Source organism: Schistosoma haematobium, chromosome 1 (genome assembly GCF_000699445.3).
Source record: "Schistosoma haematobium chromosome 1, whole genome shotgun sequence".
Lineage (NCBI taxonomy): Eukaryota > Metazoa > Platyhelminthes > Trematoda > Strigeidida > Schistosomatidae > Schistosoma > Schistosoma haematobium.
Genome location: NC_067196.1, coordinates 64,730,021 through 64,867,372, shown reverse-complemented (window position 1 = coordinate 64,867,372; position 137,352 = coordinate 64,730,021). Strand labels below are relative to the sequence as shown.

Here is a 137,352-nt window from a genome sequence, read left to right as displayed (position 1 = left end):
AGCCAATTCGGTGAGTCTATGATTTATCTATCCACGTCTGTCGTATATTTTCATATTTTTTAATATGTAATATACTCGACATGACGGATAACGATAAGAATAGTATTAATATAATAGACTCACATGTATGTGTACCGAATCCTTGTCACTTTTATTCGCGTGATGATGAATTCCACGCTTTATTCGAAAAATTTTCCCCTGTTAACTATTCTCCTCGCTGACCCGGCTGTTTGGTACGGAATGCATTCGCATACTCATTAACGTCTACCTCCCAGCATCAAATGGTTAAGTTGAACGGTTTCATTGCCAACTTAAAAGTGCTCTACGAGCACACGAGAACGACAACTGGTACGAAACCTTATCGCTCGTCCCCTTAGGTATTCGAACGAGCTTGAAGGCAGATATACAATGTTCCGCCGCTGAACTGGTATACGGCACGACATTGCGTCTGCCCGGAGAATTCACACCACGGAGCAGACCTAATTTCGGTAAATCAGACTACGTCCATCGACTGTCTGCATTTATGCGAACGCTGTCTCCGGTGTCAACTCGAATACAACATCGACAGGTCGCTCTCTCTCGAGAGTTATCTACCTGTTCACATGTTTTCATACGAGTAGATTCGGTACGCAAACCTTGGCAACAACCTTACGAAGGCCCTTTTCACGTGATCGCTCGTCACGGAAAGACCTTCAAGGTTGATCGATATGGACGCGTCGAGATCGTCAGCGTTGATCGTCTCAAATCAGCACACGTCGATGACAGTGCCCTATCTGGTAACCTGAGATTCAATGCTAGACCTATTAAACCTAGCGGGATCCTCAAATCTTCTTCAGGTCCCACGCTAGATACACCTGAGACCTCATTCTCACGTCCCAGTCAACAGCACGCGTCATCTGCACCGTCTACGGACGAGACGACAGTCTCACGTCCAGATCAGCAGACCACGCCGCCTCTGACCTCGGATGAGATTGCAGGCTCACGCGATACGAACGAGACTTCTGTCTCACGTTCCGGTCGCCGAGTACGGTTGCCCGTACGCTTCCGCGAATAGTCGCACAGTTAACAGCCGATACGGTGTAGTGTTATTCCTATACTACACGCACGCTACACTCTTCTCTTTTTGATTTTCTTTTTGTTTCCTGAGCCCACGCCTTCGACCACCTCTGTTTGGTTCCGTCGACTTCAGTCAACTTTGGCGAAAGCTGGACTGGCCACCCATGCTCTTGTCAACTCACTCAGTCGATATTTTGGTTTCGAATGCTTGGCATACGATTGGTCTCGAACATGGTCGTTACGGTCGCTTCTGGTCTTTTGGCTCAACGTGGTTTCGTCCTACGTCTGCAGCGTTTCTGGTCCGGACCCCTACGAACGCCCTCTTCAGATTCTGGATACAAACCACTCTGGTGTAGCATGCCAACTCAAGCAACAAATACAGCACATCGCTCCTGGTACCGTTCTCCGAAAACGACCTTCGTTGGCAACTCGACGATCAACGATCGCTTTCCTGTTCGCCAATTCTTCCGTCCTACAATCGCTCGTCAGCCGATCAGTCCCACGATTTAAACCGCTATTTATCGAAAGTGTAAACCCTTTCTAGCGGGGGCTCCTGTAGTGACTCACATTTATCACGAGAACACGACTGGTTTAATAAAAACAATTATTATTATAACCAACTGTACCAGTGCTTGTTTTAATGTGCTTTTGTTTGACTGTGCTAATGACAGCTATTTTGTGCTTCCATTCTTATACTTACACTTTGATTGTAACTTCGCGCGAATTCGGTTACGTTCTGTAACCAAGCTTGTATCCTGGCACGATCTCGGTATCCTTTCGATGCCACGAGATCGCCAGCAAATATAACTCGACTTGGTCCATTAATTGCCTTCTGATATTTGGCTTCTCGGGGATTTTATGGAGTCATTTGGAACGAGCTTCTTACGCCTTCTGATCTATTTGGCACGTGTTTCTTGGTAGCGGTGTTCATAGTTAATCTCAACTCGACGCCACGCTACAATTGGTGACCCGTATTTTGGAACACGCCTCAACTTCTGGTAAAATCTTCCAAAGAAGCCAATTCGGTGAGTCTATGATTTATCTATCCACGTCTGTCGTATATTTTCATATTTTTTAATATGTAATATACTCGACATGACGGATAACGATAAGAATAGTATTAATATAATAGACTCACATGTATGTGTACCGAATCCTTGTCACTTTTATTCGCGTGATGATGAATTCCACGCTTTATTCGAAAAATTTTCCCCTGTTAACTATTCTCCTCGCTGACCCGGCTGTTTGGTACGGAATGCATTCGCATACTCATTAACGTCTACCTCCCAGCATCAAATGGTTAAGTTGAACGGTTTCATTGCCAACTTAAAAGTGCTCTACGAGCACACGAGAACGACAACTGGTACGAAACCTTATCGCTCGTCCCCTTAGGTATTCGAACGAGCTTGAAGGCAGATATACAATGTTCCGCCGCTGAACTGGTATACGGCACGACATTGCGTCTGCCCGGAGAATTCACACCACGGAGCAGACCTAATTTCGGTAAATCAGACTACGTCCATCGACTGTCTGCATTTATGCGAACGCTGTCTCCGGTGTCAACTCGAATACAACATCGACAGGTCGCTCTCTCTCGAGAGTTATCTACCTGTTCACATGTTTTCATACGAGTAGATTCGGTACGCAAACCTTGGCAACAACCTTACGAAGGCCCTTTTCACGTGATCGCTCGTCACGGAAAGACCTTCAAGGTTGATCGATATGGACGCGTCGAGATCGTCAGCGTTGATCGTCTCAAATCAGCACACGTTGATGACAGTGCCCTATCTGGTAACCTGAGATTCAATGCTAGACCTATTAAACCTAGCGGGATCCTCAAATCTTCTTCAGGTCCCACGCTAGATACACCTGAGACCTCATTCTCACGTCCCAGTCAACAGCACGCGTCATCTGCACCGTCTACGGACGAGACGACAGTCTCACGTCCAGATCAGCAGACCACGCCGCCTCTGACCTCGGATGAGATTGCAGGCTCACGCGATACGAACGAGACTTCTGTCTCACGTTCCGGTCGCCGAGTACGGTTGCCCGTACGCTTCCGCGAATAGTCGCACAGTTAACAGCCGATACGGTGTAGTGTTATTCCTATACTACACGCACGCTACACTCTTCTCTTTTTTGATTTTCTTTTTGTTTCCTGAGCCCACGCCTTCGACCACCTCTGTTTGGTTCCGTCGACTTCAGTCAACTTTGGCGAAAGCTGGACTGGCCACCCATGCTCTTGTCAACTCACTCAGTCGATATTTTGGTTTCGAATGCTTGGCATACGATTGGTCTCGAACATGGTCGTTACGGTCGCTTCTGGTCTTTTGGCTCAACGTGGTTTCGTCCTACGTCTGCAGCGTTTCTGGTCCGGACCCCTACGAACGCCCTCTTCAGATTCTGGATACAAACCACTCTGGTGTAGCATGCCAACTCAAGCAACAAATACAGCACATCGCTCCTGGTACCGTTCTCCGAAAACGACCTTCGTTGGCAACTCGACGATCAACGATCGCTTTCCTGTTCGCCAATTCTTCCGTCCTACAATCGCTCGTCAGCCGATCAGTCCCACGATTTAAACCGCTATTTATCGAAAGTGTAAACCCTTTCTAGCGGGGGCTCCTGTAGTGACTCACATTTATCACGAGAACACGACTGGTTTAATAAAAACAATTATTATTATAACCAACTGTACCAGTGCTTGTTTTAATGTGCTTTTGTTTGACTGTGCTAATGACAGCTATTTTGTGCTTCCATTCTTATACTTACACTTTGATTGTAACTTCGCGCGAATTCGGTTACGTTCTGTAACCAAGCTTGTATCCTGGCACGATCTCGGTATCCTTTCGATGCCACGAGATCGCCAGCAAATATAACTCGACTTGGTCCATTAATTGCCTTCTGATATTTGGCTTCTCGGGGATTTTATGGAGTCATTTGGAACGAGCTTCTTACGCCTTCTGATCTATTTGGCACGTGTTTCTTGGTAGCGGTGTTCATAGTTAATCTCAACTCGACGCCACGCTACAATTGGTGACCCGTATTTTGGAACACGCCTCAACTTCTGGTAAAATCTTCCAAAGAAGCCAATTCGGTGAGTCTATGATTTATCTATCCACGTCTGTCGTATATTTTCATATTTTTTAATATGTAATATACTCGACATGACGGATAACGATAAGAATAGTATTAATATAATAGACTCACATGTATGTGTACCGAATCCTTGTCACTTTTATTCGCGTGATGATGAATTCCACGCTTTATTCGAAAAATTTTCCCCTGTTAACTATTCTCCTCGCTGACCCGGCTGTTTGGTACGGAATGCATTCGCATACTCATTAACGTCTACCTCCCAGCATCAAATGGTTAAGTTGAACGGTTTCATTGCCAACTTAAAAGTGCTCTACGAGCACACGAGAACGACAACTGGTACGAAACCTTATCGCTCGTCCCCTTAGGTATTCGAACGAGCTTGAAGGCAGATATACAATGTTCCGCCGCTGAACTGGTATACGGCACGACATTGCGTCTGCCCGGAGAATTCACACCACGGAGCAGACCTAATTTCGGTAAATCAGACTACGTCCATCGACTGTCTGCATTTATGCGAACGCTGTCTCCGGTGTCAACTCGAATACAACATCGACAGGTCGCTCTCTCTCGAGAGTTATCTACCTGTTCACATGTTTTCATACGAGTAGATTCGGTACGCAAACCTTGGCAACAACCTTACGAAGGCCCTTTTCACGTGATCGCTCGTCACGGAAAGACCTTCAAGGTTGATCGATATGGACGCGTCGAGATCGTCAGCGTTGATCGTCTCAAATCAGCACACGTCGATGACAGTGCCCTATCTGGTAACCTGAGATTCAATGCTAGACCTATTAAACCTAGCGGGATCCTCAAATCTTCTTCAGGTCCCACGCTAGATACACCTGAGACCTCATTCTCACGTCCCAGTCAACAGCACGCGTCATCTGCACCGTCTACGGACGAGACGACAGTCTCACGTCCAGATCAGCAGACCACGCCGCCTCTGACCTCGGATGAGATTGCAGGCTCACGCGATACGAACGAGACTTCTGTCTCACGTTCCGGTCGCCGAGTACGGTTGCCCGTACGCTTCCGCGAATAGTCGCACAGTTAACAGCCGATACGGTGTAGTGTTATTCCTATACTACACGCACGCTACACTCTTCTCTTTTTTGATTTTCTTTTTGTTTCCTGAGCCCACGCCTTCGACCACCTCTGTTTGGTTCCGTCGACTTCAGTCAACTTTGGCGAAAGCTGGACTGGCCACCCATGCTCTTGTCAACTCACTCAGTCGATATTTTGGTTTCGAATGCTTGGCATACGATTGGTCTCGAACATGGTCGTTACGGTCGCTTCTGGTCTTTTGGCTCAACGTGGTTTCGTCCTACGTCTGCAGCGTTTCTGGTCCGGACCCCTACGAACGCCCTCTTCAGATTCTGGATACAAACCACTCTGGTGTAGCATGCCAACTCAAGCAACAAATACAGCACATCGCTCCTGGTACCGTTCTCCGAAAACGACCTTCGTTGGCAACTCGACGATCAACGATCGCTTTCCTGTTCGCCAATTCTTCCGTCCTACAATCGCTCGTCAGCCGATCAGTCCCACGATTTAAACCGCTATTTATCGAAAGTGTAAACCCTTTCTAGCGGGGGCTCCTGTAGTGACTCACATTTATCACGAGAACACGACTGGTTTAATAAAAACAATTATTATTATAACCAACTGTACCAGTGCTTGTTTTAATGTGCTTTTGTTTGACTGTGCTAATGACAGCTATTTTGTGCTTCCATTCTTATACTTACACTTTGATTGTAACTTCGCGCGAATTCGGTTACGTTCTGTAACCAAGCTTGTATCCTGGCACGATCTCGGTATCCTTTCGATGCCACGAGATCGCCAGCAAATATAACTCGACTTGGTCCATTAATTGCCTTCTGATATTTGGCTTCTCGGGGATTTTATGGAGTCATTTGGGACGAGCTTCTTACGCCTTCTGATCTATTTGGCACGTGTTTCTTGGTAGCGGTGTTCATAGTTAACCTCAACTCGACACAACGCTACAAACGCTAATGTTAATTTCCAGGACTTTGTATTGGCCACTAATAATAATTGGTTTAACTTTAGGATAGTCGTGATATTTCTATTGTCAGTTCAATGTTATGATTACTAAACAGTTCCTATATAAGTTGTTTAAATTTAAGTATGTGGAATCAATGCGGCTGACATAGTAACCTTACAGTAACGCACTGTACTATATCTTCACGGTTATTGATTCTTAAATGTCAGAAATTAAAAAAAATCTGAATATTGCCAATAAAGATGGGTTATATGATCACACTAAAAAGCATGCTGCAGGGAAACTGGTTAAGTCATTACGTAAGTTTCCTAAACATGAAAAAAAATGATGAGAATTTTAATAAGCACTTGACCATGGTTTAATCCAAAATGTTGTCTAGAAAACTACTTATTAATAGTAGTATTAATCGTATCAAGCTACTAAACATATCCTCAACCGAAAACTTTTAGAAGTAGTTCATATGGTATATATTGTATAGCCAGTCTACGTGAAAAATGTATATAAATATATAAGAAGTACAGCCAACATAGTTAATTAACCAGAAAAAGAAATTATAAAACTCGCCTGGGTTGCTTTTAGAATTCGTTGTATTTGCTAGTGTTAGTTGTATGAGTTTGATTAAAATCCTCAGCCATCGTTTCGGAATACCTAGCTTATGTGTCCAGTATTTTAAAAAAAATATTTAACATAACACGTATATATCAAAGGTAAAAGGTCTGGGGAGTTGTCGGTGAGGCGGAATGAGGAAAAAAAAATATTTTTAAGTAGATGCAGGGTGTGATTAGCTGCGTGGTTAGATTTTATCCTGCAGCCGAAACTGTCAACATCCTTGACTGACTAATTGGATGTGCCCAGCGGACCGTTTTAGCCATTTGCAAAGATTTATTATCTTTACATTTCGATTCCGTAATGGATTTGTCAGTTAAACGATCTAACAACACGTATGGTGGTTCATGATCTAGATAAGCCGGCTTTAGCCTATCAATACTTACTGTGTCGATGTTTCCATGTTTTTCTATCACGAAATATTTAGATTTTCTTGAGATGACTTTGAAAGGACCTTCAAATGGAGGACTGAGTGGTGCTTTTATTTTGTCACATCTTATCCAGACGTGCGTACAATTGCTTAGGTCTTTAGGTATATATACGGCGCGCGATTGTTCACGAGTATTAATCGGCTTAATTTTAGACATGTGGTCCCGTAGTTGATCTACATAATTTTCTAAATTAAGTTTTTGACTGTTAGTATTAGGGTTAATAAATTCACCTGGTAGTCTCAGAATTGTTCCGAAAACCAGTTCCGCAGCTGAACACTGTGCGTCAGTTTTGACAGATGTTCGTATTCCCAACATAACTAACGGTAGGAATTCTGTCCACTGATTGGGGTTTGAGTGAGATATAAGGGCGGTTTTTAGCTGACGGTGAAAACGTTCTACCATCCCATTAGCCTGAGGATGATATGCAGTGCAGCGTATCCTATTGTAGCCTAGAAGTTTAGCCAAGTTATTAAATAGTTCAGATTCGAATTGCGCTCCTCTATCCGTCGTTATTGTTATGGGTGTACCAAAAATGGTTACCCAGTTCTGCATGAAAACCTTGGCTACTGTTTCCGCTGTGATGTCCGCTATCGGGATGGCTATAGGGAATCTGGTAAATCGATCTATGCATGTAAAAAGATAATTAAAACCGTTTGAACGTGGTAAAGGACCTACCAATTCGATATGCACATGGGCAAAACGTGCATCTGGTTGCGAGAAAACACCTATGGGTGAATTTGTGTGACGATTAATCTTTGATTGTTGACATGCTGAACACTCTCTAACCCATTTGTGTACATCCTTCTGTAAATTCGGCCATATATATCTGGCATTGATTAGTTTTGTTGAAGCTTTTGCGCCAGGATGAGACAAAGAATGAAAGTTATTATATATCAGCTTTCGCATATTTTTGGGAACGAAAGGTCGCGGCATTGCCTTGGTCGTGTCACAATAAATTAGAATACCATCGATAGGTGATGGGAATTGTTTTAAATTAAGACTTGAATTGTTTGTTTTAAGTAGGTTTTGTAATTCTAGGTCCTGCTCTTGTTCGTGTCTCAACGTTTCGAAGTTTACTGTAGACTGCTGTAGCACGTTCATTTCTAGTCTGGGTAAAGCATCTGCCGCCTGATTGTCCTGACCTTTGACATGTCGGATATCGCTTGTGAACTGTAATATATAGTCAAGGTGTCGGACTTCTCGAGGTGAGTATTTATCGGCTCTCGCTTTTAATGCATTCGTCAGTGGTTTGTGATCCGTAAAGACTATAAATTCCCTACCTTCTAACATGTGTCGGAAGTGTTTAATGGTCAGGTAGATTGCAAGAAGTTCTCGCCCGAAGGTAGAATACCTTGTTTCGGCTGGAGCGAGTCTTTTCGAGAAGAAAGCAATTGGTTTCCAGGCGTTTTTAACCGGTTGGTTAAGGGTACCGCCTACTGCTTTATCTGAAGCATCCACCATCAAAGCAAGTGGGGAAAGAGAATTCGGATATATCAACGTAGTTGCTTGAGCCAGTTTATCTTTAAGCTGTTTAATAGCTTCGATGGCGTCAGAAGACAGTTTGAATTCTTTTGGTTTTCCTTTAAGTGAATCTGTCAAAGGTTGCATTAATTGTGCACAACCTGGTATGAATCTGCGATAAAAGTTAATTAGACCTAGAAAACTTCTCAGTTGTGTTAGATAACTAGGTATGGGGTATTGTTTGATGGTATCCACTTCTTTTTTGACAGGTTTAATCCCTTCTGGGCTTATTGTGTGACCGAGAAATTCTAAAGTTTGAACACCGAAAACACACTTACTTTGATGTATGTTTATTCGATGTTCATCCAGTCTTTTCAACACTGCTTGTACATGCTGTTCGTGTGATTGCAAATCGGGGCTGGCAATTAACAAGTCGTCTATATACCCCTGCGCAAATGGCATATCTCGAAGTAGGTTATCTATGAATCTTTGAAATGTCTGTGCCGCATTTCTCAGGCCGAATGGCATGCGTACAAACTCGAATAAGCCAAAGGGTGTAGTAATAGCTGTCTTGGGAATATCTTCATCAGCCACCGGGATATTGTGATATGCCCTGACTAAATCAATTTTAGTGAATATGTTCATACCCTGTAAACCGTTTGTGAAATCTTGGATATGAGGTATTGGGTACCTATCTGGTACGGTTTGACGGTTTAGGGCTCTGTAATCCCCGCACGGTCGCCAGTCACCTTCATTCTTCTTTGGGACCATATGCAAAGGGGATGCCCATTGACTATCAGAGGGACGGATAATACCCAATTGTAGCATATAATCAAACTTGGCCCTAGCGATTTTGAACTTATCTGGTGCTAGTCTCCTGGGTTTTGCAAAAACCGGTGCACCTTCGGTTTTGATAGTGTGACTTACTTTTAGTTTGTCTTTAGAAGGCTGTGGGTTTGGTTTAGTTAAGTTTGGAAATTCCGCGAGTATATCTTGGAATTTCGCTGTTGTTACTGGGGGAGTTTGAATCAAGTTAAGAGAGCTGATGTGACTTTCTTTGCCTTTTGTGTAATACGAAGTTTCTTTTAGTGTTAATCGCCGTTTCTTGGTGTCAACTAGAAATTCGTATCTCTCTAGAAAGTCCATCCCCAGTATTGCCAGATCTAAGTCGGCTACCGTGAAAACCCAAGGGAATTGCCTCCTGAACCTTAAATCTAGGGTTAAAGTTTTCTGCCCAAATGTCGCGATTTTAGTTTTATTTGCAGCTTGAAGTGTAATTGATGATGTTTCTCGACTAATCTCAGTTTTATTTTGAGGGATGATGCTAAGAGCAGCGCCAGTATCTACCAAGAAATTGAAGACAGGGTTTCTGTCTCTAACATAAAACAAGCGACTGTTTAGGCGCCCCTCCTCAGTCGTCGCGACCTGGGGAGGGGTTACTCGTTTCCCGCTGCCTTAGGATTATGCTTAGGCCAGGCGCATGGTTGCATGCACTTGGTTGAGTTGACACCAAACTTCCAGTGGTACCAACAAAACTGCCCAGATTGTCTGGACATTTGTGACCTGCTTTGTGACTTGGATCGTGGTCGTTGTGGTGACCTGCTCCTGTTTCTACGACCCATTTGCATTCTGGTGACAGCCTCAGTGAGACTCTTAACACTCGCAATGAGTCCTTCTATGACGGGGTCGTCTGCTGATTCTACCTTTTGTGTGTGATTTATTGTGCCTGATCCAGTTGGAGGACCTCTTTCCATTATTCTGTCGGCTATACGCGCTAAATGAGATAATGAGGTTTCAGGATCTTGTGCATCCAAACAGTGTTGGACGTAGCATGGGAGAGCTTGTATCCATCCTTGTTTTAGGACTGCTTCACCCACTGTGTTATCACCCACTAAGACTTGGAGGTGACGTAAAAACTGTGACGGCGACCGATCACCTAGTGTTTCACCTTGAAAAAGTCTTTGAATTCTTTGACTATCTGATAATGATAAACGGTTCATTATCTCTCGTCTTAAGATGGTGTATGGTTGTGGTGATGGTGGATCTAAAATCAAGTCACGGACTTCTTTGGCGACTGAAGGAGGAAGGATAGAACACAAATCTCTATAGCGAATCCCTTCAGATTTGATATTGTGTCTCGTGAAATAATGCTCTAGTTGAGCAAACCACGACTCAGGATCACTACGATCAAATTCTGGAAGTCGGGATTTCGTAGTCATAACAGTGTCTATCTCCACTGGTGACAAATCATCCAGATTATGGGTTTCTATTGAGTCTGACATGAGGTATGTGACAAATATAGCAATAAAGTTAGCACGAAAAAATGGTTTCTATAACACGAATAACTTAAGGTAATTAAAAAAAAGAAAAAAAACTATTTATATATCCAACTTAGTTTACGGATAATCAGGTCTACTTCTACGATTGAGTACAAAAAATATAATATTAATAACAAAAATGAGGTTAAATTTGTGTTCAAAAGGGCTCACCAATTTCGTGTCTATAGGTAACCCTCGTGCTATTGATAGAAGAAACCAGACAAGTAGTGAATAGGTCTTTATTTCGATCTTAGCGCAGTCACAGTGGGGCGTGGGATCATCTGTTCAGACAAACAAAGGCTCTCAACATTCAATATAAGATAATAGGGAATATAACGCTTATACAAAACAAGGAAGTGAATGAATACTTGAACAATACTGTTTTGGCATATGCTTGGTTGTTTGAGGTCAACTCTTAACCAACCAACCTAAGCTGTTACAGTTTAATGTTCACAGTGTCCACTGTGTGTGGGTTTATATGAACTGACGGGAAAGACATATTTACGGTAAGTACATTGAGAATGCCTGAGCTTTACCATAACTGTCCTCAATTAATGATTCAGTACTACTGTCTCCGGATAATACTGGGATGTCGCCTATTCCTGCGTATGAGTTGGGGATATTAATAGACTTCTGGCCAGCTTTGTTTCATCCAGTCTTATAGACTTGTGGAGGGTTGAGGTACAAATATTTCGATTTTCACGGTATTGGGATTTTGTCTCATCAGTATCAAGTAACCTAAATCTCTCCCATATTCTCCTTCTCTTACGAAGATTGGTGCGAACCTCTTGACAGAACCACGGGGGTTAAGTTTTTCGGACAGGGTCATGAACAAGATCAACGCTTACGAAGTCTACTAAAGTTTCTTCGGAGTGATTCCGCTCCTAGAATTTTCTCCCCTAGTGTACATTCTGCACCTACTACTGATGCATCGCCTGTGGATATGGGTTCAGTTTTAGAGCAGGAAGGTAGACCAGCTACCTATGTTTCACACAAACTTACTGTTACTGAGCAAGGCTATTTACAAAATCAGCGAGAAGCATCAGCTGTCTTGATAAATATTTATTTTGAAACAAATTCGCTATTTTTACATATCGTGGAGCTTTAAGGTTCAGTTATCATCCTGACAAATCCTTAGCACGTTCTTTAGTTGCTATGGTTCAAAAACGGAGTCTTGTTTTATGTGCATATGACTATACGATTCATCACAGAGGTGCCAAACAAATTCAACACGCTGACTACATTTCTCGACAATCATCACAAGATAGATCTGTTAATACTTCAGACTGTTTGTTAGTGCAATCTTTACAGGTGAGACATCAAGATCTCATTATAGAAATTCGTCAATATTTTGGATGTATAATCAGTGCGATTAAATTTTCTAGGTGTTTCCTGTTTGTGGCCATTTGGAGGACGAGATACTTCCTTTTTTGAGCTTTTATTTTTAACAAACCTTTTTTAATGTGGTCCTCCCTCCTTTGGCCCGTGTAATCCAATCGACTCTGAGCTTGATTTATGTAAATTCACATCGATTAGTGCATTGACCGAGTGAGTACCATTCGATGTCTCGATCGCGTTTGCTAACACTCCATTTAGCAGCGTTCATCACTACAATGACCCCCGAAAGCGTCCGAGCCGCGCTGCTGTAACAACCACATACAACTAAATCGTTTGAAAGTTGAGGGCATCGGACTCGTGCAAACGTCGTGATACCATCCTTCGAACTCATAGCTTTGTATGCCACTTTTCACAAGGTACCGACAGCCTGGGTGTAAGCGATTTCATTTTTAACACTGTGCAGTTACCAATCAGAAGTTTTCAGAAAGAAACTAGACACAAACAGTACCATAGACAAAAGGAACTGATGACCAGAAAACAGTGAAGAACTGTGAATTGTTGGAACCACAAGTGTAAACAAACACAGAGAGAACCATTGTGCTAAGAAAGTACACATGATGAATTACCTTCGAAAAAACGATGATCTTGGCGATCACTTTAACTGAAAAAGATTTAACTGAGGCGAAAACAGTAGTCTTGATGCGTGATAAACAATAAAAAAATAAAACTGACTCAGCAAGAAAAAATATCACTATTCTTTTTGAGTGTGTTAATGAAAAAGCAATGAGGTATGTAGGTAAACATTAACCATTGCTAAAAGGTATTGGTTAATAATCTTTCAGTGTTTTAGGTCGTGCTGATGTCACATGTTTGTTATCAGTTGTTAATTTTTTGTTCATAAGGCACCCCGTTTAAAACCTCTATGAGTCTGATAATATAAGGTAATGGTTGATTGGATAGTTCTTCCGCTACTGGAAGCGAACTATCATAGGATATAATTGTGAATAAATGGCTTCCTTCCTTACAGGAATTACTTTCTTACTGACCTATATCCACTCAATCATTGTTCTAGACTTGACGAAAAGAATAAAACAAGTTTGTAAAATACTTATTACTAGTATCGAGGATCCCATGAACTTTTCTTTTCACACAAAGTATTTCTTACTCTGAGATTAAGCGATTTCTTTATAGAAACTCTTAAAACTTGACATCTCAAGGAATAAGGATAGTATCTTACTATGATTTACTAATTTCTTTTTCCTTTTTTATCGATAATATATATATACTCCTGCCTGGAGTTATTAGTGATCCACTGCCATTAGGTACGGAAGCCCGTTAAGCGAAAGCTCCCTCCAAAATCAAAGTCGGAGTTGACCATTCCACTTGTTGACTGTCTTGATCATAAAAAACGTGGGAAGGACAGGGGCAACCAACTCGGAAAACCTTGTATAGGTTAGCTAACTGTCCATCCACATATGACTCACAAAGACACAGGACAGGAAAGCTCACGCGTTCCAAATGAAAGCATAAACTGCTTCTACATGAGCGCTGCGAGTTTACAGGATAAAATGAATGAGCTACGTGAACTCAGTAATGCTAACGATGCTCATCTTATAGGATATCTTCTCAATTTACGGACTAGGAGCTAGCAACACCAGGAATTTTTTTATTTTTCAATGACAGAAAAACAGGAATTGGAGGTGGAGTAGCCTTATACATACGATCCTGCCTGGAGGAGCATCAAGTGCACACCCAACAGTTTATCAATCTTAATGAATTCGTATTGTGCTCAGTAAGACTATCTATTACCTCGAAGTGTCTATTTGGAGTCCTCTACAGGAAGCCCACTGCTGATATATAGTGCAGAAATCATATACTGAAAGGATTATCCCACTCTACTTGTGGCTGATTCACTCATATCCCAATTCGGAGGGACTTCAATCTTCTTAAAGTCAATTTCGCGGAACATATGTGTATTGGAGATGACAACTCTAGTGAAGTTCGGTTCTTCAACCGCATTGAGGATCTGGGATAATTCGAAGATGTGAAGTCGGCAACTTGTTGGAGAAACAGTCAGACGCCATCGCGCTTAGATTGCGTATTTACAAACAAAGAATTCCTTGTCAACAGCCTCTCAGTCTTGGCTCCTATGGGTAAAAGTGACCATGCCATCCTATCCTTGAATCTTATTGGCGAAACTTAGCTCAGACATCTTACCAACAATAGTCACTGGATTCTGGACGGCTTGATGTGTCGGCTTTACTGGACAATCTACGGCAGACGGACTGAGAAGTTCACTCACAACTTGATGTGGATGCTGATTGGGATTTCTAACTGCAATAGCACGGTTTCAGAAAAGGTCACTCTCGTATAACCAAACTGGTGGACAGACTAACAAATATCCTTGATCGCAAGGGGAAGGTTAACGTCATCTACCTTGACATCTCTAAATCTTCTGACAGGGTCAACCAATAAGCTCAAACTATTAAGTGTCAGATCACATTTAATTGATTGGCTCAGTTCATGTCTAAAAAATGGACTTCAAAATTGGGCAGACGATAACGGACATAACTTTAACAAGTCAAGATGTAAAGTGGTCCATCTGAGGCATGTTACAGACTACAGTTACAACTCAGGAATCTCCTCTCTAGAAGTATCCCAGGTTGAAAAAGATTTAGGAATGCTGGTACCCTATGTTTGAAATCTTACTCTGTGACAAAAATGCCTTTCGAGCAAACCTTGCACTCGTAACATTGAAGCGTATTTTTGACCAGTTTGACGGAAGATCTTTCCATATAATCTTCAACAGTTTTATCCGTCCACATTTAGAGTACGGAAACATAGTATTTCCTCCCTCACTCCAAAACGATAAGGACACCGTGGAGCGTATCCAACGGCGAGCCACGAAATCAGTTCGAGTACTCAAATTTAAACCTTACGAAGAGCGCCTCCATTCACTAAACCTTCACCCACTATAGTATAATGGCTTACAGTATCTTTAACGCCTCTGAACATCACCTTAAACAATTAAGTTTAGCTTTAACGCAAACCTAAGGGGTAACATACAGAAACCAGAGATACATCACAGCAGAACGGACTGTCGACACAACTTCTATTCCTTAAGAGTTATCGAATGCTGGAATTCACTGCCGGTTGAGATGGTCCAATAAACTTTCGAGGAGTCCTTCAAGAGGCAACTTGACCTACTCTTAAGGACTAAGGATAGTATTATAGTGTGGCCTCGAGTCGCGGTTGATTATGATCACCACTACAGGAAGACTACGTGCCAGTTAAACAACAGGATCTACCGTAGCTAAAATATCAGAAGGCAGTTGATGGCTGTAGTCGAGATGTACTTTTTGGCGATCTCGTGGTATCGAAAAAATACCGAGATCGTGTCAGGTTACAAGTGTGGTTACTGAGCGTAACCGAATTTGTGCAAGGTCACAATCAACAGAAGAATATATGTTCAAATGGTTCAAATGGTTGTGGACGGAATAGAAGAAGCTTTCGCTTAACAGGCTTTCGTGTCTAGTAGCAGGGGATCACCAAATCCTCCAGGCAGGAACCTAGGTATGTTAAAAATAAAAGAGGAAAAGAAGTTAGTAACTCATAGTGTGATACTATCCTTAGTCCTTAAGAATAGATCAAGTTGCCTCTTAAAGGACTCCTGGGAAGTTGCTTGGACTAGCTCGCTCGGCAGCGAGTTCCAGCATTTGACAACTCTTAAGGAGTAGAAGTTGTGTCTACAGTCCGTTCTGCTATGTTGTGTCTCCAGGTTTTGGGTGTTACCCCTTAGGTTAGTGTTGGAACTAAGCTTAAGCAGGTGTTTAAGAGGATGTCCAGAAGTGTTAAGGATAATGTAAGCCATCAGAAGGTCACCTCTAAGACGTCTGTACTCTAATGGGTAAAGGTTAAGTGAATGGAGGCGCTCTTCGTAAGGTTTAAATTTGAGTACTCGAACTGATTTCGTGGCTCGCCGTTGGATACGCTCCACGGTGTCCTTATCGTTTTGGAGTGAGGGAGGAAATACTATGTTTCCGTACTCTAAATGTGGACGGATAAAACTGTTGAAGATTATATGGAAAGATCTTCCGTCAAACTGGTCAAAAATACGCTTCAATGTTACGAGTGCAAGGTTTGCTCGAAAGGCATTTTTGTCACGGTTAGAGTAAGACTTTAAATCATAGGGCACCAAAACTCCTAAATCTTTTTCGACTTCGGATACTACTAGAGAGGAGTTACCTAAGTTATAACTGTAGTCTGCGACATGTCGCAGATGGACTACTTTACACTTTGAAGTTTTAAAGTTATGTCCGTTATCGTCTGCCCAACTTTGAAGTCGAGTCAGATCGTCCTGAAGTGCCTGTATATCGTCTTGGTTGCGTATCTCTCTCCAAAGTTTCACGTCGTCGGCAAAAAGTAATAAGTTTGACGTTACCTGTTGAGGAGGATCATTTATGTAGATCAAGAAGAGAAGACGCCCTAGTACTGAGCCCTGGGGGACCCCTCTAGGACATTCCATAGCCTGAGATAATGTGAAATTAACCCTGACCTTAAAATGTCGATTTTTCAGGTATGAAGTGAGCCAATCGATTAGAGGTGGTCTGATACCTAATCGTTTGAGCTTATTGATAAGACATGTATGGTTCACCTTATCAAAAGCTTTTGAGAAATCTAGGTAGATGATATCAACCTTCCCCTTGCGATCAAGGATGCTTGTCCATCTGTACACCGCAGTGTTTTTGTACAGTTAAACAAACAAGTACGGTAGAACAATCCTTGGTACAGATGGTTATATTACTAATTGTTTCCATCACGCCAATCGAGTTCTCTTGATTAAAGTAGGTCACAACAGTACCTTACTATGATTTACCAATTTCTCTTTCTTCTTTTATCGTTTATATATTAATGTTCCTGTCTGAAGGTACTGGTGACCCATTACTACTAGATACGGAAGCCTGTTAAGCGAAAGCTTCTATTCCGTACACAGCCATTTGAACCATTTGTGCCGTATCACGACGCGCGCTGACTAACACTTGCGCTACCTTCGTGATGAATATCTCTCACTGTGTGTTCTGGGTAGTTGTACTTCTGTGTGGACCTCTTGCTGGTCGAAAACACATCCTTAATCTAAAGGTTTCAAATATTTAATGCTTTACACGAATTTTAGAACGATGGTCGTAAGTCAGTCTTATGCAGTCATTTCGGGTTTGCAAAGGATTCATTTCTCTCCGTTTTTATCCAGAAACTGCAAGGTGACTTACAATATGTAAGTTTAGTTACCTCATGTGGTTTCCCACCTACGATGACACCGAATTTTCGTGGTTTCATTCTAGATGTAAATAAACTTTTGCAGTCGTCGTCAAAGCAAACTTGGCATATTTATATGTTGAAATTTCACATTCAGTGTGAATTTAGACATAATACTTGTATGATCTTGGAGTATACTCTTAACTCTGCCACAAACCTGAGATACCCCATCTTAAGTTTGATCAGTATAGTTTACTGTCATACCTTTTGTTCTTCATCACTTCCCACTTTCGTGACCCAACACATGATAAGTTTGGCCATTTCATCACTTTTTCTAGGTTTTTGTTGACAGTCAACCAAATTTTACTGACTATCAGCGTTCGTTTAAAACGTCGTTTTCGTGCATTGCTTTCAAAAGCTTTTGTTCATGTCGCGAATTTCAATTGTTTAAGTGCAAAATCTTAAAGTAAATTCACTCACAGTGATGTGAAGCGGAATAAGTACACATAGTTCTATGTTTTTATGAGAAACCAGGTAATCGTAGTGTCTGGCTACACCCTCTGCCCCGACCGTAGCTGCTATCTTGACGCGGTGGTCGGGCTTGCCTATCGTGATGACCCAACCGAGCTATATTGGCTAGAACATACGTTTCTTTAGGTTCTACCATGCCAGGCAGGTCGATTGGAGAACGATAAGACTAAAAGCGCCAACCCAAGGTCTGAGGGCGAAGTCGTACTGCTGACTGTAGAGGGGTGTGACAGCAGTAAGGTGTTTCCCTCGGACGAACAGTATCTGCAGGAAGGGGTTAGAAAATTTTGACCCTTAAGATGTCACACTTCATCTCACCTCACGGATTTGTCTCCGGCGGTAAGGCCCTTTGAAGAACGGAGCTAAAACATTAAAAACCTCCAACGAAAAGGCCATGCACCACCGGCCTCGAACAGTTGTCCCTTGGGTTCTGCGGTCACGCTCCCAGGTCGTTAAGACCGACATTAATCCAACTTCTTTTTCAGGTTCATCAAGCAATACCCTTCCATGGTATTAGCAGTGAGATTATCTGAGGTTTTAGATAGAATCTGGGAACTGGACGTAATCCCATCTGACTGGTCTCAATCACTGATTGTGCCAGTCTATAAGAAAGGAAAAAAGTCCTCTCCTGACAATCACAGAAGAATCAGTTTGACTAATATAGTGTCTAAAATATTAGCTTCAATAATACTTCGACGCCTAACCAAAGCTCGTGAAGAGCAGACTAGAGAAAACCAGGCTGGCTTTCGACCTCAATGTGGTTGTATAGACCAGATATTCACACTACGTCAGGTCCCAGAACATACACACAAATTCAGACGCCCCACAATCGTAGTATTTCTCGACCTTAAGGTGGCATTTGACTCTGTTGATCGTGAGGTTCTATGGCATTGCTTGTCATTGGCAGGAGTACCGAAGAACTACATTAACCTTGTAAAGGCTGTCTACTCAAACTCAACTGGTCGAGTGAGAGTTGATTACCTCAAGTGGTGTTCGTCAGGGCTGTTCACTCTCTTCATTCTTGTTTAACTTTGTCGTTGACGTGCTTTTAGAGGTAACACTTCCCTCATCCAAATTTCCAGGGGTTGAACTTCTACCAGGAGATTCACTTGTTGACTTGGAATATGCCGATGACATAGTTCTATTTGGTGAAGACGCTGACAAAATTCAGAGTCTTCTGACCACTCCAAGCAACAATGCAAGCATGTTCGGGATGCGATTCTCCCCCTCAAAATGCAAAATGTTGCTTCAGGATTGGGTTGCATCGACACCCGATCTAATGATAGGGAGTGAAGTAGTTGAGCGTGTCGACCGATTCACTTATCTTGGAAGTCTCATCAGCCCTCGTGGTCTGGTGTTTGACGAAATCTCAGCACGGATACAGAAGGCTCGACTAGCTTTTGCCAACTTGCGTCATTTATGGCGTAGGCAAGATATCCGTCTATCAACCAAAGGACGGTTTGCTGCACAGCAGTTCGTTTCGTCCTATTTTATGGCAGTGAACCATGGCCGGTAAGAGTAGAGGATATTCGTAGGCTACTAGTATTTGATCATAGGTGTCTTCGAAACATTGCTCGTATATCCTGGGACTACCGAGTAAGTAATGTAGTTGTTAGGAAACGGGTACTAGGTAAGGATGGCAAACCAATTGATGAAGTAGTGAGACTTCATCAGTTGAGATGGCTGGGACACGTGTTACGTATGCCCAACCACCGACTGCCACGACATGCGATGTTTCATGATATAGGTGTAGGATGGAAGAAAGCTAGGGGCGGCCAGACAAAAACATGGCACAAATCCATGAAGTCACTGACAAGTGAACTGAGTCATGTTGGTAAGTGTGGACTAGCTAGTTGGGATCCGCGAGATGATAACAACCGATGGTTGGAGACCTGAATGACATGGCTCAAAACCGTTTGCGATGATTCAGGTGCATCCACTATTTGTGTTCTCCCAAACTGTAATCTCCTTGTCTCTTTCCAAATTGATTACACTGGATTATACTCTTTAAATAACATCTTCAAACCTTGGTCTTTTCGATTACTGCTTACACTCTTACCGCCTCTACCACTACGGGATTTGAATCGACAACTGCATCTCTGTGTTAATGTGGTGTAGCAACTCGAACTGGTGTAAGCACGTACGAAGTTCTATGTTGTTGATGACTGACTTTTATGAACAGATTCTGTTTTGTCGAGTCTCACAAACCCATCGCATGAATGTGATTTAATGGGGACTGCGGTTACACGGCTCTTTGAATGAGTAGTGATATCGCACCGAAAGAAGTAAAGAAATTTGCGGATTTACTGTATATGTTAGCCTACTTGCATACTTGTTAACACACTTGGTATGCAGGTTTACATAAACTATGAGCAAATATACATTACATGCACACGAGTTTTCCCCCCATGCGTCCTATAGCATACACATAGGCAAATTTACCCACTTGTGAGGGTAGACGTTCACCATTCACGAAGAAAACGTATTCGGCACACCAGACTGTCTCTTACACATATGCATTCCATTTACACCATGGCTATCACTCCAGCATTTCCTTACACACATAAGCACAAGCACTCTATCATGGGAGATTGTTGGTCGCCCCATTGCAGCATTTGGATCTCAGCAGCATCAACTGCACTCATAGATGCTCGACAACTCATTCCGAAGAAGTACATTAACCTTGTAAAGGCTCTCTACTCGAACACAACTGGTCGAGTGAGAGCTTATGGCGAACTGTCATCAGAATTGATTACCACAAGTGGTGTTCGTCGGGGCTGTTCACTCTCTTCATTCTTGTTTAACTTTGTCGTTGACGTGCTTTTAGAGGTAACACTTCCCTCATCCAAATTTCCAGGGGTTGAACTTCTACCAGGAGATTCACTTGTTGACTTGGAATATGCCGATGACATAGTTCTATTTGGTGAAGACGCTGACAAAATTCAGAGTCTTCTGACCACTCCAAGCAACAATGCAAGCATGTTCGGGATGCGATTCTCCCCCTCAAAATGCAAAATGTTGCTTCAGGATTGGGTTGCATCGACACCCGATCTAATGATAGGGAGTGAAGTAGTTGAGCGTGTCGACCGATTCACTTATCTTGGAAGTCTCATCAGCCCTCGTGGTCTGGTGTTTGACGAAATCTCAGCACGGATACAGAAGGCTCGACTAGCTTTTGCCAACTTGCGTCATTTATGGCGTAGGCAAGATATCCGTCTATCAACCAAAGGACGGTTTGCTGCACAGCAGTTCGTTTCGTCCTATTTTATGGCAGTGAACCATGGCCGGTAAGAGTAGAGGATATTCGTAGGCTACTAGTATTTGATCATAGGTGTCTTCGAAACATTGCTCGTATATCCTGGGACTACCGAGTAAGTAATGTAGTTGTTAGGAAACGGGTACTAGGTAAGGATGGGAAACCAATTGATACGGCCGAGAGTGGGGAGAGTCCGCTCTCCCTCTCGAAATACTCTCACACGACCACGCGTATACAGCCTCTGCCAGGGAAGTCCTACTCATTGCCTTCTCGTGGCAGGGATGTTGTTTACGAAAATGAGAGGACGAAAAGCGAATGTCCGGCGCTTTAACCGGATTCCAAACCAATGGTGCACATGGGCTCCAGTATCCTGCGGGAACAAATGGCGTATGAACCAATTGTTGGTCACCGGCTCCCGTGGGACTGCATCTCCTTACGATGCTCCACTGCCTAGTGGGTTAGACCTTTAGGTCAAAGGCTCGGGGAGTGGCCCCCTAAGATAACCACCTGCTTCGGTTTGGGCACCCGGGCAGTATCACAGCCCACACACAAATGATGAACTCTCTTTGTCTATGGAAATTACTTTTCTCGCTTTGAAAAACAAACAATTGATTCAGATTATTATCATTACAATTATTGTCATTATTAATACTATTATTATTACTACTACTATTATTGTCATTATTCACCCTCTTTTATATTTATACAGCGGCTCGTCTTTGGTGGAAATTCGACTGTATCTAAACGTTCTCGAGTCACTGTCCGGTTGAAAATTGTATGTTACCACTGAATATGAGTACTGAAGCAGTTTTTCTGAAACCACGTGCACCATTCAAACTGGCTGCCTTCAACGTTCGCACACTTATGCAGGTTGGACAACAGATAGGGCTGGCTATGTCTTTGGAAAGTCTTCATATCGTTGTCTGCTGTCTATCCGAGACCCGTATTCAAGACTCTGGTGAAGTACTACAAATTCGATCTCCATCTGTCACTTCAAAAAGCTTGTTTTACATGCGCTTATCCGGGGACCCTGTGGCATCTTCGTCTGGTCTTTCTGGCGTTGGTGTCGCACTAAGCGCTAGAGCTGAGGCAGCACTAGTCGATTGGATCCCCATTAACAGTCGGTTATGTGCTGTTAGATTAGAAAGTTCCATAAAAGTGAGAAGAAATCGGCGTGAGAAACGATGTCTTTTCGTCATCTCCGTCTATGCCCCGACAGATTGCAGCCCGGATGCAATCAAGGATGAGTTTTACCACCAGTTATCTGTTCTTCTCCAGAAAGTGCGTTCGACAGATATTGTAGTACTAGCCGGAGACTTGAATGCCCAGGTCGGGCGTCTAGGCACAGAAGAGAGTCGTTTAGGTGGCCGATGGGGACTCGTTGGTCGCAGGACAGATAACGGGGACCGTCTACTGCAACTGTGCACAGACCGCAACCTGTTTCTGGCTAGCACTAACTTTCGGCGCAGTCATCGCCGATGTGCCACCTGGCGTCCTCCCTCTGCATCTCAAGCCTGGACTCAGATTGGTCACATTGCGATCAGCTACCGCTGGCGTGGTTGTGTACAAGACTGCCGCTCCTTTTGGAGTACCTATCTGGACTCTGACCATGCCTTGGTCTGCCCCAATCTTGCCTTACGTTTCAGTGGCCAACGAAATGACCGCCATCAACGGATTGATATTAGCAAGCTGGTTGCAACTTCTGTTGCAAGTAAGTATCGAACCGAGCTAGCCTCTAGGCTAGCTACCACTCCACTGAAAAGTATAGATGAGCATTGGTTGCAATTGCATGACGCCATGAAAATGGCGGGAACAGTCAGTTGTGGGTTTGCGAAACGTCCCGCTTTTAAGCACTGGGTTTCTCCAGGTTCCTTACAACTCATTGAAGCCCGTCGGTCTACTCCGGCTGACCGTGAGTTTGACCATAAACGAAGGATGTTACGTAAGGAAATTGGGCAAAGCTTGCGTAAGGACCGAGAAGCCTGGTGGTCGATGCGTGCTAATGAGCTGGAAGCAGCAGCTGCATCTGGTAACTACCGGAAGCTCTTCCAGCTCATCCGAGCCACTGGCAGCAAGAAGTCTGGTGTGAGTGAAACAATCTGCGAGGATGATGGGATGCCAATCACTAACATCCATCGACGTCTTGGACGATGGGCAGAATTTTTCGAAGGGCAGTTCAACTGGCCTGCTGCTCCGGCAACATCGGTCAGACTGTCCTGCCCTCCATGGCCGGTGACGACTGATCCACCAAATGAGGAGGAAGTCCGCAAGGAACTCCAACTCTTGAAGCGTTACAAATCACCTGGCCCAGATGACTTACCTCCGGCTCTTTTTAAAGATGGTGGTGACTTTTTGACTAAGGAATTGACGACGTTGTTTACAAACGTTTGGGAACTAGAGAGTGTACCAACGTCATGGAATGAGTCGATAGTTGTCCCTATCTTTAAAAAGGGTTCACGTCGTTCCTGTAACAACTATCGGGGGATAAGTTTACTTCCGATTGCGTCCAAGCTATTGGGTTCCGTCATTCTTCGTAGGTTGTTCAAAACCCGAGAAAGATTGACTCGCGAGGAGCAGGCTGGGTTTCGTTCTGGTCAAGGATGTATTGATCATATCTTCACCCTCCGCCAAATGTTAGAACACCGCCATATTTATCAAAGGCCAACAATCGTAGTGTTTCTTGACATCAGGGCTGCCTTCGATTCGTTGGACAGGACTGTTCTCTGGGATTGTCTATTGAAGAAGGGTGTGCCTGAGAAGTTTATTAACATCCTAAAAGCCCTATATACAAACACCTCAGGCAGAGTGAGGGCATACAACCACCTCTCTCCATTGTTCCATTCGAGCAGTGGGGTTAGGCAGGGTTGCCCAATCTCACCATTCCTCTTCAACTTTGCCATCGATGACATTCTGGAAACAGCTCTGATGGATGTAAGTAATGGTGGTGTGGATCTGTTGCCTGGAGAAAGACTTCTCGACCTTGAGTATGCGGACGATATTGTCTTACTGTGCGATACTGCCCAAGGCATGCAATCCGCACTTAATCAGTTGGCAATCAGTGTCCGTAGGTATGGTATGTGCTTTGCACCTTCGAAGTGCAAAGTACTTCTACAAGACTGGCAGGATTCCAATCCTGTACTCACCCTGGATGGTGAGCAGATAGACGTAGTTGAGAAGTTCGTGTATCTGGGTAGCTGCATAAGTGCTGGTGGGGGTGTGAGTGATGAGATCAATGCACGAATAGTGAAAGCCAGAGCGGCTTATGTCAATCTGGGCCATCTTTGGCGCCTTCGTGATGTTAGTCTGGCTGTAAAAGGTCGGATCTACAACGCGTCGGTGAGAGCAGTTTTGCTCTATGCTTGTGAAACCTGGTCTCTCCGAGTTGAGGACGTTAGAAGACTCTCTGTGTTTGATCATCGCTGTCTCCGAAGGATTGCTGACATTCCGTGGCAACACCATGTCAGTAATGCAGAGGTTCGGCATCGTGTGTTCGGGCACAGAGATGATAATTCAATTGGTGTCACCATCTTGAAACACCTACTTCGGTGGCTTGGACATGTTCTCCGAATGTCGTCCCAGAGAATTCCACGTCGTGCATTATTTGCCGACTCTGGGACTGGTTGGAAGAAGCGGAGAGGTGGTCAGTGCATGACATGGTGTCGTGGTATGAAAGAAAGCTGCAAAGGACTGGCTTCTGTTGGTCCTTCACGACTCCCTGGTTGGGGTCTGAGAGATGGTGCTACACAGCGGCTAGAGACGTTATCAGATATGGCTCAGAATAGAAGCCAGTGGCGATCCTGCTGTAACCTTCTTTTACTTTCTTCATAAAAAGTGGTTGTGTCTCCTTTACGTGAAAGATTTCTTCTGATTGTACCTTTTCGTTCCCTCGTTACTACCACACTACCTTACACCAATCTCTTCGTTATTGTTCTATTTTTTTGCGCTCCTTAGTTTTTTTTTCTATTTTTCTTCGAATTCTCATTGTTTTTTGTGGCGCATATATATTGGCGCTCTCTTGTACCAATATTCATGTGTTCAAATAAATTAATACACATGTTTTCCCATTATTTTGTTTGAATTTCTTGAGGCAACAGGGCTTTTAACATTTCTTTGATAAGTACGTCTAAGTATTTATTAAAATAAAAATAATGAATTCGATTTTTTGTCTAATGACATGTAATCTATTTTACTTTACAGATAACTTTTACTCTGGATAAGGCTGGGGATTCTGGAGTAACGTCACTTATTGTACGTCGAACTTCATTAATCTACTTACTCATCTTCTATAGGAATCCAAGTCAAATTCTTGTTTTTGGGATAAGTCATTTAAATTTATTTATCTCTCATTTGACAAATCATCCAAGTTAGCGGTTTGATGGTAATATTCTGACCTCTTTGCTTAAATAGATCACTGGTGATACATAATTATGATCCAAATTATAAAGGTGTAATTTTTGAAGCCTCTTCTTTAGAAATGGAAGAGGATGGTCAACCTGATATCAAACCCATAGGTTTGATTGACAATATTCAATACGCTCTTACCTGTTTGCGGTTGGTTACTGACCAAAGCCTTTCGTTGGCTAAAGCAATAAATGCCGTAAGTTTCTTATAGAATTGCATTATATATATTGTAAAGCTGCATACTGACCAATTAATGTAATTCCTCATTGCTTATAAATAATTCTAACTTGAATCAACCCAACAAACTGAACATCTACCTCAACATTTGCTTATCTAACTGAAGAGATTAAATTTGTCAAAGATGATAAACAAAATATCCTACACTTTGATCGCTCACATTACTACTTAGCAGACATCGTAAACCCGAATCCCTGTACAGAATATGTCATAATGTCTGTTAGATGTCGATTTGAAAATCTGCTAGATAAAAGTTATTTACACATCCACTATTTCGTTATTCATTGACCAGTTACCTATTGTAAACAGTGTTAATCGTAAACTTTTTTCCAAATGTAATGAATGTCTTATACGCTTATTTCTTATTCTTTGTTTAATTCTTTCAGATAATATTATCTGAACCGAAACTTATAGAAAAAGTCAAATTTATGAATGTATTGGAACTTCATCGACAACAGTATCTTGTCTATCAACTTCTACGTGAAGTTGCTGAATACTCACAAAATACTAAGGATGAAGAGCAACAATTCCCAGGTCGTAAAGCTAAAAATCACATTGAACCAAGTGATGATTCACAGTTGCAAAAAGTTTTCGAAATCATCTTATCTCAAATTACTCCTTTTGGTAAGTTTATTTGTTTGTACGAAAATGGTTTGTTGTTTTTCACATAAAAGCTTCTGAGTAATACCCTGTCAGGACAAACTATTCTAAGTGCTCCCTATCTGTAAAACTTGACTCTCAAAGGTAGTAGACATTCATAGGTTACTACTTCTATGAATTTGGTATTCATCTTGTTGTGCCAATGAGGTGTGGCAACTTGGTCCGATGTATATATGTGCCTAGTCCTACGTTGTAGCTGACTGAGTATTTGAGTATAATTCCATTCGAAATTGATTGTGTTATTTGGGATCACCGAATGGGCAATGTTGAGATTAGATTAAGGATACTAGACAAATAAATTAGTTGACAATATTTTAAATATTTGACTAAAGTGATTGAAACTCACATCATATGTGGACAACCACTACTTACCTCGACGCGCATTGTTTGGTGACTTAGATATGGATTGGAAGAAAACTAGGCTCTGCCAAACGAAGTGTGACACCAGTTCATGAAGTCATTCGCCGTTAGTACAACATGTTGTTACGTACAGGCTACCTGCTTGGGGTCTCCGCGTTTATCGTAAATAGTGGTTAGAGACATTAGGTGACATGGTTCAGAATCGGTCTCAATGGCCTAAATGCACTCACTTGTCTTCTCTTATATTCATACTTCCTATCCTTCAAACCTATCCCTTCTTTTGGAACCAACTTTTCCATTGTTTTATCTTTCTTATTATCATTGATACTTCTACTTTTGCGACTTTGGTATTTCTCGTGTTAATGTCATCTCGCTTTACTGATATAGTATGGCAATTTGTACCAGGTTTACATCGACTTACTAGTTCTCAGTGGGTATTTAGATAAAGCTAGTCCGTGCTGTAAAGTAAATCCACTGAGTGTCGGTTATCAAAACTAGTACAATTGAGAATTAATTTGAGTTTATTTTATGTTTCCTAAAGTAAAGTTATTTTATTTCAGTTGTTAGAGAAAATTAATGTACAATGAGTCTTTCTGAAGTTTATAAAGTATTGTCGGTTGGGTTACACTGGAATAGTAACGTAAAATTATGTTGGGGATGTTAGATTCCCAGAACTCACTTGGTAAATGCCTTAATTTTATAATATTTTGGAAATTTAAATTTCCTCGTTTTCGCACCAAAAGCGCACTTTTCACCTTCATGTCGTATTTCCCACTTGGGAGAATCTTTAACGCTATTGGTCCGTTGTGCATTTTTAGTATGCTATTTCCAAGGACAGTTTTATGCTGTATATATACGTTTGTATCGTGTCTGTTATTATTCACTCGTGCTTCTGGCTTACGGAATATACTTTCCCGTTCCAAGCTTGGACTTCTTCCTCTAGTTAGCGGGGCTGGGACGCATCAGATAGCTAGCTTATTGGTTTTCGGTCACAAGTCTTTGTCCCGTTCGCATACTAAGTGAACTCGTAATAGCTTCAAACCTAGCAAATTTGGCTATAGTGGTTTCGGAAACATGGATCCTTCTAAGCTTGAATTATTACTCGAGCAGCAGTTGAAACTAATGCAAATGTTGACAGACATCAAGATTTCGCCTCTCACACAGCCTAGCACATCTAATGCAACCACAGCACCTTCAGTAGACGGCATCGCAAATAGCATTGCTGAGTTTCATTATGATCCCGATGCCAACGTTACTTTTGACATGTGGTTCCTTCGTTATGAAGACCTATTTAAATTTGATTTTGCTAGCCAAGATGATGCTTGGAAGGTTCGGCTGTTACTTCTGAAGTTGGGTCCCAGTGAACTAGACAGGTATTGCAACCTAATTCTGCTTCTAAACCCACGCGATCGCTCGTTCTCGGATACTGTCCAGTCATTGAGCCAACAATACGGAGACAACTCACTATTCAATGCGCGCTATCGATGTTTGAAGCTCACTATGAACGGAAATGCTGATCTTCTCACACATGTGGGTATCGTCAATCGAGAATGTGAACGCTTCCTGTTGAAGTCGCTTACTGAAGACCAATTTAAAACCCTCATTCTTATCTGCAGCCTTCAATCTCAGAAGTTCAGTGACATTAGAACACACTTGCTAAGTCGATTGGACCAAGACCCAAAACTAGCTCTTAATGATATTGCAAACGAATATCAACATCTAATCAATCTGCAGCGTGACACTGCGACGGTCCAGCGTGGTGGTTCAGATCATACCGAAGTTCATGTAGTCCAACAATCACCCAACCCGCATAAATCTGCCCCAGCGACATCTAGTTCAGGTCAACAGAGAAAAATAAATCCTCCTGCCCCATGTTGGCACTGCGGTGCACGGCATTTTGTTCAAGGCTGTCCATATAAACAACATCAGTGCAGGAAATATAAAGCTGTGGGTCATAAAGATGGCTTTTGTCAAAAAAAGGAGCCGGACAGCTCCAGGGGTACCAAAAAGCCTGTCCCTAGATCTGGCACAAATTCGTTGAGTCTAGTAGCAACCTGTCAGAACTCAACCCCAGGTGAGAGGAAAGTTATTACCCTTAATATTAGTGGGCATCCGTTTAGATTGCAAATAGACACTGCATCTGACGTAAAAATTCTCTCACGAAAATATTGGACCAGAATGGGAAAACCACTCACGGTGCCAACGACACAAAAACCTCGTACTGCGTGCGGTAATTATCTACGTTTGTTGGGACTAGATTGTAAAGTTTCTTTTCACGACTCGACGTTTACCGGGGTATGTTACATCACACTAGCTGATCTTAATCTACTTGGTTTAGACTGGTTTGACCGGCTACATTTAAATGACGTTCCGTTAAGCACCGTATGCAATCTGGTGAAACAACCTCATGAACATGAAGCATATTCGAAAGAACTAATGACGGATTTTTCAACCATTTTCCAGCCTGTATCGGGTAAGTGCACTGCTATGAAAGCAACATGTCGGTTAAAACCTTGGGCTAAACTTGTCTTCCGTCCAAAGAGACCAGTGCCGTACTCATCATTATCGAAAGTTGACAAAGAACTAAATAGCCTTCAACTACAGGGAGTTATTACACCTGTTTCTTATTCTGCTCGGGAAACACCCATTGTAGTTAAGAAGGCTAATGACACAATCCGAATATGCGCAGATTTTTCCACAGGTCTTAACGCAGCTCTCGAACAGCATCATTACCCACTGCCAGTCCCGGCAGATTTGTTCACGATGTTAAATGGTGGGAAGTTCTCTGCGAAGCTGGATGTCGCTGATGCCTACCTACAAGTGGAAGTGGTTGAAGATTCGAAAAAGTTACTTACCATAAATACTCATGGTGGCTTGTTTCAGTGCAATCACCTACCATTTGGTGTTAAAACAACTCCATCTATTTTTCAGCAACTAATGGATACCATTCTATCGGGTCTCCCGGGTGTCGCAACTTATCTCGATGAAATCTTAATTGTTGCCACATCGTTAGAACGGCTTCAAGAACTCACGACAGCGGTGCTACAACGCGTCAGCGATAACGGATTCCGATTACGCCCAGAAAAATGCCAGCTTTTCTTGAAGTCAGTAAAATACTTGGGATTCATCTGTGATGCCGCAGGTCGCAGACCAGATCCTGAAAACATCCGAGCTATAAAGCTGATGCCGACTTCCACTAATATCTCTGAGCTACGACCATTCCTGGGATTAGTTACCTGCTACTCAGCGTTTGTTCCGTCGATGCATGACATACGCCCCGCTAAATCATATTCTGGATAAGAATACCAGCTGGAACCGGACAAAAGAATGTGAAGCTGCATTTTGCAAGCTGAAAACAATCATAAGCTCTGAACTATTACTGGCACACTACGATCCGTCCATGCCTATCATTGTCGCTGCAGATGCTTCAGCTTTTGGACTCGGTGCTGTCATCTCACACCAGTCCCCGGACACAACAGAAAAAGCTATTATGCATGCATCTCGCACATTAACTTCAGTGGAAAGAAAGTACAGTCACATTGAGAAAGAGGCTCTCGTCTTGTGTTTGCAGTACGCCCTTTCCACAAATTCTCGTACGGTCGAAGTTTTACTCTTCTCACTGATCACAAGCCTCTTCTCACAATTTTCGGTTCGAAATCTGGTGTTCCAGCCCATTCTGCAAACCGTCTCCAGCAATGGGCTTTGATACTTTTGGGTTATGATTTTGACATTCAGTACCGGTGCATCCAACAGTTTGGTCAGGTTGACGCCTTGTCACGACTTATCAGCGAACACCATACGGCCGACGAAGATGCAGTTATTGCCTCCCTAATGACAGAGGACCACGCGCTATGTTACCTGACAACCGCTATTCGTGCTTTGCTAGTCTCAGCAGCTGGAATACAATCTATATCCAAGAACGACTCCATCATAAAGAGAGCGGTGAAATACGTCACCAATGGCTGGCCGTCAACTAAACCCGATGGTGACTTGAAGCAGCTTTACCACCGTCGGGACTCATTATGCGTCGTCAATGAGTGCTTGATGTTTGGAGATAGAGTAGTGGTACCAGAGTCCCTAAGATCAAGGGTGCTAAAGCAGTTCCACACTGGTCATCATGGTGTAAAACGAATGAAATCCATCTCCAGAAGCTATGCTTATTGGCCCCTTATGGACCAACACATCATGGATTTAGTAGGCGAATGCACGCAATGTCAGCAAGGGGCGAGATGTAATGAGAAAGTGACGCCGGTCCCATGGCCACGGCCTGAGTATCCCGGGTCCAGGATACATGTCTGTCTTGCTGGTCCAATCAATCGGACTACCTATCTAGTTGTGGTTGACGCCTTTTCGAAATGGCCAGGAATTGTCCCCATTATGCCACCGACGAATACCAAAAGGATACAACTCTTGTCGGAGATGTTCGCTCGCAACGGTTTACCGGATGTAATTGTTTCAGATAACGATTCTCAGTTCACCTCAACACAGTTCCAAGATTTCTGCCAACGGTTATCCGTCAAGCATCTCCGCTCTCCACCCTACCACCCGCAACCAAACTGCCAAGCAGAAAGATTTGTGGATACATTTAAGAGAGCTCTAATCAAGTTGAAAGGGGAAACACTGCAAAACTTCTTATTCGTTTACAGAACGACACCTAGTGATGTATTACCCGAGCAGAAGTCCCCAGAAGAAATCCTGATGGGAAGAAAATTGAGGACGGTCCACAATCTGACGCTTCCGAAAACCACACTATCGCCATCACCAACCAAGTCACAGAAGCTGCCAACATACGAGTTTGGGTGTTCGGTGTTCGCTCGGGACTACAGACCAAATCATGGTCCCTGGAGGTCACATTGCGGAGGTGTTATTTTGTAATCCTCTCTTTTGCTATTAATATCGCAATATTTTATTCAAAAATCATGTTTTCATTATTTTCGGGAGTTGGAATTTTGAATGAAACTACTGTAGTTGCTATTCGGTCGCTTTCGTAACTATTGTTTCAAGGGAGAGAGAGAAAGAAAGAGTTTAGACTAAGAGCAGACTTCATACTTTCCAAACGAATAAAAAAACTTAATGGTTTAAACATTTGTCTTCAGTTATCAGGTCACTCTTAAGCTTGTGCAGTCTGATCATGTTAATAATGATCAAATATTATTCTATATGTTTATTAAATTGTTTATTCCGATTGCAATCTATGATTATACCCACTGGATTATTTCATAGACTGCACCACACTTCTGTAGACTATAATTTATCTAACCTTACTTTGCTTGGCATATGTTTTAGTTGGGTTGCTTAATCCAAAAATGTGCGAGAAGAAATATTTTTTTGTGTAAACTGTTAATTCATAAGTTTCAGCGAACTTTCATAACGTTCGATTGTTTAAAAAGTAAAGGAAGATATTCAGCCATTCAGAAATGTAAAATATTCGTCTAAAACACTGTATTCGAAACCATTTGAAACCGTTTGAAAGGATTACCAACACAAAGCATTAATAATTGGGCTAATCTTGCAAAATTGTAACGAATATGTGATAGATCATTTGTTTTAATGAGATTGCGAGAAGTAATACTGTCCTCATTCTATTTCTTTAAAAGGTTCATTACAGCGGATTCCGTACGAAATGAAAGACAATGTAATAAGTGCTAATGTGAGTGATCTTTTTTTAGAAAAATATAAATTTTTGTTATCCTATTCTAGCTGACAAGTGTTTGGGAACTCCTTGTGTATTTGAATGGTTTTATTCATTTATCAAAGTCAAATATTTAAATGGACATATCATCGATACCTAGAAATCTTAGCTCATAAGAATTAATCATAATTCTCAGTATAGGGTTTTAGATATTGTTAAGTTTTATTTGAGATCATGAACCGATCAATGTTAGGCCACCATTGAAAACGTGGAAGCACAGGATGGCTGATTCACCCTGGTCTCGGACTCCCCAGCAGTGCGCATCCATGATCCTGCATGCGAGATTCGAACCCAGAACCTTTGATCTCTCAAACCTCAACAATATCCACAACCATATACTAATAATTATCATGTGCTCACTAGTGACTAGTTTCGAGAAGTAATTCTCGGAGTTCTGGTGAGAAGCCATGACCAGTGGAGTTCAACCGTATCAATTGTGAGGCAGTTACCCACCGAAGACAATGGAAGATGGTTGCGCAATATCGTGGATTAATTGAAGTTAGACACTAACACCGTTGGATGTTGTCTCTTAGGTCTATAGGTTAAGTGTTCACGCGCGAAACCGAAGGCCCTGGGTTCGAATCCCGCGAGCGGGATCGTGGATGTGCACTGGCGTGGAATTCCAGATTAGGACGAAACGGCCATCCTGTGCTTCCAGGTTTTCAATGGTGGTGTAACACTGATCAGTTCATGATCTCAATTAATCATAATTTACTGCTTTACTACTCACTCCACTGCTAGGACTGTGAAGTAGTGTATATATAATCTTCATATTAATTAATATGATTCGAAGCATATGTTTATTTAATAAGTATCGGTTTTTCATATGACAAAAAAATTGTTTTATTTTCTTGAGCATTTAGTTTCATATTATTATTATTATTCTTTTCTTCTTCTTTTTGCTATTATTATTATTATTATTATTATTATCCTACTATAAGCAGTGGAAGTATTCGGAGCTCATGAATATCATATATACTTGCACTATTATGTTAACGATTTTAACCTTTTAAGCTATTCAATCAACTTCAAATGTTATCATTTTTATATTAGCTTATTGAGCCGAGATACTCCAAGAAAGTTGAGAGTATCTGATATGAATTTCTTAAGTTCATATTATAATCATCGTAATATTTTTGAATGTATTCACCTTGTAATATATGTCCGCAGTAGTAACTTTTTTTCCTTGTTTAGTTTACAGTTCGTTTCTTGAATACATCTGAAGAAGGCTTATATCATCTGTACTTTCATAATTGTGCTGAATTAAATGTAGAATCTGGTAAACGTCATTCAGTTAACTTAACAGTAAGTTTTGACTTTGTTGAAGATGATGATGCGATCTATGCATTAAGCAGAGACTTGTTCACTAGGGCTAGTGAAATACCGTTCGTGTGAGAGACAGTGTTATTAATCGACTGCCTAAACTGAAGTAGATGTGACGGGGCTCAAACTTCAGTCAGTCAGTCAGCTACAACGTAGGACCAGGCACATATGTGCATCGGTCCAAGTGCCATACCTCATTAACACGACAAGATGGACACCGGATTCATAAAAGTAGTTAATTCAGAGGTGGTAATATATAAAAGAAAGATAGCAATAAGGATATAGTGCAGGAAGAAAGAATTAGTTCGTAGAAAGAAAAATTTGAAGCGATTTTAATCTCTTAGTTTAAGGGAAGACAGAGTGTATACATCGACGCCATTGTTGTAGATTCTGAGCCATGTCACCAAGAGTCTCCAACCATTGGTTACGATAGTCTGCATCTACCAACATGGCTCAGACTAGAAGTTAGTGACTCCAAGCACTGATGCCACGTTTTGGTTTGGCCGCCCCTAACTTTCTTCCAACCATCTCCAATACAGGTTAGCGTTGCACGTCGTAGTAATCGGTGTTCAGACATACGTAACACGTGACCCAACCATCTCAGTCGATGAAGATTCATAACCTCATCAACTGATTCACCATCATTCCCTAATACCCTGCGTCGAACCTCACTATTACTTACCCGGTGATCCCAGCAGACGCCAGCAATATTTCTAAGGCATCTGCGGTCAAATACTAGTAGCTTACGGGTGTCTTCTACTCTTAAAGGCCATGTTTCGCTGCCGCAAAGTAAAACAGAACGGACTGCCACGCAGTATACTCGTCCTTTTATTGATAGACGGATATCTCGCCTTCGCCAAAGGTGACGTAAGTTGGCAAAAGCCAAACGAGCTTTTCGAATCCGAGCTGACATTTCGTCCAATACCAACCCATTAGGACTGATGAGACTTCCAAGATAAGTGAAGTTGTCAACGCGTTCGACTACTTCACTCCCTATCCTTAGTTCAGGTGTTGACGCAGGCCAGTCCTGAAGCAACAACTTGCATTTAGAGGGAGAAAAGCGCATTCCAAACATTCTGGCACTGTTACTTAGTGCTACTAAAAGACTCTGCATTTTATCAGCGTCTTCACCAAACAGGACTATGTCATCTGCGTATTCTAAGTCGATGAGTGGACCTCCTGGAAGGAGATCAATACCCGAAAATTCAGTCGATGAGAGCGTTATTTCCATCAGTAGGTCTATGATGAAGTTAAACAAAAATGGAGAAAGTGGACAGCCTTGACGGACACCACTTGAGGCTGCAAAAGTAGATGACCGTTCGCCATAAGCTCTGACTCGACTGGTAGTGTTCAAGTAAAGAGCCTTCACAAGGTTTATGTACTTCTGAGGTGCTCCTTTCAATGATAGACACTGCCACAGAATTTCGCGGTCTACCGAGTCAAATGCTGCTTTTAAGTCAAGAAAGACCACCATTGTCGGACGCCGATAAGTATGCCTGTGTTCTAGAACCTGACTCGAACGTGCAATCTGTTAGTTGGAAGTCAAGTGCTTCAATCACTGTGATCATTTTTCTAATTTGCTGTGTATAATGTAAAAAGCTCTTTTAATAGAGTTTTTTAAATAATTTTTGATCATTTTAAATGCAATTCTACTCAGTAACGTTCCTTGATTATGCACTTAAGTGGTATTTGAAAAGTCAAATTCTCTATATTCTCATTGATTGTGATTACATGTTCCGTTCGGTGGTAGTTGCGACTTAGTGCGCAATACGTCTTAACTGTTTGTTAAGCGATAAGATGTACATTTCTTATGCCGCAGGTAGCATAAGGTAATAAATCCAAATACGGGTTTCATTTCTGCGCATGTGTTCTCATGAAAGAAATATGACTCACAAAATAGGTATAATGGTGAATACATTTAATAAACTCATTCATTATTTTCAAGCTAAACATGCAACCCGATTGACTTTGAAGTAGCACTTTACACTTGGAAGATGGAAAATCCGTTCGAAACATCAAAATCACTATCATTCTATGTTTGTTAATACCATATGAATTGCATTTTATGAAGTGTAAAACCAGCAGATTTCATCTTTTAAATAACGAAATATTAGGTTAGTTTGTGTCATTTACTTGAACTAATTACAACGAAACTTTAATGCTTACTCCGTAAGTATTTAAATTAATTTTCAGGAAGAATATATACATTCACCTATGTAACTGGTTCGCCAATGTGAATGATATGACTCTCATGAAAAGGGATGTTTCCTCTGTTTCTAAAATTGATTTTGTTTGCATAAATTTAGTAACAATATGTTTTATTTTCATGATTTAGTTTCTGTTTTGTATCTCTGTAGTTAAAAATGGTTGAGAAGAATATAAACAGTTATTTATCTGCTGGTCAACAACCATTGCCTATGCTTTATGCAATTTCTTGTTTGGCTTATTTGTTCCTTAGTATTTTCTGGTTTGTTTACCTTCGCAAATCAAAGTAAGCACTGGTTTCTTCCTGTTTTCTGTAATAAAATCTGCTTACAAAAATAATATTGAAATTGATCTTAAGCAGTAATTTTTTGAATTAACAAACTTTAACTAATTGACCTATTATTACATGGGATTTTGTCACACCACCAAGAATTAGATGCAGTTTTTCTCAGATTAGTCAACAAAATCAATTTAATGTTTTGTACACAAACTTCCGGATTAATTTTAAAATTTATGTACACAAAAAGGTGGCTGTAGCGTCACTTATTTCTGTCCATTATTCTATTGTACAGTTTTTGTTAATAGCTATGTAATTAAATGATAAGATCTGAATTCGATAAAGTATGATTTTGTAAGTAATCCTTATCCTGCTATGAATCAAGAAATGTTTGTAGTTTCGGTTAATGCAAATTGAAAACTTTCACAGTTTTAAGCTTGTCTTATTTCTTATCATTACAATATATTTTCTAATGTGATCTACTGACAGAAATGAATAGTTAATTTTGTTGTTGCTTTCATTGTAGCTCATCATTTTCATTACTAATTAATCTTAGCATCTTGAACCGATGTTTTATTTTCAACATAAACAATAGCTTTATTTCCTTAATAGAGATCTTTTGTCATTGATTTTGTTCTCTAAAGTTCATTCAATTTTAATCTGATAATCGTTTTCACCAATGAATTACCAATCTAGCTATTTATTATCTCATGATCCCATGAATTTCCTCAGTTAATCATTGTTTAATCAGGATATATACATGTTTATCTATCGTAGAGTAAATAATCTAAGTATCTCTTAATTCAGAAAAGAAATCTTGACTTATCCAATAATAATTCAACCCAATAAAATGATTTCATGGGATTTTTTCCCTTTTCACTTACACCTTCTGTCTACTTGTTATTTAATTTATTTTTTGTTTGTTTAGAAATTCGGTTTATCGAATTCATTATCTCATGTTAGCAGTTACTGTTGTCAAATCAATTTCACTTGGCTTTCATAGTGTAAGTTATAAAACAAACGAGTATGTATTCCTAATCTATTTCTGTTTTTTAATTTTTTTTTATTTAGAATAAACTTACTTTTTTTTCAAGGGACAGTTTAACATGTTTATTGTACATTTGTTTTTTTTAGTTTTAACTAGAGATATTGCTTGTTGACATTTGAACACGAAATTCTTTTGATCGTTAACCTTCATTTTAGATGTGGTTCATAGCATATTTATGGTAAAAATAATTCTGTTGATGTGAAGAAGCAAGTCCAATCAATGAAAGTTAGACACCTAAGCTACTAACCCCAGATCACTAAGTATGACTCCGACGACACATGTAAAATCCTCTTTCTTTTCTTACCTATGAGTGATTTATAAATTTATCCAATGAATATAAAAAATTCCATTTCTTAATTTTCTCCCAATATATTCTGTACGTTCTATGCACTAGAAAACAAATTTAAGCTACAGTATGTCTAAAAGACATTTTACAAAATGTTATATCATTAGTTTATGGAATGGAACTCATTAAATCCATAATGCTTACATAACCATAATCGCTTAACATAAGATCATTAGCACTAGTTTTTTATCAATAACAATCTGTTTTATCACTGTTTACCACTTTTTAGAAAATGATTATTTGTTTTATTTGTAACTGATAATGAAATGCTGTTATTATTATTGTTTCTTTTATTTAATTTTAGGTAAATTATTATGTGATTGGGAAACACGGTGCTCATGAAGAAAGTTGGGCTGTTATGTATTATATTACTCATATGTATGTGTGTTTATTTTTGTGTAATTATTTGTATTACCAGTGTAAAACTTTTTCAAAAAAATTTTTTTGTTTCCCCTTAAAAAACAAAAAAAATGTTGTCTTTCACACTATAGAAGTTATTCCAAGCAGTTATTGGTAACTTCACTGATCTACTATTAATCAGTCATTTAACTAAAAGTTGATTGATCCCATCTTGTCTGTTATGACTAATTGGTTTGCCAGTATTTACAACTCTTATGCAGCAATTCTGATTTACAAGGCATTATGCAAAACTTTTCTGAGTAGTGAGCATTTTGTTGGTTAGGATTAATTACCTATCGAATTTACGGTTAATTAATATATTAGAGAATATTTTGAATTTTCTAATTCAGTAAAACAATGTCACTCAACATTGTTTAATTCTTTACTATAAATTACAGTGTGAATAGTAGGAAGTTATTCTGCATTTTTATAATAAATGTGTTTTAAATTGATCGTTGTTATAGTCCGGATTAGTTTGTAAGAATAATATGATAGTCCCGTAATGCAAAGACCATTGCCACTTAATTTCATTTTTATTCAGTAGTTAGCCAAAACTTTAGCTATAGTCATTTAATTGCCTGCACCATCAACATATTGTACCTTTTTTTAGGAAAAAAACTAAGAACAGATTTCATTGGTGAAGTATTACCATTTGGTTCTTCACTTACAAACACATTTTTCTTAATGTTTTGTATAATTTCACCCAAAAAATAAGTTATTACTTAAATTGTATATTTTCTTATATTGAGTAAGAAAAAGGCTATAACATGAGTATTCATGTTTGAGTGACAGAATCCTGATTGCATTCATTGAATTTCATTGATCAATTTAAGTAACATGGGATCAACAATGACCTTTAAGGTAGAGTGAATTTGTTTTGTTTACCCGACTTCTTATCAACTGATCATGATAGATCTAACTTTAAAAAATGGTAAAAATCGAGAAAAGAGTATCGATTAGACTTAATACAATTGTGGATCAATCCCGGTTATAGAAATTCGAATCAACAGAACAAAAGGCAGAGTGAAACAACGCGTATATTAAAAAAAATAGTAATAAAATAAATGATTTCAACAGTACAGAAGTAAAAGTATCAAAGAAAATCAGTAAATAAATGCTAAGCTTTTTAATGAAATAGTTTGTTCAACATATAAAGGCATACAGAGAATGTTGAACCTGGGACATGTGCCACACTTCACATCAGGAGAGGAAGTTATCTAGATGAGTAACGAAAAAATGTAAGAAAAAGAAAGAGAGGTGAACGTTTTTGGTCAATAAAATGTATAGGATAACAGTGTAAGAATGAATACATATACTCTCACTGGACAAATTCTGAAACAAACATCACGTAAATATTTCAAGCATCACTTCAAATGACCTCACAAACAACAACTAAAACTCCTGTACCTTTCTACGTGATTAAAGTTAGTGGTTACTTACTTCATGAGCCAATATCGTACACTGATGTTTCATAAAGTTGAATGAATAAAGCATTAGTTGCTCTGAAGAGAGATTACACCCTTCTTGAACCCCATCCGACGTAGTTATTTCACACTGTATATAGGCAAGTAGAATTGTAAAATTATATTTTAAATCATTAGTAATTAGTGTGGAATACAGACAGAGAAGATAAGTGGAAAAGCTGTGGATACTAATTATTGGGTTGTATATTCCTTAAAAAACAATCAAATATCATACAATTTAAACCGATTTAACTGAGATCTATTCATATAACTACATTGAGTCATCTTGAATTATTGGTTGATATTATATGATTATATATGTTCACATGGCCTTATCCGTTTTTAACGTATTTTAATTAATACTGAGTGGGTTGGAGATTGATGGTCGGCGGTCTATGCTCCACTGGGAGTAACAGGGGTAAGTAAGTAAATAACTAATACTGTATGTTTTTCTTTTTCGCTGATCCTTAGGTTATGGTAGTTATCGGTTATTGTTGTTTTTTAATTTTAGTATTCGAGGTGCACTTCTATTTATCACTATATTACTGATTGGTGCTGGTTGGGCCTTTATCAAACATATGTTAACACCGCGTGAACGTAATGTGTTCTTGATTGTAGTACCTCTTCAAGTGAGTTTGTTGGTGCGAAATTGTTTTCAAGAGGAATAATTTTTTTACACATGTACGTTGTATGAAATTCATCTCCGAATTTCCATTATTAACACATTACGCTTAGTTCTCTTGTGTGAACGTAATAGTGCATCGATTCGCGTTACTACACCCTGAGGTAATATATCATCATGACAAAGTGCAACACAGTTTATCAAGTATCTGTTATATTGCGCTAATTAATTTTAATTAAGACCCCTGCCTGATCGTCTCGAACACAAACCTGCAAGCATCTTTTTGTGTGAGAGCCTTTTTTCATCTTTCAAGACTTTAGGAATCCACTGACAGCATCAGCTCCCATAGTGAGTGTGGCCTATAGCTTGGTAAATAAATCTGTTTGTGACTGCCTCTCTGTATTAGCTAGTATTAGAAGATGTTATTAGTCATTTCATTATTATTTCAAACACTTATAATTAATGTCGAAGAAAATTTGTTTTTGTTTCTGAACGTTTCTTGCTTATAAAAATGTGTTTCTTATTGTGTAGAATATCTAGGTACATATGTATGCTTTGTTTTGGTGTTTTTACTAACAATGAGAAAATCATTGGATAGATCAATTTAATTTTATTGAAAATTAAGTCAACTATTGGGAATCAGAGATATTGTGCAACTATTTTTTAATGCAATTAGTGTGTAGTTGGATCACATACAACATATTTGAACATTGCTAATCACGATTTATTATTAGAACTCCAAATTAGTTACTAGTGAGTACATGATTATTATTAGTGCGAGGAGCCCGTAGAGATTGCTGAATTTTGTAGTTTATATCACGAACTGACCTTACTTTAATAACCATTGAAAAACAGAAAATACCGAACAGTCGTTTCGTTTTAGTTTGGGGCTCCTAAACAGTGTTCATTCTTGACCTCACCAAGAATGGTCGCAAAGTGATTCAAGTTTGAAATGCAAACTGTAGTGTCAGTTACCATGTTAAGCCCATTTAACTTATTCTAGCTTCTGGACAGGCCAATTTATCCACGTTTTGACCTTGTTAATTATTCACCAACCCTGACTTTTCATATGAGCATGTGCGCGTACATGTCTTTTCCAATGTTTTAACCTTTTAAAAATTTCTCATTTAAATCTACCTACTCCTTCATTATCTTCATTTTTTGCATAGGTTTTAGCCAATATTGCTACTATAATTATTGAAGAGTCTGAAGCTGGTGCAGCTCGTTATGCTACATGGAAAGAAATTTTCATTTTTGTCGATTTAGCATGTTGTGGAGCAATTTTATTCCCTGTTGTCTGGTCTATTAGACTTTTAAAAGCAGCTTCTCAAACAGATGGTAAAGCAGCTATAAATCTGCGTAATCTACGGTTATTCCGTCATTTCTACATTCTGGTAAATTCGAATGTCTTTTCACTTACTGATAGTCATGAAATGTTTAACTTACAAATTTCATATACTTATTAAGATTCTAAATATTATTTTTCTATTATTGTATAAAGAAACTATATTTATGAATGTTAGTTTGATTTAAATTATTATGATTGTTGAAAATTCATACTTAGCATTAAATTTAATCGAATCCTCAACTAATCATCTATTTCTATAACATGGGATTTGAAAATGCATTCGTCACTTAAAATTTTGGTCGTTTCTAAAATTATTAGTTATTTTTATATCATATCAATCTTTTATGATAGTGTACAGTAGGATTGTATACTTAAACTCATTATCGTAGAATACTGTATGTACTTGAGCCATGATGGATACCGAGTGGTTGGCCTAAAATTTGAAAATACTCGATTCCTAGTCATTGAGTTGGATTCTCGAAGTTCGCCCTATCTACTTGATTTTATGCCATGGGTAATCAATGATTAACTATCAAACATAGAAGTTCAAACAAATAAAACTGTATTTGAAACTTTCTGTGCATTACAGTGTTGGAAATTGATCTCATTGTTACACGTGTTAATCCGTTAGTGTTCCACATATGGTTCTATGCACACTCATATGAATGAAACATTATGGTTTTACATATTTTTGAAAAGCTTTAGCTTTGTCTACTCCTAGTACATATGTTCTTTATTCTCGGCTTAGAGATTAGCTGCTGTTATAAAGATATAGTAGTGATCACTGTTACAATTCTGTGATCTAAATACCACTGTCTTATATGAGTTTTATATTAGTATCTATGTTTATATGATTCGTATGCTTTGTTTTTATTTGCTTACGGTTTGCCCTCAACTACCAATGGTAAGACTCATTAGCGTATATTTCTTTGTCTTGAAATTTTTAGTGGATATTTTGCAAAATTGGTTCGTTAAATTTGGTCAGCATCAAGTAGTAGAAACATGTTATTAATTACGATTAGGTGATATATTAGCAGAAATAGTCATCGACATTAAACTAAGAGTCTCAATTTGACGAGTATTTATTTGTCGAAGTACAACACCTTTTAACATAAAGGAAAGTAGTTTACACTCTATTAACAGTTTACTAACCCCATGAGTAAGACGATTTATTACCTGAGGAATGAATTCTAAGTAATAAAATTGTGTGGAATTACACTTTACATTTCTGAAAAGGTTGATAATACAAACACTGAACTCTTGAGTAGTATTGTTTTTTAATTCAACTGTTATGCATACAATTGAGTAGTATCTTTAATATCCTACTATTTCTCATTTCACAGGTTATTTGTTACGTGTATTTTACACGTGTCATTGTCTACCTGATGACAATCACTGTAGTGTATTCGTATTCATGGCTTGTGGAATTATTCAAGGAAACGGTGACTTTCATTTTCTTTATTTCAGTTGGTTATGAGTTTCGTCCAGTTAATGATAATCCTTATTTACTCGTTTCTGATGAAGATGACGGTGAAGATACTGTAATGGAACGTATGCAAATGGAAGATATGTAAGTAGTATTATTTTGGTTTGTGTACACAATCTTATGACTCTTAACTTTTTCATCTCCAATTCCATTTTTTCTCTTTCAGAATTACGTTTCTCTCGTTTATAGTTCTATTTTATTTCAAATTCATTTCTTCTCTTTTGCTTCTTATTTTGTTAATTTCTCCTTTCGTTAAGAATTTATATTATTCTTCTTAAATAAGTCGTTGGTCATCGTAATGTAATAGCTTGGTATCTAGGTCCAAGGATTAATTAAGCGGTTCTAAGTGTATCCAATTGACGTCCAGAATAATTGTCATAGAAAATTTCCATCCTGATTTTTCACCGCTAGCTACTACTACTACTCCTAACATTTTTGCTTCTTAAATAATAATAATAATAATAATAATAATAATAATAACAATAATAATAATAACAATAGATTTTCCTCTCTTTCACACCATGTGTAAATAGAAGGTTGATATTCATTTTGCATACAGAATAAATTATAATGCCATTTAATTAAATATAATAATTATTGCTTATAGTATTGACCATTTTACAATCACATGCTTTTTATCCAATAATAATTCATTGAAAATAAATTGAAATATCCTTAATTCATCAATAAGGTTTGTAGCGGTAAAGAAATCCCCAAAATAAATAGTTTCGTAAGCCTTCAACATTTGATTCTGGCCTCATTAGTTTTCATTGACACATCGAGCTGAAGTCACTCTGTCACGCATCTTCACCAGATCACGAGTGGGTACGCCGTGTTACGCATCTCCTACAACTGTTAGCCAGGTTAGATCAGACTCATTTCGAGATGTCGATAGGCTTTCAAATATAACTTCGAACCTCTTCACTTCTTATTTGACTGGGTTAACATACTTCGTTTATAAAGATGTTACTGTTAAAGTCGTTGTCAGACTCCGAATACTTGCAGCATTTTTAGTGATGAACCTGACGTGATCTGGTACACCAATTCGTAAACTGTGAGTCTGTTCCTCTTTGGAACAGGCTTTAGTTAAATTACAGAAATGGTTAAAAAGGAAAGACGTAACGTTTAATCTGCTGATGAACACAATAGGAAAACAAAATGTTAATATTTTTTTCTACACTTTCATAGATGGATGATAGGATTTGGTTACATAAAATGCGGTAGATGTATTTATTGAATGAATTATATTTATATTTATTTATTTTCTTTTTATTATTCACACGCTGATTTCAAATATTATTCCCATTCTTAAGTAACAATAACTTGAATATGTAAATGTGATTAATTTCAAAATGAAACGTTTTATCGGTGCTGAACTTTTATGTTTTTCAAATAATTATTCGATGATAATCATTAAAACTTCAGATTCTTTAATATACATTTACAAGATCTGACCAAACATTCTATAAGGTCTACACCTTAGTTGGCATATTACATCACTAACAGAAGTCTTATTTATCCATAATAAATTTCAAAAAGTTAAACCTATGTGTACAAAGATGACTTTTCAGTATAGGGTTGTGGAGATTATCAAGTTTTTGATTGAGATCGTGAAACGATTGATGCTAGACCACCATTGAAAACCTAGAAGCACTGGACGACCGTTTCGTCCTATTGCGGGGCTCCTCGGTGGTGCGCACCCATGACCCCACTCGCGGGGTTTTAACCCGGGGCCTCCGGTCTCGCGCGCTAACGCTTAACCTACTTGACCACTGAACCAGTGCCCAACGGTGTTAATGTCTAACCTCAACCAATCCACGAGATTGCACGACCATCGTCCATACTTGTCTCTATCCGACACGGAATAACTCCACCGGGTTAGGCGTTCGCTCGCGAGGCTGAAGGCCTCGGGTTCGAATCCCGCGAGCGGGACCGTGGACGCGCACTGCTGAGGGGTCCCGAAATAGGACGAAACGGTAGTCCAGTGCTTCCAGGTTTTCAATGGTGGTCTAACATCAATCGGTTCAAGATCTCGATCGAAGATGAATTTGACAGATCACTGTTTTTACGTATTCATGACATCCTACTTTCACATAATGTTTATAGTTCTTTTTATTTCAATAATAGGACAGTTGTTGTTTTTCCAATTAGAATTTTTTAATCACATGTTTCATTTGTTTTTTAATAGATTATTTCCTTTAATTATCTCCATAACGAAGTGTTTGTTTTGCTAAATATTTTTTTAGTTCTGTTAGAACTATTTATTTGGTTAATAAAATTAATATAGTTAATTTTTCCGTCATAAATCACTGTAATAATGAACTGGTAAGTTGTCTGTGTTGAAATCCGATGGTCTATATTTACAGATTTATTCAGTTAATGATATACAACAGTGATCATATAGTGTAATCGGCGGTCAAAATTGTGTCACTTTCGATATGGTTGTATCCTACAAGTTATGACTTTTCAGTGAAACTACAGAGTTATCTTGATACAAGTTATTAATCAGTAGAAAATTACTGTTCAATTTAGTGGTTCTTTTTTACTTACTTACTCCTGTTACCCCTTATGGAGAAGCATACGCCGCCCACCAGCATTCTACATCTAACTCTGTCCTGGGCATTCCTTTACAGTTGCTGTTAATCCTTTTTCACGTCTACTTCCAATTCCCGGCGCAGTGTTTTCTTTGGCCTTCCTCTTTTTCCTTTCCCTTCAGGATTCCAAGTTAGCGCTTGACGTGGTTGGATGATTTCTTCAGTGCATGTCCTATCCACCTCCATAGTTATTTCCTAATTTTTGTCTTCACCTGGAAGCTGGTTTGTTCTTTCGTATAGTAAGCTATTGCTGATGGTATCCGACCAACGGACATTGAGTATTTTCAGTAGACAATTGTTTATTAATACGTGTACTTTCTAATGATAGTTGTAGTTCTCGAAGTTTCATCTCCGTACATTAGAATTGACTGTCTTCACGTTCGTATTAAAGTTTCTGACTTTGATATTGGCTGACAGTTGTTTTGAGTTCCATATGTTCTTCAGTTGTAGGAATGTTGCTTTTGCTTTACCAATCCTTGCATTCATATCTGTATCAGATCCTCCTTGTTTATCGATGATGCTGTCCAGGTAAGTGAAAGTTTTCATCTCTTCCAGAGCTTCTCTATCAGGTGTGATTGCGTTAGTGATCTCCGTGTTGTATTTGAGGATCTTGCTATTTCCCTTGTATATGTTGAGGCCTACTGATGCAGAGGCTGTTGCTACACTGGTGGTCTTGACCTGCATTTGTTGGTGTGTATGGGATAGAAGGGTTAGGTGATCCGTGAAGTTCGAATGGTCTAGTCGCATGCAAGCTGTCCATTGTATTCCGTGCTTCCCCTCAGATATGGAGGTCTTCATAATCCATTCAACCACCAGAATACAGAGGAAAGGGGAGAGTAAGCAGCGTTGTCTGACTCCGGTCTTCACTTTGAATACATGTATCAGCTGTCTTCTATGCATGACTTTGCAATGTAGTCCGTCATATTAATTCCATATGATGTTGACGATTTTCTCAGGTATACTATGGTATCGAAGGTTCCATAAGATTCTTCTATCCACACTGTCGAACGTCAAGTTGATGTATAGTGACAAATTTCACTCAACTGATTGTTCGACGATGATCTGTGGTGTCGTGGTTTGGTCTGTTGACGACAGATCTTTACGGAATCCAACCTGCTGATCTCGAAGTTGGGTGTCTACTGCGTCTTTCATCCGTTTCAGCAACACTATTGAAAACCTTTCCTGGTACTGACATTAGTGTTATTCCTCTGTAGTTCTCGCACTTGCTGTGATCTCCTTTCTTTGATATTGTGATGATTTATCTTACTTTCCAGTCTGTCGGCACTTGTTCTTTCTCCTAAATCTACCTGAGTAGAACGTGAAGGATGTCTTCAGTCACTTCTATGACTAACTTCAGTGCATCGACTGGCATGTCAGGTCGTATTGCTTTCCCACTCTTGATTTGTATGATGATCGGCCATCCTAATTTCTTCGATCGTTGGTGGGGTGACATCTATAGGAAGGTCTGTGCGTACTGTTTCGATGTCCGTTGGATTCAATAGAGCCGGTCTGTTGAAGAGTTTCTCAGTGTTTCATCCATCTGTTCCTTTGTTCTTGAATCTCAGTGATTGTCTCGCCTTCTTTGTCCTTGACCGATCTCTCCGGTTTACTACATTTTCCTACCAGTTTCTCCATTGTTTCATATAATTTTCTGATATTTCCTTTTGTTGCAGCTCTTTTCGCTATCGTTGCTAGGTCCTCCACGTATTTTTGTTTGTCGGTTCTATTACTGCTCCCCATTCGCTCGTTTGCTTGAGAGTATTCAGCTTGTGCCCTGACTTTCTCTGTTCTTATTTGGCTATTGTTAATTGCTATCTTCCTGTTCTTCCTTTTTTGAATCTTGTCCCGGGTTTCGATAGAGATGCATTCTTTATGACGATGCTTGTTGCGGCCCAGAACCTTCTGATTTGTTGATGTTAGTGCTTCTTTGATCCCTTTCCAGTAGTTTCTTCTTCTTTCAGCAGATCTTGTAAGGCTTGTAACCTGTCGTTGAGAGTTATCTTGAATTCGTTTTGTTAGTCTTTGACGAGGACTCTTCGAATTTAACTGATATATATAAACTGCTCTAGTAAACATACAAGTTCTTACTATGACAATTCAATATGTTTAAATACAATTCAGTCAGTCGAGTTGTGTCAGCGGCTGACATTCCTGACTTGCCAATACTTATTCTTGATGTAACTGGAAATGACTAGAATAATAGTGGTTTTGGCTACCTGGGAACGTGACCTCAGAGCCCAATGGACTACTGCTTAAGGCATGTCGTACATAATCTATTTGCCAGGAGTTCCTGGTGTGTTGGCTGCGCACTTTGAATGCTTTACCGCTGGTGGTAGCAATCCGTGAATTTTGGTGAGGTCTGCCATTTTGTGTCGATGTTTCCTAACTTCTTTCGTCTATTATAAGAGGGCACCACTGCGGTATTTATTAGGTGTTTGACGGAATTATCTGACGGCCATCAAACTTCAGTACAGTTTAAAGTAAAACTTTTCCCTTGGGCATTAATCTGTTGCTTTCAAACCTATCATTCTCCAACTGACCTACATAGCATGATAAATACCTAAGGAAACAAGTCCCCGGCCAATCTACTTCGTTTGGGTCATCACAATAGGCAACCCCGTTTATCATGTCAAGATAACAGCAGGCAGAAAATAAAAGTGTTTCATCTTTTAACAAACACGTGTTTATCAGTTGTAAAATTTTTATTAGTGTAGTATTTCGCTTTGACTAAAATCCGTCTATATTACATATATTATCCACTAGTAGTAGGGTAATACTTTGTTTATTTGTTTATTTAAACATATAAATATCGGTACAATGAGGCACCAAATATATATACGCCACACATCGTTATTCGGTTTGTGTGAGGACTGAAATACTGCCCGGGTATAATATTTGATATATCCTAATTATTATCAGAAGGGGTTTGTGGAGATTTTTAGAAATTTTCACAGATTGAAATCATGAGTCAGTTGAAGCTAGACCACCATTGAAAACCTGGAAGCACTGGACGGCCGTTTCGTCCTAGTATGGGACTCCTCAGCAGCTTCAACTGACTCATGATTTCAATCTGTGAAAATTTCTAAAAATCTCCACAAACCCCTTCTGATAATCATCTGCTCACTAGTGACTGACTTCAAGAGATACTCCTGGAGTTCTAGTGGGAAGCCGTTACCAGTGGAGTACAACCAGGTCTGTTGTGAGATATCAGCTCACTGAAGACAATGGTATATGGTGGCGCAACTTCGTGGATTGGTTGAAGTTAGACATTGACACCGTTGGATGCCGGGTCAGTGGTCTAGTGGTTAAGTGCTCGCACGCGGAGCCAGTAGGTCCCGGGTTCGAGCCCCGCGTGGTACGGGATCGTGGATGCGCACTGCTGAGGAGTCCCATGCTAGGACGAAACGGCCGTCCAGTGCTTCCAGGTTTTCAATGGTGGTCTAGCTTCAACTGACTCATGATTTCAATCTGTGAAAATATCCTAATTATGCCATTAAATTTCAGAGATATAGAGTTCTTAACCAATACTCATTATTTCGGTTTCTTGTTTACTTGAAAATATTAACCTCTACGTTCTTATATTTAGACGATTGTCGATCATACTTGAGTAAAAATAAATAGTTTTGTAAATAAGAAGAAAATGTACTTGACTTGTTATCTGTTACTTGTTTTGTTTAAAATGATTAGTTTTATAATAGGTTGTGCACGCAATCCTATAAATGTGTTCCATTATTTTCCCTCTTACTTCCATAGATGGTCTCAGTCTGGTTTAACAGATGGAGTGACACGAGTACAAAGATCCCAGTCGAAGCGTAAATCAAATATTCCAATGAAAACTTATCCAAAAAGTCAAGATAAAGAATCATTACTACAAGGAGTAGAAAATGCATAGTTTTATTCTAAATATATACTTCTCAATCCTTTCCCATCTAATATCAATCTACACTGCAAAACAGATCAAAAATAAAACGATTTTATGTGTATACACGTTTGTGAAGTGCTATTACTACTACTTCTTTTGCTACCAACTATGTGATTTTCTTTGATTATCTTATTTCTGTTTTGCAGTTTTATAAACATGTATAGTAAATATCCAAGTGTAGATGCGCATGTATGGGAAATTCGTCCCTATTTCCCCTCCCGCCCACAAAAACATTTATGGTACTTTTCTGATCTTCTTATATCCACTCATGTTGTTTTCCTAACAGATATTTTGTACACACTGATCCTTCTTTTATGGTTATTGTTTTTTTCATACGATTATGTTCGTGTGTACGAGGTCTCTCTCTCTCCCTCTCTCTCTCTCTCTCTCTCATAACATTTATCACTTCAAAACAAACCTTTGAGAAAAATAAACTCATCTATTTTGTCATTTTTAAATAAAGCATACAAAATGCATGTAAACTTATCATTATATTGAGTGGATTTAAATAATACTCCACAATAAAAACGACAGACAACGATAAATTTTGATAGTGCGATAAGAAGATGAAGATTATCAGAATTATGTCATATACTTGCGCAATACATAGTTTTTAAGTACATTTGTGATCAGATTGTCCGAAATGTATTGCGCAAAGACATTACATAATTCTGATAACCTTCGTCTTCTCATCGTATTATCCAAATTTATCAAAGGAACTAATTGTTTAAGACAACAGTAAATTGTTTACATCAAAATGATTAGTTTTATTTTGTTTTACTCCTGGCTTTTGCCTTTTGATTGTTACTATCACTAAATCCTGTAACATGATGACTTGCAGTGCAGATTTTTATTTGTTCGTTTCCTTTTTTAAACCTCTAATCCACTTTCTTGTTTGCAGAAAAAAATAAAAGTATCTGTAGTTTTCTCACTTCTACTATCATATTAAAAATAATAGCTGAAATAAGATTTTGTTTGTATAATGCTCTGTTGTATTTTATTTATTTAAACACATAAACATAGGTACAAGAAAGAACCAAATAGATATGTGCCACATAAATCATTCGATTTGTGTGAGAGCTGTAATACTGACCGGGTACCCGATCGGAAGCAGGTAGTTTTCTTAGGGGGCCACACCCCGAGCCTTTGACATGAAGGTCTAATCCACAAGGCAGTGGAGCAACGTAAGAAGATGCAGTCCCATGGTAGCCGGTGACCAACGATTGGTTCATACGCCATTTATTCCTTCATGATACTGGAGTCTATGTGCACCATTGGTTTGGAATCAGGGTTTTCCAACTCCCCTAGATGAATCTTCCGTACCCACCAACCCGGTTAAAGCGCCGGACATTCGCCTTTCGTCCTCTGAATTTCGTAAGCAACACCCCTGCTGCGAGAAAGCAGTGAGTAAGAGTTCCTTGACAGTGGCTGTATACGCGTGGTCATGTGAGAGCATTTAGAGAGGGAGAGCGGACCCTCTCCACCCTCTGCCGTACCAGGACATTTTGGGGCTACGTATCGGGGTGGCATTCAAACCCACGTCCACGTTTTGAACCAGAACACTTGAGTCTGACGCCTTAGACCGCCCGGCCACTCCAACGTTGTAATTAATTGGTCACTAGACAGTGATCAATGTCTTGTTTGTTTAGTCTTTTTGTACTGATTGATTAAGTTACTGGTCTAAATAACTCAACAAGGATAAGTGCATTAATATTTGATAGGGGTGAATAAAAAAGTTCGGCTTCAGTCATAGCTTTATTTCTTTGTTCATTATTAAAAGTGCTCTTTATCTTTTTTTTTAGGTTTACACAATCGCTTAGTCTTGCATAGCACATATTTAATTAACAATGATTTATGAGGAATTTGTAAATAGCTCATTTTAAAAGTGAATAATAAAAACCAATGGTTTTGTCAACAAATGAAACAAATTCACTAGTATATTATCTGTTTATGTAAAACTGACGGACTCAAGTAATTTTCTTAAAGTGTATGAGATTATGTAACAAGTGACGATTGATATTTAAAGCTGAAATTTACTGTTCAATTGATCAATGATAGGCAAAAATAACATCTGTGTGAAAATTCAAAACCCTCTTCAGAACTGCTGGAACAAAGTACTCTGATGTACCTTATCATACTGAAGTTTTTTGGCTATACTTTCGAAACTTACTGAGAAGAGTTCGAAATTTCTGTGAAAAGTTGTGGTATTCCTTTAAATCGAAAACATTCTATACGGGATTTTCATTAATAATATAAAGACAACCTAATGGTTTTCTCTTTTTAAGTTTTCTGCTAATATTATCGGTATACTAAATTAACTCAATAGGAAATGGTAGAGTGTGTTTACAGAAATTAAAGCGTTTGAAATCAGACTCAGTTCTTTACCTAACCAATTTAGAGAACTTAACTATGCTCATTTACCAACACTAGACACAGAAAATATCTCTTCACAGTCTGATCAGGAATACAGTCAACAGATGTTGATGCTCCAAGATAAATTCTCATGACGTTTCGAACATCTCAAAGAGTTCACATCTCAACAATTTTCCAACCGCTTCACTGAGATAGTTAATTATGATCTCCACGTGCGAGTAACACATCGCGAAGTCGACAACAGCATAAACAAACTCATTGCTGGTATGACATTGGTAGAGTTGGAACTTTCCACAAATATCTGCCTTTCTCGGTCAACCTGCAATCACTAACAAGTTGTGTACAAAATTCAACAGTTTCAAATTCATATATTAGCGAACAGACTCAAATGTTGAGAAATGTTTATGCATTACGACAAGTGAAGTGATTCCCGGTCATCGCACACTAGTTATGAAACAGTGTATATTTGCACATATCTTACTGATTTAGTAACAGTGATCATGATTTTTTGAGTAACCATTAGTTTTGTTGTAGGCATCATTACCAAGGTTTGACTTGATAATTCCGAAAAAATTGAGCGTTGGATAAATTGTTAAAAATAAATTCATACATTTGTAATATCCCAATGAATATGAAAATTAAATTTTCTGACGTTTTGTGACTCAATGTTATCCACTTCTGAGAATAAATAACCAAATGGTTATCTATACACTGAGTCTTACTGATGTAGTAACAGAGATCATCTCGATGATTTTTTGAGTAAATATTATTTTCCTTGACAGGTGATATATATTACAGTATTCTAGATAAGATTTAGACGTTTTGAGTATGTCAGAGTGCTACATAACTCGGTTTATTTGGCTCTTTGACAAAATAATTGACTCGTTGGCTACCTAGCATCACTTAGATTTATCAACAAAAGTGAAGAAAATAATTTGAATTAAAATTAAATCATCAAATTTATTATTTATGTTTTAACATTTTGAAAAAGGAAGAAGAATTTCAAACTAGAAAAGAACAGTAACATTAAATAAATGACAAAAAACACTAAACTGTCAAAACTTTACAATATGTATATCTCTTCTTATTACAATAAACACTGAAAAATAAAAGTTCTTTAATAAAGAAGCAATGGTTAACATGTATATTTATGCTCAATATATATTTATCAATCCAATAAACTCCTAAATATTTGAAGAAATATATATTCAAAAGCAGCCTAACACTTATAGGTTATAATATGAATATGCAAACATCCCCCCTCCAATATATGTACCTTTTTTTATTGATTAATTTTAGGGGCAGGTATACCGAAACACTCAGTAATAGTTAGCAAAACATAGTTTGTGAAATACTGAACTGTAATAATAATACTTATTTTTATAAAATCAGAGAATATATTTAGAATAAAGTTAAATTCAAAAAATTGCTATTTTTTTTAAAGGTTGGTAATTGGGTAAATTATGTTGTATTTTTGCTTTTTTTTTTAAAGAAAAAAAAGTTTTCAACATAATATTATGGTAATGGTATAAACCTCTTTTAGAATAGATGTAAAATAATCTTGAATTTGTTGAAATTTTTTACTTGAATTAATATAGAAACAAAAATTTAACATTGAATTGTTCAATAAAATTTGATTTGATTTGTATATATATATATATATATATATATATATATATAATTAAGCATTTAAAGCGATAATATTTGTTTTAATTCATGTAACTATTATTGATTTTAATTATTCTAGATCTTTGAACCTCTTTTAATTATGATAAATAAACTAAACAACATTTATCCCAACATGAAAATAAAATACATTTTGGAAACAGTTTTTTTTGTTTTACTTTTTTTTCAAAAATAAAATAACGTGGTTATTTTAAATTTAAAAATTTAATTCTGATATTTTAATGTTGACAATAAATTTGTTTGTTTGTTTTAATAAACAAATGAAAGAGTAAGAATTATTATGTGAAATGCTTAGAGAAAAGAAAAGAAAAACAAACATTAAAAGCATAATTAATTTAAATAAAATAATGTTGACAATGGTTGTGTTCTCATACATACAACACATTTACTAACTGAATCTTGACTATTACGTACTTTAATGACAGTACCCATGACCATACCAAACATATGTTCATCCATAGAACTAGGCATAACACGTAACCAGAAATTTTTATGTTCTTCAAAAAATCCACATAAACCTTTTGCAGTACATTCAATAAACATATGAGATCGAAATTGTGGTAAACAACTACCTGGAGATGCTAATTGTTGTCCTCCACCTTGTGCTCCATAACCAGTATTCTAGAATAATTAAAAAATTGTTTATAGTAAATATATTTTTATTTAGTACTCAGTATACAGTGTAAATTCAGGAATATTATATGAAAAGAACTATTTAATTGATATATAAATTGATTGAAGATAGTTGATTTTACACTTTAGACAATCATAGTACTAGCTGAGCTGTTTGGATTTCAAATTATCTTCTGTACGATTGAAGAGTTTTCTGGTCACTTAATACTTACTGGAATAATATAACCTTATCTTTAATTTTTCAAGTTGTAATACGAAGTTGGAAAACATGTGAAAGTTAACAGGTGAAACCCTAAAACTCCTTTTCATGACAATAAAAAATTCTGAGGAAAATTCCTAATCTTTCCCTTTAATTCATTCAATGTAACATTTAATAATTAAATACGATATTATAAAAGATATCTTGAATAATTTTCTCTTTATTACAAACATATCGAAACAATTACTACAGTGACCGAAGTAACTGGTAGGTTTCTCGCAAAACAGATCCTAATAGTCAAGTAGAATTGATTTCAGTAATTGGAACCATTAGGCAGCTGATTGAATATCAATTAAGGAACTGAGGATATTATTGAGCTTTCAGCTATGATTGATAGGTTTGAGAGAGCAAGTGAATAGAAAAGGTTTAAAATGAAGATTATAAGGGAATCAATGAGTTTGAGATGGTGGAGGAGATTTGTAGCTCAGGTGAATGATTTAGGTGGTGTTTTGTTCTTTGGGCTGGATGCTTTCGTCGTGGAGCTTTCATCGTTTTTCTGAACGACAGCATCAGCACAAACTTCAGGTAGAAGTGAAGTGTTCGAATTCCTCCACATATGGTTCATACTACATAGGACAAAGCGGACAGCCTCTTCAATTAGCGGTCAAACGCCATGATATTTCCTCACTTATATCAATGCATGTGGACAACTGTGGACACACATTCGACTGGAAAAATGTGGAAATCTTGGATAGAGGCAATTCTAAAAATACCAGGAAATTTTTAGAAGCTTGGCAATCAACAAGCACATTGAAATTGAACCAATTTATCAACCAATCAGGAAAATTATGGACAAACATATGACCAAAAATGAAATCAATAGGAGATACAATAAAAACAAAGAAGTAAACAATGACAGGTTTAAGGTCTACAGAAACCAATCAACATTGAGGTCTACAGGACAAGCTGTGAACCATATATGGAGAAATTCGTACACTTCACTTCTACCTAAAGTTTGTGCTGATGCTGTCGTTCAGAAGAACGATGAAAGCTCTACGACCAAACCATCCAGATCAGAGAACAAAACTCCATCAAAATCAATTAGTCTTTATTTATGTTCATTATATCATTTGAAATTTTAGCATCAGCATATTAATTTATCAATTTATTTGAATTGTGAAGGAATGAAAGCATACTTAGAAGAAAACTGACTTAAAACTATTTATTCAAAAATAGTCTGCATGGTTATTTTTGAGTACAAACTAATGAAAAACTTATTTTATTCTTAATCCAACTTTTCAGAGCACATTAATGGTATTAATCTCGGATAGCTAGGTTCTAATAAGTAAATTTGGCTAAGAACTGTCAAACAACTGTATTTTAGTACTGTACTTAGACTATTGTAACATTAGACTATGTTATTCTGAATTTTACGGATACGATGTGAAATAAGATATATTTTGGTTAGGCTGAATAGTATCACAAAAAAGAATGAAAACATTATTAGAAATAAATTATTCAATTTCATGTTGAGAGAACTCACCATAAGGAAACTACTTCCAGGCCATAAAGTGGACCAACCATCAGGACATCTAGGAATCTCCAATGTTTGCGAATGAAAAGCATAAAGCTAAAAGGAAATAATTTGTTAGATGAAGTAAATGTATATTAAGTTCGAATTTTTAAAAGGATCAAACACATATAGGCAAAAATAATTTTGTAATGAATGCCTTAGATTGTCCTAAGAATTTAGTGATTTGACGGTAACTGATTAATGCATTACAGAACTGAATAGAAAAGGAATTGAAAACGTAGTATATATGGAGAAAAAACTATACTTCATAGGCGAAAAGATTTAAGTTTTTGATTGGAATCATGAACCGATTGGTGTTAGGCCACCACTGAAAACGTGGAAGAACTGGACGGCCGTTTCGTCCTATTATGGAACTCCTCAGCAGTGCGCATCCACGATTCCGTCCAGTGCTTCCAGGTTTTCAGTGGTGGTCTAACATCAATCGGTTCACGATCTCAGCCAAAAACTTAATAATCTTCACAACCCCTATACTGATAAAGAGATTTGAATAAAATTCCAAAAATAATTTTGTTTTATTTATTTTTGTTATAGGACATACTAATCCATCAACTTGTCATTCAGACTTATCATATGAGAACAGTTACAATATATAAAAATATACACAACAGAATTTACAACCTAAACAAAAACTAAAATATGTAACACATCTGATTTATTTAGTTAATTACTAACATAATCTAAGATAGGGTAATATGAGTTTAGATTGTCCAGAGCTATTATGTAATAACCTGTTGCCTGGATTGAAAAGCATACGATGCTAGTTTAACATTCAGCTAGGATGTTTCTAGTTTAATTCAGCTATCCGAAAACGCTAATCCTCATGAAGTATTTTCTAAAGTTTGTTTTAGAGTATTAAGTATCACACTAAACAAATTTCGCAAATAAAACAGGAACCTGAATTTCAACATACAGAACAGAGGTAAAATTATATTATAACAAAACAGAAATAGTAATATGTGTTGTTGAGCATAACTCACTTTACTAGGAGCTTCACAAACTGCACATCGACTTATATGTCTTTGAGTTTCATTTGCTGGAACTGGATTCCACATCATTGGTTCTTCTTCTGTACTTAGCCAATAGCTTCGATCATTTCGTTGAGCATAATAACAATTTTCTTGTTTTTCGCAAAACATAAACGGTATTGGATTAAATAATTGTAGACATGAACCAGGACTAGCCAGATCATTGACATGAGCACGATCCGATCCAGTCATACTTAGAAATGAATAACCATCCCATAATTTACGAGTTGATGATGGACATGACGGGATGCGTGTAGTCTGACTATGACTGAAATTTGAAATTATGTATCACTGATTAGTTTAATATTTATTCAAACATTTTTCGTTGAAGTTTACTGTAATGAATTTCTGAATTTTTATCAATCATTTGATAATTTCGAATATATTGAGAATTGGGTAGATTGTTATGAATAAAAGTAATATAGTTGTAATATCCCAATGAGTAGAAAAATTAGATTTTCTGACGTTTCGTGACTTAGTGTAAGCCACTTCTTCAGCGAATAAATAACCAAACTTGGATTAGTTTTATTCTGGTTATTTATTCTCTAAAGAAGTGGCTTACACTAAGTCACGAAACGTCAGAAAATCTAATTTTTCTACTCATTGGGATATCAAAAATATATTATTTATTTTTATCGATCATGTTTCAATATGACACAGGGCGCTACAGATTCAAGTCTCAAGAGGAACAACTGAGTCGATACCATGAACTTGTTTGTTTATAGAATTATAACAACTATAGTAGTAGTTGTAGTGGATCATAAACATAATGGGTAATTTTTGTGTAATTAATTTAAAACGAATTTGTACAAGTCAGGTATTCATAAAACATTAGATACACATTTGAACGAGTCATTCTGATGATTATCTTTGAATATCATAACATGCATGCTATTTTATTTATTTATTGTGTAAATAAACTTCGTTTCATGTCTCAGTGTGTAGATACAATTCTACAACTACGACTTTGGTTTTCATTGTATTAATATATATGCGTTTACCAATAAAGCTTGTTTACTAGTATTGACTTGTAGTTTATCATTGCAATCTATATATTTTTAGATTAGAGTTTATCCTACTCTACCTTGAACATTATTTTCATCATGTATTATCATCTGACGAGGTACATAGAAAACCAAGAAGCAATCGATGGCTGTTTCGTCCTAGTATGAAACTCAGCAAAACACATCATTCCAGCAGGGATCGAACCAAGAATATGTGTATGTACACACATATTTTTGTATGCAGTTGACAAGAAATGATGATATTTTGATTGCAGTGTTCATACTTCCATTGTGTGGTCCATGATTAGAGAAAGAAAATTGAATTCACCAACTGAAATGGATGATTAGAATTAAAAACTAAGCCAACACGTTGATCTCTGATGGAATAAAAGAAGTTGACGGGCACAATCAAAATCTAATGATACTGAATTTGGAATAATTGTCAAGGTTTAGTAGCATAACCTTGATTTTATCAGTGTGTAAGTGACCTATCAAATCCATATCTTCTAACCATTTACTTCTTAGGTGATATCTAAACATACATTTATGTTTAATGTTTTAAATATAAATATAACATTTCATTGTAGTAAAAAATATAACTTGATAGCTAATTGTTTTAGCCTTTGATACCAGTTCAATTGTGACTTTGAGTAAATAACTCGGTCTTCTGAGCAGTTATCAGTTGGACACACTATTTCATTGAACATCATCTACTGGTCAGTGTTTCATTTATCTTTTTAATAACCTTGGAAACGCACATTTTTAAAACACTCAAAGCTATCCCTCATATAAGAATATCTTCGACTACTGCTAATAACAGTGTCACGATTGTTATAAATATTGATCAACGTATTACTTTAGTTTAAAAACACATAAAACACGAAGTAGTACGTTTTAACTCACACAGTGAATAAGTGTCCTGTGTTACCACGTGTGTCTCCAATGCCTCCTGGCGCTCCTTGTTCTCCAACTAGACCAACATCACCTTTTGGTCCTTCTGGACCCATATAGCCCTTCTCACCCGGGGGACCTGGGTAACCTTTTGGACCTACTGCTGATGGTTCTCCGATATCCCCAGGTTCACCTCTTGGGCCGGGAGCTCCAGGAACTCCATCGATTCCTGGTAAACCTTTGGGACCCATAAAGCCATCATCTCCTCGTATCCCTTTTTCGCCTTTTAGTCCCAAAACAGAGACCGCAGCATCGCCTTTAGGACCTTGTAATCCCAGTCGGCCTATTTCACCCTTTATTCCTTTACTGCCTTTATCCCCTGGAAGTCCTGTAGGTCCTCTGTCACCTTTCTCGCCGACTTCACCTGGTCTACCTGTTTGACCTGGGAATCCTTTAGTACCCTGTTCACCTTTTAAACCTGGTAATCCCTTTTTAAAAGATAATGTTATACAATTACACCGTTTAACTTCATAATTTAACTATTTATACAACTGAACAAAGAAAATATGAGAAATAATTTATAAAATAGGTGTTTATTACAAATTTTGCGATACGTTAATTATTATGTTGAGGAAATATTCTTCCCCCTTCAAAAATACTCAAAGTATTACTTGAATAGGAAATTTTAATTCTGGGTTTGATAGTCAATATAAGTTTTATATATGTAAATTAGAGATTAGAATATAAAAGAATCTCAATGCTTTCATTATTTATGAGTTATCTTATATTAGTAGTCATATATTCTTAAAAGCTGAAATAGATATTTTATTGAAAGCGATGCAACTCAGTAAAGGGAGTATTCTTTTCCACGATAATATTTTCTTAAACTTTAGAATCGCATTTATATTTAATTTTGAATATGGTAATATTTAATTATAAAGTAGTGATGTATTGTTATCAAAGATAGTCAAGACATTTATAAATATTGAATATTAATAGTCTGTAGTGTTTTGGATATTCGTTTGGTAGGTGAACATTTTGTAAGTCAATATAGTTTGTTACACAAGAATAAGTGAATTGACAAGTGGATAATTAAGTGGGTTAAAGTGATAATCTATGCTCTTTACTTCAAAGAATGAGGTACTTAATGGGGGAATGATTAAGAGCTCTGTGAAATGAAAAGTCCTTCTCTAGGATCTGGAAATTCTACCATTCAGCATCTCCTGTTCGAATTAAATATTTACGAACAAAACTGTCTTGGGAATTGTGGAAGTTATTTTCTAACTGACGTTTTGAATCTAGGTTACTATTAACGAACCTGAATGGGAAAATGTACTCCATAAGTGTTTCTTGAATTTTATTAAATGTAATAATATAAACTGACTAGACTTTTGGCACTAGGATAATTTATAATATAAAATCTTGTGGGTATTTAGTTAAAATGGTAATTATGTATACACACAAATCGTGTTAAGCTGGACGTGTGCAACAAAAACCTCGCCAAGTTACACCAACGTGTAAGAATTAATCCCTTCTCAACTTACTTTTCTACCAATTGATCCATCAAACCCTTTAGGGCCACGTTCTCCTTTAATACCTGGGGGTCCGTCAGCGCCTCTTGGACCAGGTTCACCAGGCTCTCGAGGTGAAACACCTTTGATTCCTTTAGGTCCTCTCATCCCGGGGACCCCAGGTCTACCTGTAGGCCCAGGACTTCCTTTCTCCCCAGGTGCTCCGAGTAAATCTGGACCGGGTTCACCCACTTCACCTGGAGCTCCTCTCATTCCGGGTTCCCCGGGCTCACCTTTGCGACCCACGGACCCAGGTGGTCCAAGCAAACCACGTTCACCTTTTGGTCCGACTGGGGATCTTGACAATTCACCTCGGTCTCCGGTTGGACCACGTTCTCCGGGTGGACCTAGTGTAAACAAAAGTAAACGAAAATGTTTTTGAAAGACATTTTTAATGTTTATTATAAGATGGAGCAAAATGAAAAAAAATTAGACATTAGTCACATACAGTCAGTGATCTGAAATGTTGACCATTATATTTCTTGAACTTACCAACTGATCCCGGAAATCCTTTAGGGCCGACAAATCCCTTAGGACCTTTTAAACCTGGTTGCCCCTCAGTTCCTCTTGGTCCTGGTGGTCCGGGTACACCTTTTTCTCCCTTCGGACCCATAGGTCCTGGTTGACCGGGTAGTCCATCTTTGCCAGATATCCCCTGAACTCCCTGATCACCTTTTGGACCTTGTAAACCTTTAGGTCCAGGTGGACCTACTACACCAGGTTGACCTTTTTCACCTTTTGACCCAACATCTGCTAATCGATCAGTTGTACCACGTAAGCCCTTTTCACCTTTATCGCCCTAAAATATGTAAAGTAAATAACAATATCTTATGAATCAGATGTATTCTCAGTAATTTAATAGTTCGTACTATATTAAAAAGCAAAAAACATCAATATTAATATTTGAAAACACCATCTATACAAACTACTTCTATGATGCACTTAGTGAATGTCTAGTAAAAACCTTTATTATCATCGTGAGATTGAGTTATTATAAAATAGTAATAATCTAGTTATAGTTAATAAGCCATTTGTTTATACCATGAAAATTCATGGTGAAAACTAAAGCACCTAAAGAGTTCGGTTAAATAATCTTGTGCTAATTAAAATCTAACTCTAAAAATGACTTTCTAATGTTCTAGAAAAAAGAAAATTTTGCATTCATTTTATGATTGAATATAAAGAGCATAAGGTTTTGTTTATTATAAAACAATTATATTTCTGATGTAAAAAAGTGTAACAAAATCAATGAAATCTGAAATTCAATAAATTGAGATGTGATACCTGTAAACAAGTAAGTCTCCCTTAATCTTACTTTTAGTTGAAACCAATGAATGATTTTTTGTCATATTTACAAGTGAACCACATTTTCTAGAAATCAATAAATTGTTTATTGCCAAGTGTTTGTTTTTTGCCTCAAATATAGGATACAAATTATCTTTTAGGCTTTGTTCACATATCTGGACTCACATAATACAGGAACCCTGACTAATAAGTGATTCAATCATGCTCCGTTTACAGCAAAATGTGAATATCTACGTAAAAATTCTCATAATGCCTCTATAATCAACTTGAAAATAGTCAATATATGAAAAAGTAACCTAAAACCAAATGTAAGCAGAAATAACTTGTATTTTATTGATCCAACAATCAATTGGTCAGTACATATCAGGACATAGAAATTTGTCTCAATAAACAAGACACCGTAAGGATAACAAGAGAATAAATCAGAACATCTTACCAATGGTCCAGGCAGCCCTGGTAGTCCTCTTGGTCCTAAATCGCCAGGTTCACCGACTATGCCATTTCGACCAGGACGACCAGCTGGACCAGGCACTCCATGATCGCCTTTTTCACCAATGGGGCCAGTAGGACCAGGGTCACCGGTCTCTCCTAATGGACCCATTTGACCTGGTTTACCCTTTATTCCTGGTAGTCCTTGAGCACCTTTTAATCCTTTTTCACCTTTCTCACCTTTTTCGGCTACTCCGGCTAGACCTGGAAGACCTTTATTTCCAGGTATTCCATCATCTCCTGGTTCACCTGGGAAACCTTTTATACCTATAATGATATGAAAGTAAATGTTCAAAGTACCTGAAGCAACTAAATCTGAAAAAAACACTTTAGGTCAATTACCAGAGTGGTAGAAGTTTTTTTTGTGAAAATATACTTTACCAGCAACTTTAAGAGACTGTAAAATTTTACCGAGTTATCTGACATGAAATGTTAAATGCATGGATTATTTATTATAAATAATCAGAAGAATAAAGTCGGATTTATATATCAGTGATGTCTTTTTGTACGATGTACCTTGAGCAACACCCCACATACACCATTGGATAAACCCTAAATACCTTAAAATATGCTCACTGTATGATTGTTTATTCAGGAACAGGTGTTACTTGTAATTTAGCTTTCTCACCACTTCATGTTCATTGTATAGTTGAACAACAAATATGAATACCAATTTTAAGCCACTTAAGAACTTAATATTTGTAAGTTTTACTCAGCTCTTAATAAAGCAAATGCAAGGTGTCACGTCGTTTTAAATTTTGTGCAAAAATTGAAGTCATTTTATCTCATTTATTGGTCGGTAAAGAATAGTTTTACTAATTTTTCTACTTTAGATTTTAACTCGTGCTGTTACGTGGTTCAGATAATCTTGTCGTACAGTTCATTCGTCTATTGAACTAATCGCCATAATCCGTTTTGCCACTTTCTTATAACAGTTTTATATTACTTTAAAATGTTTCTAGAAGGTAATATTTTTTCTAAATATCAATTCTTCTCAATCACAGGTTAAACTGTGCTTACTGTTATTTTGTAGATAGGTGATACATAAGGTTCAGAGGGAGGGGGGAGACAATTATATTTGCTGTCGATTCGTCTACTCTCAGTACAAATCCATTTTACTCATAGTATTACATCGGCTCAGCTGTATCATCTAATTAGTTGACTAAACTATGAAACAAAATGAACGACTTCTTATAAAATTATGAATCAGATGCTTTACTATTTAAGTCAGTTAGTTAGTTCATGTTGTATTTCTGTTGTTTTAAACCTTTTATATTGGATATGATTAAAAGTTAGTCAACTGTTCACTGTTATTAACCTATAGTACATATAATCATGTCTAAATTAAACGATCCAAAAAATAAATTAGTTCAATTTCGCACATGCAATGTAATCCATCTTTGCTTATAAAGCTTGTGACTTCAGGCAATATCGAGGCAGTCCCCACAGGATGCACATATGTCGACAAGAGACCGATCAATTGCAGATACAAGTAAACAACACCAAGTGAATATAACTTTACCCCATTTCACAAGCATGTGTCAACCAGGACTCAGTAGATAAGTGGAAAACGCGATGGCGTTTGAAGTGAACGGTACTGGGTTCGAGTACCAAAGTGAACATCAACTCAGATGCAGGTACATCCAGCTGATGAGTCCTAAGTGGGACGGAACGCGCGTCCTGAATTCCACTGCTAGCCACTATCCATCTTTGATTGAAATTATTGAGATATTTCAGAATACAAAGGAATACCATATGATAACTTGACTATAATTAATATAATTTAGAATAAATCGTTATAAATTCATTTTTAGTTCCAATAGTATAGTGAATTTACTCACAATTATTATAGTTCGATATCCAGTAAGTTGATACCTTCATCTCAATAACGATTTATTACCACTTTTTTGTTACAATCGACCAAAAGTTAAGTATACTCAAATAAAAATAGTTATGATTTTGTTTTCATTGTAGTCTCGTGTCATTAAAAAGGTTGTACTTGATAAACATTCCTCTACTTATCACACAAATCATTTCATACTATATCACTAAAAATATTTCGAAATAAATGGCAAAATGTACTAGATACACTGTTTTACGAAAGTAATAATTACTTGCCTTTGAGTCCTGGTAAACCTTTTTGTCCTTTAATTCCAACTCCTCTCCCTCCTGGTTCTCCTGGAAGTCCTTTAGGACCCATTAAACCAGGTAATCCTTTAGGTCCTGGTGATCCAGGAAGACCTCTTGGCCCCTCATCACCAGTTTCACCCCTCGGCCCTTCTACACCATCATCTCCAGGTTCTCCAAGCAACCCCTTGGGGCCAAATGTTCCAGGTTGGCCAGCATCACCTTTTTCACCAGGAGACCCAGGTGCTCCACTAGGTCCACTAGGACCAACTTTTCCAGGTAACCCTGTGTTTCCAGGTAAACCTTTCGGCCCTTCAGGTCCACGAGGTCCTGGTGGACCAGGAAGGCCTTTCATTGCAATTGTAGGGAATCTGTCTTCTCCTGCATCTCCTTTAGGGCCATCGACACCAGGAAGACCAGTTTCACCTTTTATACCCTTTGGCCCTTTCATTCCTTGATAGACCTCACCCGGCTCTCCAGTTTCCCCCTTAGGTCCTCGATCACCCATTTCACCTTTTGGACCATCCAATCCTGGTAATCCATCAACTCCCCTGTCTCCTTTTTCACCTTTAATACCCGGAACCCCTTTTCTGCCTGGAAAACCAGGGAATCCTGGTGCACCTTCCTCACCTTTTTCTCCGATCGCTGAGGAACCGGGTAGACCAGATGGACCTCGTTCACCTATATCACCAGCAGTTCCAGGAAGACCTTTTGGCCCAACCAGACCTTTTATTCCCTTTCTTCCTGGTTCTCCTGGTGGACCTGGAATACCTCTCGGTCCTTTGGGACCCATTAAACCTTTGTCGCCCCGTTCACCTGCAGCTCCTGGTAGACCAGGAAAACCTGGTTTCCCCTGTTTTCCAGGTATTCCAGCAATTCCTTTCTCACCTTCTCTGCCTATAAAATAAAAACAAAGTACGAAATATTTTAAAGATCACACTTAAATATAATTCTTATAATTTTTCTCTTTTCAGTATCGCGTCACCAAATATACACCTTTCTTGCCTCGTAAACACAATATTAATTGTCATGTTCAAATTCACTTGCGACATCAGAACGGTTTCAAACATCTGTATAACACTAAGTAAATATCGTTGTTATTGTAACTCTTAGATAATAAACGAAATGTATTTATTTTTAATGAATCCTTTTCCTAGTCACTGAAGTTTTTTGAAACTATAATCAGTGTAGGCATGACTTCAGTTAAAACTATCAGTTAGGAAAAATTTAATAAAAAGCTGTGTATTACATTTAAGTCAGTCCACAAGATTCATTTTATGATTTTAGGGATCAGTTTTAATAAAAGCTATCACATTTAATCTTGACAGTTTGAAGTACTGATTCTCGTCGCAAATTAAAACTAACTTATTGTATCTAACTATCAAATAGTGTTTTTTTCAAAAACGTATAAGCTAGATCAGTAGCAGTATTGCGTATCTATATACTTACAAATATCTGATTGAAGGTTAAGGCATTACTAACGTACAGTTAATAGTAACACCCTAGTTCTATGTATTCACTTTGGACCTATCTATTATTAGAGAGTATTCAAAACACTTCCTTATTCGTTTTGAATTACAAGCTCAACTCTACTGAGTATGCTATTCAAAATATTCCATGTTGGGCATAAGGATTACATAGGGGTTCTTTAATATAAATTCGTTTGTATGTACATAAATTCCCAGTTAATTCACAAATTATCTCTATATAGTCAATGATATTCATCGTAAATTATTGTCTTCTGCACTTTCTAGTCAATTATTATTGGCTGTTCTGATTTCTAGAATATGACAAAACTTGGTAATATACATCATTGATAAAAGTCAATTTTTTGATCATTTTACGTTAAAACCACATTGTTTGAAATGTACTCACAAATTACAAACTGATTGACCAGAACTATTACACAATCGTCGTTAGTTTAGCATTTTTGTTTTAATGAGACATTTGAAAGTATGCACTAATTAACGAACTTACGTAATGGTATATAATTAAACATAAAAATCAAGCATTTAATCTTATTGTTGGCATACAGAATCACATCAATGCTAAACATTTAGTAATAAGTGAAAAGATTGTTATTCTAAAAATAGTACTAATGATACGAACTATTGTGTTATAAGACAATGAGGCAATATCAGTGAAGTTTACAATATAAAAAGGAATAACATTTGAACATCAGATTTTCTTAATCACTGATCGTTCAGTATATGTGAGGTAAATATTGTGGTTAGTTGTAAAGTTATTAGTAAGTGAAGTGAAGCATATCTTCGGCATTATGGTTATACGTTAATTAAAGAGACAGTTTCATTCTTCTCTTCTAAATTTTTGTATTGCTAGATGTATAAAATTAGTAAGCAAACGGTAATAGAAATTAAAACATAACAGTGAATCAATTTATTGCTCTGAGAGATGTGTAATACTGTGCATTTGTGTAAATGGTTTATTAATAAACTATTCAGCTATCAACTCATCTATACAATCACTTAGTATAAACTCAATCATAGGATTACGTAACTGAGAATCAATATTCAATTTGAAAATTATGCCAAGAAAGAAGTACCTTTTTCTCCTGGGAATCCTGATAATCCTTTATCCCCTGGGTATCCTTTTGGACCGGTTTCACCTTTAACATACTCGAATAGTTGATCAACAATATTATCCATTCCTAAATAAAGGAGCAATATGCAAATAAGAATGTGATATAATATTTCTATAAAAACTGATTTTGATTTTTCTGTACTTTAATTTAGACTATACTGGGAAATCAGAAAGTCATATGATGTGAAAAAAACATCTCTGAGATCATTACAAAACTTATGGAATCCGAAGGACAAATCAGCTGAGGAAGTATAATGTCATTTGCGAAAGAAATTGTACCGACTAGGAGAAACACTATATGGGACAATGTTAACATAGACTAACAAGGAAACAAGATAATATTTAGTGCATTCAGTCAAAACAGACAAGAAGTTGTTTAGGTTAACATCGAGATTTTGGACAGTGAAGATCCTAAAAATACCATCGATGCCACATCAATAGTCAGTCGATAAACATGTCTACATTGACGCGGTTTGTCAATCCATATTGAAAAGTTTAATCACTCGTATAGGTAGAGGTAAACCTATGAGACAGTCAATGAAAGTGTGAAATAAAAATATTGCAAAACATGTGATGACAATCAATCACAAACAAGGCCACCAAAACTGAGATATTTAGAACTGGTGGATTAATTATAAAACTGGTTTCCAGGTTCATTAGACGCTGATAATGTTGTTCGGAATAACAACACAATTTTTCCAATTCAACCATCTATCCAACAAAATGCGACGTCACTAAAAGCACTCGCTGGAGCTAAAAGTCTTCTCCATTATTTCATAAATTAAACTGTCGTTTTAAAGGTAATATGTACAGTTATTACTTGGTAATAGGAAAAGATCCAATTGACTACCGAATATATATATATATATATCATGGGAATCGGTTAATTCATGCGTGTTAAAATTTACTTGCCTCTGTCTCCTTTTTCTCCTTTCTCACCCTTAATGCCATCTCTGCCAGGAATACCCGGAGCTCCTTTTTGTGCATCGAATACAATTCCATCACGACCTGGTTCACCACGTCTTCCAGGCTTTCCTACTGTTCCACTAAATCCTGGTAACCCTGGTAGTCCACCATCGCCCTTTATGAACAAAATGTTCGAGATAGAAATTAAAAGTTATTGATCTTGATGGTTCAAAAAATCACCTGAGTACATCATTGTTGATTATACTTATGAGTATACTGAATGACTATAATGGATTAAGCTTCATAAATAAAATTCAAATGTACAGAGTAAAAGTATTATGTTATAAATTTTTCATTTATTTTCAGAGACCAAATACAGTCTAATTAGAAATTAATCAATCACTCCTCTCACATTATTCGCCTTATTACCATATGCAACCAAGGTGCTATGATGCAGTATGAACTGCTATATCCTAGCGAAGATCAAATTATGAGTAACTTCTGAGAGTTACGAATGGACTAATATTATATATACATTCTTATGTATAACTGCTGAGTAGCCAGATTATGTATAATGATATTTCTCTTATCATAAGCTTTATTTTGACCTAAAGACTATTATTATGGGATTTACTCAAGTTATACCCATTTTTATTAATTACAGTCTTACACGATCACAGCCACTTTTTGGCTTGATCTTGTACAATTATTATTTTCTATTTTATGATATGATGTTGTCTGGCTGGCTTGTATATAAAACCAGGTATGTTTGAAATATACGATTCATACAGTTGAAGCTGTTATTGAGGTTCTGGACTCAATAAGCAGGCCTAGGCAGGGAGAGGATCAATAAGGACTGTATGCTGCTTATACCAGTCAACACGTTAGTGTTGTGACAGTATGAAGATTGTATATGTCGTGTTCTGATTGGTTACCTTAACACGTGATATATTAACCGGGCAAACGTTACAACATGAACAAGTGTGGTTATCTGGATAAAAATGTTTTTTATCAGTCTACGATTCACTATTTGTGAAAGTTGTGTTTGAAATAAGCTCAGGGATTAAATTAAAGTGATTCCAAAGTTTCGTCGAGCAAACTTGTATGGGCTTCTTCAAGGTAATAATCAAGGGCAAATTTATTAAAGAATATATCGTGTTCAGCAACCAAATCAAATCTATACTAAGTGCTTATCCAATTACTGTTCAAGTCTTGATTGCTGAGATTATTTCAAACACAATTTCCAAAACAATGTCTTCTATACACTCGGCGCCCGGTTTCTGTCAAACTTTCCGTTCAAATATTGACTAGTGTTTGTATAAAGTCTACAACTCAGTTTTGACCTACAGTAATAAATGTGGTAGAATGTCTGCACTTTAGAAAGTAGCATTCAGGAAATCCTAAGCACCGTAGGCTCTATTGGGAGATATTTGAGGCCTAGGATGAGGATGGCAACTTCACTGAATATTCTGAGCATAGATGTCATATCATAACAGTATGAAGTCAGACTTGATGATTTATTAATCATTTACTTAATCCAAAATTTACTACATTATTCTTTGAATCAGACTTGTATTAGTAATAAATAAACAGCCATAGGAATAGAACAACCCTTAACAGTAAAATAACGAAGTGTGAGCATAAATCTGATCATTCGCATCTAAGACATCCTAGCCACATGACTAAGCTTGATAGCGTCGACGCCTTACCTTAGGACCTTCTGGCCCAGGCAAGCCTTTAGGACCAGGAAAACCTTTCGGACCTTGTTCACCGACTACTCCAGCACGACCAGGACGACCAACATCACCACGTGGAGCTTCTGGTACAGTGACATTTACTATTTCAACAGGACCCGGTTCGCCTTTGGGTCCACGTGAACCATCATTTCCACGTTCACCTTTCTCACCCTATTAAAATAAAATAAACTTTAAAATGACACTCTAAATCGAATTTCGTTAAATGAGCATCCACAAAGCTAACTAGATGAAAAAGATTTATCAACTTTCAAAAAATGTTAACACGCATTTTATATTTGATTTGTAAATGTGCTATTTTCAGGAAAGAAAACAGTGATTGCCAATTATCATGGATACATAATCCGCAGTTTCACAACAGAATTAGATGATTAGTGTCCTTATGTAATGACCGAACACTTAGGATGACCAGATACATATTAGCACATAATTACAGAATCTCTTGGCAGAATATATGAATCATACATTAAATACTGTATTTGCAAAATTACATTATTTGTCTTTCACATTCTGCATAATTCTTCCAAGTCTTAATTACTTTGTTTCCGTTTCTGTTTTCTTTTCAACTTGATCTTCTTATCCTTCTGCTGCCAGGGTTTCAACTTCCAATTGGTGTTACATACTATTTATAACTGTCGAAATAAGTGACACACCACACTTAGACTGCCTAAATATCGTAAGTACAGGACATATAATAGACCCAATTATGGCTTCCCAAGTGACTGCCATATTAAAAAACGGTAAGCTATTCAAAAGAAATGATTATTCATTTCGAAAAGAGGTTTTACTACATTTAGCACTACCTTGGATATTGAACATTATGCTTTGAATCTTCACAATAATGTTTATTATTGACTCATAAACCTTACAAACATTCCTCATCCTCTACATTTACTTACGCCTAAGTACATTGACACCATTGTCTATTTTAGCTGCATTGTCATGTCTATTTTATAGGAATTATTCTAAATGATCTTATTATTCACAACATAATGTCGAAAGTATGTAATTCCCCCTCCACCAACTATAGCTATTCAAGTTTTTACTTTATTATAGGTCTATCATACCTTCACCACTACTTCATTGTTATTTTTTATTTACTACAAATCCTAATCATTTTCTTTATTCATTTTGACAATAGTTTGGATATGTTCCCTTTGGTTGATTACATGATGAACCCTTTCAATCTTTTCCTCAATAAGCTGAATTTCCATAACTGTAAAGAGTTCATGATTATGTAGGTATCATTACCAAGGTTTAACTTGATAATTTCGAATAGACTGAGCATTGGGTAGATTATTATAAATAAATAGTATATTTGTAATATCCCAATGAGTAGAAAAATTAGATTTTCTGACGTTTCATGACTCAGTCTAAGCCACTTCTTCAGAGAATAAATAACCAAATCAAAATTAATCCAAGTTTAAATAGTACAACGGAACAACAAGAATATTATGTGATCAATCATTTTCATGATGTATCACCAAAACAGTAGGCTACTTAAAGTGAATAATACGTTCACTGCGAATCCTTTCTCGGTGTCTCACTTAAGTATTAGTAAGTCGGGTAAACATGTAAACTTCATTTAAATGCATTTCCGTCAATAATTTACTGAGCTAACATATATTATTTTAAACAAACAATAAGATTAACTCAGTCAGTTGATCTTGAAATATTTATCATGTACCAAATATGTACCGAAATGCTCACATGCTGACTCATTAGAAATACGAAAATTCCAATTCATGTCATCAAAAATAAATTACATGCCTTTTGACCAGGCACCCCAACAAGACCATCTCGTCCCTGGGCTCCAGGTAATCCCTTTTGTCCTGGAGAGCCATCCAAGCCTGGTTCACCAGGGACTCCAGGTTGACCTCGAAAACCTTTTGGCCCTTGTAAACCAGGTCTTCCATCTGGACACACAATGCAGTCCCCTTTTTCTCCAACAGGACCAGGATCACCCTCACGTCCACGTATACCTGGTAAACCAGGTTGACCTTTAACTCCTTTAGGCCCGGGAGGACCGTCAATACTAGGGCCTATTTCCCCTTGGTCACCAATAGGACCTGGTAGACCTGTAGCTCCCCGATCACCTACAAAAGATGAAGGAAAATTAATTCATTTGAAAACATGTTAAAAACATTCATAAAGTTAGTTTTCCAACATTATGTCATGTACAAAACGTGAATCTAAATAACTAACCAGGTGGTCCAATGGGTCCTGGAAATCCACGTGAACCCTTTTCGCCTTTCCTTCCATATACCTCTCGACCAGGGAAACCTTTTTCGCCTTTCATTCCAGGAATTCCAGGTCGTCCCGTCTTTCCACGTTTTCCATCTAATCCTGGGAGACCTAAAATAATTTATACATAAAGCTATTGAGTCTGAAACATACAACTGCCTATTTAGGGTAATACTATTTAAGTAGTGAGAATGGTTTAACGTCGTAATACAAAGCTGTTGTCAATTAAGCAGACTTTTTACTAACTGTATTTTGATTTTTTTAACACATATACTGCCATTACGGAGTACAATTTCAACACAGTAATTATGATACGTGTAAATATGATCCAAATAATCAACATACACTTCAAAGTATGTATAAATGTGCTTTCAAGATAAAACTGTAGTAGATGTACATATCATGTCTTCATTTGACAAACTAGCCGATTACCCTTTATACTGTTAAACGAATGAAATATTATGATACAAAAGAAACCACATTACAGTATTCTTTCTGACCATTAAAACACCACAATTAAATACGAAATTCAACTCTGCCTGGAGCCCCTCTGAGGGCTACTGCCGGTCCCAAGCCCGGATAAAGGAGGAGGGTTGGGCGTGGGGTTAGCGATCCCATTGCGGAAAAAATAATTCAAACCATTTGAATTCTGCCCTGGGAGTCAGGTCTTCATTTAGAAGAGTTATAACGCTTCATGATAAAAGCCGAGTTCCTTCGGAAGTCACGATGCTGATACCCCTTCTAACAACCAGAGTAATCATTAATGTAGGTACATGGAATGCTCGTACAATATAGGAGACTGGGAGAGTCTTCCAAATTGCTACAGAAATGAGGAGATACAACCTAGAGGTACTTGGGATCAGTGAAACGCATTGGACTCAAGTTGGACAACAACGACTAGCTTCAGGGGAGCTTCTGTTATGCTCTGGTCATGAAGAAGAAAATGCCCCATATACACAAGGAGTTGCATTGATGCTGTCCAAACAAGCACAAAATGTATTTATAGGATGGGAATCTCATGGATCAGGGATCATCAAAGCCTGCTTCAAAACAAAGAGAGAGGGCATTTCAATGAACGTCATTCAATGCTATGCGCTTACCAACGACTACAATGAAGACGCTAAAGATCAATTCTACGATAGGCTGCAGTCAATCGTCGAGAAGTGTCCAACAAAGGACCTGACCATTCTGATGGGAGATTTCAATGCCAAGGTTGGAATGGACGACACGGACTGGGAGAAAGGAACGAAAATTGTGAGAGGTTAACAAACCGATGTGCATTCAATAAACTGGTCATGGGTGGAACTATATTCCCGCATAAGCGCATTCACAACATCATATGGACTTCACCGGATCACACTACGCAAAACCAAATCGACCATACCTGCATCAACAAAAAGTTCAGGAGGATGATGGAGGACATGAGAACCAAGAGAGGAGCTGATATAGCATCAGATCATCACTTGCTGGTCGTCAAGATGAAATTGAAACTCAAGAAGTACTGGACAACGGGGCGGACAATATCACAGAAGTTTAATACGGCTTTTCTTTGGGATACTGACAAACTCAACAAATTCAAGATAGTCCTCAGCAATAAGTTCCAGACCTTTCATGATCTACTCAATGGAGAAGGAACTACTATGGAAAGCAACTGGAAGGGGATAAAATAGGCAATCACTTAAACATTTCATGAGGTTTTAATAGTTAAATAGTTAAAATAATTTAGTTATTGCAACAATAATATTTGACTGCCACAGATTTCTTACCCTTTTCCCCTTTCCTTCCTGGTTCACCTATAATAACTTGTGCATATCCAGGACCTGGATCACCCTTAGGTCCAGGGTCTCCTCGTGGTCCACGTCCACCGGGTAAACCTCTTGGTCCATAAGGGCCTATGAAATAAATATGAGAATAAAATTTTCTTACCAAAAAAATATAGTAATCATAGAGCGATCAAAACTATTGTACTTTAATACATGTTTTAGTTGTCAGTGTATTTACATTTTTATTGTCCATATTGTCACGTAATTTATCAATCTGAAATAATTTTAGAGATTCTAGATCTAACTCTCATTTACACTGAAAAGTCTAGAATAGTGATGGTACTAGCATATTCACAAATATATTATATTCCACGTGATCACTTGAATTCACATATATTATGAGTTAAGGACGATAACCATCACTCTATCGACTGAGTGGTACGTTCACCTCATGGTGATAGATCTATTTTTAATTTACTCATTTTATATTACTCTGATATAATTTTAATTCTACCATGTAATCATTATGTAAACTTTAATCTATTAAGTAATTCAAAATAATATATTAACAAGAAAGAAACAGTTGTGTAAGTGATCTTATGCTTTTAACGATTTTTTTCAAATAAAGTTAGATTGTAATGACAATTCTTTGTAACAGAAGGGGTTTTGTGGAGATTGTAGTGATTTCAATAGTTAAGATCATGAGTCAATTGGAGCTGGACTACCCGGAAGCTCTGGACGGCCGTTTCGTCCTAGTATGGGACCTCTCATCAGTGCGCATCCACGACCCCGCCCCGCGAGATTCGAACCGAGGATCTATCAGTCTCGTGAGCGAATGTTTAACCTCTAGACCACTGAGTCGGAATCCAACGGTTTTAATGTCTAAATTCAACTAATCCACGAAATTGAGCCACCGTTCATCATTGTCTTCAGTGAGTTACTATCTCACAACAGACCTGATTGAACTCCATTGGTCACGGCTTCTCACTAAAACCCCAGGAAATACCTCTTGAAGCCAGTCACTAGTGAACACATGATGTTTACTATCAGAAGGGGATTTTGTGGGACAGGACGGGATCAAGGATGCACACTGCTGAGGAGTCCCATACTAGGATGAAACGGCCATCCAATACTTCATGGTTTTCCATGGTAGTCTAGCTTCAATTGACTAATAAATTCAATTATCGAACAAATAATACTTGGATATCTATATCAATTATTATTTATTCAGCAACTACTGAAAAGTGGAAATTAACAGAGAACACTTTGTTCTAATTTTTCTTTAAATAATATTTAGTTTTATTACTTAAAAGAGTTAAATGTTAAATTCTACACATAAAATATCCAAAGTGTTTGATTTAACATGGTTTCATTCATAATCCTTGTCTGTAATATTTACATATTAACAATGTTTGGAATATAATCTGTTATTATTATGGAAAATCTGAACCAAGTATTTAGAATGTTTCTAATTAAAATTCTATGCATGACTGTCTTTGATAATAAGGGAGTACAGTAGTTTAATTTACACGCTAATTATAATAATAAATGATCATTAATCCATACTGAGATAAGTACATATATATTATGTTTTATCTAATGATCTTTTAGAATTATCTGATACCATTTATAACGCACACCATGATCACTTACTTAGTGTTATTTAAAAATACCTCATGAAATTTAATTAATCATTTGAAGTTAATAGATAATTGTCTTTTTAGTTTAAAAAAAGAAAAGCGATCGGAAAAAATCATTACCAAGACATTTTATCTCAAAACCTCAATATTTACTTTATGAATGTTAGTATTGTGTTCTAGAAATTGGTGACTTTGACTTTGAAATCATGAACCGATCTAAGTTAAACCACGATCGGAAATCTGGAAGCACTAGACGGTCATTTCATCCTGGTATGCTCATTCACGACCTCGCGTGCAGAATTCCAACCTAGGATCTTTGATCACTTGAGCGAACGCCTAATCTCTAGAGCACTGAGTAGAAGTCCATTGGTTTGACTTAGATTGGTTCATGGTTTCTATGAAATTCAACAATCACCACAACTCAATGTTAGTAATTATGATGTGTTCACTAGTGACTAGCTTCTAGAGGGATGTTCCTGAGTTCTGATGGGTGAGAGACAGTTACCCACTAATAACAATGGAAAATAATTTGGTCATGTCATGGATTGGTTGATATTAGACATTAACACCATTGGATTGCTGTCCGGTGGGCTTGGGGTTAGGTATTCACGCGCTATGCCGATGGGCCTTGGGACGGGTTGCGTGTGTGAAATCGTTGGCACATGATGTTGAAGAATCCCGTACTAGGACGAATTGGTCACTTAGTACATCCAGGTTTCCAGTGGTAACGTAAATTTTTGGTTCATGATTTCAATGATGTTTCGTAAATGTTGATTTACTTAGATTAACAACACTAATTTGTATACATGAAATTGCAGAATTTTTGTTAGCTAGTCCCGATAGTCACAGAATTATTTGAGTTTGATTAATCATATATGATCTGATAAATAAAGATTGTTTCAATGAAAATTTCTTACCTGGATCACCACGATCACCTTTTACTCCTGGTTCACCAATATCTCCATCTGGTCCAGGCATTGCGTCCACATCAGTTGTTTCACCTTTTACACCCTAAAATTACATTAGTTCAAGTTGAAAATAATTTAGATTTATTTTAATGAGGTGTTTATCAGGTATTTTACTCATTCGTGTATCAGTCAGTATGTACAGATCCTAATCATTATCAAATATGAATATGTGTTCTTACTAAAGCCACAATATGTCGAAACTGTATGCATATATACTTGTTACTTGAATTATTTAGTACAATATTTCATCAAGTTATGCAACTGTTTTACTCATTTTAATACATTCACTAGACATACTGGTTATGTAAACTCACAAGTATCAATTGCATCACTGAATTAGAGAAATGTATATTAAGTTGGGTATTCAATATGCTTATCTCACTTTTTCTATAGTACAGTAAACTAGATGATAGCTTCATCTTTTAATAATGGTCAAACATGGGATTGCCGATCAAACATTTGAGTTCCTCTGCATGGAGACTTATGTGGTAATAATAATAATAATTTCACAAAATACAAAAACAATTTATATTTATACATTAAATCCCATAAAATAACTTGCTACCAACCTTTTCACCTTTAGGTCCCTGAGTCCCTGGATATCCTTTGTCGCCTTTAGGTCCAGGAAAACCAGCTGGTCCAGGAGGTCCAGGTAGGCCATCTTGGCCTAATCTTCCAGGTGGTCCAGGTATACCAGGTGCACCAGGTTTTCCAAATTTCCCCTGCGTTAAAAGAAGAAAATACATTATTTAATAAACTATCTCTGAATTCTAAACAGTTATTTTCAGGAAAACCCGGTTGTCACCGATTGGTATTTGTGAATACATGTAATTTACCAAGACGTTTTTTTTAGAAATAATTATAACTTACAGAAAATTTTCGTCACTGACTAATGTCAGGCGAAAGAAAAAATATAGCAAAAGACTGGTTAACTGATGTTTGCTACATTTGGGACTACTCACTAATGAATATCTACACCTTCATAAAGGTATGAAGCCATGACCTCCAGTTTCCCCAGGGAATCTAAATTCAGTGTCCACATTTTGAATAAAATCAATTTGTTAAATGGCACTATCCTCATTTTATGCTATTAGTGATTGCTCATCTCCGTAAAATTGGGATGGCCCCATATATTACTGATTTTTCACAAGAATTTTCACAGAAAGTATTTAGTTAATGTCAGTTCGCGATGAGTAAATATGAAAACTCAGCAACCATGAGAAACTCTGAATCACTTTCAAATATTGTTGATTATTTATAAATACCTAGAGTAAAATTTACTAAATTCCAACACTCATCTAAAGTTTTGCAAATGCCCTTCCTTTGCTTTTAGTGAAGTTTCATTCTCTCAACTGGATGGTTAAGTAGTGAAGTTTACAATGTTATGGTGAACAACATTATCAGCACAAATTTCAGGTAGAGGTAAGTTATTTGAATTTCTTCACATATGATTGACACCTTGACCTGTCAACATTGATCCTGATTGGTTATTGTTGACTTATTCTGTTATTGTCTAGATATTTATCTTGATTTTCTCAATCTCTTTCTCTAACCTGATTCCTGACTCTCTATTTGTTCATTACTTGTCTAATTAGTTGATAATTTGAATCGATTTCGACGTGTTTATTGTTTGTTGATTAGCCATAATATCAAACTACTAAAATCTCTCTGATCTTCATATTACCTCTGTCAAAAAACCCACTATTTTTCTAATCGAATGTGTGTCCACAATTGACATGAACAAATATAAATCATGACGTTTGACAACTAGTTGTTGTTCATGCAGACGAAGATCAAGAGAGCACCTACTTTGTCGGATGTAATGTTTCTTTCAGTTGCAATAGTTTATTTTGTAGATGTCATTTACTTATTTCCTGGTTTAATCTGACATGGATGGTAATTTATTTATAACTAATCGAAAAGATAAATAAATCAAATTTTAACATGATAAATCACACTTTAGAATGCCGGAATATCCGTAACAATTTTATTTTAATAAAAGTTATATTAATGTAGATCATAAAAACGGTTACAAATTACGTCGAAACACATTGTGATTGTTGGGTTTCTATAACTGAGTATAGATTTAATCAATATAGCTTGTTATCGCCTCATATTGTGTATCTATAGGATCGTATGGGTTTATAGATGTTTCTTTATCCATAGATGAGTAATGTTTATCACAACCAACATGATACTGTTACTCAATAAAAACTAATAGAAGTGTTAAAATTCAATAGTTGTTTGGACACTCTAATAGATAGGATTTCTCCATGTCCAATTCAAACGTTACGCAACCATAAATCATAATCGTAAATGTTTTAGCAAACCTTCCATTTGGATCGGTCTAACCGAAGTTCCCAATTTAAGTTGAACTATCAATAGGATTTGATCTTAAAGTCTAATTGATACATTGATCCTTTAATTTGGCTGAGTTAGCCTTTGTAACCGCTTGTGTAGACACCTCGTTAATGTCACATACTTAATGTTGCTTACGATTTATCCTAATAAGACCTTGAATGACATTTTCACTGATGATTATTAACTGAGGAAAAAAGAGAAAAAACTTGAAATCTCTTATTCAAAAGAAGGAAACACTTACCATTGCACCTTCATCACCTACAGGACCTGGAGTTCCAGGCACGCCATTTATTCCTGGACTGCCCTAACAAAAAATAAAAAATAAAAATTATTTACTGTAAGTATTTTATCTTGAACATTAACGTCTATATTTGTTTAATACATGATTATTCGTTAGATATTGATCAGAATTACTTAGTAAAATAATTGACGCTGATTATGTCAACGAGGCTATATACTAGTGATTTTCTTCATTAATATATTTTGGCTTAATATTTAATTTCTCACCGTTCTTACTGATAACGCTTCTTTATTACTGAGCAGCCAATACACTGAGTTGGTTTGACTAGATAACCAGCTACTTACTATTAATGAAATTCAGGAATGCGCACCTACCACTCCTTAAAGGATTAAACCAAGGAATTTTATGTTTGTTCTTAATATCATATTATAATGAATGAATTTTTTAAAGGTTATCCAAAAATAACGCGTATTTTTCCCAGTTTCGTTTCTCTAAAGGGGAAAGCTATTTTTACCACTTACTTTTGAAAAAACTAACTCCTGTTTCATTTTGCATTCGTGTAGCTTAATATGGAGTCGTAAATCATTTGCATTTTACTAGTTTCAAAAGTAGGAAGCATAAAAAGCAAACAGTTCACAGACAGTTAAGTCTATCAGGTTCAATACGTAAATGCATAAAATATACATCCAAAGTACAACAATAATGAATATATCTGTGTGAAGGTGTGTGTAGTAAACTTACTCGTGGACCTGGAGGACCTTCATCACCTGGATCACCGCGTGGACCAGGAAGCCCTTTTAAACCCTTAACCCCAATTCTTCATCAAAAAATAAAACAAAAAAATGTTCGTAGTTATGTTAAGTTTATTTAAAATATCACTTCATCAGTTTTCAACTAAAGTTGTTAGACGTCTCATCATGAATATTTTTATTTCACAAGCTAACATCATAGAAATTTCGTAACATATTTTCACCAAGTTCTGTAATTCCCAATCTAGGGAACTGGTTTGGATTATTCGTTTATCTGAAATGAATCACTCGGAATTCATCCATAATGAGCTTAATAGCAAATAAACAATATGTTCATTAGTTGATATGATCACTTTTAAATCTGATACTTATGTCATATAAATGAATAGTATTTAAAATTTCAAAACACTTCTTATCCAGTACATTGTAGTGAAAACAGGTACTAACCTCTGTCCTTTGATTAAAGCTGATTCATCATAAGATATCCCTTTTTCACCTTTGAATCCTTTCTCACCCGGCTCTGCCTGAAATCACAGAAAATGAATTATTCATTTGGACACGAACAGGGGTTGAATTTCAAGTTACATATTATGTTACTGAAAATTTATAGGTAGTATAAAATTAAAATATATTTTCCTGACTATTCACCTAATGACAGTAAATTATAATATAAATTACAGTAAATATTAAATACCACTTTTCCCAGGTTCTAGAATGTCATTTATTTCCCAGGTTAGGAAAATTTAGTGACATTTAGAAATGAAAACACAAATAAAGCATAAGATATAGCTTTATTTATTTCAGTGTAAATGTGTGCTTATAAGTGACAATAAAATATGTTTTATATGATGGAAAGAAAAGTCAATTTTCGATTGATTTACTCATTATGAGTTTAGTTCAAGATTACTTCCGTTTTGATTCAATGTAATGGTGACTCAATGTAGTATTTGTTTTCTTTTCTCGTATAATGTTTTATTCTGTATAATATGCGATATTCGTGTATTTCATTGACATGGACTATGCTCAGTCTGTGATTTGTTATAACTCTAAGTATTTTTCATATATGTGGTTTCGTCCTAATTATTAATCACAATGGGTGTACAATCAGTATATAAATGAACGTATTTTTTACTAGAGTCGTCGTCGTGTTTTGGGGTTAATAAATCATCACTTATACCAGTTTTTATGTTCTTACTTTCGCGTCGTGGGAATTGCAGAGGTCCATCGTTCCTAGTATAAGTGATAAGTGTTTCCGACATAACAATCAGCGACGACCAGATACAAAAAGTAGCATTAAAAGAGCCAAGATAGTAAGCATTCAAACGAAAAGTTATAACAATACATACTTACATATGGTAGAGAAATTGGTGAAGGAGTATCCCCTTTTTCACCCTTTAAGCCTGGTTCACCATGATCTCCTTTTATTCCCTTTGGAAAATTAAATAATTAAAGAAAAAAAAAGCGTTAAGAGAATTTCAAGACAATTCTAGCAAATGCAAAATTTTGCCATTTACAATCATTAGAATGCGAACGTTACTCATATAGTCTGATACTAAGAAAAAAATGTTTATAAATATATGTAAGTTGACATGAATTTAGACTTTAAAACTGTCAACATTCAACATAGTTCTCTGATTTACAATCATCATTTATAAGTAGGGGAGATTTGCCAATCATGATAATCAAACATCCATAATAGAATAATCATTGTTGAATATTGCAACATGAATTCATTTCAGTATTCAGTTAGAATTGGACATTTTTCCATAATATCATCATTAGAGAGCAGATAAATTGAAACTATCTAGATGGAATTATATGACACAGGCGAATAGAATACTGATAATGAAAATTTGGTCAGATTAAAGTCAACTTCTTTCAGTAGTATAGCTTTTTTTTCATTTGTAGGACTATTTTATGAATCCGATTTTATCTGCAACCTTCACTGGGTGATTTCATGTTTGGAGTTTTTTTGGAAAAAGGCTAATCAACTGTGAGGAATAAAGATAAAATTCGTATCATCCTCAAATTTAAATACAGACAATCTCGAGATGTCAGTTAGATTTAGTTGTATAAATGGGATAGATATAAGAGTTTATAGTAGTTTGTAAAATCTCAGACTGATATAACTATTAGTTGTACTTAATACAAACTTGAGAGTGGTTTTCCCTATCAAAATTAGAAAGTTTTTTTAGTTTTTAAAGACTAACCTCATATGATCAATTCAAATACAATTCATCAACTCACTTGATAACCTTTTGGACCAGCTATACCAGGTTGTCCTTTAGCTCCATCTCGGCCACGAATACCTTTTGGACCAAGTTCACCTTTCTCACCTTTAGGTCCCATTTCTCCAATACCATCGATGCCTTCAACAACAGCTGGTTCCCCTTTATCACCCTGAAATAATTATTTATAATTTATTAAAAATTACTTGATTTAGTAAATAAATGTAAAGTGGCACAATCGATAAGGTGAAATATAATACTTCCCAATAGGTTATTAATGATTAATTAAAGTAGTTAACTACAAGAGGAAAAGTAAGGAAAATACTGGTCATTATGGAATTATCTTTATCAAATGTTTAAGAATCAGATTGATATAACTTTTGAAGAAGGCACTCTTTTAGATATAATAGATGAATAAAGACCGCTAAACTATGTACATAAGTGTCCTACTATGTTTCCTTGTTTTGTACATACATACACTTAGTTATGCAATAATTTTTATTATCATTATTAATATTATCCATTCATGTTCTTTCATAAATATTCATATATAGTTTATGTGCAGATATGTGCCCAAAAAAATACAAATGTTTTATGTTGAAAAAAGGAAACTTTTACCTTTGGACCTTTTAAACCTCTTTCACCAGCAAGTCCATCGAATCCATAACTACCCTGAGCACCTTTCAAACCTTTAGGCCCCTATTGTTTAAATAAAAGTTGAAATATAAAAAGCAAAAAAGAATATTTCTCTAAAAATTGTACATCATATTGATTGATTTACAATAAATGTATTTGATACAAACATTAATTTAAACTATTCTGCTTGTCTGTTATAATTCCCGAAATTATTTTGATGGAGTTTTGTTCTCTGTGTTCGATGGTTTGGTCGTGAAGCTTTCATCGTTCTTCTGAAAGACATCATTAGCACAAACTTCAGATAGATTATAGGTAAGGTTATAATGACCGGATAAATATCTTCTATTATACATCTATCTTCAAAGGTAGCGTAAATCCATTTTACACAACTAGACATATTTAAATACGTTTTATAACGATAAATTATCAATTTTAATAGTTGAGATCATGAGCCAATTGAAGTTAAACCATCATGGAAAACCTAAAAGCACTGAACGGATGTTTCGTCCTATTATAGAATTCCTCAATTCATATTATCAGTAATTTTATCAAAGTTTGCTTATTAAGAATGAACATTCTAGATGAAAAACAATCAATCTTAATGAACATAAATTTTTTTTAATCAGTTAAATTAGGTTTTAGGTGTAGAATGTGAATTCTATGTTTTCTCTTATGCAAGTGGATTAGGCCAGACTTAATCATTTAGAAAATTCCTATGGTTCAGACATTTCAGTAATCTACATAGACTTAAGTTGCATATAACATTTGTCATTGGCAACCAGTCTAGGTGCCAAGTAGCAGGGTTTCCTGTTGACTACCTTTAACCACCATCAGGGATGCATTTATTTGAAATAAATATTTCGTGAACGGTTGAAATAGACTGATCTATCGAAAATTGGCCATAGGTCAAATCTAGGACCTTTGGTACCACATTCTTAACATTAGTAGTTTTCCAGATTTCATTGGCCAATACCAATAATCTAAAGTAATCTCCAAATACCTCCCGATCAAATATGGTGTTTAATAGAATGCAATAAAAAATTTGTGAAATTCGTGATTATAGGTTGACAGAAAAATAAAATGGTGACATGATCACAAAAAATCCATTATGTCAATCTACATTTAAATGGTATGTCGTTGGTGTTACTGATTCCTACGCCTACTAACAATAAATTTTTCATCTTACCTACTTTATCACTTTTTACAGATTCGATACAACGCAGAATTTCCCTTCTCTTTTAAACCTCCAATCGAAATACAACATGAGGTAGGGAAACAAAACGCTAGTTGCTAACATTTTATATTTATGACTCATGTAGTTATATAGATATGAAGTAAGGTCATACATACAGTAATTTATAAATTACAGTTGATGCCCAAGTAAAATATAGGTGGGTAATTTTTGTCTAACTTTTATATCTAAACATTCAGAGACATAGCAGCAACTAATAGTCGAAAGAAAGCTTACGGTTAGCTATGTAGAAAAACACAATGGACACAAACGTTTTATAATCTTTCCTTGAAAATATACAGGCTAATTAAGTAAAGAATGTTTACAAAGGTTTAATATTTTTAGTTGAGTGAACAATAGTTCAGTTTATGACAAAACGACCTTCAGTTTGAACTATACTCTAAAAATCACTCAAGATAAACAAATAGTCGTGTGTCTATTGACGAATGGCATCGAGACAGATATTTCCAATATCCAGTGAGAGATCAAAATGAGATCAGATATCATTTCTAGTACTTTGAGTTGAATGAAGCTGAAAATATGAAACACTCAAACCCCTCTATTGTCCAAGTATATAGTACTAACCTCAAGACCTGAATATCTAAACTTTGCATGAAGATCCATATATAAACTAGACAAACATAACACTAGTCATTACCCACTGGTCAACCAATATAAACATTTCATTTGAAGAGAAGGTCGGTAGCGAGCCCATATATAACAAAAAGTGCATCAGTTCCTAAACGGATTCAGGGATACCTCTCTGGCGGGTGCCGACTAGCATAAAACCTAGGTCCATAGTTTCTTGCCAATTGTCTCTGGAGGCCTAACACAAATAGGCTGATGCATGTGCACTGCTGGGGCGTCTTAAACTAGGATATAACAGCTTTCAGTGGTTCCCCAGTTGATTTCAGTTCATAATAAGATTTGTATTCAGTATCGTTGCTTTCTACTTCCTTACAGATAGGTCATTCAGCCGTAGTCGACGATTAGAGACTTAATAAACAGAATCTGATCTGATGCTAACTCACCAATAAATACTTAAATATAATAGATCACATAATTTTTTCATTTAAGAAAAAGGAATTTAAATTTAAAAAAATATTTTACTTTAGCACCACAACAGCCTTCTTCACCTGGGAAACCTTTTGGACCTTTAATACCAATTGCACCCTGTTGAAAACAAAAAAAATTACGTATTTACTAAATAGAAAAAAAATCAATTTTATAATAACTCCGCCTGGAGCCCCTCTGGGGCTACTGCCAATCCCGGTCCCGGATTAAGGAGAAGGGTTAGGCGTGGGGTTAGTGACCACATCCCGTATAAAACTAACTCGCTATAAAGAACGCTAACCAGAAAAACTAATTCAAATCATTTGAACTCTGCCCTGGGAGTCAGAAGGTCTTCATTTAGAAGAATTATGACACCTCATGGTGAAAGCCAAGTTCCTTCGGAAGTCACAATGCTTCTAAAAACCAGAGTAATCATTAATGTAGGTACATGGAATGTTCGTACAATATGGGAGACCGGGAGAGTCATCCAATTTACTACAAATCATTAAAGATTTTTACCATAAAATGTTGTTTTTTAAATTTTACTTACAATGTCTTTTGATTTTTTATTGTAAACATTTCATTCAAAGTTTCTATATGAACAACCAAAATTTACAGTACATAGTAAAACAAAATTATTAATGTGATCTCAAAGATTCTCATTGACTGATATCAAATTATGAGTCTAAACTAATTAAATAAGCAGGTACATCCAGCTGACGAGTCCCGAATAGGACGAAACGCGCGTGATGGATTCCACTGCTATCCACTATCCATCTTTGCTTAATTAAATATTATTTTAAAAAAAGAACAAATAGATTGAACATCCAATAAACATCTAATTAATAAAAAGTTCCGTTGTATACACGATATATGACGTGAATTAAAAATGACCATAAACTATTTTAAACAAGATAAACTCGGATTTTATAATAAATAGATAGCTGTTACTAGTGAAATCTAGAATGAGCGTTTCGTCCTACTATGTGCTCGTTAGTTGCATGGGTTTTCATAAAAGTATTAGCAGATTTAAACATAGGTATGTTGAGACATTAAAGAGGAAGAAAGTATTTGTAAGATCTCAGCGAATGAATTTGAAGTAAATCCAACGTTTCGCCTGGCAATATGGTCCAAACTTTTCCAAGGAAATAATCCGAAAAAAGCTTGGACCATGTTGTCAGGCGAAACGTTGGATTTACTTCAAATTCATTCGCTGAGATTTCACAAATACTTTGTTCTTCTTTAATGTCTCATATCAACTCGGCGCCCAAATACTGTGAAACTATTCGATCAAATTTAGACGATAGGTATGTTGTTTTAGGGTTCTTAGTGTTTATACAAGCTTTTAATCATTACATATCACCTTTTAGAAGTATTATATTTGTACACTATGAAAACTCTATTATTAAGAGGTTTTTTTGTACCTACTTTTAGTACTTTATGCACTAGTAAATGTTTCTTGAATTTATGATATTTGTGTAATGCTATATACCATTCTTTCTTTGGAAACCTATCGTCGACTTTCACTGACTCTGATTTTATGGTACCACTTGCCCGAAAATACACTCTTAGATTGTATTTGTTTAAAATCCCCTTAATTTATTCTGATGTTTCTTTACGGTATAAGATAAACATTGGTATAAATTAAGAGGATTCTAAACAAACATAATCTAAGATTATATTTTCGGGCTAGTACTACCATAAAATTGGGGTTAGTGAAAGTTAAGGATATAGTTCCAAATAAAGAACAACAGACAGTTGTCTATTCATTACCATAATCCAGATTATGTGAGAGAAACATCTAGACAGTTGAATATTAGGTCGAAGGAACATAAACAACATTTGGAAAATGTTCCAAAATCCTCAGTCTATCTAAAGAAACTTGAGAATAAGTCGGCGATAAGGTTAAATGCGTTGGAAACAGGATAAAAGATCAAATTTGAAGGAACCAAAGCACTTCACAAAGGGTTTGGCAAATGACCAATAATGAGTAATTAGACCCTATCTCTATCCAACCTGTTTATTTGATATGCACCGTTATTCCGACTAAAGTCGACATCTGAATATAATTGGATCAGCAATGTATAGATATGATTTGATTGTTTAACATTATATATTCTTTAATGACTGCTAACTTGTTATTGGATGAATATAACACTTATTTATTTATGTAGTGAATTATATAACATTCATGGGTAATGTGTCAAAATCAGTCGCTGTGGCACACATCTTCATTTTTAATGTTACTTCATGCTTTCCAATTCGCGAATCTATCTATTTTATTAATGTCATATTCTCTCTATTAAAGTGTTTTATAATCGTAAATACTACTGTTGATTCAGATTACTTTGACATGCATTACACATAGGTAATTTATTGTGGAAAATCGTGTCAATCCACAATAGAGCCAGAAGCTACATTATTCATGATTGGCTGTTATAATTAAGAATTACTTTTTATACATCTAATTATCAAATAAAATGTATTGGCTACCTGTTGAACTTGATCTGAATTAATCATATCATGACTTGCTGAGATTGTCTCAATAACAATTACCATTACGATCTTTCACGCCTAAATATTATTGTGATATGATAAAACCACATTATTAACACCGATTCTTATTGGTTAAAATTAGCCTTAAAACACTCTGTGTGCTGCAATAATTACTCGTCTCATTCTCTCTTGAGACATAAAAGCTGATTTCCCGTGTTATATCTCCTATATTCTACTCATATGAGGTTTTCACCCTTGAAATACTGTTCTTTATTTGTCTCTGAACTATCTAGTTAGTTCAGTGTACATGGAGCTTAATTTTACAGCAAAAAAAGCGGCTTTCTTCAATTCATTCTAATAAAATATTGAATATGTGGTTCCATTAAAGGTTACAGATGATGATATCAATAAAATATTTTGTACAAACAATCCCAACTCAAAATATACTTGAAATCTACTGAAAATAATCCTCAATTAATGAATTTGTATAAATTCATCTACTAACAACGTCTTTACTCAGTCGAAATTTTGAGCATTTCATTTATTGTTTTTAGGTATCATTACCATGGTTTAACTTGATAATTTCGAATAAATTGAGCATTGGGTAGATTGTTACAAATAAATTAATATATTTGTAATATCCCAATGAGTAGAAAAATTAGATTTTTTGACGTTTCGTGGCTCAGTCTAAGCCACTTCTTCAGAGAATAAATAACCAAATCAAAATCAATCCAAGTTTAATTTGACTATTTATTCTCTGAAGAAGTGACTTACACCAAGTCACAAAACGTCAGAAAATCTAATTTTTCTACTCGTTGGGGTATTACAAATAGATTATTTATTGGTTTATTGTTTTTATTTACTCAAAGCAGTAAATCATCTTCTAAAAAGATTTCTTTGCAACAATATAAATGACGGTTATTTTATTTTTTATCATGGCTTAAGTACAAAATGCATAGCTTCTGATTATGTACATTTTTTGTGAAAATATATTATACCTCTGAAGTCAGTTCATCCGTGTAAGGCTCTATTGAGAATCGTTATTTTGAATTAGCAAGGTTTTTCCACCACTAGGCACTGCTGCAATTCTTTTGTGATGAATATATTGATAAAGCTGATCAAAGGAAATCATTCTAAGTATCTTGATGTTTATTTTTGGCTTGCCATTAGCTTTTATTCATTAATGTTGTGTATGATAACAACAAAATAACAAATAGTGATACACTTGTAAAAGGTAAATGAAATAAATCAAAATAAACCATTATTTCTCCATTTTCTTTGTAAATAGCTGTTACTTACTTTAAGACCATCAACACCCGGTACACCCAAAACACCTTTATCACCCTACAATTGAAAATAACCAAACAACGTCTGTTAATCTCAATGTAAAAGTTAACTACAAAAGAAAAACGTCAATTAATCGCATTTGAATACATCCAAGAAGATCATAGATGAATAAGGTGGCAACACCATAAACTGCTACTCTGGTTAAGTGGATTCGGCTCAGTTGAAAAATATGGTTTCCTTCAGATGCTGAGGATATACTTCACCGGCCAGTGTTAAACGACACGAAATCTCATGTCTTTGTCTGTTTACACGGCGCTTTCAGCTACTTAACATCACCTCTGAAAACATGTACTGATCATGGCTAGACCACTATTGAAGACCTAGAAGTACTGAACCGCCATCTCGTCCTATTATATGACTCGTCATCAGTGCGGACCTACGACCTCGAATGCTGGAATCGAACCCGGGACCTTCATTTTCGCGCAAGGATGTCTAACTTCCAGGCAACACCAAATAAAATAATCGGGTGGAAATAAACTCCACTCTCGTTTGCAATTTCGACCTTGCAACTGGCAACCTACCAAAATGAAGCCGGAATCATTATTTAGACTATCATAATCCATGATGGAGGGCGTGTTTCCTTCTCTGTCATTTTTGCTGGATGAGATGAAGAATGTAAAGTTTTTTACAACAAAAATACCATTTCATTATGCTACGGATATATCAAGTGTGGGACGTTCCAAAATATTTACAATTAACCAACTAAATAAACGAAGACTTAACTACAATTACTAACTACGATACACTCAAATAACTTGAAAATATGAAGTTTATCCCTAGTCAAATAATCATAAATTTAACAGAATTCAATTAATTGTAAGAACCAAACAAGATTATATTAGTTATTACCAATAGATATAAATACACTATGCTGATAGTTATTTTACTATAAATATATGTTTATTGACTACTTCGGTTTGGGCACCCGGGAAGTATCCTAGCTCTCGCACAAATCGAACGATTAGTGTAGCACACATCTATTTGATGCCTTCTTGTACCAATGTTTGTATCTAAATATTGATTAACCGAACAATAATAATAATGTAGGCTTATAAATCACAATAATACTTGTAAATTATTCAAGATGAAAAATTAACTCCTCATTTCTTTTCATAATAGTCTCTTTTTTTTCTAGAAAAAGAATTCACAGTAGGCAAAACTTTGTGATTTTATCAAATTGACCGATATTGTACCACACATTATATTAAATAAAGAAATATCACTGAAGTTAGTCATATTATCTTAATGTGTAATTACCTATAATATGATTCTATAAATGAATCATTTAAAACATTATTTAGATATTTTAATCATTGAATTCATGAGTTAACTGAAGCTAGACTACTATGGAAAACCTGGAAGTACTGAATGACCATTTCATCCTAGTATGGGACTCTTCAGCAGTGCTCATCCATGATCCCGATAGTTATTAAATTAATAGGTAAGTTAATAGAAATGTGTTTGTATCCAGTAAAAAAAGTATAAGTTCATCTAAATACTTCTTTGAAAATAGAATTGTAAATTTGTTTACATTTATTTGAACAAATAAATAGTGGTACAAAGGGGCATCGAATAAATATCCACCACACAAGTCACTTGATTTGTGTGTCGGCTGTGATACTACCCGGGTGCTGAATAGAAGCAGGTGGTTACCTAAGGGAGCCACGCCCGACCTAGACGTCTGGCCAAAAAGGCAGTGAAACAACATCAGGAGATTCAGTGCCATGGTAGCCGGTGACCAATAATTGGTTCATACGCCATTTATTCCTTCAGTATCCTGGAGCCTATGTTCACCATTGGTTTGGAATCAGGGTTTTCCAACTCCCCTGGATCCCCCATATCCACCAACCCGGTTAAAGCGCCGGACATTTGCTTTTCGTCATCACAATTTCGTAAATAATATCCCCACTGAGAGAAAGGAGTGAGTAGGACTTTCCCTGGCAGTGGCTGTATACGCGTGCTCGTGTGAGAGCATTTCGAGAGAGAGAGAGAGAGAGAGTGAGGGAGTGAGTGAGCTAACTTTCCCCACCCTTGGGTGTGCCAAGGCATTTGGGGGCTATTGTAAATTCTTAAGATATCTGATATTTGTTAGTTGGAGACACAGTCGACAAGCTCATTTGAACTTCAATATCTAGTTTGTTAGCACTCAACATATATCATAAATATATTTTTGTGATAAGTAGAAAATTGTATTTCTGACTTTTGGTGACGTAATATGAGCCACTACATCAGAGTAGACAAACATATATGTGCTTCTGAGAGTATTAAAGAAAGTGATTTTGTTTCAAACTGTTGCTTGTAGTCAATGATCACTTTTCTTTATCAAGACTGATAATTTACATAGTTAGGTCAATTAAACTAACTAGACATCGACAAGTAGTCAACCATACACATTCTAGACTTGCAATAATGGCTCATACCATTTAAACTTCAACCATCCAATAAGCGTAACTCAAATTTTAAAATATAAATTTTTATTTGGTTACTAGGTTACATTTAAAAATACACACCAGTCTTTATTGCTGATCAAGTTCACTGGATATTCTATCAAAAAAACAACAATCTGAGAATGATGAAAAGTTAGTGAACTATGTGGTTTATTTTCTACAGAAGCCTCAACAAAGTGCTTAAGTTCAATAGTTTTCATAGCCTACATAGTCTTGTTTCTTAGGCATATATATTTCGATAATGCCTGTCAATTGACTGAAGCATATTTGTACGTAGACAAAATTGTATATGCAAATTATGTAGCTCAAACTATTCTATGACGATGTTCGCCAATATGCATATCATTTTCTTTATAAGTGAATCAGTCGTTATGATCACAAATCTTCCAATCAAATAGTCAAACAAATTTCTAACGGCTATTAAGTGATAGTAATAACTTAACTTACCATAATTCCTTTGGGTCCAGGATCACCTGGTATACCAGGTATACCCCGTTCACCTTCTAGACCAGGTGGACCAGGCAATCCACGTTGTCCAACAGGACCTGGTCTACCAACATGTCCACGAGCTCCAACATCACCCTTTTTATCGCAAAAATGAGTGGCAGAATAAAACAAAGAAAACAGTAATGAAAATGTACAAAATCGATTATTTCATCTCATTTTTTAACGAATATATTAATACTTAGTCTGAAGTCAACTTGGTCAATTGAAAGCCTGAACAATATAAACATGATGGCAAAAAAACTGTATATATTTTAATAGATTAAGTTAAATTATCCATATACCCAAACCAAGTGATCTTTGAAGTACTGATGCAAATATAAACCAATAAATAAATGATCAAATGACGTGAATTATAAATCTTATTTATACATAATCTTATTACACAATTACGAAACTTGTCAAGTCAAAAAATTCCTCATATCCATATGTGTTTGTATGTTTCAAGGGTAATTCTGTCAAATTTCTGTGGTTTTTGAAGTAAAATGTTAAACTGGACACACTAACGATAATATTATTATTATTATTATTATTATCAATGTTTTATCTCTATTGTCATTGTAGTACAGACTGAATATGCATGTGATAATGTTAAATGAACTAAGTGTATAATTTGATCACTATTAAATTACTTCTTGTGACCAATAATTTTGTATTATTTTCTTGTTATGAAATAGAAAGGGTATATGAAAGGATATTATAGCCATTTAACCAAATGTGATTCAATTTTTTTTACCTTGGATATACAAACGATTCCAATCAATCAAATTCATTTTACATCAGTTAGATAATGTTAGAAAACATGATTGGGATAGTTGGAGAAAGAAATTTTACTGTACTGTAAAAAAAAACAAGGTAATATCGACTAATATTTCATTGTTTACCTTATAGAATCTGGTGTTTTCATATCACGTCATTCATATCAGACTGTTGAATTTGATAGTATAATTTATTGTTTTGAATTATTGTGAGTAAACTTAATTCACATATCTACATCTATTTATTTGTATAGTATAGATTACATAGCCTGATGTTACTGGCACACACACATACACAAACACTTATGCATATACAAAGTTGATGCAATCTTTTCAAGTATTGTTCTTACTTTACATGTTATATCATCATTTACACAATATTTTAAATATCTAGAGATTATTTTTTCTTTCAGTGCTTAACACGCTTATTAATTAGAAGAGATATCGATATCGAAACTATTCTTCCCCTTACTGAAACGTCTTCGTATGTAGTTAAATAATCATTGACACGTACACTGAAAGCAATATATATATATATATATATATATACCTGCATTCATTTGGCATTAAATTCCATAAAACAATAAATTATTCTTAAGGAATTCAGTCTTCGTCTAATAGAATACAGAATGGAACATTTTGCAGAAATAAGGCTACAATTGACTCATAAATCAATATTAGTCTATATCTTCTATTTTTTGCATATGTCATACATTAGCCAAAAGAATAGATCAGAAGTTATTATTCAATTTTATTGATCATGAACACAATAGATATGAACATTTAAAAAAAAACAAGACATTTACATCTATTAATCAGGAATTCCGCCCTCTGTTCATTATTTTTTAATAAACATAATGGATCGTTTTAGATAAAATTCTCTAGAAATATGCAAACTTAACAGATCCTTTCCCTTAAATGGTTATTTTATTTTTTTAAAAATTAATACAGATTCTAATAGTTGAATTCATGAGTCAATCGAAGGTAAACCATCTTGAAAAACCTGGAAGTACTGAACGGCCGTTTCTTCCTAGTATGGAATCAATCATTTTTCAATCATACCTTAAGAAAGATTCATAAAGGCAATGAATGTAGTACAATTTTGATAAAATAAAAATTAAAAAAGTATATTTTTTTAGACTGAACTATAATGATCATCTACCCAGTAATAATTCTTTTAGCTTGAACATATGTGTATCTATGACTTTTGGTAGGAATATATTTGGAAGCACACACACACACGAGTAGTGTTGTTAAATTTTGGATTGTAATGTTCACACACTATTAATTACATGTTGCACACTTTGTTTGTACTCTGTTTCTATTATTATCACTTCCTAATTTAGGCTAAGTTATCCTAATACTTGATTTACAACTAGGAAAAAATTTATCTGTTAACTGTTATATAAATGTTGAAAGAATCAATCAAATGAATAATTCTTCTCAATTACTCTCTAGTTTTCACAAATTCACCAGCTAAAATGATTCTCTGACAAAACGTATCTTGAAACTGAATTAATCTTCACAGCCAACCAAATAAACAATCGAAATAAGTTGATCAACTAATATATATATATATATATATATATATATTTATATATATATATATATATATAACCTGAACCACTCATTGTCAACAGTAATTAACACACAGATATCGATAATGTAACATATATAATACGTACCTTTGGCCCCGGAATTCCCATACAAGTGCATTCTGTGCAGTTCGGCGATGGTATGCACGTCTGTAATAGTTGGAATAATATAAAAAAAGAAATACACAATCTCATAAATAACTCTTTTATACACTTACAATATGAAAGTTTATGTAGTCCACTTTAAATATGATGAACTAATTATAGAATACATAACAAAAAATAGCTTACTAAACTGATATAAATAATAATCTAACTATTTCACATATTTGTAAGGAATATAAAAAGTATCATAATAATTATTGAAATTGAAACATAGTTTACCTGATTACTAGATTCGAATCAACAGTTTTCAAATTATTAGTCTGATATCCTTTCAGCTTATTTACTACAACTTAATATTAATCTTATTTCAGTTTAACTTATTCATTTGACAAATATTGTTTCAATGTAACACTACTCAGTTCAATAATCCTTAGACATTTAAACCAAACAAATAGATTTAAAGAAAGAAAGAAGAAAAAAGTATTCCAAAAGTTAAGTTAAATAAAACATTTCACTTACCGCTGCTCCATTTGTATATTTTACGTATAGATTTGATAATATAAAAATAGATATGAGAATAAATCCATATGTATTATACTTATTTATAAATGGATAATTATCATGAGGCTTCATAATCTTCAATATAATACAAAGTGACGTGTAATCTTAATGAATATAATATTCTACTATGATAGAAGTAAAATAGAATAGAAATAAGTGTAAATTAATGTTTCACTTTCACTTTAGTTTTATTGTGTTTAAGATTGAAAATAAGTTTTTTTCGTAATGTTCGTTCAGTGTTGTATTTTTTTTGTATGTTTATGGATCGATTAAAATTATTCTGGTAAATTTATGCTTGATAAACGATAACCTTATTCTTCTTCTTCAGGCAGTTTTCTATTGCCGGCATTACTAACTGACACACAGTCGGTGTATGTTCAAGGTGTCTCTTTATTTTTATAGGATAAATAGACATGCACACAAAGGACATGTATATATATCTATACATTTGTGTAAATATGTGCTTCCCTTATTTGAATGTATGTTTGTGCTAGAAAACTCCAATAGTATCCCACCATGATCAGTATGTAAATCTATTTATGTGCCTACTTTTGCATGCCTTCCTAATTATACACACTGAGTATTTGATTCAAACCTGTGTTTTAACATAAAACTGATTGAAGATAAAGTAAAAATATCAGGGGGAAATGTTTAAAATTACCACGATCAGAAGAATAAAATGTTTTGTTGAGTTCTCCTGTTGGTCCGTCTAATAATTTCAACAAAATTGTGTAAAAATACTTTAAATTTTAACTGGTTATCTTTAATGATAATTCGGTACAAATTATCGATTTTCCTTATTGGCCTGTCGAAAATCTAAACCGGCCGGCCGGCCGGTTAGTCTACCAATCAAATGCTTATGGGTCCAACACTAGATACCGGTGTTTAGAAGGTCATATTTTAGCGTTCATTGATTTATAATTGAACGAACATAGATTATTGTGTAATGCTGATTATCCTATATAATAAAGAAATATCTGCTGTTTGGAAACTAAACACTATGTACATTTTTTTGACAAAATAGTTAAATTTAATTAAATTTTAAAGTATTTCCAAATAAAAAAATAATAATTCATGATTGAAGGGAAGTACTATTATGGTTAAACTATGCATTTCCCTTAAAAGATTTGACTAAATTCAATCATTCCAAGTTAGTCAAATAGATACACTCTCTATCTCTACATGAAAAAATATATACAAGTACAGTGTAATCCTTTTCGAAAAAAAAACCTTGGGAACTTACTGGAATCTATTAACATTCAATCTCGTTATTATAAACTACCATTTAAGAATCTGTAGGGAATTATTATAAGGAAAGTTCACTTATAAAATGTTTTTAAGCTATGTGACTAATATTTTATGTAAAAATTATATTTGAAATAATCTCAACGATTGAAATTTAAAATAATTCCAACGTTTCGTCCAATTAACTTATCTGGAATTCTTCAGGGTAATAATCAAAATCAAAATTATCAAAGAAATATATAGAGTTGTAACAATGAAATCAGATCACATCAAATCTATACTATTTTGATTATTACCCTGAAGAAGTCCAAACAACTTAACTGAACGAAACATTAGAATTTTTTTAATTTTAATTGCTGAGATTAGTTCATATATAATTTTCACGTAAAATGTTTCCTCTATACTTGGTGCCTAATTACTGTCAAACTATTTGTTCTAATCTTGACAAATATTCGTATTTGACTAATACATTTTGTCAAAATTTCATCATCGTCAAGATAAACATTAACTTCTATAAAATGTAAATGTTACTTACTTACTTAGTTTTATGCAAATATTATCTAACATAATTGCATATCAATGATTGTCATATTTGCCCAATAAATAAGTTTAATGTTTGAGATCATGAGTCAATTGAATCTAGACCACTATGGAAAACCCGGAAGAACTGGACAGCTGTTTCGTCCTAGCGGGATCGTGGATACTCACTGCTGAGTAGTTTCATACTAGGACGAAACGTCTGTCCAGTTCTTCCAGGTTTTCCATGGTGGCCTAGCTTTAATTGACTCATGAACTCAATGATTAAATTACTACAATCTCCATAACACTCCCTTCTGATAATAATAATCATCTAATCACTAGTGACTGCTTTCAGAAGATATTTCTTGGAGTTCTAGTGAGAGGCCGTGACCAATGGAGTTCAACTGGATCTGTTGTGAGATAATAACTCACTTAAAACAATGGTGGACGGTGGCGCGATTTTGTGAATTGGTTGAAGTTAGACATTGACACCGTTGGATACCGGCTCAGTGGTGTAAGGGTTAAGTATTTGCTCGCAAGAGTGGTAGTGGATGCTCACTGCTGGGGACTCTGTGCTAGGACGAAACGGCCGTCCAGTGCTTCCAGGTTTTTCATAGTGGTCTAGCTTCAATTGACTCATGATTTCAATCATTGAAATTACCACAATCCCCACAAAACCCCTTCTGATATTTGCAATTATTATTTAAAGTTTGTAGGATAGATTGTAATCAAAATTAAATTGCATAATAAATATATCTCTTGATTATACAAACGTTTTATTAGATTAAAAATGAGACCATATGAAACTTGATTGAATTATGTAAACAACTTTACAGTTGATTTCAGGGTTATGTATGAAAGATCAAAGTCAATTAGAAATGTAAAAAAGAAAAAAAGCAAATTAAAAGGTACTAATTGCTACTTAGTAACTTGTATGGTTTTCTTTCAGTCATACACTCAAATACACTTTAAAAGCCTTTTTATTAAAATGATTTCTTCAGTCTGTTTCCTGTGCTTAATATTCCGATTAGGTTTGTTATAACATAAAATAGTTGAAGCATTCATTCGGAACTCCTAATTATGTAAAGATTGTTGATCTATAAGAAATGTATTCAGACAATTTAAATACATGTGCCCCCAAATACCATGGTATGGCCGAGAGCGTGGTGAGCCCGCCCTCCCTCTCGAAATGCTCTCACATGGCCACGAGTATACAGCCTCTGCCAGGGAAGTCCTACTCACTGCCTTCTCGTGGCGGGGGTGTTGTTTACGAAATTGAGAGGACGAAAAGCGAATGTCCGGCGCTTTAACCGGATTTCAAACCAATGGTGCACATGGGTTCCAGTATCCTGAGGGAACAAATGGCGTATGAACCAATCGTTGGTCACCGGCTACCATGGGACTGCATCTCCTTACGATTCTCCACTGCCTTGTGGATCAGATATTTATGTCGAAGGCTCGGGGAGTGGCCCCCTGAGAAAACTACCTGCTTCGGTTCGGGCACCCAGTCAGTATTCCAGCCCTCTCGCAAATCGAATGATTTATGTGGCGCACATCTGTTTGGTGCCTCCTTGTACCAATATCTATGTGTTAAAATAAATAAATAAATTTAAATACATGTACTTGTGCAACCCATTATTTGTTAAGCGTATGATCCATTTAAAGCACATCTTTTTAATCGGTTAACAACGGTAAGTACTGACGACTGAGCTTGAAAAAACAATTTCACCGTAGAATATGGTCTTGTTCTTTGATTAACATTCTAATGGCATAGGATGATCCATCTAACTATCCTATGGATGAGTGAATCTATGTTCTATTCAGGAAGATTTGGGAGGAAGAACAAGTGCCACTGACAAAATGTGAAGAAACAAATCTCATCAAAATACCAAAGAAAGATCTGAGCAAATGTGATAACTACAAAGGCACCACACTACTATCAGTACCAGTAAAGGTCTTCAACTGAGTGTTGACGAACAGGATGAAAGACTCAGTAGACGCCAAACTACGAGGTCAACAAACCGGATTTAGCAAGAATCGGTCGTGCACAGACCAAATCGCGACAATACAGATTATTGTTGAACCATCAAATGGATGGAATTCGTTACTACACATCAACTTCCTTTATTATAAGAAAGCATTTAACATTGTGTATAGGAGAACATTATAGAAACGTCTTCGACACTATAGAGTACCTGAGAAAATCGTCAAAATCATATGAAATTCATACGTTGAACTAAAGTGCAAGGCGGTGCATGGAGGACAGCCGACAGACGCATTCCAAGAGAGAACTGGAGTCAAACAAGGCTGCTTACTCTCTCCATTTCTTTTTCCTTTGGTGGTTGACCGGATTATGAAGACCTCCACACTTGAGGGGAAACACAAAATACAGTGAACAGATTGGGTTTCACAGATGATCTAGCCCTTCTATCACATCTACACCAACAAACGCAGATCAAAACAACTAGTGTGGCAGAAGCCTTTGCATCAGTAGACATCAACATACACAAGGGAAAGAGCAAGATCCCCAAACACAACACGAAGAGAACTGATACAATCACTTTTGATGGAGATACTCTGTGACAGGTGGAAAGTTTCAAGTACCTGGACAGCATCAACGATGAACGTGGAGGATCTGGTGCAGACGTAAAGGCAGAGATTGGCAAAGCAAGGACAGCATTCCTACCGTTGAAGTACATATGGGACTAAAAAGAACTGTCAACCAGTCTCATAGTCAGAATCTTCCATACGAACGTGAAGACAGTTTTACTGTACAGAGCTGAAATGCGGAGAACTACTACAACCATCATCAAAAATGTACAAGTAGTTATTAACAATTGTCTATATACACCATCAACAACAACCGACTGTGGGAGAGAACAAGCTAGCTTCCAACTACAGAGAAAGTCAGGAAGAGACACTGGAAGTGGATACGACAAACATTGAGGAAATCACATAACCACATCACGAGACAAACTCTAACTTGGAATGTTGAAGGGAAACGGAAAAGCGGAAGACCAAATAACACATTGTGTCGGGTAATAAAGCAGACATGGAAAGAATGAATAACAACTGGAAAGGACTGGGGATGATTTTGTAGGATAGATTTGGATGGAGGATGTTGGTGTGTGTCCTATGCTCTTCCATGAGGTGTAACGTGCGTAAGAAGAAGAAGAAGAAAAATGTTCGGTTTCATTATCCCTTTTACTATTCAGTGTTGATTCAATCTTATCTTTAAATCTATCCCAGTACTTTCATTCCTCTTGATGAGTTCCTAACATTTATATCACTGATTTGAGGTACAGTAGTGTACATTTGTTACTTCAGTCAATTCGCAATATTGGTCGATCATCGTTTGTTAACAGTAGGTGAATTTTATCTCACACTCGATATGAGTAAACTCCAGCGATCTACTTGACGAGTCCCTAACAATACGAAGCGTGCATCATAGATCCCAATGCTGACCTCATTCTGTCTACTGTACAACTACTGCCCATGACTTCTCAGTAGAAATTTGGAAATCGTCCTTCTAATTTAGTCACTAGAAGAAACATGTTTGACTCTTAATATAAAAGATTGTAGAATGTGACAACCCACGGAAGACAGCAATCCTCACAACCGTCTATGTTGAAGAGGAAATATGTCAAACCACTTATACTTGATCACTTTATTCCCTTTAAAATATTTATTACAGATTGTACACTGCATAAGTTTAGTAGAAGCTTTTAAACAGTATTGATTCCCATCATTATCAGACACAACGTAATCTACATTATGTCATTTAGTTATAAATGATACATTATCATAAAATAATTTGCACTTTTGTAAACTTAGTGCTGAAGATTGGCTTAAATCATACAAATATTGTATAAAAATGAACCTAACATAGTATCAATCGAATGTTATAAATAACTAACATTCAGGAAAATGATGACTGTTTTTTCGAACAGTAAATAATTTTAAGCAATATTAACGACATATCAGTTGGGAAAGGTAGGATGAGTATTTGAGCGTATTATTAATTTTATTTTTCACTGGTAAAATGAAACTTGTCTTTGAGGTAAAATAAAAATCATTAGAAAATATTCAGTAATTGAAGTCATGAGTCATTTGAAGCTAGACCACCATGGAAAACCCGGAGGCACTCGATGGCCGTTTAGTATAGGACTCCTCAGCAGTGCGTATCCACAATCCCACCCGAGAGATTCGAATCCAGGACCTATCAGTTTCGCACGCGAACGCTTAACACCTAGAGCACTGAGCCGGCATCCAATGGTGTTGATGTCTAACTTCAACCAATCCATGAAATTGCGCTACCGTCCACCATTGTCTTCAGTGAGTTACTATCTCACAACAGACCTGGTTGGACTCCATTGAAATCACTGAAAAACGAAACAGAGTTTTTTAAAAGAATTATTATATGTATTCTTAAAATACCCTAAATTTAGCGGTCATACATTTTTGGTGATGGTTGTGGTAGTTTTTCGAAGTTTCAGTTTCGTACAGTAGAACTGTCTTGACGTTCGTATTGATGCTTCTGACTATCACATTGGTTGACACTTGTTTTGAGTTCCATATATTCTTCAACTGTAGGAATGCTGTCCTTGATTTTTCAATTCGTGCATTGAGTCCTGCATCTGATCCTCCTTGTTTATTGATAACTCTGTCTGAGTACATAAAGTCATACCAATTCCAAATCAACCATCTGTTTCCAAGGTATCCACTGTATTCCGTGCTGACCCTGAGATGTTCAGATCACTATAATCCAGTCAACAGTTAGCAAAAAGACGAAAGTAGACAGCCTTATCTCATATTAGTCGTCATGTGGAATAGATTCGTGGGCTTCTCTCTATACATGACTTTACGATTCAGTCCCTCATAGGAGTTCCATATGATGATGATGACCTAAGGTACCATATAGTTTTGGAAAGACCCCATGACATTTTTCTGTCCACGCTGTTAAATGCTTTCTCATAATCGAGGAATCTAATGTGTAGCATTGTGTTCCATTCGAATGACTGTTCAACAGTGATCTTCAATGTCGCCATTCGTTTGATAAATGGCCAGTCCTTACGAAATCCAGTTTATTAATCTCTAAGTTAAGCGTCTATAGAATCTTTCGTTCGGTTCAGCAACACTTGAAAACCTTGTCTGTTACTGACAGTAGTATGACCCTTCTGTATTTGTATGCTTATTTCTTTAGACTATTGATAAGACGTCCTTCTTTCTAATCTGTCGGTACTTGTTCTTCGTTAAATATTATTGCAGTTACCTGTATGTCTTACTTCAATGTTTCAGCTGATATGTTGTTTGGTCCCGCTGCTTTCCCCCTCTTAATTCACCTGATGGTTTTGGTCATTTTTTCGATTGTTGTTGAGGTAACATCTTTAGGGAGGTGTGCATGCACTACTTCAATGTTCTGTAGATACAATTAGATTGGTTGATTCAAGAGCTATTCAAGCTGCTTTACACACCTGTTTTTCTGCTCTTGAACTTCAATAGTTAGTTTTCCTCCTTTTCTCCTGATTGGTCGCACAATAATGCCTCCGTGTTAAGTATTGTGTCCGATTGTCCGTCAAATATAAAGTGACAAAATCGTCAGAATACCGAGTTCTATGATCTTGTTGCGGTGACAAACTATTGACATGTCAACCAGCACGGGCAGCCTTGAGTAAACTCTGAATCCTTATTGGCCCTTTGTATAATAACGTCTCGCTAATCCAGCTTATTCAGTCCAGAACAAAAATACCAGCTTCCACTATATGAATAGTATATTTCAGACATACGTGGTTTATATACAAACAGACCAAACTGCATCACACCATAAAATGAAAAATAATAATCATGCAAGATCAAGCCAAAAATAACTGTGTGTACAGGAGACTGTAACTAATAGATTGGGACTAAATTAGAAATGGTAAATCGTATGACAGTAACCGATTAGTCCAATTAAAGCTTATGATGAAAGAAATATATATGTAATGTTATTACGACAAGTATACATACACAATAATAGTCTATAAATAAGCCCTGGAAGTTACCACTCATTTATTCTTCATGTAGACATAACAACAAGTTTTGCTCATCTCGACCTTGGTGATAAGGTCCTTCATCAGAATTATTAGGTATTTTTTTGGTCATTTCTCTACAATATACTTCAGTCTCATAAAACTGATGTTCATTATCTTCGCTGCTATCACTTATGAATGGGTAGCACTGGATGACACTCGTTGTAATCCTCGCCTTCTCAGTTCTAAACGATGCGTTGATGATTTCGGAACGAGTTCCGCATTCCATAAGTGCTTTTCGTACTTCTTTAGACAGAATCATTGCAACTCTACGTGCTGGGGGCACTTTGTTCTTCGTGACCAGATTAAAATAAGAGTTTTACCTGTTCCAAGAACGGTCAGTTAGAATATTTTCATCTGTGTTGCTATTCGAGTGACCCTCCCTGTCTTGTTCATTGTTCGAAAATTCCACACACTGACATTAATTATTGCTCTGGTTTTTAGAAGGGGATTTGGTCTGGTGGCTTCCAAATAATCTCAGTTTTTATCATGAAGTGTTATAAAGTTACTATATGAAAACCCTTCAACTCCCTGAGCAGAGTTAAAATGGTGTAAATGGTTTGTTCTGGCTGGGGTTTTTGTAACGCTTTATTTGTAGCAGTGGGGTTACTATCCTTAAATCTAGCTCTCCTTTATTTGGGCTTGGGTTCGTTAACAATACTAGATTGGTTTCAACTGGAGACAATCTCACATTACTTTCTAGTATTTCAGTTTTTTATTCATTCTGAACACTTATGCTTATGGTGTAATCCTAGTTGATAATTTATCCTACTAATATCGAGAAGTTAAAACGTGAAAATCTGTGCACATAATTAGTATTTCAAACTCAATAGTTTTAATCATACTTACAAGCGGTCCAGTATCAGCAGCGAGATTACCTGAGGTCTTAGGTAGAATCTGGGAACTAGACGCAATCCCATCTGACTGGTCTCAATCACTGATTATGCCAGTCTATAAGAAAGGAAAAAGGTCCTCTTCTGACAATCACAGAAGAATCAGTTTGACTAATATAGTGTCTAAAATATTAGCTTCAATAATACTTCGACGCCTAACCAAAGCTCGTGAAGAGCAGACTAGAGAAAACCAGGCTGGCTTTCGACCTCAACGTGGTTGTATAGACCAGATATTCACACTACGTCAGGTCCCAGAACATACACACAAATTCAGACGCCCCACAATCGTAGTATTTCTCGACCTTAAGGTGGCATTTGACTCTGTTGATCGTGAGGTTCTATGGCATTGCTTGTCATTGGCAGGAGTACCGAAGAACTACACTAACCTTGTAAAGGCTGTCTACTCAAACTCAACTGGTCGAGTGAGAGTTGATTACCTCAAGTGGTGTTCGTCAGGGCTGTTCACTCTCTTCATTCTTGTTTAACTTTGTCGTTGACGTGCTTTTAGAGGTAACACTTCCCTCATCCAAATTTCCAGGGGTTGAACTTCTACCAGGAGATTCACTTGTTGACTTGGAATATGCCGATGACATAGTTCTATTTGGTGAAGACGCTGACAAAATTCAGAGTCTTCTGACCACTCCAAGCAACAATGCAAGCATGTTCGGGATGCGATTCTCCCCTCAAAATGCAAAATGTTGCTTCAGGATTGGGTTGCATCGACACCCGATCTAATGATAGGGAGTGAAGTAGTTGAGCGTGTCGACCGATTCACTTATCTTGGAAGTCTCATCAGCCCTCGTGGTCTGGTGTTTGACGAAATCTCAGCACGGATACAGAAGGCTCGACTAGCTTTTGCCAACTTGCGTCATTTATGGCGTAGGCAAGATATCCGTCTATCAACCAAAGGACGGTTTGCTGCACAGCAGTTCGTTTCGTCCTATTTTATGGCAGTGAACCATGGCCGGTAAGAGTAGAGGATATTCGTAGGCTACTAGTATTTGGTCATAGGTGTCTTCGAAACATTGCTCGTATATCATGGGACCATCGAGTAAGTAACACAGTTGTTAGGAAACGGGTACTAGGTAAGGATGGCAAATCAATTGATGAAATAGTGAAACTTCATCAGTTGAGATGGCTGGGACACGTGTTACGTATGCCCAACCACCGACTGCCACGACATGCGATGTTTCATGATATAAGTGTAGGATGGAAGAAAGCTAGGGGCGGCCAGACCAGAACATGGCACAAATCCATGAAGTCACTGACAAGTGAACTGAGTCATGTTGGTAAGTGTGGACTAGCTAGTTGGGATCCGCGAGATGATAACAACCGATGGTTGGAGACCTGAATGACATGGCTCAAAATCGTTTGCGATGGTGCAGGTGCATCCATTCTTTGTTCTCACAAATTCTAATCTGAATTCTTCATGTCCCTTTTTACTTCTTTACAAATGTTTCACTGGATTATAATCTTTGGATAACATCTTCAAGCCCTAATGTTTCCGATTACTGCTTATACTTTTACTACCTCTACCACTATGGGATTTGAATCGACAATTGTATCTCTTTGCTAATGTACGTACGGGGTTCCACATCGTTACTGACTAAATGACTGACAGGTGGTTTATTACTGATTATTTAATGTCCAGCCATTCTTTTAGTTAAAAAAAAGAAAGTTATTTTCACTCTATTAATAGTGATTGTCCATAAAAGTAATCTACTGTCATTTCATTTGATAAATTTTTTTTAAACAAAATTTAGTTATAATTGTAATTACTTATTACATACAAATTACATCAATTCAATTCTCTTTGTTTTACTTTTTTGCTTTCTCTTAAAAAGAAGACGTTAATTGATGCTAATACTAATAAGTTATTCGGAATAAAAGACAACTGAATATGAAGTAATTTTGTGTTATTTTAATATATTTTTTTCTTCAAACTAAAATGTCACAATTTATTATGACTATTTTATTTGATAAACTTGCACACACACACACATCTCTCTCTCTTTTTATACATATATACCTTAGATAAAAAGTTTAATGTATTCACTTAATGGATAAATGTACCTACATCGGGATAAATTTTGTGCGTTTGTATGCTTGTTCCATTTAATAATCAAGTACCGGGGTCAGTTTATACATGTGAATAAAATACAATCAGATTATAATCTGTATACATTGTCTTGATTGTCTTCTAACTGGGTTGTATAAAAATGGAAAAGTATAGCAGGATATCTTATCCGATTGTCCGTTTGCTAGATGAGTGGGTACGAATGTGTATGTGTGTGATTGTAAAAACAGAAGAAAGATGAAGCAAAGATAAGAAATTTATGAGGTGGGAGCAGAAATTTTTCCTACGTGAAAGACTAAAATAGGCTTTTTAAAATTACGAAATATACAGTACAGATTTAGATAGCACTAATCTAGGGGATAGTTGTTCAGTAGAAATTTTGTTTGTTTATTTCAAGTATAGTTTGGATTGGTGATCGTTTCCGTAGATTGGTATCTTGGTAATATTTTTGTAAAGGTAAAATCTCATTCTTATTTAATCAATAGCTGTAAACAGCTTTGTATTACTAATTTAAGGTGAGTACTGCCAACTTGGGGCTGAGATATCCGTCTCTCAAACAAGCTGAGAGTTTACTGAGCGGTCATACTCTTTCTACTGCGCTATAGTTGTGGAATATGGTCTGTGGAAATAAAAAAAACTATTTGTAGAAATGAGGCCTTTGATCATAGGTGCCTTCGAAGTATTGCTCACGTTTTTGTGGAACCAATGAGTGAGTTTAGACATAAGTTACTAGACAAAGGTGATCACTTGGTTGATAAGGTTGTTGATCTTCATCAACTGAGTTGGTTAGGACATGTTTTACACATGAATTATTACTACTTACATTAATAGGCACTGTTTACTGGTGTAAAGTTTGGTTGAAAGAAAGCTAGGAGCGGCTAAATCAGTTCAGAAAACTAATTGACTACTGATTTGAGTAATGTAGGTAGGTGCAGACTACTTGGTTAGAGTCGGGAAGATAACGGTGATATTTGGCTGGGAGCTTTGAGTGACAAATCCTAGAATCGTTCGAGATGGTGCAGCTGCATTCAGTCTTCACATTCCTTTGGATTTCTAGTTTTAAAATCACTTCACACCTTTTATTTCAACAATTCATGTTTTCTTCTCTCACCATATTTTATGTTCAATCGTTTTTACTATCACTAATCACTAATTTCGTCTCCGCATTTTGATGTTCTGGTAACATGGTCCTTTGAATATATGTGCCAAACCCTAAGTTGATTATGACTAATAGACTTCTTGTACTAAAAATATTATTATTTAGCTTTCCTTTCACTCCACTAATAGTCAGTGTAAAATATACACAGCGTTAGCTGAGAAAGGTCATTGAGTATATTTATATATGATGGAATTTTTGTGTCATTAAAGTATGTGGATGAATTATTAGATTAGCTGTACAAATGAAAATCATATTGGCTAAACGACAACTGTTAGTGTATTTAACATGACTACATAATTAAGCTGCATTTTAAATGGTATCATTATTTGCTTAGATTAAACTTCTTTTGTACGCGTAGTTCTGGTTTGAGCCCATGGATAGTAAGAGTTTCGGCTATTTTTAGGAGTTGAATACAAAGAAATCTAGGTAGATTTGAACGAATCATATGAACCACCTTAAAAACAAACTGTGGATCCGTAAGATCTTAAGTTAAATCATTAATTAGCTTCTAGGATGATATGGTGGAAAAGATTTGTAGCTCAGGTGGATGATTTTGGTGGAATTTTGTTCTCTGAGCTGGATGGTTTGATCGTGGAGCTCTCATCATTCTTCCGAACGACATCATCAACACAAACTTCAGAACCATCCAGCTCAGAGAACAAAATTCCACCAAAAACTTCTAGAATGATATTTTCCATTTTTTAATGATACAAATAACAATATTCCTTTATCGAAGTTTTTTAAAAAAACGTTATTTGAGAACGAATGTATTCGAGAATAAAAGGTAGATCAGACATATTAAATACATCATTTCCATCAGAATGGTAATTAGATAAATAGACAAAACATATTGTAGGGTAACTACATTTACATAGATATGTATTATAAAGTTGTGTTGTTTGTTTGGGGAAATGAAGACATTTTAACTTATAAATCATTATTGTTTATAATATAATGTACTTGTGAACAAAATAAGACAAATTACAGTATAGTTTCCAATGGTGGTCTAACATCAATCGCTTCATGATCTCAATCAAAAACTTAACAATCTCCACAACCCCTAAACTGATAGAAAATATTCATACGAGTTTTTTTGCATTTGTTTTGGTTACATCATTTTTGTTTTCGTCTTTTACAAAAAAATTTATTGACGTCATTAGTAGATAAAATACTAATCATTTTTATGATTGCTTATTAGAAAATAAGTTACTATGTATATATTAAATTACTATTGGATTGGAAAACCATGATAACAATATACATGCAGCATCTTATGTTCTACAATATAAGAAGTTTACAAAACAACTAAGTGAAGAAGCATTGTGAAAAGAAGAATATCTGTTTTCTTAATATTCAAGAATATTTAATGATGTAAAACCACGGCTCCATCTCGGAACAAATTTGAAACATTATGATGGCGAATAATTCAGACAGCTCATTTCTATTTTAATTTTGTTATAATATTGTTGTTTAAACAGACGAGAAAGCTTTATGATGACACCACTCAACTGAGACGACTCAACTTAATCAAGAACTCAGAACTCTTATTTCTAACCGCGAACACAAGAACTTTAAACTATTAACTGAAAACAGTAATGTGTACTATTCCGATCCGGTTCATTAGACTAAAGTTATGTTGGGTTAGGTAGGGTATGGGGGTATGGTTGTTCATTAAAAACATTCAGAAACTATAGTGAAGCATCGACTCAATTTTTTTGTGATAATAACAATAATAATAACTGTGACCGTTAGAGAATCATTCGTAAACTTTAAGTCTAAGTTGTATGTTTTTACTAAAAGATTGACAAGTTACTTAACGTACTTACTTATAATAATAACAATAATGATAGCAACTATTATTATCAATTGGGATAGCGTCTGATGTAAACTGAAAGTTAAATAACTTTTAACAATCGAATTTGGTTTTCTTTTAACTAAAGATGTTCGTATTGTAACTAATTTAATTATTGGTGGATCAATTTACACGAATTTATCCAAAATATATAACATAATTAATTCCCCCTGCCATTCATATTCTGATACAAACTAATCGTAAGACCTAGTATGAAGAGTGAGTTTTTAGATTAGTAAAGGAAATGCACATTGTATGGAAAGATGTTAATATTGAATAAGGAGTTGCACAAAATGATATGAATAAAAACATTTTTAAAATGATAGTGTGATCATCAGAAACGATTTAAAGATAAGATTGAATCAACACTGAATAGTAAAAGGGATAATGAAACCGAACATTTTTCTTCTTCTTCTTCTTACGCACGTTACACCTCATGGAAGAGCATAGGACACACACCAACATCCTCCATCCAAATCTATCCTACAAAATCATCCCCAGTCCTTTCCAGTTGTTATTCATTCTTTCCATGTCTGCTTTATTACCTGACACAATGTGTTATTTGGTCTTCCGCTTTTCCGTTTCCCTTCAAAATTCCAAGTTAGAGTTTGTCTCGTGATGTGGTTATGTGATTTCCTCAATGTTTGTCGTATCCACTTCCAGTGTCTCTTCCTGACTTTCTCTGTAGTTGGAAGCTAGTTTGTTCTCTCCCACAGTCGGTTGTTGTTGATAGTGTCTGGTCAACAGACATTGAGTAAATTTAGGGTACTTTAAGAATACATATAATAATTCTTTTAAAAAATTCTGTTTCGTTTTACAATGAATTCAGTGGAGTTCAACTGGGTCTCTTGTGACTCACTGAAGACAATGATGGACGGTGGCGCAGTTTCATGGTTTGGTTGAAATTAGACAGCAACACCGCTGGATGCCGGCTCAGTGGTCTAGATGTTAAGCGTTAGCGCACGAGACCGAAGATCCTGGATTCGAGTCCCGCGAGGCGGGATTGTGGATGCGCACTGCCGAGGAGTCCCATACTAGGACGAAACGGCCGTTCAGTGCTTCCAGGTTTTCCATGGTGATCTAGCTTTAATTGGCTCCTAAACTCAACTAATAAAGTTTGTAATTAATTAATAAATTTATACTTGTTTTTAAAGGTGATACTATAGAAAATTGTGTTGGCCAACTAGGCAATAACCTAACATTCCATTAACATTAAAGTTTTTAGTGACTGAATAGGGAAACATACTTTTCATGCCCTATTACTATATGTGTATAAGATGCAGCAAATTTACCGATGAATAAATTAATTTCTATTTTTCATAGTAAATGAAAATATAATGTTTTGATGTAAAAATTCAACAAGTAATTACTTTAGGTGAATTAACGCATATCTTCATAGAAATTTGGCATTTTACAAATATTTGGATTAATACAACAACAAATTCTTCACTATAGAACCTAAAAAAGAAGTATACGCATGACTCACTACACAAATTTTCAATATTTCCCGGAAAATTAAAATGTTCATCTTGACTAATTATAGTAGGCAAAAAAAGTTGAACTCTTTGAAATGTACTGCTAAAAGCACATTACATGATAACAGGAATATCTTATTTACATGCTATTTCTGTCACCTCTATATACTAATCAGATACTGTCGAAATCTAAATTTTTCGTTAGAGTACTTGAACTGTTAAAGTTGTGGTCAATAGATTCTGAGAGTTTATGGTAAATTCCAGCCGAATAAATTATATTACTTACTTACTTACTTACGCCTGTTAATCCCAATGGAGCATAGGCCGCAGACCAGCATTCTCCAATCCACTCTGTTCTGGGCCTTCCTTTCTAATTCCATCCAATTCTTTTTCATTTTTCTCATGTCTATTTCCATTTCCCGGCGTAATGTGTTATTTGGTCTTCCTCTTCTCCTTTGACCTTGAGGATTCCATATGAGGGCTTGTCATGGGACGCAGTTGGCTGCTTTCCTCAATGTGTGTCCTATCCACTTCCAGCGCTTCTTCCTAATTTCTTCCTCCACTGGGATCTGGTTTGTTCTCTCCCACAGTACGTTGTTGCTAATAGTGTCCGGCCAACGGATCTGAAGTATTTTGCGTAGACAACTGTTAATAAACACCTGTATCTTCTGGATGATGGCTTTCGTAGTTCTCCAGGTTTCTGCCCCATACAGTAGAACTGTCTTGATATTTGTACTGAAAATCCTGACCTTGGTGTTGGTTGACAGTTGCTTTGAGTTGCAGATGTTCTTCATTTGTAAATATTCTGCTCCTGCTTTGCTGATGCACACCTCCACGTCTGCATCAGATCCACCGTGTACATCAATGTTGCTGCCCAGATATGTAAAGGTTTTTACACCTTCCAAATCGTCTCCGTCAATTGTGACTGGATTGGTGCATGCTGCGTCGTATTGGACAATCTGGCTTTTCCTTTTGTGTATATTGAGACTTACTTCTGCTGAGACTGTTGCTACACTGGTCGTCTTCTCCTGCATTTGTTGTTGCGTTTGCGATAGAAGAGCCAGATCATCTGCGAAGTCTAGATCGTCCAGTTGCATCCTAGATGTCCACTATATCCCGTGCTTCTCTTCAGATGCTGACGTCTCCATGATCCGGTCGATCACCAGGAGAAAGTGAAAGGGTGAGAGTAAGCAACCTTGCCTTACACCGGTCTTTACTTCGAACGACTTTGTCAATTGTCCTCAATGCACGATTTTGCAGTTCAATCCATCATATGAGTTCTGTATGATATTGACTATCTTCTGAGGCACGCCGTAGTGTCGAAGAAGCTTCCATAGTAATGTTCTGTCTACGCTATCAAATGCCTTTTCATAGTCAATGAAGTTGATGTAAAGTGATGAATTCGATTCAATTGATTGTTCCACACTGATCCGTAGAGTTACGATTTGGTCTGTACACGATCTATCCTTACGGAATCCTGCCTGTTGGTCACGAAGTTGGGCGTCTACACAGTCCTTCATCCTGTTTAACAATACCCTGTTGAAGACTTTTCCCGGTATTGAGAGAAGAGTGATGCCCCTGTAGTTATCACAGTTGCTGAGATCGTCTTTCTTTAGTATTTTGATCAGAAGTCCTTCTTTCCAGTCAGTTGCTATTTGTTCCTCATCCCAAATCTTGTTGAAGAGAATGTGGAGTATCGTCGCAGTTACTGATACGTCTGCTTTTAGTGCCTCTGCTGCAATGTTGTCCGGTCCCGCTGCTTTGCCACTCTTGATTTGTCTGATGGCCATGCTGATTTCTTGAATTATTGGTGGGCCAACATTGATTGGGAGGTCCGTGGGTGCTGCTTCGATGTTGGGTGGGTTCAGTGGAGCTGGCCGATTCAAGAGTTCTTTGAAGTGTTCTACCCACCTGTTTTGTTGCTCTTCAATGTTGGTGATTACCTTGCCTTCCTTGCTTTTCACTGTTCTTTCTGGTTTACGGTGATTTCCAGAGAGTGCCGCCTATGACCAGTTTATTGAAGACACATCGGTTTGTTAACCTCTCACAATTTTCGTTCCTTTCTCCCAGTCCGTGTCGTCCATTCCAACCTTGGCATTGAAATCTCCCATCAGAATGGTCAGGTCCTTTGTTGGACACTTCTCGACGATTGACTGCAGCCTATTGTAGAATTGATCTTTAGCGTCTTCATTGTAGTCGTTGGTAAGCGCATAGCATTGGATGACGTTCATTGAAATGCCCTCTCTCTTTGTTTTGAAGCAGGCTTTGATGATCCCTGATCCATGAGATTCCCATCCTATAAATACATTTTGTGCTTGTTTGGACAGCATCAATGCAACTCCTTGTGTATATGGGGCATTTTCTTCTTCATGACCAGAGCATAACAGAAGCTCCCCTGAAGCTAGTCGTTGTTGTCCAACTTGAGTCCAATGCGTTTCACTGATCCCAAGTACCTCTAGGTTGTATCTCCTCATTTCTGTAGCAATTTGGAAGACTCTCCCAGTCTCCTATATTGTACGAGCATTCCATGTACCTACATTAATGATTACTCTGGTTGTTAGAAGGGGTATCAGCATCGTGACTTCCGAAGGAACTCGGCTTTTATCATGAAGCGTTATAACTCTTCTAAATGAAGACCTGACTCCCAGGGCAGAGTTTAAAAGGTTTGAATAGTTTTTTTGGTTGGCGTTTTTTTAGCGAGTTAGTTTTCTACGGAATGGGGTCGCTAACCCCATGCTCAACTCTCCCGCTTTATCCGGGCTTGGGACCGGCAGTAGCCCCCGGAGGGACACCAGGCGGAGTTCGAATAAATCATATGCTTACAATATATATTAACTTGATGTTCTCTTTGGAAATCAACATTTCTGAAAATCAAGATTTATGATTATGCAGTAAAAGTCACTGATAGACATGATAGTAAGCACAAAAAAAACGAAAAAAGCGAAAAATAATAATAATTTCATCAGTCAACTGAAGCTAGACCACCACTGAAAATCTGGAAGCACTGGATATCCGTTTCATCCCACAGTCCCATAATAGGACAAAACGGCCGTTCAGTGCTTTCAAGTTTTCTATGGTGGTCTAGCTTCAATTGACTCATGATCTCAATTATTAAAATTACTATAATAACTACAAAACCCCTTGTGATAATAATACTTTCATTTGATTTATACATTCAAAAAGTCTCCATCATCAAGAATTTCATATTTGAAAGTTTCTTAAATTCTTTTTAAGTATCACATTCTCGATTATTAATTTCAGATCGGTATAGTATGATTTCATCTTAATCAAAGTAGTTACTATGACAATAAATGAAAATCAATTTATGATTATTCATTGTTGTTTTGTTATTATTATTATTGTTGTATTCTAAGAATAAATGAATCAACAGTTGCTTTGTTTCGTTTGAAAGAAGGAATACAATTTAATGTAATATTTATTTATTATTTAATTCATTGTATTCATAGTCATAAACAAAATAAACTACATGGAAATTCACTTATTTGATAGTGGAATTATTATTATTATTATTATCTATTTAGTTGCAACAGCGAGTAATAAAAGTGTACATTTTAAATAACAATTATGATGTATATTTAACATGTGTTATAACAGATTCTACTGACAAATTGATTATCAGTAATAATAATTAAAACAATTTTATAAAGTATTTAATACTTTAGGTTATTTAAATTCTCAGTGGTCTAATGGTTAAGTGCTCGCGTGCGAGGCTGTTGGGTCATGGGTTCGAATCTCGCGAGGTGCGGGATCGTGGATGCGCACTACTGAGGAGTCCCATACTAGGACGAAACGGCTGTCCATTGCTTCCAGGTTCTCCATGTTGGTCTAGCTTCAATTGACTAATGATTTCAATCTGTGAAATTTCTAAAATCTCCACAAACCCCTTCTGATAATAATCATCTGCTCACTAGTGACTGAATTCAAGAGATACTTCTGGAGTTCTAGTGGGAAGCCGTTACCATTGGAGTTCAACCAGGTCTGTTGTGAGATATCAGCTCACTGAAGACAATGGTGTATGGTGGCGCAACTTCGTGGATTGGTTGAAGTTAGACATTAACACCATTGGATGCTGTCTCAGTGGTCTAGTTGGTTAAGCGCCTGGTGCGAGGCCGACAGGTCCTGGGTTCGAGTCCCGCGGGGTCGTGGGTGCGCGCTGCTGAGGAGTCCGATGCCATGGCGAAACGTTTGTCCAGTGCTTTCACGTTTTCCATATTGGTCTAGCTTCAACTGACTCATGATTTCAATCTGTGAAACATGAATATTTGTATGAAAATATTAAATGTATCAAGTCCCTTTATAAGTCATTAGTCACAATGAACTAGATTGCATAACAACATATCATAGGTAAAAATCGATAGTAAGGAGACAGGTGTGGTAGTAGGGACAAGAAAACTTGGATAAACAGACTTTAAAGTGAAACGCTTGAATTATTTCTGACATGTACTCAACACATTTGCAAAACTAATTACATAATCTCAAAGATTATTTATAGGTTACTTGCTTTAAAGATATATATATATATATATATATATATATATATATATATATATATAAATACCATGTCTTACTTTAGAATCATCTTCGGTTAAAACTGAACGCCTACTGGTAATAGAATAAATGTTGCTAATGAGATGGAAGTAACTCTTCAAAAAACTTAATAAATGTAGTGAAATTGAAGCTAATATTCATTGTGTCAATAATGACCAATTTAACTCTTATATAACGTTATTAAACTATGGAACATATTCACATACATAGATATATTTTACAGTTATTTCATTTTTCACTACGTAGTTCATTCATATGTATTCCTAAGTATTACAGAGATTGTGATTTCAGTTTAGATATTCATCAACATGATGCACATGAATACATAGTAGCTAGCAACACTTAATGCTACATACACTAAAACAACTTATTTTTACTTAATGATTGTTTCTACTCTGGTAATTCCTGAAAGAAGAACAAAGGTTTACTCTGTGATCTACAAAGTCTGCAAATTAGATCGAGTACAATAATTCTGTTTTGTTATTGCTCTTCTATGAAAAAACGTGAATGAAGTATTCTTCCTTCGAGTAGAATATTCTGGATATGATAATTTACATATAATCTAAGATGACACTCACGTTATTAACTTATATTTACATTTGTATATAGACCTACTGTTCCTATCAATTAAGCATTTGAAATTTTTTTGTCTTCTTCTAAAATGAAATCTTTTAAGCATGGAATAATTTTCCAATGATATTCTTAGCTTCATTTGTCACAAATAAATGACGAAACATACTACATGTTTGATATTTTTGTCACTACTCCTAAGTTTCTTGAGGACAGCTCCCAAATGTCCTGGTACGGTCGAGGGTGAGGAGAGTCTGCTCCCGTTTTCAAAATGCTCTCACATAGTCATGCGCATGCAGCCAATATCAGGGAAATCCTACTCACTGCCTTTTCGTGGTGGGGGATGTTGCTCGCGAAATTGAGAGGATGAAAAGCGAATGTCCGGCGCTTCAACTGGGTTAGTGCACACGGAGAATCCATCTAGAGGAGTAGCTGGAATACCCTGATTCCAAACCAATGGTGAACAAAGGCTACAGGATCCTGAAGGATAAAATAGTGCATAAACGTATTATTGGTTACCGGCTACCATGGGACTGCATCTCCATCGAGTCCAGTTGGCGGCCAGCCATTGGTGACGTATTTCATCGCTCTCTTTATGATGAAGTTGTTCTTGGATGCAGATTGTATTTCAGCTGCTGAGACTGGCAAAGCACGAATAGCGGTTGTCAGGTAACATCGCACGTGGTTCTCTGTCATTAGGGAGACAATAACTGCCGGCCGTATGGTGTTCGCTGATAAATCATGACAAGGCGTCAGCCTGACCAAACTGTTAGGTGCACCGGTACTGAATGTCAAAATCATAAATCAATAATTAGACGTTATAAACTTTACATTCAACGAATTCTACATATGAGATTTATTACTGTGATTTATCTGAAGAAAAAAAGGATTACATAACATATATATATACCGGTTGATGTGAATGATTTACATTTTTCATAACTTCACTTCATTGCCGAATGATGTATTACATTATACTAACTAAATTAAACTCATACTGTTATTTTAAAATGGTTTTTTCCTTATTTATTGGACGATGTTTTTGTCTACTCTATATTTATATCTTTTTCAATGTTACATTTGATTCTATTTGAACTTTATATTTTTTTGTTTTTTTTTCTGTTGGATAATTGATTTTCTTTTCATTTTTTACACCATAGCAACTAAAAACAGATGTGCTCAATTTAATTGATAATCTAGTTTTTAGTTTCTCGTTTGTTTGTTTGTTTAAAATAAACGTCAATTAATAATGTGGAAGTATCAATTTTAATAATTTTTTAGATGATGATTTTCTATTTTTATAAAATTATTTTTATGCAGTTTGTTTTGTTCTACTTTTTTTAGATGAATTCTCTTTTATCCAGTACACACAGGTAAGTTTGTTGTTGCTGTTGTTGTTGTTGTAGTAGACTTTTTCTTCTTCATTTACTTGAATTTGTGTTCATATCGTCTTTTAAGAAGAACAAAATTTATACATTTGTAATTTCCTAACAAGACGGGTTATTATTATTATCATCATCATAAGAAAACCTTAATTTATATTTGAATAAAAAGAAGCATTTCTATATTTGAAAATTCACCATTTATTGTTGAACAAAATAGGATTCATTAAAACTACATATGGTTAAGATTAACATTTAATTATTGTCTATAAATGTCTCCATCTATAAATAGACATTGTTAATGAACTAAGTTTTTTTTAAAGTAGACATGTATATATTGATTGAAGTAATAGGGTCTTTTTATATATATTGTAGAGTAAATAATAAGGGTATCAAACAAATTTCTTGTATTACCCAGAATACTGAAACTTATGGAAGTTTGTAGTGTAATTGATGTTTTATCAGATTCTATTTTCAAAACACTGATGAATCTCTTAGTAAAAAGGGGACGAGAAATGGTAGGTTATCAAGAATTAAATTTAACAATGTAATTTATATTTAAAACTGGTTGGATCTGGATAACTGGTACAAACCAAGGATGGTTATGTCGTCTTAGTAATTGACTCCTCAGCGGTACACACTTAGAATCCGATCAGGAGTTGGACCCAGAACCATCAGGCTCCAATGGTTTATACTTTCAACTTCAGTCAGTCCTCAGTGTCCATCGACGATTATCCATTTTCATTGACATAGTCACGGTTTATTATTTACAGTTCCTCACAAGAACTTCAGAAATCCATTTGAAATCGGTCATTGGTAAGCACATTAAATAGTTTGGAAGACATTTAAATTAGAAAGTGTGGGAGGCCATTGACTACGGCTCAAACACGAAGCGAATAAGACGAGATTAAAGAAAACTAGTTAATAACTATGATCGTTCTATAAAAAAAACTATAAAAACGGAGCAAAAAATACAAGTAAATGGATGATTGACAACTTATATTTACTGTTTATTCTCTGGTGAGATGTTATCTCCATACTTCGTGAAAGTTTCAAACCCCTTTAGCTATTCTGTGCTCAATAGTTTTCAGTAATGTTCGTGTAACTAATATCATTCCATGGTAGAAACTATGTTCCAATTGAACAGATGTTCATAAATCGCTTATAGTTTAATACTAATGGAAGTGATTAATGTAGTATATTCAGGTTGGTAAATGGTCCATGAAAAATATCCCATTTTTTACTCTACATACAGTTCAGGTTTTATTTATTAGATTGAAATTGATTGTTTTTATAGGATAACTTTTGGTCGTGAAATACTAAAACAACACATCTATTCTTGATAATACATATGTTGAGACTATGCTTTTCAACAGGTATATCATTCATAAATGAATCCAAACCAGCTTAGATTAACAAATCCACCTTGTATTTCCGTCATAGAGATGTGATTGTAAATACTTAGTTGAACTATTTCTGGTAAATTAAAAAAAAACCATATGTATTACAACATAACAGCTTGAGCTCCAGACAATATAAAGTAAATTAAAATGATACTTCATATAATTGTGACCACGTGTATTTGCAGATATTTCCTTCTTCATGATAAACATCTATCTTAATTATTGGATTCACAAAAAGAACAACAAAAATAATCGTATTCAATTTATAAGGATAAAGTGTTATTTTCTGATAGTTTAAAAGTAGATATTTCAATTTCTTATTTGTAAACACTCATATACTGAGATTATACCATAAAACATATGGTATGGAGACATAATTAAATTGTAAAGATATAATACACCGTATGTTGCTATTTGATTTTTATCAGTAGTCAACGTAATTGTTACCTAGTAAGTAATCTTGGTGATAATAAAATTAGGTCGAATTATGATGCAGTAACTAATTAGTTAAAGTATTTAACCAACAATCGAATAACTGAATGTTCCAGACATGCTTCACCTACTTCGGTTTCCGCAGCAGAGTTATATCTTTTGTCCTTGCATGAAGATTGTAACCCAAAGCGAAATACAGAAATTTATTCATGATGAGTTAGACTAGATAAAAGAGAATCATAAAGATTGACTGTAGTGTTTGTATGAACTAATGAATCTTTTGTATTTGATGTGTGCCTGATTTTGAATTCTAAATACAATACGTTCCTTTGTACTCACCTAGTTGTGTTTGGTTTAATTTGCGTTATTTTGAAGATTTCTAGCTCGTATAATAATCCAAATACTTCTAATAATCACAGAAAAATTATACAATCAACTGAAATCTGTATCACATGAAATCTAAAAAATCTAGACATGTACCGTTTTGAACAAAAAGCGCAGTACATTAAATACAAAAAAGAAAAGAAAAGTCATCAACTGTAGCATTTTCTAGTGAGGAATTCTTTGTATTTACAACATAACTCAAGATAGTTCTTAAAAACTAACAAGCGCTTACAAACAAACAATGCGAAATAAGGTAAATTGAAGCAAAACAATACGATTACAACTAGAACTCTTCTTATTCAGTATAAAAATGATCAAATGATAAAAATCCAACAGCGCCAAGGTTGTTTGTGAAAATAACATAGCCCATCATTATACTGATTACAAGATTACAATGATAAAGTATCAAATAGACTGTTAGTGACTCACAATGATAAACAGTCATCAGTAGACTATATTTGTTAGAGCACCAATAGAAAGTATGTTTAAATGATGCAAAACATATATAACATAACTACCGTCCAGTAAAATGATGTTCACAATATTGGAACAGAAAGGTCTGATCAATCAAAGTATATCTGATGATTATTCTTTAACTTAAAATTGAGTAGATGTAAGTCTAAGCATTAATTTTTTGATGAAATAATTAGTTTTATATTTGGTTATCCGAATTTCTATTCATTTCCTAACCATTAGCTACTTATTTAACCCATTAGATATTCCATAGATCCTTAGTTTTTAATTATGTTTGATGACTGACATTGTACCACAGTTATAGACTGATATCACCTGGAGAACTAAAAATAACTATGAAACATTTGACGTTTGTTTTTTCGTAACATTAAGATCGATAATGGTTGAAAACAATACGGTCAGGTCCCATCTCTAATACAATACCTTTGGAGCAGTTGCCTGGATTTTCGACTTTAATCCCCCGGTGAAATAGTGCAACAGCCATTCAGCAGTCATACTCCCATTGTAATGAAACTCTGTCGGTCATGACTTCTCTCTAAGACTTCAGTAAATTAGTCGGGGACTTGAGCACTAGCTAAGGAAATAGATTTCCAATACACTAATCTATTAGACGTTTTTTGAAAAGCTTCATTCTGTCTTCCATCTTTTCTTATGTTAAATTTATCTTTCTCTACTGCTTAAAAATGTAATAACTCAAGCCAAAATATGCTGTTCTACCTTATCATTCTGAATAACCACATCGGCAAACTTTACCTACTTAACAATGAAGGAAAATTCTAAATCTCATATAACGAATTTCTGATAGATTATAAATCCCTGTAGTTTTTAAAATACGTTATTGCCACTATCTAGAGCATCCTACTGGATACATTATACCAATGTAATGTATACAATACTTGTATGCTTAAATAATTTAATCATGAAAATTCGAACTAATATCAGAATGGGGGTTTGTGGAGGTTGTAGTAACTTTGATACTTTAGAAATTAAGCGTTCACGCGCGAGACCGAAGGTCCTGGGTTCAAGTAACCCATATAGGATCATAGATGCGCACTGCTGAAGAGTTCCATACTAAAACGAAATGGCCGTTGAGTACTTCCAGGTTTCCAACGGTGGTCTAGCTTAGATCGACTCATTAATTTAACTATTAAGATTCAAACCGTGTCAGCATTTTCTTTCAGTAGTTTATTCTTTTTTAATGTGAAATAAAATTATTAGAATTCACTAGACAAACAAAACTATTTCCCGATCTTTAAATTTCATACTTCATTTTTTCTCCTCCATCTAATTTCCCGCCTCGTCTTTAAACTCTCTTTTCATTTCTTAACATTTTTATTACTGTTTTGTAGAACGTCTCTCTCATAATGTAATTGTAACTGAAATCAGTAGAATTTCATCTTTATGTAAACAATACGAGAACTGAACAATGGGCGAGAGAGAACGAGTGGGTGTGTAGAAGAGGAAAAACACAAAAAATTTCATAATTGACGATAAAGTATACTGATAAAGTATTTGTTAATAGGTAACACACTATATTTTATTTCAACTGATTAATTATACAATTATCTATTCGTCGTTTCTTTATTTTTCATTCACTAATAAAGAATCAAGAAAATAGACATAAATAGATGAAGATAAATAATATAATACGTTTATAAAAAAATAAATCATTAGTGAAACTGAAACTAATGGAAAAGTGAAAATAAGTAGTTTTACTTCTGTTTTTCTTGCTGAAAAAAGAAAATAAATTTAATTGAACCGGATCTTATTGAATTGAATAACTTTAAAGTTCTAGATTTAAAATGAACTTCAATGTCAGTCAGTCAGTCATCAACAACGTAGGACTTTGTACGTACGTACATCAGTTCGAGTTGCCATACCACATTAGCATAGAGATACAATTGTCGGTTCAAATCCCATAATGGTAGTGGTAGTAAGAGGATAAGCAATAATCGGATAATTAGTGTTTGAAGATGCTATTCAAGGAGTATAATCTAGTGAAATAAATTTTGAAAGAGAAAATAAGGGGCATGAAGAATTCAGAAAATTAGAATTTGCGAGAACACAGAGAGTGGATGCACCTGCGCTATTGCAAACGATTTTGAGCCATGTCATTCAAGGTCTTTAACCGTCGGTTGCTATAGTCTCGCGGATCCAAATCAGGTGCTTTTGTAAGTACCAATGTATACAAGATTGATTGTAATCATGAATAGCTAATACACTATATTTTTAAGGGGATACAGACTTATTATTATTATTGGCTTTATTCAACACTATATTTTTGGTACAATATAGAATCCTCAACAAAGAGTATTTCAACAAGTTTTCGTTTCATATTTCTTGATCGATATTGGTGATAAACACTAAGTGATCGTCAGTTAGATATTAGAATTTCAGGAATCGATATCTGGATAATGTACATTATTTTCGATGCATATTGCCAGCAACTAGAATGTCTCTGATTGGGCTCTTTTGTAACTTGTACAGCAAATGGTCATAAACATTTCATAAACGCACCTGAATAGGTTATGCAAATAGTTGACATAATTATCTGTTAAAACACATAAGAAAACAAATAACTTGTTGAAATATCTAGATGGTAGGAACAGGGAGCTCCGACATTCAAGCAAGATTAAGTTAGATATTCAATCTGTTCAATTAATAGAATAGAAAAAATTCTGCCTTATACTTAATGCACTTTCTTAATAAATATTTTTCTCTGACTGAAATCATGAGTCAATTGAATGTCTAACATTAACACCGTTGGATACCGGCCGGCCCAGTGGTCTAGTTAGTTAAGCGCCTGGCACGAGACTGATAGATCCTGGGTTCGAATCTCGCGGGGTGTGGGGTCGTGGATGTGCACTGTTGAAGAGTCCCATACTAGGACGAAACGTTTGTCCAGTGCATCCAGGTTTTCCATAGTGATCTAGCTTCAATTGACTCATGATTTCAACCAGTGAAATTTCTAAAATCTCCACAAAACCCCTTCTGATAAATATTTTTCTGTTCGCGAGGAAATTACATTTTTAGGTTACGTATATTTGAGTAGTAGAAAATACTACTTTTCTCCAAGAAACATAATGAAAAAAATATATATAAAAATAATTTATTACTTAAATTGTAACAGACGACTAGGAAAAATTTGCTAGAGAATACTGAAACTAAAATGTTCACTTAATGATACTTAATATAAATTCATGTTTCTTTTAAAAATTAACAAAAATCTTGTGTATTCGGAACTGCAGGTTTCGTACTATTAAATGAAATATGAAGTTTATAACCTCTTATAAAGATCAATAGTGTCCGCAAGACAACTAAAAATTAATCAAATTACGGTTGCTGACTTCTTTCATTTTCTGGCCAGCTTATTTGTAATGAGTTTGACTTTGATAATCAACTTGTTTCAAATAAACTTAGTTTAAGAATTTTAAAATACACCACTGATCATTACTGTTAAGGACGTAAATAACTAGTTATTTTCAGAAAGGGGGTTTTGTGGAGATTTAAGTAATTTGAAAGTTGAATTAATAAAATTGCTCAAAGCCATATCACCGTGGAAAACCTGAAAGCACTCGACGGCCGTTTAGCCCTAGTGCGCATCCACGATCTCATATACGGGACTCGAACGCAGGACCTTCGAACTCGTGCGCTAACGCTTAAAATCTAGACCACTGGGCCGGCATCCGACGGTTTCAATGTCTAACTCCAACCAATGTACGAAATTGCTCCACCGTCCATCATTGTCTTCAGTGAGTCACTGCCTCACAAGAGACACGGTTGAACTCCACTGGTCACTACTTTACACTAGAACTCGAGGAAATATATCTTGAAGGCAGTCACGAAAAAGGCGGTTCAGTGCTTTCAGGTTTTCCATGGTGGTCTAGTTTTAGTGGACACATGAATTCATCTATTAAACTAGTTATTTGTTTATGATCAAATCCTTGAAAGTTTCAGGTATGTAGCTGATTTTAACTAGCTGCTTAACAAGTTACTTTGTGAATTAAATATTTTTTTCACAGTAGACTACAGATTGCAATTAGTACCGGAGACTACACCGTGAAGAATACAGTGTTGCTTACCGGGACAGATGATGTAGTTCTACAACGTATACTGAAATATGAATTTTAGTATTTCAGTAACAGAGTTATAACGATATTCTTCGAAAATTTTGTAAATAAAAGAAACTTCACCAACTACTTTTATAATCAGACTCAAGTGATCCCACCTTGTAAAGTCTACAATACCATTCAGATAATAAAATAATACTTTGAAAACTGCTTTATTGGTTTATCTAACTCAATTATTTAGCAGGTCAGTCGCCATCTAAATATTTCAATATTAACTTCTTTGACCGTTATTCTGGGCGGGATATATTTGGTTTGGATAGTAACACATCAGTTCCCGTGGAAATTGCACATACTTAATGGGGATAAGTGTTATCTAGGACGAAGACTAGGTCCAGGGTTTTTTTATGATTACTTACAAGCATCCAACACTTTCAACTTTTAAATGTAAATCAGTGTAAAGTTCTCAGTGTTGTGTACATAACTGCTATTACGAAACCTTCCACGATACAATGAAACCAATTATTTATCTAATACATAAATGTCTTCTATAATTTATTATCAATGGGTGACCCTTTTTGTATCGTACATGAAGTAATCCTATATTGATCTGAACATACATTTTCACAGAACCATCTAATTGAAACAGAACTTAGGATTAAAATATATATATATCTATCCGGGAGAAATTTAGTCTGCATTAGTATTTACTCTATATGTTTAGCAATTTTAATGAAACTTCTAACCTTCATGTACAAAGTGAATTTGTCAAGTAATCCTATAAATAGTAAATCATTGACTATTTGAATTTGAAATAAAACCAATAAAAAGTGAAATAGTTTCTTATATACACATGAAACAATTATATTTATTTGGGATTGAATTCAATCAGTAATATAACATTAATAGTTATATCTTTTTGATAAATTGATATGATATCAAATCAGTAATGTTGATGTCAATTAATTTGACACTTTTGTTACCATTCAAGTATTCTTTTAACTTCAATCATTTCATTTGTATAAAAGAAGCTTTTCTTATATTCATATTTCATAATTGAAAGATGACAACAATTTGTTATCTTGAATTTATTCTGAATAATAACAATATTGGTTTAAGAAAAGAAAGAAGAAAAAGGAAAAAAGAAAGAAAAAGGGGCAAACTCAGTAAATTCTTTGCCTACATTATTTTCATTTAATTATTTACTATTTATCTAATAATTACAAAATTTATTGACTATAGATCCATATGTACCTAAGAATAAAACTGATGAACCACTTACATATGATTTGTTTATATGAATAAAATTGAAATGTAAACACTGAAGGAGAAAAAAAGTAGTAGAAGTGAAAACATAACTGAGGTCAACATAACTATTATGATTGTTATTATAAATGAAATAAGTCGATGAATTGTTTGTAATTTAGCATAACAACATGTTGTTTAGATATAATAAATGAAATGAACAACAACAACACCAAAAAAAATGAAATAAAATTAACTTAATTTAACTCTTAGCCAAATTCTTTCCCTAAAAAAATATTAGAAAATGATTATTGAATATGATTTAAATAGAATTTATGTAACTATTGAATTGTTACCAGTTTATCTATCAGTTTGTTTAAAAAAAATTGTTTTTGGATCATGGCCAAGTCGAAAGTAAAGAAATTATTTAAAAAATTACTGAAATATGTATGGAATATGTAAAAAAAGAAGTTAGAATGAACACAAATAGTATTTTATTTTATTCCAAATACTTGAATGGAGAGTTTAATACTAGTGGTAATTATCTTTAATTTAATAGTTGAATTCATGAGACAATTAAAGCTAGACAACCATGGGGAACGATGGGGCAATTTCGTGGATTGGTTGAAGTTAAACATAGACACCGTTAGGTGGTGGTTCAGTGGTTTGAGGGTTAAGCGTTCGCGCGCGAGAGTGAAGGTCCCGGGTTCGAGTCCTACGAGTGGGGTCGTGGATGAGCTATATTGAAGAGTCTCATACTAGGACGAAACGGTTGTCGAGTGCTTTTGGGTTTTTTATGGTGGTATAGCTTTAATTGACTCATGAATTCAACTGTTAAATTACTATAATATCCGAAAAACCCCTCTTCTGATAATTATCTTTAAATTAGACAGAATTTTTACCCAGAATATTCAGAAAAAATACAACTTTCACCGACTGAAATCATGAGTCAGTTGAAGCTAGACCACGATGGAAAACCTGGAAGCACTGGACTGCCGTTTCGTCCTAGTATGGGACTCCTTAGCAGTTCTAGTAAGAAGTCGTTACCAGTGGAGTTCAACCAGGTCTGTTGTGAGATAGGAACTCACTGAAGACAATGGTGTACGGTGGCGCAACTTCGTGGATTGGTTGAACTTAGACATTAACACCGTTGGATACCGTCCGGCCCAGTGGTCTAGTTAGTTAAGCGCCTGGCACGAGACTGATAGATCCTGGGTTCGAATCTCGCGGGGTGCGGGATCGTGGATGCGCACTGTTGAGGAGTCCCATACTAGGACGAAACGTTTGTCCAGTGCATCCAGGTTTTCCATAGTGATCTAGCTTCAATTGACTCATGATTTCAACCAGTGAAATTTCTAATAAAATCTCCACAAAACCCATTCTGATAAAAATATAACTGATGCATTCGTACTAATGACTGAACTTGTAACTGATTCCTCAAATTTGTAGTGAGAAGTAATGAGGTTTGTAATTAAATGAATCGAACGTGAAATAGTAACATCAATAATATTTAATGAAAATTGTGAAATGTTACAAGTTAAACGAACTTTAGAATATACGTCATAGTGTATGAATAGTGTCATTAGATTAATGACCTGAATTTTCAAGTGTAGTGGGTGAGTAAAGTTCAGTAATATTAAACTAAACTACACACGCACACACACTCGTAACTGAAGAGGTTCAAATATAGATGAATGATTTTTGATGAGAGATCTGTTGTTAATCTAATCAGAAATTGGACTAATCGATTGCTTGGAACTCAAGCTATTGGATCACTAAATTTCAACAAATACTTTTTATTTATAAATATATATTCATTTTACTCAATTAATTAATTGTCCCATAATGCTACCAATGAACTACAAAGTGAGTATCTATCGAGCTTTATCAATAATCTAGTTTAGTATGTAAATACTTTGACTTTTTAATAGATGAATTCTATGCTCAAATCTTAGTGAAAATATCAGTCTTAAGATAATCAGATACATCCATCTAAAATCATAAACAGACCTAGTATATCATCCTTGAGTAACAACATCAATATATACAGAATCCATCTAATTTACTTGGAGATGTTTATTTTAGATTAAATAGTTTGACATTTTTAGTATAAACACAAAGTTTGAATTGAATGTTTAATTATTAATAGCAGTATTCGTATTAATTATTTAGATACTAATATTAGAGAGAAAGAAAGAGAGAAAGGGAAATCATTTGACAAAAATCATGCTGATTTATTAAAGAAATGAAGATAACAAAGAAAGATATCGAATCACAAGTGAATTGGATTCAGTGCGTTAAAATATAACAATAATAATAATAATATTGAAGGTGTAAAATACTTTTATTCAAGTGTAAATAAACATTATATGATAAACTATGATCCTAACAACAAAATAAGCCCTAAATATTTTTTAAAAGTGATAATGAGAAGTAATAATCAGGGCTTATGAATGATAGATATATTAGATAGGGTATAAACATATTCGAAAGTTTCAGATGAAATTCAAGTGGTGAGTTTTAACTCATTTGAAATTTATGACTTAAATGGATGTGAATGCCAATATATCAACGTTTTTCCCAAAAACAAAACATTACCATCTTGTAAGCAAAGATGGATGATCTATTTCAGTACTAAACATCAATGGGAAGATTCAAGTAAAACAATACCAAGTGAATTACCATCTTGCTTTAAACATTCTAGTTGTTGATCTAAGTTGTGATTTCTTATTTTCATATTTTGAAGATAGAATTAATGCATATTTGTTGGCGGACAGATTATTGCCACAAATACGTATGTGTTAAACTTGGTAATCCTATGATCATGTTTCTAGATATAAGCTTTACTAAATAAAAAATTATCAGAAAGGGAATTTGTGGATATTATAGTAAGTTAGTAATTGAGTTCATGAGTTATTGAAGCTAAAGCAACATGAAAAACCTGGAGGCGGTGAACGGCTGTTTCGTCCTAGTATGGGACTCCTCAGAAGCGCGCATCCGTGATCCCGTTCCGTGGGATTCGAATCATGTGTCTTCATAGTATATATTACATCAAGGAGATCAACAATTTAAAATGACCATTTTTTAAAATTTTCTATATAATTATAGAACTGTTATTATATTTACCTCGTAGATAACAAAACTAAAGTTTGATGAGATATTATGGAGTAGATGGAGTGTCATTGGTTGTGGAATTAAAGATACACATTTCGTCTTAGTCGAGACTTATTATCTGGATGTATTTGCTCCTCAATGTCTCTGTCTGTACTGGGACTCGAACCCAAAACCTTTCACCATATAGGTTCAATGCATTATGCATTGAGCTACTGAGTCCAGAAAACTACTCAACTCTTCAAAGGGTTTGAATTTTAGTTTAATCTGTAACGGACTGTATAATCCAGTGGTTGCTATGCGTGACTAAATTTGATCAGTCTTCGTTGTTGTATTTGCATACTATGAGGTTTCTCTTGACATAAGCATTAATTCATGACCTTAACTAATGTTAAATGGTCCAAAGAAATGTATTACGTCATATCAAGTCACTTAGTATGTTTTCGAAAGTTTACAAACATTTAACAACTGTAACTTTATACTTTAAAAGGTTATTGAGAATATTAACAAAAAAACAGTTTGCCATTTGTTTTTCTTGGGTAGAAAACATTTCATTTCATAAGCAAGAAAACTTCATGCTGTTGTTACGTTTTTTTTATTCTTACAAAATAAGGTCAGTGAACTTCAAAGACAATTAATAATGTTTAACTCTTTTCTTTTTAAAGCATTTCATCAAATAAAGAAAAGTATAAAGTGAAGTATGATATGTATAATACTTAGATATATATAGGTATCTAGGTACCATTATTTTAAAATATCATTCATCTTAACAAACTGATTGATTAGAATTCGGTTCTAAATTTTAAATATTAAGATATATACGATGATTTAGGTCAACAATTGTATATAGTTAATATTTTTATGATGATTATGATTATGGTTATCATGTATTAATTCATAAACTGATTATTCCTGTCAAGAATCCTTTCAATATGAAACTAATAAAACTATCTGTTAAATGAGAACTGAAGGTAGAGGGTTATTGAGAGATATACCAGAAAAAAAATATCCTATTCACTTTTTATTCTTTTATTATTGAAATAAACTAATGAAAAATGTATTATTAGGAATTATGTAGTTACATTTCACTTTATGCTTTCATATTGTATTATACAGTAAAATAAACATAAAACGGTTAGTAGTTTAAAGGTCATTTATCCGGTGTACTTATATACATTTTGTTAGATTGTTGTTTTATTTCTATTTTAGCGGGGAAAAAAATGTACTTTTTAAGATTGGAATGTTTTCTTATTTTTATCAGATAAATATCATTATTCATTGTTTATTAAGGTTAACTGAATTATACTACTAACCATTAATACTTATTATTACTAATAATACCATTAAACTATTGATACCATTAATATTTATAGGCATTATTAAATATAGTAATGAATTATTATTCACTAATTGCAATAATATGATAGTGATCAAAGGTATCTAACATCGTTTATGGTACATGGTCGAATTTCAGTAATACAACAATGTAATAAACAATAATATTTGTTATTTCAATTTCTATATTTTATACTTATGTAATCTTATGGTAATTAAAGGTATAGATTTATCTAAATAGTTACAGATTATAGTCTTTGTGTAATTTTATACAAATGAATAGATTTAAGTGAATTATTTGACAAATATAAGGCTACTGTTATTTCGTTTCTTTCCAGTTATGTTCATATAATTAGGTTGTATGGAGTACTGAATAAATATGTTTACTGATTTTTTTTCAGCTGATATCATTCTATCGTGAATATTGATTTATTTATGAATGGTAAAATGGCGATAATATAAACGTGATGTCTGACGTATAGTTATGGGCAGATCTAGAAGCATCTTTTTCAGAGAATTAATTAATTGTAAACGACGTCATACGATTATCACGTATTTAACAGGAATGGTACTTACTTAGAAAGACATTTATTAGTTTTAAAGTTTTCTTATGAATAAAATGTAAACGGTATACTACTCTTAAAAGTTTTCTTATGTTAATTTGAAGCTTTGTCAATGATTTATATAAATGATGGCAGTTTGAAAGACACATTCAATTCTTTATTGTATACTCGACTATCTACTTCATATTTCTATAATTATAAAACTAATTTTTCGTCAGTTATAGGTTGAAGCAAATTTTTGAAGTCTTTCCCCTATGCAGTAAGTATACTTTCAATAATCCATAATATATATAATGATTGTTAGAAAATACAATCATCCGAGATTGATGTCCTATCTAGTTTAAGATAAAGGGTAATATGAAGAACACTTCAGCTTGTAATTTCAGCAGTTGTAATTTATATCATCCATTAGATTTTGTGAACATGAAAAGATAAATATAACGAATGATGAAATATATGAAACTACTTACTGAAAAGATACTTAAATAAATGTATCAAAGTTTCTTACATCCGTAATTATACAGTTTTATTATTAGCTGTACAATTAAAGATAATATTTAAAAAAAATAGTAGAACCATTAAACTAGTGTTTGCAAAATAAACAAACCAGTGATCCTTTATTTTAAATCGTTCTTCTTTGGGTAAAAATATTCTTAAATTGTCCAACTAAGCTATAACCATTCATTAAATTATTACTGGTTTCGAGACCCGTTTCTTGAACTTCTGATAAGAAGCTATAATAATAAGAATAAATTAAATTGGAAGTGAACCACCAACTCTCCAATGATAGTGATAGGAAATCGCTCTTTATAATATAGATTGTGAATTTGGAAATATGGAGCCTTAAATAGTGTGGTATTTTCCAATAAACTAGAAGGACTTGGGTTTTTGTCAATGGCTTACTGGTAAGTGAGCACTTCTATGAAGTTCAGAATTCGAATAATACAAGTATTCGATGCCTTTTAATTTTCAGTGATTTTTTTAATTGACATCAATTTACGATGAAACTAATTCCAAATTTCTTATCTATCACATCTTTTTAGTCAGTTGGCATATTTTGACCGGGATGGAAAGCCATTTTATTTTGTCTAGTCTTTCTAAACTATCAATCACAGAAGAAATATAAAACCAGTAATGACATTTTAGTAGGAATTCAGAGACTGTATGGACTATTCAGATTAAGTTATATGACATTTTTATTGAAACCAGTGTTGCATTGTTACTTCGTTAACTATTTCTTGGTATTCTTGGTATAACTAAATGTTTGATGAAAACCTGTAGGGAAAACTATCAATCTTTATAACTCAGCAGACGAGAATTGTGAAAATCTATAAAATTCATTTTTCAGTCTTTAGAGTATTTTATTCAAACTTATTCGATCCATTGAAACTGATTTATTTTATTAGTGGTACGAAAGTTTTTTGGTTAGCACGAAGCTTATCGATTGCCTCCAATTACCTAGAAACAGAAAAATGTTCACGTAATATCATATCATTTAGATTAGTGACCGCCTTAAAACGCAGTTAATAGAATCCTATCAGTAATAAGGCCTCGATAAATATGACATTTATTGATATCCAATAAACAATCAATGTAAATGATTTTCATTAAGAAATAAGTATTGCATTATAAACAGAAGTATGTAACAATGACCAGACTGCGTAATACTTAAAAAATAATGGAAGTTCTGAGAGCGCCTATGGAATCATCTGCTTTTGTGACTTATCACGATTTTCTACTTTACCCTAATGTCAGAAGTATATTTCTCATACATATGGAATTTCATCTATCAAATTTTGATACACTAAATTATAATTTAATGCAGGAAATCTCATTTCAAACGATTTATTTTGTGTGTATGATAATCTTTGCCAATGTGTAATATTTTGTTTTCAAATCATCATTTCTCAACTAATATCAAAATTAGTATTTAACGGAGGTTATAGCAACTCACGCGTAATTGAGTTGGTTCACATTTAATTCGGTTAAGTCATTTTGTTAACTTATTAACGAACTGAGACATCCGTACAACAACAACTTATCTATATCATTGTATCTTTATTATTGTTGCGAATGTATGAACATGTATGCTTGAGCGTTTGCTTACTGCCTACGCATTTATTCACGCTGCTAGCCTTACTACTAACCGCTTAATTGATTCGATGATTCATTCATTTCACTATGTGTATATATGTCCATGTTATTCATGTTCATTGCTCTCTTATGCTTACTCGTACTCACATTCGCTGACTCACTCGCTCGCTCGTTTGCCTGCTTGCCTTTCGGCAGAACTCTTTTATGCTTGTTTAACGCACCTGTAATTTTGGATACCTATTTGTGGTCCCATAATAGACGTAGCCAACACTTCGTATTCGCCTTCTGATTAATATACCGTTGGGGCGTTATCTAGTGGTGGCTATCAAGACGAACTGTATACGAAGTTTAAGGATTATATGGAATACCGAACACCACAAAGTATTTGCAAAACAACAGTTTATGGAATAAACCAAATCTGGAAGAAAATATTGACTCAATAATAGATGAAAATTGCACCAAATTTAAAACTGACTGAAATTTTAACTTCGTGATATTTTTTTTGCCATATGGCTGAGATTCTATCTTATGTGAATTGGTTAGTTCGACTTATTGTTAAGTCAACGATACAATAGAGCAGCTATTTAATGTTTCCTTATTTTAATAGTTCTTCAATCTATATTAATCTATGATGAAAACTTAATTTAATTAGTAGTGATTACATCTGAATAATCAACACGGAGCTTACTTGACTTAGATTATTAATCACTGGAATTAATAAGTCTATTTACTTTCTTTTTAGGTGTTATTTATTATTAAATCGAGTATTTCAGTACACCTTAACGTTAAGATTTATCCAATCTTAACAGAATAACACCATAACATCTTCAACTTAGTAACTAAATAAACAATAATGGACAGTAAACTATCCTCGGCAAAAGTTATTTATGCCTATATTTGTCCAAATGACAAAAAAATGTAGATTTCATAATCTTTTACTATTAGACGTTTTGTTATCATGAACTGATTTGGGAATCTAAAGAATAATATATATATATATATATATATTATAAACTATACTAGATACCTTCAATATGCTGATAAAATAAACATAGAAATGGCACCAGAAATATTTTGTCTTTCAATTGGGCTATTCTCCAATTGAAATATTCGTCATTTATATGTAACTGTAAAATAATATCTTAGATATTTTTGTTTTTGTTTTATTATTCCATTATTCCAGTACATATTTATTCAAAAATGGAAGATCGTTGAACAAAAATATTTATGTATATATATTGAACAATATCAAGCTTAATTTAAAAGAATAGATATGGAGGATATAAATGTCAATCAGTTATCTAATTTTATAGGAAACTTTTTGATAAATGTTCCAAAAATTAAATGGATTAAGATGATGATGTTGATGATGATACATGAACATATTTGACAGAAACGAAGAAATATGTGAAAGAACTTAAGGCGAAATTCTAATTTATGGACGAGTCAATCAGAGGCGTTTTAGAGATTTCAAGGTTACAGCGCTAACTTCAATGCTTAATGCTAACGTACGATCGGTTCACAGGGAATTTTGTACAAAACATGATAATTGAGCGACTATAACAAATAAAACGGCGAGAATATAATTTGTGGACGAATCAATCAGGTATAAGATAATAGATCTCGGATTTAAACGCGAAAGCCTTTTATCCGTTTGGCTAAATAAATTTCTGGCATTATAGCTGATGTCAGTTCGTGATGAAAACCCCATATATAATTCCTAACTAAGACAAATTACAACAATTATTGCGAACTGGATAATAAAAGCACCAGTAACACTGGATGCAGCCAGGTACTACAATATATACGGATGTTTGGAGAGCGTACAGACTCCTACATAGGCTTTGTTATGTGCATCGTGTCGTTATCCACAAGTAGCATTTTGTGCGCTCAACAACCAGAGTGCACATAAACAATATTGAAGCTATGTAGTCGAGGTTGGAAGAGTATTTGAGACTTTATCATGACTCCAGAGGTCGACTATTCTGTAGCCGTATGGATGATTTCCTCTACTGCATGCATTACGATTCTAGAACCTCTGAACGTCTTTGTAACCTTGAAAAGTTTTTGAACCACGTATAAGAAGTGTATCCACTTTATTTCCTTGGTTTTGTATAATATATTTTTACTCTATACTGACTGTTTGCTAACTGGCCAGTATTTCTCAAGGTCACTGAAGGTTCGTTCAAAGGTCATCCATAAATCAGAGTCTCTCCTAACTTAATCTAATAGGTAATTGTCGTAAATTTATATATGACAGTTTAGTGATTTTCTAGTCAATTTTATTACATGTATAATTAATAATCAAAGGGAAAGCTTTTTTTATTTCTTCAGGTAATATACCTAGAGATTTATAGGTGTGTGGAGGTAGTCAGCAGAAAGTTTTGAACCTAGATATTTTGCCAGTTGATACACATCAGAAAAGCATACTTTGAGTCTTGACAGAACTGATGTTCTCTGTGAAATATGAATGAGAGTAACCTAACTAGACTATATATATATATATATATATATATATATATATATAAGTTTACATTCGGAAGTGAATGATTTTCCTAATGATTAATTGATATTGTTTATTTTAAATATAATCTCCAAACACATTTTCAAAAATATTTAGTTTTTATCTTCGGAATATATCTAAACAGAAAAAAACAAAAGGGTGTTTTTATCTGTTTCTTAATTCAAACGTAGATAACCTCACGAATTGACCTTAACGAAGCAACTGCTAGAAACTAGGAAACATTGGGCAGATGTCTCATCTTGTACATAGTTCCTTCAACAGGGTCCATATGTAACTTGATTAGGGATTGAAATATGAGCCTTCTGGCTACCGAGTGATTGAGTTTCTTCTATTCTATAGAGTTGAAATTCAATGGTTCACATTTTCAACTTCACTTTATTCTCAATAATGTCTTACTGTTGCCCATTATCACAAGTAATAATTGTCTCACTTCTGTAATCGTAAAATGCTTGTTAAATAGTTAATCACGTCAGATCAATACAAATTTTACGGAAACTAGTTAGATTTAATATTCCTTTTTGATGAGAAAAATAATGTCGGACAATGATCAGTGACTTATGGAAATTATAGTTACTTTAAAGAAGCCTAGTTACTTGCCATAATCAATACAATCCGATGTACCGAATCTTGGACATATATACATATTAAAGTTATCTACCGTGCATAAAGTACGATTAGTGCCTTCAGAATTACTGAAAAAACAAGTCGTATTAGTGAAGGAATTACAGTGAATCGGCATCATTTACCAATAATAAAAATGAGATGTCACTATGGCATAGCTTATGTATAACTTATTATTAAGCAGTCGTTACAAATAAAATAATTTCATTTGGTTAACATTTATCTGTATTACCAACTCATTGGAAATTCAAAGTTCGTGATGGTATGGTGAATGCTGAATGTCAGTCATCATTGTGAAGTTTCAGGGGTCATTACCTTGTGACAAAGATTATTATGTATAGTTTGTGGAGACAATGAACTGTTAGCATTATCTGTTTGATTTAATTTACGCTACATCAGAGGACTTGGAAATATGATTGATCTATTAATTTTTTAAAATCCATGACATATCGAATTTTGTACTCGTTGCAATAATAATTATTATCAGAAGGGGTTTGTGGAGATTTTAGAAAGTTCATAGATTGAAATCATGAGTTAATTGAAGCTAGACCAACATGGAAAACCTGGAAGCAATGGACAAACGTTTCGTCCTAGTATAGGACTCCTCAGTAGTGCGCATCCACGATCCCGAAACCTCGCGAGATTCGAACCCAAGGCCTATCAGTCTCGCGCTAAGCGCTTAACCAACTAGAGCACTGAGCCGGTATCCAGCGGTGTTAATGTCTAACTTCAACCAATCCACGAAGTTGCGCCACGGCATACCATTGTTTTCAGTGAGTTGATATCTCACAACAGGCCTGGCTCAGTGGTCTAGTCGGCTAAGCGCTTGGCGCGAGACTGATAGGTCCTGGGTTCGAATCTCGCGGGGTGCGGGGTCGTGAATGCGCACTACTGAGGAGTCCCATACTAGGACGAAACGTTTGTCCATTGCTTCCAGGTTTTCCATGTTGGTCTAGCTTCAATTGACTCATGATTTCAATTTGTGAAATTATTATTTTTGATAAATTACTAAGCAGCAACTTCTAATTCGACTATCAGCCTCTAGTTTTTCTTCCCATAAAATGTCATTTTCTACAAGAAAGTATATGAACATCAACAATCAACAATAAATATAAGAATTTTGAAATGGTAATAAAACATTTCTGAAATATACCCTAAATCTAAACTATTTGAGTTGTAGGCATACATATATTTTATTTATTGGGTAAGATCTTAACCAGAGTTCGTGTGATCTTGAAAAAAAGTCGACTGTTTCTTAGCAATCATCCTTGACATGTGATCATAGTTTAAGGAGTAATTGCATAACATCGTAAATTAGTTATATTTTTTATGATATTCGAAATTTATGCTCATACAGTAGATGTGCTAAGCATAAGTACCTGAAAGTAAACGATATTAAGTATTGAAAAGTTATAGTATGACTTTTGAAATAGGAAAACTAAGGTAACTGTAAAGGAGAATAATTTTTGACTGAAATAGAAAAATTACCAATAACACTAGGATAAACCAACAACGTTTATGTTTGTTGGTTGAAAATGTTATGAATTCAGGGAAATGATCACTGATGAAATTCAAAGATGAAAATGAGATGAAAAACAAGATGAAACTGCAAAAGCATAAAGAAGAAAATGACCATTTAAATTAAAGAAATGGTAAAAAAAATTTTCACTCACAGATTTGACTTTAGACTACGTATAGCCTACTTAACATCACAACTGAAAGAAGATTTATGTGCGTTAAACTCGTGTATCAAGCCTTCCCTTAATATATGACAACTAGAGAAGCACTACTTAGCTAGGTGGATAACATATCGTTTGAGTTTGCAATGATTTTAATAAACAAAGAACATAATATTATATAACTTCTAAATAAAATTTTAAATACATATCCTTCTTAAAGAGGAAGAAAGTATTTGTAAAATCTCAGCGAAAGAATTTGAAGTAAATCCAACGTTTCGCCTGGCAATCTGGTCCATGCTTTTTCGAGGAAAAACTATTCGTTCAAATTTAGACAAAAGTACATATCCTTCTTGCCAATCACTAATCATCCGTATTTTTGATAAATAAAAAGAATTCTTTCGGCAAAGTTACTAAAAATCCATATTTCAAAAGAGCCTTTTTGAACTCCAACCGAATTTTGAATAGTAAATTCTTCTAATCAGTTGTCAGTGCCGAATCCATCAACCTCGAATGACCGTACTTAATGAAATGTAACCAATCATAAAGAATATTACAAATAAAAACATTAAGTTATTCACTACTATGTGTAGGTTTGAATGGTAAAACTTCGTTACACGAAAATCTTTATGTTATACTTATAAGTGTATAATCTTATGTAACTCCATCTATTCATGCCTAAATATACATACATATCCACAAATGAAGATTAGTTAATATGTATACAATCGAAAAAACCCCAACTAATGATGAATATATTTGAACTATTCGTATGTATAT

The 137,352-nt window shown here is 35.6% G+C and overlaps 3 protein-coding genes across 3 annotated transcripts; 2 read left to right on the top strand and 1 right to left on the bottom strand.

The window, feature by feature from the left end:
* The first annotated feature begins 3,814 nt into the window (after positions 1-3,814).
* MS3_00001865 (uncharacterized protein) lies at positions 3,815-6,021 on the top strand. The gene has a single exon (XM_051209371.1). It carries the CDS (start codon positions 5,109-5,111, stop codon positions 5,742-5,744), a length of 636 nt encoding a protein of 211 aa, XP_051074824.1. The 5' UTR covers positions 3,815-5,108; the 3' UTR covers positions 5,745-6,021.
* An 11,109-nt stretch (positions 6,022-17,130) lies between these two features.
* MS3_00001864 (uncharacterized protein) lies at positions 17,131-50,730 on the top strand. The gene is made up of 13 exons (XM_051209370.1): positions 17,131-17,601; positions 25,564-25,614; positions 25,656-25,963; positions 26,391-26,628; positions 32,622-32,674; positions 33,911-34,021; positions 36,397-36,530; positions 37,450-37,525; positions 38,220-38,293; positions 40,289-40,406; positions 41,569-41,793; positions 43,091-43,317; positions 49,581-50,730. The coding sequence occupies exons 3-13, from the start codon at positions 25,841-25,843 to the stop codon at positions 49,717-49,719; spliced, it is 1,518 nt and encodes a 505-aa protein (XP_051074823.1). The 5' UTR covers positions 17,131-17,601; positions 25,564-25,614; positions 25,656-25,840; the 3' UTR covers positions 49,720-50,730.
* A 3,408-nt stretch (positions 50,731-54,138) lies between these two features.
* On the bottom strand, positions 54,139-94,906 carry COL4A1_3 (collagen, type IV, alpha; the record flags this gene model as incomplete). Its single annotated transcript, XM_051218557.1, has 27 exons — positions 54,139-54,429; positions 56,184-56,270; positions 57,212-57,527; positions 59,167-59,642; positions 60,699-61,072; positions 61,218-61,524; positions 62,467-62,786; positions 64,638-65,543; positions 67,210-67,314; positions 68,160-68,328; positions 69,863-70,060; positions 71,678-72,003; positions 72,113-72,262; positions 73,918-74,043; positions 76,472-76,565; positions 77,092-77,244; positions 79,125-79,187; positions 79,866-79,941; positions 80,321-80,397; positions 81,224-81,301; positions 82,121-82,273; positions 82,720-82,800; positions 85,079-85,141; positions 88,817-88,861; positions 91,759-91,893; positions 94,259-94,318; positions 94,793-94,906. 27 exons carry the CDS (start codon positions 94,904-94,906, stop codon positions 54,139-54,141), a joined length of 5,343 nt encoding a protein of 1,780 aa, XP_051074822.1.
* Positions 94,907-137,352: the final 42,446 nt, after the last annotated feature.

Bases quoted from the DNA above. Each gene is read 5' to 3' on its own strand.
- MS3_00001865 (XM_051209371.1), top strand. From the start codon at position 5,109: ATGAGATTGCAGGCTCACGCGATACGAACGAGACTTCTGTCTCACGTT.
- MS3_00001864 (XM_051209370.1), top strand. From the start codon at position 25,841: ATGGAAGAGGATGGTCAACCTGATATCAAACCCATAGGTTTGATTGAC. The intron at 41,794-43,090 runs GTAAATTCGAAT...CTCATTTCACAG, and splicing joins TCCGTCATTTCTACATTCTG to GTTATTTGTTACGTGTATTT. The intron at 43,318-49,580 runs GTAAGTAGTATT...TTACTTCCATAG, and splicing joins CGTATGCAAATGGAAGATAT to ATGGTCTCAGTCTGGTTTAA.